Source organism: Coregonus clupeaformis, chromosome 30, assembly GCF_020615455.1.
Source record: "Coregonus clupeaformis isolate EN_2021a chromosome 30, ASM2061545v1, whole genome shotgun sequence".
In the NCBI taxonomy this organism is placed as follows: Eukaryota; Metazoa; Chordata; class Actinopteri; order Salmoniformes; family Salmonidae; genus Coregonus; species Coregonus clupeaformis.
Genome location: NC_059221.1, coordinates 37,201,836 through 37,346,014, shown reverse-complemented (window position 1 = coordinate 37,346,014; position 144,179 = coordinate 37,201,836). Strand labels below are relative to the sequence as shown.

Genomic DNA, 144,179 nt, shown 5'->3' with positions numbered 1-144,179 from the left:
CCGGCGACGATTCGCCTGGAGCTGATACGGTCCGAAACTCTAAGGGAGTGCCTTTCTGGCCCGATGCCAGGTCCGGTGGCAACGACGAATATGGGCCTGAACAGAGGGCACTGAGAGCTCCTTCTCCTGAGAAGGGAACAAGGGAGGTTGGTAGCCATACAGGCACTGGAAGGGGAGACATCCCAGTGGCAGATGTAGGGAGAGTATTGTGGGCATTACTCAACCCAAGGCAACTGAGAGACCCAGGAGGTGGGGTTGGAAGAGACCAGGCAGCGTAGCGTGGTTTCCATCTTCTGGTTGGCTCTCTCCGCCTGACCATTGGATTGGGGGTGAAAACCAGATGTGAGACTGACTGTAGCTCCAATGGCCAAACAGAAGGACTTCCAGACAGCAGAGGTAAAACTGAGGGCCACGGTCGAAAACGATATCACTGGGCAACCCGTGGACCCTGAAAACCTCCCTTAACCAGGATCTCGGACGTCTCCGAGGCAGAGGGAAGCTTGGCAATTGGCACAAAGTGGGGCGAACTTGCTGAATCTGTCCACGATAGTCAGAACGACCGTGTTCCCTCAGAAGCGGGCAACCCAGTGACGAAGTCCAGGGGCCAGATGCGACCATGGTCGCCGGGGAATAGGAAGGGGGTGAAGTAGTCCAGAGCTGGGCCGATTGGTACGCTCTTATTCTGCGACACACTGGACAGGCAGCAACAAAACCCCGAGTATCCTCGGCCATGGCAGGCCACCAAAACGCCTGCGAAGAAAACGCCATTGTCCGAGCCACGCCAGGTGACAAAAGCCATCTTGCTGGCGTGGGACCATTTGAGGACAGCAGGACGAACCGACTCAGGCACAAACAACCGACCGGGTGGACCGTTACGGGACCGGGCTGAGTCCGAAGGGCCGCCAGCACCTCCTCCTCAATCTTCCACATAACTGCTCCCACGACGCAGTTCCGGGGAGAATTGTCTCGGTCTTGGACCCACTCTCCTCCGTCTTGGAGAACCTCCGGGACAAGGCGTCCGCCTTGCCGGTTCTTAGATCCAGGTCGGAACGTCAGGGAAAACTTGAATCGTCCGAAAAACAACGCCCACCTGGCCTGACGGGAGTTGAGACGTTTAGCCGATTGCACGTAAGCAAGATTCTTGTGGTCAGTCCAGACAATAAAACGGTTGCTCCGCCCCCTCCAACCAGTGGCGCCACTCCTCCAAGGCAAGTTTCACCGCGAGAAGCTCCCGGTTACCCACATCGTAATTCCTCTCCGCAGGCGAAAGGCGACAGAGTAGTAGGCGCAGGGATGGAGTTTACTGTCCGTGGAGCATCGCTCGCGACAGGATGGCGCCAACTCCCACATCAGACGCGTCCCACTTCAACGCAGCGTAACTGACGGGCCGTGTCCGTTGAGAGAGAATCGGGTGCGTTGGTGAATCGCCTCTTCAACTCCAGGAAACGCCGATCCGCCTCGGATTCCACTTGAAGGTCCTGATACTGGAAGTCAAGGCAGTTAACGGAGCGGCCACACGGCTGTAATCCCGGATGAATCTGCGGTAGAAAATTCGCAAACCCCAAAAATCTCTGGAGCTGCAATCTCGTACCGGGCTGGGCCCATTCCAGAACCGCTCTAACCTTCTCCTGGTCCATCTAATCTCTCCCCTGGAGATGATGTACCCGAGAAAGGATGTCGTGGTGGGGCGTGAAACTTCGCACTTCTCGGCCTTCACGAACAGGCGATTCTCCAACAATTCGCTGCAGAACCTGCCGGACATGCTGGACGTGGTCGGAAGGTTCCTTCGAGAAGATCAGAATGTCATCCAGGTAAACAAACACAAAGAGACCGATCATATCTCTCAGGACGTCTGTTCACCATACTCTGGAATACCGCTGGAGCATTGGTCAGTCCAAACGGCATCACCTGATACTCGAAGTGACCCATCGGTGTATTGAAACCCGTCACAACCACTCGTCCCCCTCTCTGATCCGGACCATGTGATACGCATTGCGTAGGTCTAGCTTGGTGAACACCGTAGCACCCTGTAAGGAGTCGAAGGCAGAACTCATCAAGGGGCAGGGGATACTTGTTCTTGACCGTGATGTCATTCAACCCCCGATAATCAATGCACGGTCGAAGAGAGCCATCCTTCTTACCCACAAAGAAGAATCCTGCCCCCAGGGTGATGACGAGGGACGAACGAGACCAGCAGCTAGGATTCCTTGATGTAGGTCTCAAAAGCCTCACGTTCAGGTCGAGAACTGATAACCTTCCCCTTGGGGGTAGACAGCTCCAGGGAACAGGTTGATGGCACAATCATATGGTCGGTGGGGAGGGAGTGACAGAGCCTTCTGCTTACTGAAAACTTCCCCCAAATCGTGATATGTCTCGGGAACCAGGGACAAATCTGGGGGTTTAGCCTCAATCACCTGACCGGGAACCCGAACTGGGGACAGGCAGTCTTGAGACAGTTAGCATGACAATCAAGGCTCCAACTCGTTACCTTGCCCGTCACCCAATCGAACGTGGGATTGTGTTCCTTCAGCCAGGGGTATCCAAGGACCAGAGGAACATGGGAAGACGGCAGAATGAAGAATGAAATCATCTCAGAATGATTCCCGACAACAGCATCTTAACCGGTTCAGTCCTCATCGTGATACGCCAGACTACTGCCGCCCAGAGGGTAGCTTCAATGGCTTCCGGCAATTGCTCCTTGGAAAGCCCCAGCTGTTCCACCAACCGGCATCTAGAAAGCTTCCATCGGCACCTGAATCGATAAAGCGTTAATCGCTAAGCTCTGATTCCTGTTCATAAGTGGTAGCCGGAAACGGGGTCTGACAGAGGTATTGAGAGGTCGAAACTGGCTCGCTAAAAGTCCTCCCAACTTTAGCGAGCCGCGCAGTTCTGACGACCCGACTGGAACCTGAGAAGCTGATCGGTTGGACGGAACCCATTGCTTCTCCCTCCTTCGCTCTCGGACTCGATTATCCACCCGAATAGACAAGGCTACCAAGCTGTCCAGGTCACTAGGCTCCGGATAGGAGATCAACTCATCCTTGAGCTGCTCCGACAGACCCTGGTAAAAGGCCGCTTGCAGAGACTCCTCATTCCACCCACTCCTCCACAGCCAACGTCTTGAACCCGATCACTGAAGTCGCCACGCTGCAAGAAGTTCCTTGGCGAAGCGAAAACAGGCGCCTAGCTCGTCCCTCCCTCGGACGGAATGGTCGAAGAGCTTCCTCATCTCGGCCGTGAACCCCTGGTATGAAGCCATGCAGGGATCCTGTCGTTCCCAAACGGCTGAAGCCCACTCCAGCGCCGACCACGCAGCAACTCAACTCACAAAGGCTATCCTAGCCTTGTCTGTGGCATAAGAGTAGGGCATGTAGATCGAACACTAATCCACACTGCATAAGGAAGGAACGGCATCTTCCCAGCTCCCCCTCATATTTATCCGACAGTCGGAACCTCGGCTCACGGAAGGACACAGCTCCAGAAGCGGCAGGCGAGATGGGTGAAACCGGTAGATGGATCCTCCACCGGAAACTGGCATTGGTTCTGGACCTCCGTCAGACCGGTAGAAAGGTTCCGAACGACAACGCGATCTCCTGTAGTACCGTAAGCTATGATGGCCCAACATCTTCTCCTGCTGGGTAATGGCATGGCGAACAGAGTCCAGGTCCGCTGGGTTCATTACTGGCCGGATCGTTCTGTCACGAGTTGCAAAGCCAGAACCCAGAAGCAGACCAGGACAAGGTAAGTTGAAACGAAGGTGAGTGTTTATTTACAATTCAAGAGTGATGCTGAATAATCCAGGGAACAGAGCGGGCGGCGTTGATTAGTTGTTGGGGGTGCAGTGGTTGATCCCATCATGGGTCGGCAGCCGCCGACCACCAGGCAGAGGTTGGATGAAGGTTCCGGACGGGTGACTGCAGATGGAACAAAACGGAGGTAAGTAAACAACAAGGTGCAAAAACAACAAAACTAACGCTAGGCTCTAAGACTGATACTCTGGTAAACCTACTGTTCATGGCTAACGATCCGGCAGGGAATGGATGTTAGGCCAGAGCCTAAGAAGGGTGATGATCAGGACCAGGTGTGCAGATTGCTGATGGGATGCAGGTGCGGAAATCAAGAGAGCTCCCCGGAGCGTTCCAGAACCCTCGGGAAACTGGAGATCACGAGCAGAAAAAACTAGTCCACAGACCGGACCCGACTCAGACTGCCGGGATCGTTACAGAACCAAAATTCTCCAATTTGGACTCCAGACCGAAGGACACATTTCCACCGGTCTAATGTCCATTGCTCGTGTTTCTTGGCCCAAGCAGGTCTCTTCTTATTATTGGTGTCCTTTAGTAGTGGTTTCCTTGCAGCAATTCGACCATGAAGGCCTGATTTACACAGTCCCATCTGAACAGTTGATGTTGAGATGTGTCTGTTACGTGAACTCTGTGAAGCGTTTATTTGGGCTGCAATTTTTGAGGCTGGTAACTAATTAACTTATTCTCTGCAGCAGAGGTAACTCTGGGTCTTCCATTCCTGTGGCAGTCCTCATGAGAGCTAGTTTCATCATAGCGCTTGATCGTTTTTGCGACTGCACTTGAAGAAACGTTCAAAGTTCTTGACATTTTCCGTATTGACTGACCTTCATCTCTTTAAGTAATGATGGACTGTCATTTCTCTTTGCTTATTTGTCTTTTACCACATAGAGCTATCTTCTGTATACCCCCCCTACCTTGTCACACCTCAACTGATTGGCTGAAACACATTAAGAAGGAAAGAAATTCCACAAATGTACTTTTAAGAAGGCACACCTGTTACTTGAAATGCATTCCAGGTGACTACCTCATGAAGCTGGTTGAGAGAATGCCAAGAGTGTGCAAAGCTGTCATCAAGGCAAAGGGTGGCTATTTGAATAATTGATTTTTTTTAAAACACTTTTTAGGTTACTACATGATTCCATATGTGTTATTTCATTTAAAAAATTGTTTTCTAATGAATAGGTGTCCAAACATTTGACTGGTAGTGAACAGGTTATCATCAATAATATCAAAGGCTCCACTGAAATCTAACAGTACAGCTCCCACTGTCTTCTTATTACGAAATGTCTTTCAACCAATCATCAGTAATTTGTGTCAGTGCAGTACATGTTGAGTGCCCTTCTCAATAAGCATGCTGAAAGCATGTTGTTAATTTGTTTACAGAGAATAAGCATTGTATTTGGTCAAAAACATTTTTTCCAACAGTTTTCTAAGAGCTGACAGCAAGCTGATAGGTCTGCTGTTAGAACCAGTAAAGGCTGCTTTACCACTCTTGGGTAGCGGATTGACTTTGGCTTGCCTCCAGGCCTGAGGAGAAATACTTTCCTCTTGGCTCAGATTAGATATGACAGATAGTAGTGGCCATAAAGTCAGCTACCATCCTCAGTAGGGAAAGGGAGATACCTAGTCAGTTGTACAACTGAATGCATTCAACTGAAATGTGTCTTTTGCATTTAACCCAACCGAATCAGAGAGGTGCAGGGCGCTGCTTTAATCGACATCCATGTCATCGGCGCCCAGGGAACAGTTGGTCAACTGCCTTGCTCATGGGCAGAACGACAGATTTTTACCTTGTCAGCTTGGGGATTCAATCAAGCAATCTTTTCATTACTGGCCCAATGCTCCTATCCGCCAGGCTACATGCACACACAGTAGCTTTCCATCTAAGTTGTCAATGCCAGGAAGTTTGTCATTATTGATCGCTAACAATAATTTTTCCACCTCTCCCACACTAACTTTACAAAATTCTAACTTGCAATAATTTTCTTTCATTATTTGTTTTGTTTTTACATTAGTACGATGGCTCACTGTTCGTTGTTGGCATTTCCTGCCTAAGTTTGCCCACTTTACATTTACATTTACATTTTAGACATTTAGCAGACGCTCTTATCCAGAGCGACTTACAGGAGCAATTAGGGTTAAGTGCCTTGCTCAAGGGCACATTAACGTCATTTAGCAGACGCTCTTAGCCAGAGCGACTCACAAATTGGTGCGTTCACCCTATAGCCAGTGGGATAACCACTTTACAATTTGGGGGGGGGGTTAGAAGGATTACTTTATCCTATCCCAGGTATTCCTTAAAGAGGTGGGGTTTCAAATGTCTCCGGAAGGTGGTGAGTGACTCCGCTGTCCTGGCGTCGTGAGGGAGCTTGTTCCACCATTGGGGTGCCAGAGCAGCGAACAGTTTTGACTGGGCTGAGCGGGAGCTATGCTTCCGCAGAGGAAGGGGAGCCAGCAGGCCGGAGGTGGATGAACGCAATGCCCTCGTTTGGGTGTAGGGACTGATCAGAGCCTGAAGGTACAGAGGTGCCGTTCCCCTCACTGCTCCATAGGCAAGCACCATGGTCTTGTAGCGGATGCGAGCTTCAACTGGAAGCCAGTGGAGTGTGCGGAGGAGGGGGGTGACGTGAGAGAACTTGGGAAGGTTGAACACCAGATGGGCTGCGGCATTCTGGATGAGTTGTAGGGGTTTAATGGCACAGGCAGGGAGGCCAGCCAACAGCGAGTTGCAGTAGTCCAGACGGGAGATGACAAGTGCCTGGATTAGGACCTGTGCCGCTTCCTGTGTAAGGCAGGGTCGTACTCTCCGAATGTTGTAGAGCATGAACCTGCAGGAGCGGGTCACCGCCTTGATGTTGGCGGAGAACGACAGGGTGTTGTCCAGGGTCACGCCTAGGCTCTTCGCACTCTGGGAGGAGGACACAGCGGAGTTGTCAACCGTGATGGCGAGATCACGGAACGGGCAGTCCTTCCCCGGGAGGAAGAGCAGCTCCGTCTTGCCAGGGTTCAGCTTGAGGTGGTGATCCGTCATCCATACTGATATGTCTGCCAGACATGCAGAGATGCGATTCGCCACCTGGTTATCAGAAGGGGGGAAAGGAGAAGATTAGTTGTGTATCGTCAGCGTAGCAATGATAGGAAAGGCCATGTGAGGATATGACAGAGCCAAGTGACTTGGTGTATAGGGAGAAAAGGAGAGGGCCTAGAACTGAGCCCTGGGGGACACCAGTGGTGAGAGCACGTGGTGCGGAGACAGCTTCTCGCCACGCCACTTGGTAGGAGCGACCGGTCAGGTAGGACGCAATCCAGGGAGTGAGCCGCGCCGGAGATGCCCAGCTCGGAGAGGGTGGAGAGGAGGATCTGATGGTTCACAGTATCAAAGGCAGCAGACAGGTCTAGAAGGACAAGAGCAGAGGAGAGAGAGTTAGCTTTAGCAGTGCGGAGAGTCTCCGTGACACAGAGAAGAGCAGTCTCAGTTGAATGACCAGTCCTGAAACCTGATTGGTTTGGATCAAGAAGATCATTCTGAGAGAGATAGCAAGAGAGTTGGCTAAAGACGGCACGCTCAATAGTTTTGGAAAGAAAAGAAAGAAGGGATACTGGTCTGTAGTTGTTGACATCATTGGGGTCGAGTGTTGGTTTTTTGAGAAGGGGAGCAACTCTCGCTCTCTTGAAGACGGAAGGGACATGGCCAGCGGTCAAGGATGAGTTGATCAGCGAGGTGAGGTAGGGGAGAAGGTCACCGGAGATGGTCTGGAGAAGGGAGGAGGGGATGGGGTCAAGCGGGCAGGTTGTTGGGCGGCCTGCAGTCACAAGTCGCAGGATTTTATCTGGAGAGAGAGGGGAGAAAGAAGTCAAAGCATAGGGTAGGGCAGTGTGAGCAGGACCAGCAGTGTCATTAGACTTAACAAACGAGGATCGGATGTCGTCAACCTTCTTTTCAAAGTGGTTGACGAAGTCATCCACAGAGAGAGAGGAGGGGGGGATTCAGGAGGGAGGAAAATGTGGCAAAGAGCTTCCTAGGGTTAGAGGCAGATGCTTGGAATTTAGAGTGGTAGAAGGTGGCCTTAGCAGCAGAAACAGATGAAGAAAATGTAGAGAGGAGGGAGTGAAAAGATGCCAGGTCGGCAGGGAGTTTAGTTTTCTTCCATTTCCGCTCCGCTGCCCGGAGCTCTGTTCTGTGAGCTCGCAATGAGTCATCAAGCCACGGAGCTGGAGGGGGAGGACCGAGCCGGCCGGGAGGATAGGGGACACAGAGAGTCAAAGGATGCAGAAAGGGAGGAGAGGAGGGTTGAGGAGGCAGAATCAGGAGATTGGAGGGAGAAGGATTGAGCAGAGGGAAGAGATGATAGGATGGAAGAGGAGAGAGTAGTGGGAGAGAGAGAGCGAAGGTTGCGGCGGCGCATTACCATCTGTGTAGGGGCAGAGTGAGTAGTGTGGGAGGAGAGCGAGAGAGAAAAGGAAACAAAGTAGTGGTCGGAGACATGGAGGGGAGTTGCAGTGAGATTAGTAGAGGAGCAGCATCTAGTGAAGATGAGGTCAAGCGTATTGCCTGCCTTGTGAGTAGGGGGGGACGGTGAGAGGGTGAGGTCAAAAGAGGAGAGGAGTGGAAAGAAGGAGGCAGAGAGAAATTAGTCAAATGTGGACATAGGGAGGTTGAAATCCCCCAAAACTGTGAGGGGTGAGCCATCCTCAGGGAAGGAACTTATCAAGGCGTCAAGCTCATTGATGAACTCTCCAAGGGAACCTGGAGGGCGATAGATGACAAGGATATTAAGCTTAAATGGGCTAGTGACTGTGACAGCATGGAATTCAAATGAGGAGATAGACAGATGGGTTAGGGGAAAAACTGAGAATGTCCACTTGGGAGAGATGAGGATTCCTGTACCACCACCCCTCTGACCAGATGCTCTCGGGGTATGCGAGAACACATGGTCAGACGAGGAGAGAGCAGTAGGAGTAGCAGTGTTTTCAGTGGTGATCCATGTTTCCGTCAGCGCCAGGAAGTCGAGGGACTGGAGGTTGGCCTAGGCTGGGATGAAGTCAGCTTTGTTGGCAGCAGAACGGCAGTTCCAGAGGCTGCCCGCGACCTGGAACTCCACGTGAGTGGTGCGTGCAGGGACCACCAGGTTAGAGAGGCAGCAGCCACGCGGTGTGGTGCGTTTGTGTAGCCTGTGCAGAGAGGAGAGAACAGGGATAGGCAGAGGCATAGTTGACAGGCTGTAGCAAATGGCTACAAAAATGCAGAGGAGATCGGAATGAAATGAGCTAAGCATCTGGGAGAGGAGAGAGCAGGGCCTCCCTCACCAAAAACTTCTACCTCAGAAACTAAAATTGTTTCACTGAACCACCCGAACAAAAACTCTCCCAACTTCCACCTTTAGAAATCAGAATTGTTGTGAACCACAGCGGTTCAATGTTTAAAGGAATAGACTCAACCCACTTTATTCAGCTAGCTAACTATGACACCATAGCTAACTAGCAAGCTAGCATCCAATAACAATAACACACCGTTTAGCACCAACACTTGGTCACAACAAACCACCAATAGTGTGATAACACACTAAACATATCATTCGTGTCTGTGTCAAGTTCCTTTCATGACGCAGCAATGATTAGACGTTGGCTAGCTAGGACAAGTATATTGTATTTAGCTACTACCGTACAGTTAGCTGGTCGTGTTGGGTAGCTAGCAATGGCCACTGTGTTGACTTTGTTTGAAGAACGGCTAGCTAGCTAGCTTCGTGCTACACCCGGCACACAATGGCTACTGTGTTGACTCTGACTCTGTTCGAAAAACGGCTAGTTAGCTCACTTCGTGCTACAGCCGGCACGGCCGAAGACACTGCCAAGACACAGTAACTACCCACAACAACCCACGATGCCTAGCTATGACGCCGTAGCTAACTAGCAAGCTAGCATCCATTAACACACAATTTAGCACCAATACTTGGTTACAACAAACTGCCAAGAGTGTGTTAGCACACTAAACAGATAATTCATGTCCGTGTCTAGTTCCTTTCATAACGCATAACGCAGCAAAAAATTAAACGTTGGCTAGCAGCACATTAACATTGGAAACAGCTCTCCAGCGTTGCTAATCGTTACCAGTAGGGTTTTAATGAAGTAATCATTAAAATAATTGGCAACATCAAATGGTTTTGTGATGAATAAGCCATTTGATTCAATTAAATATGGAGTTGAATTTGTCTTTCTGGCCATAATTTCATTTAAAGTACTCAAGTGTTTTTCCATCATTCTTTATATCATTGATTTGGCTTCATAATACAGTTTATTCTTCTCTTTGTTGAGTTTAGTCACATCATTTCTCAATTTGCAATAAGTCAGCCAGTAATATGTGCAGTCAGACGTATTAGTCACTCCTTTTGCCCCATCTCTTTCAACCATACAGTCTTTCAATTCCTCATCAATCCATGGTGCCTTAACAGTTCTAAAAGTCTGTTTCTTAACAGGTGCAGTGGCGATTTTAGCATGTAAATCTTGGTAGGGTAAAAATTAATATTTGTGGGATGCATGCCAGCAAAGCCACTACACAACACAACACTAAACAATACATTAATTGCACTATAACGGTGCCCACAAACTGTTAGGGCCTACATAAAGCTGTCCCAACATCTTACCACTGCTACACCTGGCTATCATCTTACCACTGCTTCACCTGGCTACACCCGGCAGCGAAACAGTTCATACAGCCTCATTTACTGCCTTTAAAAAAAACATAGCTGATATGGCTGACTTGCTTAAACAAATATGGTTTCTACTGACAATTGAGATGTACAAACTATGGCATAAGGGGACGACAAGCGGATAAGAGGCAATTCGTAATTTCGATTAAGACATTAATGAGCGACGTAGGACGGACGTAGTCATAACTATTTGTTTAGCACTTTTGAAACGACAGAATTCAGAACATGGGCTGTTCTTACAGTTTTCGCCCTGTACACCAAGTCAGAACCGTAGGATAAATAAAGGGGGCATATAAGCAGTCAATGAAAGCTCTTACAATATTCTATGATTCAGTTCTCTAAACAGGTTATAGGCTACATGTGCACCACCAAGTCAGAACAGTTGGCGAAATTGAGAGGGGAAAATATACCAAATTATTAGGGTGAGAAACATGAGCTACTAACAGCTTACTACACAACATACACTTAGTATTACTTTCTTAGCTACAGTATACATATCTCCCTGGCATATCACATAATTTATGCAGCAGCATAAAATACATTGTTGGACTCACCTTGTTGTGCTGTGCTCACTTGAACAGGAAGGTGGCACGGCGGTCCTTCGTGGGCAAATTTTGTCATCAAAGTCTGGCATTCTCTGGATTTATGGTGCTTTCAAGACAACTGGGAACTCTGAAAAAAACAAGGTCAAATCATGATGAAGTCAGTGATCTTCAGATCGTAGCTCTAGAAAGAGGTCAGAGTCCCGGATTTAAAATTGAGAGTTGGATAACCGTTCAAAACAGATTTTCCCTGTCCAAGCTCATTTTTTCCTGAGTTCCCAGTTGTCTTGAACTCACTGAAGTCAAGTTTTTGAACGTGGCACAAATCATTGACAGCATGGCCAATGTTGAATGTTTATAATGATACATTTGGAAAAAATACCCTTAATCCCAGATTTGGGACCACACTGCCACTCCACTGAATAGCAGGCTAGTGATTGCTTTGCAATGATTCCTTCCAAACCACTCATTGTTGAATTTGCGATTTCCAACTTGTTGTGTAATGTTTATATCCAATGGCCGATGATTACCGATACGTTTTATCTATAATTTCTCTTCATAATTTCTCTTCATATGACAAGGATGAAAAAGGATTTGCCAGTAGATTGTCGCCTTGATTCATAATGATGACTGCTTGCTACGATTTTGAAAGTATGATGTTGACATGATCAGTCCAATCAAAGCTACTGTAGATATAACGTGATTTGACGTCATTTTATCTGTGGCCAATGACCTTGAGCCTTCTTGGATGGGCACTTCTAATGTAACTCTATGGCAGCACCCAAGGGGCTTGAATTTTTTTGCTCTACCCTTAGACATAGTGTCCCCATGAGTGACAGAAAACTGAGCCAATCATGGCGCAACTAGAGAACATTACCAACACCTACGCGTCTTATTTTCCACTGGCTGCTTCACCACCACAGAAAGCACTGAGCTAGGCTGAAACACCTGCATTTTGGAGTTGCCTTACTCAAGAAAGCAAAAATATGTGATATGTGACACGTATTAATGCCAAAATAACGTGCAAAACAGGCAAGCCAAAAAAATCAAAAATAATGTTGGACTCAAAAAAGGTGGGTCTCTGCCCCAAATGCCCTGAATGACGGTTCGCCACTGAACAGGTGCATGTTTATCAATAATTGAAAGAAGCAATTTCATAAATTAATCAAGTGCAGGACAGTATAAGTGAAAATTTAAAAATGTGATCAATACATGTGGATGATCTTGTTCCTGTAGTGTTTGTGAACACCCTGGTACGTTGATTAATAACCTCAACCAGATTACAGGCACTGGTTACAGTGAGAAGGACAGCTTGATGAAAACCAGTAAATATTCAGGTCCCCAAGAAAGTAGACCTCTCTGTTTACATCACATACACGATCAAGAATTTCACACATATTATTTAGATACTGACTGTTAGTACTTGGTGGCCAATAGCAACACCCCAAAAGAAAAGGCTTTAGAGGTGCCAGGGGAACCTGCAACCACAACACATTTATTTTTATTTTTTGTCATTTAGCAGACGCTCTTATCCAGAGCAACTTACAGTTAGTGAGTGCACACATTTTTTTTTTTTTCATACTGGCCCCCCGTGGGAATCGAACCCACAACCCTGGCGTTGCAAACGCCATGCTCTACCAACTGAGCTATATCCCTGCCGGCCATTCCCTCCCCTACCCTGGACGACGCTGGGCAGTATTATTGTGCACCGCCCCATGGGTCTCCCGGTCACGGCCGGCTATGACAGAGCCTGGATTCGAACCAGGATCTCTAGTGGCACAGCTATGATCTCTAGTGGCACAGATCTCTATGGGCTATTTTCAGCCTTTTCCAGGGAAGCTTATCAGAGATAGACATAATATGGAAAAGAGCAAACAAAGCAAGATAAAAAAAATATACATTCAGCAGTCCATTAATCAATTGGTGTGTGTGTGTGTGTGTGTGCTGCGGGGTTGAAGCTACGACCCCATAGGCTTGGCTCTCTCATCCCTTCCAGGCTTCTGAGAGGGAGGGTGGACAATGAACCTGTCATAGCGTATGTAAGCAATGTCCCCACGCGCTCTGGCAGCTTTCATGGCTGGGACATGTTCTTTCCTCTTCCTCATACAGATGTAGGATCTTAATTTGAGCCAGTTTGCTACAGCAAGAAAATTATCCTGCAGCCATATGTAATGTGAATTATTATGTGGATTATAATTCATAGATATTTTTATAGGGGTTGATACATTTTTTGTAGGGAAAATCAAGTCTGACATTTCTAAGTGGAAATTATAAACTTCAGAAGACGTTTTTAACCTCAAATACACTACACGTTTAAAATGTCCTGCATTGCATGAAAGTTCTCCTGCAACAGGGTGATCAAATTAAGATCCCTACATCTGTAGAGTCACAAACACACAAGCTATCAGAGAGATACCCTTCACAAGTATCTCTTTCAATATCTACAGACATAAACACCACTTGTCCTCACATGCACACACAAACACTTAAAGGTCGAATGCAGCTGTTTTTATCTCAATACCAAATCATTTCTGGGTAACAATTAAGTACCTTACTGTGATTCTATTCAATTTAAATGGTTTCAAAAGAAATAAATAACTTATTTGCAAAGAGCAATTTCACAAGCAAGAAGATTGCTAGTACTGTCTGGGAGGGGTCTGAGTGGAGAGGGGGAAATGGAAAACTAGCTGTTATTGGCAGAAAAGTTTGGAACTCTTTCTTATTGGTCTATTAACTAATCTACCACCTAGTGATGTCAACAGGCAGGCCAAAACAGGCTGAAATATCAGGCAGTTTTACAATCAGCTCTTACACTAAAAGTGCATTAACAACATTTTCACAATTTCACAGTATCATTCCAACCTCAGTGTGGAAAAATATATAAAACACAGGAAAATCACATTTTTGACTGCATTGGGCCTTTAATGATTGGCGTGAGCAGTACCCTGGCCTGGATAGCATCACTATTACATTAAACCTGACTTATTTCTTCCATTTAACATTTCACAAAGTACACCACTCTCCCTCTGTCCATAATGATAACTACCCCTGCCTGAGAGGATGAAGGTGTACCTCAGCCACGCTCAAGGACCTAAACGATATTATAACCGCGATCGATAATAGACAGTACTGTGCAGCCGTCTTCATCGACCTGGCCAAGGCTTTCGACTCTGTCAACCACCGCATTCTTATTGGCAGACTAAATAGCCTTGGTTTCTCAAAAGACTGCCTCGCCTGGTTCACCAACTACTTCTCAGATAGAGTTCAATGTGTCAAATTGGAGGGCCTGTTGTCTGGACCTATGGCAGTCTATGGGGGTGCCACAGGGTTCAATTCTTGGGCCGACTCTTTTCTCTGTGTATATCAATGATGTCGCTCTTGCTGCTGGTGACTCTCAGATCCACCTCTACGCAGACGACACCATTTTGTATACATCTGGCCCTTCATTGGACACTGTGTTAACAAACCTCCAAACGAGCTTCAATGCCATACAACACTCCTTCAGTAGCCTCCAACTGCTCTTAAACACTAGTAAAACTAAATACATGCTCTTCAATTGAACGCTGCTGGCACCCGCCCACCCGGCTAGAATCACTATTCTCGACGGGTCTGACCTAGAGTATGTGGACAACTACAAATACCTAGGTGTCTGGTGAGACTGTAAACTCTCCTTCCAGACTCACATTAAGAATCTCCAATCCAAAGTTAAATCTAGAATTGGCTTCCTATTTCGCAACAAAGCCTCCTTCACTCATGCTGCCAAACATGCCCTCGTAAAACTGACTACCCTACCGATCCTTGACTTCGGCGATGTCATTTACAAAATAGCCTCAAACACTCTACTCAGCAAATTGGATGTAGTCTATCACAGTGCCATCCGTTTTGTCACCAAAGCCCCATATACTACCCACCACTGTGACCTGTACACTCTTGTTGGCTGGTCCTCACTACATATTCGTCGCCAAACCCACTGGCTCCAGCCCATCTATAAATCACTGCTAGGCAAATCCCCGCCTTATCTTAGCTCATTGGTCACCATAGCAACACCCACCCGTAGTATGTGCTCCAGCAGGTATATCTCACTGGTCATCCCCAAAGCCAACATCTCCTTTAGCCGCCATTCCTTCCAGTTCTCTGCTGCCAATGACTGGAACGAATTGCAAAAATCTCTGAAGCTGGAGACTATTATCTCCCTCACTAACTTTAAGCATCACTTGTCAGAGCACCTTACCGATCACTGCACCTGTACACAGCCCATCTGAAATTAGCCCACTGTCACGTTGGTTGAATGACGGGACGGACCAAGGCGCAGCGTGATATGCGTACATGTTTATTAAACACCACAACAAAACAACAAACGAACCGAACCGTGAAGTCCAAGGTAGAACACACACACACCATACCTTAACAAGGAACAAGATCCCACAACACAATAGTGCCAATAGGCTGCTTAAGTATTGTCCCCAATCAGAGACAACGAGCGACAGCTGCCTCTGATTGGGAACCACACCGGCCAACATAGATCCACACATGCTAGATATACAACATAGAATATATACAAACAAAGAATGCACACACCCTGACTCAACATATAAGAGTCCCCTGAGTCAGGGCGTGACACCCACCTAACTACCTCATCCCCATATTGTTATTTATTTTGCTCATTTGCACCCCAGTATCTCTATTTGCACATCATCTCTTGCACATCTATCATTCCAGTGTTAATACTAATTGTAATTATTTTGCACTATAGCCTATTTATTGCCTTACCTCCATAACTTGCTACATTTGCACACAGTGTATATATATTTTCTGTTGTATTTTTGACTTTATGTTTTGTTTTACCCCATATGTAACTCTGTGTTGTTGTTTTTATCGCACTGCTTTGCTTTATCTTGGCCAGGTCGCAGTTGTAAATGAGAACTTGTTCTCAACTGGCTTACCTGGTTAAATAAAGGTGAAATAACAAATAAAATAAAAAAAGGTGGGTCCTTTTGCAGAGGGGTATAAATATTGAGGAGAGGGAAGGGAGGGTGTGGCGTGTATGTGCATGTGCATGCATGTGTACTTGTGTGTTGAGTGAATATACCCAGGTGTGTGAACAAACAAGTGGCCCACTGACACCCCATAAACATGACAGACTGCCTGGATCACTGTAAGCTCACATGAGATTTATACTCCATATAAAACAGTAGAGGTGAGGTCAGTGCTCCATTGCATTTCATTCTATTACATTATACAACACCTTGAGGAAATATAAAAGATAAATGGAGGGTGAAAAAGAGGAATAGAGGTAAGAAATCACATCACCCGGTCAAGGGGACAGGGTAGAAATCCCTGCAGAGCACCAGCCTTAAATGAATGTGCACATCCCCAGTCTTCATCAAGCTGTCTTCATCAAGTTCTTGCCTGGTTCAGATCTTATATGTCGGAAAGATATCAGTTCGTCTATGTGGATGGTTTGTCCTCTGACAAATCAATTGTAAGTTTCGGTGTTCCTAAAGGTTCTGTTTATTGTTTTCACTATATATTCTACCTCTTGGTGATGTCATTCGGAAACACAATGTCAAATAAAATAAAATCAAAATGTATTTGCCACATGCGCCGAATACAGCAGGTGTAGACATTACAGTGAAATGCTTACTTACAAGCCCTTAACCAAAATGCAGTTTTTTAAAAGAAAAATGTAAAATAAAAGCAAATAGCTAAAGAGCAGCAGTAAAATAAAATAACAATAGGAAGGCTATATACAGGGGGTACCGGTATAGAGTCAATGTGCGGGGGCACCGGCTAGTCGAGGTAATTGAGGTCATATGTACATGTGGGTAGAGTTAAAGTGACTATGCATAAATAGTAAACAGAGTAGCAGAAGCGTAAAATAGGGGGATGGGGTGGGGTGGGGGGCAGTGCAAATAGTCTGGGTAGCCATGATTAGCTGTTCAGGAGTCTTATGGCCTGGGGGTAGAAGCTGTTGAGAAGCCTTTTGGACCTAGGCTTGGCGCTCCGGTACCGCTTGCCGTGCGGTAGCAGAGAGAACAGTCTATGACTAGGGTGGCTTGAGTCTTTGACAATTTTTAGGGCCTTCCTCTGACACCGCCTGGTATAGAGGTCCTGTATGGCAGGAAGCTTGGCCTCAGTGATGTACTGGGCCGTACGCACTACCCTCTGTAGTGTCTTGCGGTCGGAGGCCCGAGCAGTTGCCATACCAGGCGGTGATGCAACCAGTCAGGATGCTCTCAATGGTGCAGCTGTATAACTTTTTGAGGATCTGAGGACCTATGTCAAATCTGTTCAGTGTCCTGAGGGGGAATAGGTTTTGTTGTGCCATGATAGTTTGTTGGTGATGTGGACACCAAGGAACTTGAAGCTCTCAACCTGTTCCACTACAGCCCCAACGATGAGAATGGGGGCATGCTCAGTCCTCTTTTTTTTCCTGTAGTCCACAATCATCTCCTTTGTCTTGATCACATTGAGGGAGAGGTTGTTATCCTGGCACCACACGGCCAGGCCTCTGACCTCCTCCCTATAGGCTGTCTCATTGTTGTCAGTGATCAGGCCTACCACTGTTGTGTCGTCGGCAAACTTAATGATGGTGTTGGAGTCGTACCTGGCCATGCAGTCATGGGTGAACAGGGAGTACAGGAGGGGACTGAGCACGCACCCCTGAGGGGCCCCCTTGTTGAGGATCAGCGTGGGAGATGTGTTGTCACCTACCCTTACCCCCTGGGGGCGGCCCGTCAGGAAGTCAAGGATCCAGTTGCAGAGGGAGGTGTTTAGTCCCAGGATCCTTAGCTTTGTGATGAGCTTTGAGGGCACTATGGTGTTGAACACTGAGCTATAGTCAATGAACAGCATTCTCACGTAGGTGTTCCTCTTGTCCAGATGGGAAAGGGCAGTGTGGAGTGCAATAGAGATTGCATCATCTGTGGATCTGTTGGGGCGGTATGCAAATTGGAGTGGGTCTAGGGTTTCTGGGATAATGGTGTTGATGTGAGCCATGACCAGCCTTTCAAAGCACTTCATGGCTACAGACGTGAGTGCTACGGGTCGGTAGTCATTTAGGCAGGTTATCTTAGTGTCCTTGGGCACAGGGACTATGGTGGTCTGCTTGAAACATGTTGGTATTACAGACTCAGTCAGGGACATGTTGAAAATGTCGGTGAAGACACTTGCCAGTTGGTCAGCACATGCTCGGAGTCCACGTCTGATAGAATAATTATTAATGACTAATTATTACACCCTGAAACTGTGTGAAATGTGTTAGAATGTGTGAGTGTAGGATCAGTAAAGATTATGACATTGTGCTACTATTTAGCAATGTGAGCAAGAGTTAGTAAGAGTTAGGCCAGACAACAAAGGACAAGGAGAACTGTCTACAGACGACTGAGAAACCAAGATAAAGAGGCCTCCCAATTTAGGGAGGAGAGAAACTGTTATGCTTGAAAGGAGAGTATGAAATATGGTGCAGGATATTGTGAGGACGGCGATAACTAAGGAATGCAGCCTATGATAAGAACATGTGTGTGTGACCTGATGGTTAGGAGAGCAGAGGAAAACATGAGCTAAACCCAGGTACAGTGGAAATATACAGCCCGCCTACAGCGGGGTGGGATTTTTGTATGACGTGTGTGTATAAAATATGGACTCTGAAATTGTGATAACAGAATTCTCAATGAATAAAGATCTCTGACTATTGCAACTGGGAGCTCTGTCCGTTTCTTGATCCAAAAGCCTTACAACCTTTTGGGAGACGCACAGAGACACTGAAATGGTTAGTTAATAAATTATCATAACAACGTCCTGGTAATCCGTCTGGCCCTGCGGCCTTGTGAATGTTGACCTGCTTAAATGTCTTACTCACATCGGCTACGGAGAGCGTGATCACATAGTCATCCGGAACAGCTGGTGCTCTCATGCATGCTTCAGTGTTGCTTGCCTCGAAGCGAGCATAGAAGTGATTTAGCTCGTCTGGTAGGCTTGTGTCACTGGGCAGTTTGCGGCTGTGCTTCCCTTTGTAGTCTGTAATAGTTTTCAAGCCCTGCCACATTCAACGAGCGTCAGAGCCAGTGTAGTACGATTCAATCTTAGTCCTGTATTGACTCTTTGCCTGTTTGATGGTTCGTCGGAGGGCATAGCGGGATTTCTTATAAGCTTCCGGGTTAGAGTCCCGCTCCTTGAATGCGGCAGCTCTACCCTTTAGCTCAGTGTGGATGTTGCCTGTAATCCATGGCTTCTGGTTGGGGTATGTACGTACAGTCACTGTGGGGATGACGTCATCGATGCACTTATTGATGAAGCCATTGACTGATGTGGTGTACTCCTCAATGCTATCTGAAGAATCCCGGAACATATTTCAGTCTGTGCTAGCAAAACAGTCCTGTAGCTTAGCTTCTGCGTCATCTGACCACTTTTTTATTGACAGAGTCACTGGTGCTTCCTGCTTTAGTTTTTGCTTATAAGCAGGAATCAGGAGGATTGAGTTATGGTCAGATTTGCCAAATGGAGTGCGAGGGAGAGCTTTGTATGTGTCTCTGTGTGTGGAGTGAAGGTGGTCTACAGTTTTTTTCCCTCTGGTTGCACATTTAACATGCTGATAGAAATTAGGTAGAACGGATTTAAGTTTCCCTGCATTAAAGTCCCCGGCCACTAGGAGCGCTGCCTCTGGATGAGCGTTTTCCTGTTTGCTTATGGCCTTATATAGCTCATTGAGTGCAATATTAGTGCCAGAATTTGTTTGTGGTGGTAGATAGACAGCTACAAAAAATATAGATGAAAACTCTCTTGGTAAATAGTGTGGTCTAGAGCTTATCATGAGATACTCTACCTCAGACAAGCAAAACCTTGAGACTTCCTTAATATTAGATTTTGTGCACCAGCAGTTGTTTACAAATATACACAGACCGCCACCCCTTGTCTTACCGGAGTCAGCCGTTCTATCCTGCCGATGTAGCGTATAGCCCGCTAGCTGTATGTTATCCATGTCGTCGTTCAGCCACGACTCGGTGAAACATAAGATATTACAGTTTTTCATGTCCCGTTGGTAGGATAACCTTAGTCTTAGGTCATCCAATTTGTTTTCAAATGATTGAACATTGGCTAATAGGATTGATGGAAGAGGCAGTTTACTCGCTCGCTATCGGATCCTTACAAGGCACTCCGACCTACGTCCACGATATCTCCATCTCTTTCTCATGTGAATGACGGGGATTTGGGCCTTGTCGGGTGTCTGTAGAATATTCTTCGCGTACGACTCGTTGAAGAAAAAATCTTCGTCCAATACGAGGTGAGTAATCGCTGTCCTGATATCCAGAAGCTCTTTTTGGTCATAAGAGACGGTGGCAGAAACATTATGTAAAACACATTGCAAAAATCGAAAACGTTTTGTCCAAACATGATGCAGAAAAGCTAATCCATGCTTTTGTCACTTCTAGGTTAGACTACTGCAATGCTCTATGCTCCGGCTACCCAGATAAATACTGAATAAACTTCAGTTATTGCTAAACACGGCTGCTAGAATCTTGACTAGAACCAAAACATTTGATCATATTACTCCTGTGCTAGCCTCTCTACACTGGCTTCCTGTTAAGGCTAGGGCTGATTTCAAGGTTTTACTGCTAACCTACAAAGCATTACATAGGCTTTCTCCTACCGATCTCTCCGATTACATACCTACAAGTACGTTACGGTGACAACACGCAGGCCTCCTTATTGTCCCTAGATTTTCTAAGCAAACAGCTGGAGGCAGGGCTTTCTCCTATAGAACTACATTTTTATGGAATGGCCTGCCTATCCATGTGAGAGACGCAGACTCGGTCTCAACCTTTAAGTCTTTACTGAAGACTCATCTCTTCAGTAGGTCCTATGACTGAGTGTAGTCTGGCCCAGGGGTGCGAAGGTGAACGACAAGGCACTGGAGCAACGAACCACCCTTGCTGTCTCTGCCTGGCCGGCTCCCCTCTCTCCACTGGGATTCTCTGCCTCTCACCCCATTACGTGGGCTGAGTCACTGGCTAACTAGTGCTCTTCCATACCGTCCCTAAGAGGGGTGCGTCACTTGATTGGGTTGAGTCACTGATGTGATCTTCCTGTCCGGTTTTGCGCCCCCTCAGGCTCGTGCGGTGGAGGAGATCTTCGTGGGCTATACTCAGCCTAGGCCAAACGCCTCAGGACTACCTGGCCTGATGACGCCTGGCTGTCCCCAGTCCACCTGGTTGTGCTGCTGCTCCAGTTTCAACTGTTCTGCCTGCGGCTATGGAACCCTGACCTGTTCGCCGGACGTGCTACCTTGTCCAGGACTTGCTGTTTTTCACTCTCTTGCTCTCTCTTTCTGCCGCACTTGCTGTCTCAACCTCTGAATGCTCGGCTATGAAAAACCAACTGACATTTACTCCTGAGGTACTGACCTGTTGCACCCTCTACAACCATTGTGATTATTATTTGACCCTGCTGGTCATCTATGAACGTTTGAACATCTTGAAGAACAATCTGGCCTTAATTGCCATGTAGTCTTTTAATCTCCACCCAGCATAACCAGAAGAGGGCTGGCCACCCCTCAGAGCCTGGACTATTTGCATTGACCCCCGCCTCCCCCCTTTTTGTACACTGCTGCTACTCACTGTTTATTATCTATGCATAGTCACTTTACCCCTACCTACATGTACATATTACCTCAATGACCTCGACTTACCTGTAACCCCGCACATTGACTTGGTACCAGTACCCCTGTATATAGCCTCGTTACTGTTATTTTATTTTTGCTCTTTTATTTTTTACTTTCGTTTATTTAGTAAATATTTTCCTAAACTCAAATTTTTCTTAAAACTGCATTGTTGGTTAAGGGCTTGTAAGTAAGCATTTCACGGTAAGGTCTACCTACACCTGTTGTATTTTGCGCATTTGACAAATACAATTTGATTTTGAATTGGGTCCCTTTCTAGGTTTCTTCCTAGGTTCCGGCCTTTCTATTGAGTTTTTCCTAGCCACTGTGCTTCTATATCTGCATTGCTAGCTGTTTGGGGTTTTAGGCTGGGTTTCTGCATGGCACTTTGTGACATCTGCTGATGAAAAACGGGCTTTATAAATACAGTGCCTTTGGAAAGTATTCAGACCCCTTGACTTTTTCCACTTTGTTACGTTACATCTCCACAGAGGAACTCTGGAGCTCTGTCAGAGTGACCATGGGGTTATTGGTCACCTCCCTGACCAAGGCCCTTCTACCTTGACTGCTCAGTTTGGCCGGGCGGCCAGCTCTAGGAGTCTTGGTGGTTCCAAACTTCTTCCATTTAAGAATGATGGAGGCCACTGTGTTCTTGGGGACCTTCAATGCTGCAGACATTTTTTGGTACCCTTCCCCAGATCTGTGCCTTGACACAATCCTGTCTCGGAGCTCTACAGACAATTCCTTCGACCTCATGGCTTGGTTTTTGCTCTGACATGCACTGTCAACTGTGGGAGCTTATATAGACAGGTGTGTGCCTTTCCAAATCATGTCCAATCAGTTGAATTCACCACAGGTGGACTACAATCAAGTTGTAGAAACATCTCAAGGATGATCAATGGAAACAGGATGCACCGGAGCTCAATTTCGAGTCTCATAGCAAAAGGTCTGAACACTTATGTAAATAAGGTATTTCAGATTTTTTATTTTATTTTACATTTGCAAAAATGTCAAAAAACCTGTTTTCGCTTTGTCATTAAGGGGTATTGTGTGTAGATTGACGAGGGAAAATTTTAGAATAAGGCTGTAACATATCAAAATGTGGAAAAAGTCAAGGGGTCTGAATACTTTCCGAAGGCACTGTAAATTTTACACTGTAATCTTACACAGTTTAAACAGTGCCTCTGCAAAGTACAGGTGAAAGCACTGATGAATGATGCTTTACAGAATGTGTTTACGTGACTATTGTACCACACTTCACAACCTATGGTGGGACTAAAACTGTGGACATAGATCCCCCTACTGGTCAGAACCGATTACTACAACTACTGATCATCCCAGTGTGGGACTAAATGGGATAATAATAATAATAATAATAATAATAATAATAATAATAATAATAATAATATGCCATTTAGCAGACGCTTTTATCCAAAGTGACTTACAGTCATGCGTGCATACATTTTTGTGTATGGGTGGTCCCGGGGATCGAACCCACTATCTTGGCGTTACAAGCGCCGTGCTCTACCAGCTGAGCTAGAGGACCACGTTGCATGGGATGTTCAGATCTTTGAATAATGTGATCATTTAGCTAATCTTTTGGATATGGAAGCTGCTCAAAATAACCTGAGAGATGAGATTTGACCTGACCGGTGGTGTGCCATTTCCTGTAATCTGGTCAGGTTTATAAACACACAGCATGACCACACTCTTAACCTATTTCAGTAGTCTAATGATCTTCAAGCCAACCCCCATTTTCCTGTCAAGATATACTTTTTAATCTTCTCCTATGGAGAGACTGGGGCTAATTGGCTCATGCTGCTGTATGGAGAAAGAGAGAGAGAACAAGATAACGACAGAGAAACATCCACTACCATATGCTGTCAATAAATCATGTGGAGGTCTTGTACTAAATGCCACCTTACATCAATATTAATACCACGTCATCTGTCAGGTTGAGATGATGGAGAGAGAAGGGATGTGTTCATTATTGCTCCCATGTTGCGACACGTCTCAGGCAAACTAGTAGCTAACCAAGACAACCTGGCCTGGGAATGGAGGGACAGCAGACGAGACTCAACCTAACATAACATGTGTATTCATTAAGCAGCATCCAGATAACATGTGTAGCAATTAAGCAGCATCCAGATAACATGTGTAGACGCAGCATCTACAGGCAGGGGCAATCTTAGAAAATCTCAGACCTGGAATTGCAACATACAGAACTGACAGGGTTCTTTACATTCCTTCAAATGAAAATGTCCAAAAACGAGAAAAACATATCTGAACATTTTTAAAACAACTTCTGCCTTCCAGGATTATGATCAAATAACCTGGATTTATGCCAATCCCAGAGCAATGCCTGGGGTCATCCTCGTAAAAGCAATCATACCATTGGTCGGCTTCTGTGATTTGGGTAATAGGAGAGTAAACTTAAGCAGCTTTTAGATGGATCAGAGCGAGAGAGTGTGTGTGTGTGTGTGTATGATCAAAGTCATATGCAGCATGTTAACTTTTAGAAAGTTATATCTTTGAACATGAAACATCTTTTAATAAACCTGCAGTATACATTAGTACTCAACACCAAATCGACCCCTCGCTCCTATCCCCCCTAGGGCTAGGCACTTCACATTGATCTGAGAGGGTTGGATAGGTGTGTGCAATAATTAAACCCAAGAATGAATCATACATGACAACCCATGTCTGTATTATGTATAACTTTAAGCCAATTTAATTCACATTCTTTCAAATGAAAAATACCACTTTCTATCTTCATTATGTGTTATTCAGCAATGCCCAGTGGAACAAGAGTTTGTAGAAAAGCCTTCATCCCAGCAACAAATAAAATTAGATCAACCAATAAATATAAAAGATAAATAAATATACACTTCACAAGACCTCCACCCCCCCCATCACCCAGACATTCATTGGTGCCTTGTCTCCATCATAAAGTGATTCACATGAAGAAATACACTGATATCTCCTTATTAAAAAGCCTGCTTATAAACTGTTGATCAACTACTATTACAATTATAATCAAATTATTATTATAACTATATAAATCATGTTATATAGTAATATTACCTGGTATCATACATATGAAAAAATAAAATAATTATTGCAATAATGCTTATAAGCAGTTTATAAAGCATACATTCAAATTGTGTTATCAGCATATGTAAAAGCACATTGAAAGGTGAACTAAACAATAAAAAAGTGTTGTAATATTGCTTTGCTAGAGAGGCTTCTCTCTCTCTTCACAGGAGTTCCTTTTTGATTCCCTTCAACCCGCTTTTGTAACCCTAGTCCTCCAAACCTCTGTCAAATAAAATGTAGTTACATGGATTCTGTTTTCTTGGTAAAATTTCATGTAACTACATACACACACAAGGGTCAGAATTTGGCCACTATCCTTAGGCCACGATTCAATCAATGTTCAATGCACCTTATTGGTAGTTACTGTGTACAGCTGAGTAGTAACATGTTGGCACTTGGAAAAGCCTTATGGTCACATCAATTTCAGTATCATTACATGGTATAATGGCAAATTCACGTGTGATTGCCAGTTCCCAGCTTCACCCGGTTTGTCAGACATCACAGACAGTGCATTTTCGATTGGCTCAAATCAAATGGTGTAGGGGAGTGGTAGTGGTGTGAGGTGGGGGAGGTGGGCTGCAGAGTGGTATAGTCCACAGAGAATGACACTAGTCATTAGTGGTCAAGAACACACAGGTGAGAAACGCACAGAAGAAACAGAAACAAGTGGTATTCCTCCACAAGCGTTCCTCTCTGCGGTCTCCTGTCCTTTCATACACACTCTGAATCCAGGACACACGCCCTGTTCATCTTCCGCCCATTCATCGACACTCAGGTGTGTGTGTTGGGTTCAGAGTAGCTCAATCTCGTCTTCATAGTCCTCAGAACCAGACGGGCCCTGTCGGACCTCCTCGTACCACTTATTGGTCAAAGTTTTCATCTGGATCCGACCATGCAGGAGGTCCTGGAACACACACAGAGAAAACACACACACACACACACACAACACAAACACAAACGCACAGAAAGAAAATGCACAGACACTCAAACTCACAGCAACGGAATACAGCTGAGAAATTCAAGGGAGTGGAGAACAAGGGAGATGTATGCATCTTTCAAACTAATATGACTGGGTGCTTATGAATCAAATATGAACATATGTGCATGCCTGTGTATACACCAATTAAACATGGTGTCAGGGAGCGTGGCACAGCTAAAACCAAGGTGGGATTACATGTCACACACACACTTGCTGTTTAAGAATGAGGGACACAAACTCTGACATGGCCCTTACCTCCTGTGTGAGTCGTCGTGTGAAGAAGGGGTTGAGGTATTTGGCATCCAGCCACATGAAGCCCTTCAGGTCCTGCCTCTGGTAGATCTGAGCCTCATACTCCTCCTCTGTCAACTCAGACAGGTGCTCCAACTCTAGGGCATTACCCTGGGGGGAGGGAGGAGGAGGGAGAAGGGAGGGCGGGAGGAGAAGGGTGGGGAGGTAGGGAGGGAGAGATAAAGGCAGGGAGAGGGAACAGAGACCAAGAAAGAGAGGGGAAAAGCAGAGGGATGAATGAACTAGTGAGAAAGAGAGCGCGAATGAGGGAGGGAGAAAGGCTGATGAAATATTTCTACTGTTTGTGATCGGCTTCGTCTCCTGGTCTCATGTGACTGATGCTTGCGTGAGTAAGGCCTTTGAAGTGTTCTTCTCACTGAGACAACAGGAAGGGACTAACGCCATACGAGAGGAGAGGCAACACCACAACACTGAGACAACAGGAAGGGACTGACACCATACGAGAGGAGAGGCAACACCAATACAGAGACAACAGGAAGGGACTGACACCATACGAGAGGAGAGGCAACACCACAAGAAACCTCTTTACCAGAAAGAGAGTGCTAGCGTGTGTTCATTAACATCGGTCTGCTTGTGTATGTCTACATGAACTAGGGTAAATCACTGGCAGGTTTTTACCATTTTCTCCGTCTTGCTGAGGTTGATGTCCTTCTTGCTCTTGCGTCGGGATTGGCTCTCCTCGTTGTCCATGATGCGGATGAGGGGCATGGTCCCGCTGCCGAGGAGGAGGATGGTGAAGAGGACAATGATGATGGTGGTGGTGCCAATCAACTGGCGCTTCTCTATGGGCTCTAGTCCAAGATGAAGGCTCAGGGCATAGGGGATGGCACCTCTCAGACCTAACAGAGGAGAGGAGTGAGGGATGGACAGTAGAGCCAAACCGACAGAGGTGTATTAGAGTAGTGGAGAAATGCTCTACTTACCACTGAACCACATGATGAACATCATCTTGGGTGTGATCTTGTGGTCTCTGAAGAAGTTGAGCAGGAAGGAGAGAGGGAAAATATTCACGGCCCGACCTACTAACACCAGCACCTGGAGAGAGGTAGAATACAAAGCTCAGAACAAACAGTAACCTCTACCCCTAACCCTAGCTTCATGTCTACATCCTGGAAAAACCCTAACCTCTACCCCTAACCCTAGCTTCATGTCTACATCCTGGAAAAACCCTAACCTCTACCCCTAACCCTAGCTTCATGTCTACATCCTGGAAAAACCCTAACCTCTACCCCTAACCCTAGCTTCATGTCTACATCCTGGAAAAACCCTAACCTCTACCCCTAACCCTAGCTTCATGTCTACATCCTGGAAAAACCCTAACCTCTACCCCTAACCCTAACTTCATGTCCACATCCTGGTTAAACCCTAACCTCTACCCCTAACCCTAGCTTCATGTCTACATCCTGGTTAAACCCTAACCTCTACCCCTAACCCTAGCTTCATGTCTACATCCTGGAAAAACCCTAACCTCTACCCCTAACCCTAGCTTCATGTCTACATCCTGGTTAAACCCTAACCTCTACCACTAACCCTAACTTCATGTCCACATCCTAGTTAAACCCTAACCTCTACCCCTAACCCTAACTTCATGTCCACATCCTGGTTCAACCCTAACCCTACCCTTATGTCCACATCTCGGCTCAACCCTAAACCTACCCTAACTCTCGGCTCAACCCGTTGTAGTGTAGTATAGAATGCTAATGCTAGGTGGCAATGTTCCCTCATCACTGAGCAAATTTCAGGTCTGCTGAGTGCAAACTTGAAAGTTGTGAAAATTCTGTGCAACTTCCGGCACGTGTTTACTGCAAACACTGAGGCTGTACCCACTTTAAATTAGTTTTAAACAGTTGCCAAGAAGGCTCCTGTGGCTATTTGATCATAATGTCGGCCTACCAGAGTGGCCTACCATCAAAAACAATGGAGAAAATGCATCCCATAACATTTAACATGGAAATAGCTGTTCTATTGTTCAGCCTACAGTAGCAGCCAATGTGTGCAGTTCAATGTAGGCCTACATACATTCCATGAGACTTTTGAAAAAAACATGCAGGGCTTGACATTAACCTGTTCACCCACTTGTCCTTCAGACAAGGATGTGACTGAAAATGATGCAAGAAACCACTTTACAAAATAAAATGCATCATTTTTCCCATACCATTATTACAGAGAATCAGACAAATTATGCTACCCTCTGCCTATTGGCTACTTAGCTTATTCAAGCCTGTCTCAAAATAAAACACTGCCCCTTTAAGACAAAATAAAGCTCTTTACCTAACTCACTTTTCAAAGATGTCTAGAAAAGCACACGTTTTGTGCTCTTGTACGAAGCAATAACTTCCCTTTTTGCTGACTACAAATTATCTGTAACTGGGCTAATAACTCACTAACGAGCAAAGGATATGAACAAATGCACAAATGTGCACACGTCCCTACAAGTAGCTCTCGCTTTGATCTCAAAACAAGTGCATCTATTCACTATCACTCATGCTGTAAAAACAGTCCAGTTCAAAGTGAATGGCACAGATCCATATATGGAAATGGTCTGCATATAGGCCTACTGCAGCTCTGATTGGTTATGGCGCACCGGGCCTGAGTCGTGCCTGTCAATGCAATAAAATCCTACTCTGATGCATTCTGCCTACAACAAAATCTCTTGCATAGTTATTTTTGCACACTAAGTCTTGCATAGTTCGTTTCGGTATGTTGCATTGAAAGTGGCTAATATTGTGTCGATTCAATAACAATTCCCACAGTAAAGGGAAATGTTGATAGTGTTAACTAACGGGGAAAACTCTAGAAAGTTGAGTGAAGTTCAATCTCGTGCTTCTCTGCGCGCGCTGATATTTCTTCTGCTCGGCAGTCCCGGGGAGCATCTTAGAGGGAACATTGCTAGGCTATACCTGGTCACTACAAGTTGGTAGTAATGCTAGGATACACTGCCAGTCAAAAGTTTGGACACAACTACTCATTCATGGGTTTTTCTTTATTTTTACATTGTAGAATAATAGTGAAGACATCAAAACTATGAAATAACACCTATGGAATCATGTAGTAACCAAAAAAGTGTTAAACAAATCAAATTATATTTTATATATGAGATTCTTCAAATAGCCACCGTTTGCCTTGATGACAGCTTTGCACACTCTTGGCATTCTCTCAACGAGCTTCATGAGAATGCATTTAAATAGGTGTGCTTAAACAGGTGTGCTCTCTTAAAAGTTAATCTGTTCCTTCTTAATGCGTTTGAGCCAATCAGTTGTGTTGTGACAAGGTAGGGGGTATACAGAAGATAGCCTTATTTGGTAAAAGACCAAGTCCATATTATGGCAAGAACACCTCAAATAAGCAAAGAGAAACAACATCATTACTTTAAGACATGAAGGTCAGTCAATCCAGAAAATTTCAAGAACTTTGAACGTTTCTTCAAGTGCAGTCGCAAAAACCATCAAGCGCTATGATGAAACTGGCTCTCATGAGGACCACCACAGGAATGGAAGACGCAGAGTTACCTCTGCTGCAGAGGATAAGTTCATTAGAGTTACCAGCCTCAGAAATTGCAGCCTAAATAAATGCTTCACAGAGTTCAAGTAACAGACACATCTCAACATCAACTGTTCAGAGGAGACCTTCATGGTCGAATTGCTGCAAAGAAACCACTACTAAAGGACACCAATAATAAGAAGAGACTTGCTTGGGCCAAGAAACACGGGCAATAGACAATAGGACCGGTGGAAATGTGTCCTTTGGTCTGGTCTCCAAATGTGAGATTTTTAGTTCCAATCGCTGTGGCTTTGTGAGACGCGGTGTGGGTGAACGGATGATCTCCGCATGTGTATTTCCCACCGTAAAGCATGGAGGAGGAGGTGTTATGGTGTGGGGGTGCTTTGTTGGTGACACTGTCTGTGATTTATTTAGAATTCAAGGCACACTTAACCAGCATGGCTACCACAGCATTCTGCAGTGATACGCCATCTGGTTTGGGCTTAGTGGGACTATCATTTGTTTTTCAACAGGACAATGACTCAACACACCTCCTGGCTGTGTAAGGGCTATTTTACCAAGAAGGAGAGTGATGGAGTGCTGCATCAGATGACCTGGCCTCCACAATCCCCCGACCTCAACCCAATTGAGATGGTTTGGGATGAGTCGGACCGCAGAGTGAAGGAAAAGCATTCCAGGTGAAGCTGGTTGAGAGAATGCCAAGAGTGTGAAAAGCTGTCATCAAGGCAAAGGGTGGCTATTTGAAGAATCTCCAATATAAAATATATTTTGATTTGTTTAACACTTTTTAGTTTACTACATGATTCCATAGGAGTTATTTTATAGTTTTGATTTCTTCACTATTAGTCTACAATGTAGAAAATAGTAAAAAAATAAAGAAAAACCCTGGAATGAGTAAGTGTGTCCAAACTTTTGACTGGTAATGTATATCTGGTCACTACAGGTTGGTAAGTAATGATAGGCTATACCTGGTCACTACAGGTTGGTAAGTAATGCCAGGCTATACCTGGTCACTACAGGTTGGTAAGTAATGATAGGCTATACCTGGTCACTACAGGTTGGTAAGTAATGATAGGCTATACCTGGTCACTACAGGTTGGTAAGTAATGCCAGGCTATACCTGGTCACTACAGTTGGGAGTACTTACTATACACCAGATGACGAAGGAAAGCTCAAACTTGTGAGGGAAGCTGAAGATGGAGAGACCCAGGAAGGCAAACACACACGTCTCTGTTGAGAAGAAAACATAAACTTGTGACGCTTTGTCTTTTGTGTGTATTTTGTATTTTTCTGTAATATTTTTTTTTAACCTTAATGGGTCTTACCTGGTTAAATAAATAAAAATAAATAACACAAGTCATTGTTTTTTACAACAGGATATGGGGGAAAGGACTGGTGAGGCAGAAAGAGGAGTGCTGACCACACATGAAGGCCACCGAGCGGAGGGTCTGCTGCATCAGGATCTGAGTGACAGGAGACAGGTTGTGATGGGTGTAGTGTGACATCACAATCCCTGAAAACAGGATAGACATGATACCTGCACAGAGAGATAGGGGGGGGGGGTGAACGAGACGGTAGCAATTGCGTAGAAAAATGAATGACATTTCATTGTGTGCGTGCGTATACACTGACATGAGAGGACTCACCAGAGAGTTTGATGCCCTCTGCCAGGCCGTAGGGCAGGTAGGCAAAGATGATCATCATGCCAAACTCTAAAGACGGAGTCTTCCTCAGGTCAAAGTGTTTCAGGAACTGGCACAGGGGTCAAGGGTTAAGGGTAAAACTGTAACAGGCTCGTGTTTACAAGGTGTATGAAGATGTTAAATGGAAATATTATCAACATACTACCCAAAACACTCAATCACACACACACACACAGAGAGGATACGATGGCAGATATGAGTCCAGTGAGGGTTCCGAGGGCAGCGGAACCGAAGAACATCTTGAGGAAGTATCCCAACGCCTGGAGGAACGTCTCCCAGCCCGTTACCATGGCGTTATCATCCCGGGCAAAACCCTCCGCCGTACTGAATGACACAATGAGATAAAGAGGGAAAATAATACATCATCGTGATGTTAGGCATAGAGTATTTAATATGGTTTTATGTAAGTCAATAATTACTTGGGAAATATAATACATTATAATAGATTACCTTGGGGAGGGAATATGTAACCAATTTGAACTAAAAGATTCAGCCTGCAAGTGTATATGCTTTTCATTTTGCCAGAAGGCCATAGAGTAATTCATCCAACATGCACTAATATGATGTCACACAAGAGGGCAGTGACGTTGCATCACTAAAAAAAATGTTTAACCTTCTCTCAATCTACTATTTGCAATGTGCATAAGTGTATGTGTGTGTGTGTGTCTTCCTGCCCGTCTGTGTGAGAACCTGTTCTCCCAACACAGGGTTATCAGATTGCTCTGTACACATTGGAGACATGACAAGTCTCTATTGTTCCTCAAGCAAGGGGGGAGGGGGATGACATCACGGGGCTCCTGAGTGGCGCAGCAGTCCAAGGCACTGCATCTCAGTGCTTGCCCCTGGTTCGATTCCATAGGGCGGCGCATAATTGGCCCAGCATTGTCCAGGTTTGGCCGGTGTAGGCCGTCATTGTAAATAAGAATTTGTTCTTAACTGACTTGCCTAGTTAAAAAAATAAAAAATTAAAATTAAAAAGTATTTCCCTGTAACATAGTCAGTCAAAGATGACACAAGGGACACAGTATATCTGATGTCTGAATACAATAGGCCCAGTTCCTTCAATCAAACAAGGACATTTACTAAGAACTATAAAACTAACCTGTAGTACTGAGCGATTAGTGCTTTTTGAGGTCGGTTCGGTTTTAGTTAGATCATAAAACAATAAATCACGGATTTCGATACTAAAAAAATAAAAACATGTAATGCACTATGCATTATATGGGTTGAATGCTGTCCCACAGAATAAAACAATGAATAAAAGTCCTGTGATGGAAGTGACTGCCAATTACTGCTTATCACTTATTAACCATTATTTATTCACATTACATTACCAAAATATTTCAGGTTTATATTACAATTGTTTTATTTGATGTTTCATTCCAAGTCATCATCTCATCTCTATAGAGCTGCTGCCTATGCTGTCTGATAAAATCCCTATTTTGTAAATAAGGCATATTTTTATGACTGCTGAATACCAACTATCAATCACTCTTAGATCATGTATTTTCAGGTAGAGATACAGTAGCAACTGCTCTCTATCCCTCTTCTGTCTCTTCCCTCTCAGTGTCTGCAACACACGAAGCTATAACCTAATGTAGTAGGCATAAAAAGAACCACACAGACCAGACAAAGTTGGTCACGCAATGGATAATGGTCATTGTAGTCAATTAACACGTTTTCTGCACTAAACTAAGTAGAATATTGGACTGTTGGAAACTACAACTCCATTCTACATCGCACAGTTCAGGCTTGATCTGATTTATCTCTGAGCTCAATGCGCACTTTGCTCTATTTCTCTAGAGGGAAAAAAACTGAATTGAAATAATTGAACCAAAGTCAAAAAAGTACCTACATTTCGGTTAATCGCTCCAGCACTACGAACCTGTCACTAATGGGTTAAAATAAAACAGTCGTCTGTCCCAGTCTCTTCCTCTGTCCTAGTCAAGTGAAACAGAACAGAAACAGATTGGGACCTTGGCTACTGGAGCGTGTTTGGTCTGTTTCAACCCATTAGTGGCAGGTGGTTACAGAAAGGGCACCCAAGTAGTTTGGTAGTTTTGTTTTTAGCAAAGGATGTTATTGTTTGATCTCAGGGTCTGGCACTCCAGTGTGGCTCAAGCGCTCTTAAAGATGTCCTTCAGCAATTTTTGAACTTTTACTGTTGAAATGCAATATTCCAAGGATAAATACAGTAAAGTACACACAGTAAAGTGTAAAAGAAAATATGTTGAGCAAAATAGTGTTTTTAAGACAACTGCAAACTTCAAGTAGTAGGGCATTCAAGGAGTTGCTCTGACGTTAATCCGTGATGTCATCCCCCTCCCCCCTTGCTTGAGGAACAATAGAGAACAGAAGAGGTAACCAGGCTAGATCAAATAGCAGCCAGAGTATTCAATCATTGATACCACCAAATAGTGCTAATGATCTGGCAGTGGCACGTGTTTTTACAGCTAGTGCAATTACTACCATTATCTGGCTAGCATGGCTACTTAGCACGTTACGGCTAGGTGTCAGTCACATGGTGGTAATGTGAGAGAGTCAAGGAGCGGTCTGCTGCTCTCTAGGAAGGTGTTCCCATAAGTTGGTAACACCCGCTACCCGCTATATACGGGCGAGGCAACACGTGAGAGCACCATGGTAGTGACAGACAGACAGAGACAGAGATTGGCAGTAGAATGGCTTTACTGAAGAGCTCAGTGACTTTCAATATGGCACCATCATAGGATGCCACCTTTCCAATAAGTCAGTTGGTCAAACTTCTGCCCTGCTAGAGCTGCCCCGGTCAACTGTAAGCGCTGTTATTGTGAAGTGGAAACATCTAAGAGCAACAATGGCTCAGCCGCGAAGTGGTAGGCCACAAAAGCTCACAGAACGGGACCGCCGAGTGCTGAAGCGCGTAAAAATAGTCTGTCCACGGTTGCAACACTAACTACCGAGTTCCAAACTACCTCTGGAAGCAACGTCAGCACAAGAACTGTTCGTCAGGAGCTTCATGAAATGGGTTTCCATGGCCGAGCAGCTGCACACAAGCCAAAGATCACCATGCACAATGCCAAGTGTATGATGCAGTGGTGTAAAGCTCGCTGCCATTGGACTCTGGAGCAGTGGAAACACGTTCTCTGAAGCAATCTTCACCATCTGGCAGTCCGACGGACAAATATGGGTTTGGCGGATGCCGGGAGAACGCTACTTGCCCCAATGCATAGTGCCAAGTTTGGTGGAGGAAAGGCAGTTTTTCATGGTTTGGACTAGGCCCCTTTGTTCCAGTGAAGGGAAATGTTAACGCTACAGCATACAATGACAATCTAGACAATCCTGTGCTTCAAACTTTATGGCAACAGTTTGGGGAAGGCCCTTTCCTGTTTCAGCATGACAATGCCCCTGAGCACAAAGCAAGGTCCATACCTGAAATGGTTTGTCAAGATCGGTGTGGAAGAACTTGACTGGCCTGCACAGAGCTATGACCTCAACCCCATCGAAGACTTTTGGGATGAATTGGAACGCCGACTGCAAGCCAGGCCTAATCGCCCAACATCAGTGCCCGACCTCACTAATGCTCTTGTGGCTGAATGGAAGCAAGTCCCCGCAGCAATGTTCCAACATCTAGTGGAAAGCCTTCCCAGAAGAGTGGAGGTTGTTATAGCAGCAAAGGGAGGACCAACTCCATATTAATGCCCATGATTTTGGAATGAGATGTTCAACGAGCAGGTGTCCACATACTTTTGGTCATGTTGTGTAGGTGAAAAGAAAGGCTTGGCAACAGATGAGACATTGTCTTGTCATTCTGCCATGTTTCTGATGGTTAGGCTGTAGGTGTGTCAGTAATGTCACTCTGCATGCCTCTGTTAGGCTGTGAAATAGTCACCGTCTCTTTCCTCAGAGCTTGTTGTGTTTATGTTGTTCTTTCTATCAGCATAAAGCAGACAGACAAAGCAGAGTAGGTCAAAAGGTCAAAGGTCAGGAGAAGACTGGCCAGGCCCCAGAGGAGCATGGCAGCTCATCTGACATTTACAAGTACAACACAGAGACAGAAGGTGAGTGCACTGACTAAGAATTATACTCATTATACTGGCCTTTACCAGAAGATACACATGTAGTGCCTTGATAAAATGTAGTGCCTAGATAAAACAGTATGTGGAGGAAGAGGAGGATGAGGGAAAAGGGGATGAGTAGGAGGATGATGTACTTGGTGAGTACGATGGAGACCGCGTCGTTGAGGATGCTCTCTCCAAACACCAGCATGTTGAGGACAGGGTCCACGTTGAGGGCATTGAAGATGGCGATGGTTGCTACGGGGTCCACAGCCGAGATCAGAGAACCAAACGCAAAGCTACAGGAGAGAGTGGGACAAACATTTGTTGGACAAAGCTTTGGATTTGCAATTATTTTACAGGCTGTTTAAATCATGGTTAAAAACAGTAGGAAAAGGGTAGATCACACATAGTCAAGGAAAACTTACACACAGAAAGGCAGAGATTGATTCACAAACACACACTGACTACTGACAACAGACACTCAACAGCATATGACTACAGAGACATTGGGAGAACCCACAAACACACCACTTCCTCATCCTAAGGCTGTTCCCCTCCTCTCCTTTCCTCAGCACTGGAAATATGCTCAGTTCGTGTGGAGAGGAAAATATCTGCTTTTTTAATGAAAGGATACACTATTGTTAAGTAGATAACACTGTAGCTACTAGGCTTTGGCGGTATACCGTATACCGGGGTTTGGGGGAGGGGACGCCACTGCTTATAACAAGTTAACTATCTAAGATAAATGATCACAAATAAATTATATCCAGCTCAGGGCTCCAGCTATGCATTTGGTTTGCTACCTTGATAGCCAAGTGGCTAGCCTGCAAGATCAAGCTTCTTAGTTACAGCAGAGATAATCAATCCCTGCTGCCCCCCCTTTTGCCCACAGAACAGCTTCAATTTGTCTGGGCAGAGACTATACAAGGTGTTGAAAGCGTTCCACAGGGATGCTGGGACCATTCTTGATACACACAGGAAACTAGAGCATGAAAAACCCAGCAGCGTTGCAGTTCTTGACACAAACCTGTGCGCCTGGCACCTACTACCATACCCCATTCAAAGGCACTTAAATATTTTGTCTTGCCCATTCACCCTCTGAATGGCACACATACACTATCCATGTCTCAATTGTCTCAAGGATTAAAAATCATTCTTTAACCCGTCTCCTCCCCTTCATCTACACTGATTTAAATGGATTTAACAAGTGACATCAATAAGGATCACAGCTTTCACCTGGTCAGTCTATGTCATGGAAAGAGCAGGTATTCGTAATGTTTTGTCTCCTCAGTGTATATCTTTTTGAAATAAAGCCCCTTGTGTGCACTGCCATTAATACCATATACCCCGGTATGGTACAGGAACGGTATGAAGGTATACAAATCTGGATAACGCCCAACCCTAGTAGCTACACAGGTAAACTCCTCACCTGTCAGTCATACTGATCTCCTCACCTGTCTGTCTGTCTGTCTGTCATACTGATCTCCTCACCTGTCTGTCTGTCAGTCAGTCATACTGATCTCCTCACCTGTCTGTCTGTCAGTCAGTCATACTGATCTCCTCACCTGTCTGTCAGTCAGTCATACTGATCATACTGATCTCCTCACCTGTCTGTCTGTCTGTCAGTCATACTGATCTCCTCACCTGTCTGTCTGTCTGTCAGTCATACTGATCTCCTCACCTGTCTGTCAGTCAGTCATACTGATCATACTGATCTCCTCACCTGTCTGTCTGTCTGTCAGTCATACTGATCTCCTCACCTGTCTGTCTGTCAGTCAGTCATACTGATCTCCTCACCTGTCTGTCTGTCAGTCAGTCATACTGATCTCCTCACCTGTCTGTCTGTCAGTCAGTCATACTGATCTCCTCACCTGTCTGTCTGTCAGTCAGTCATACTGATCTCCTCACCTGTCTGTCTGTCAGTCAGTCATACTGATCTCCTCACCTGTCTGTCTGTCAGTCAGTCATACTGATCTCCTCACCTGTCTGTCGGTCAGTCATACTGATCTCCTCACCTGTCTGTCTGTCAGTCAGTCATACTGATCTCCTCACCTGTCTGTCTGTCAGTCAGTCATACTGATCTCCTCACCTGTCTGTCTGTCAGTCAGTCATACTGATCTCCTCACCTGTCTGTCTGTCAGTCAGTCATACTGATCTCCTCACCTGTCTGTCTGTCAGTCAGTCATACTGATCTCCTCACCTGTCTGTCTGTCAGTCAGTCATACTGATCTCCTCACCTGTCTGTCTGTCAGTCAGTCATACTGATCTCCTCACCTGTCTGTCTGTCAGTCAGTCATACTGATCTCCTCACCTGTCTGTCGGTCAGTCATACTGATCTCCTCACCTGTCTGTCTGTCAGTCAGTCATACTGATCTCCTCACCTGTCTGTCTGTCAGTCAGTCATACTGATCTCCTCACCTGTCTGTCTGTCAGTCAGTCATACTGATCTCCTCACCTGTCTGTCTGTCAGTCAGTCATACTGATCTCCTCACCTGTCTGTCTGTCAGTCAGTCATACTGATCTCCTCACCTGTCTGTCTGTCTGTCAGTCAGTCATACTGATCTCCTCACCTGTCTGTCTGTCAGTCATACTGATCTCCTCACCTGTCTGTCATACTCATCTTGTAGATCACATCGGCCTGTGAGAAAGAGAGAGAGACAGGAAACATCACTCATATGCAATACAAACCATTTGGTGGGATTTGTTCAGTGATGCAGCATTGCACAACAGTTTGCAACACTGAGGAGTGCCGCATGTCTCAAAAGACTGCTCATGCTCATTACTATTTTGTGGTTGTTTTGTGAAAGGTTCCTCAGTTTCTCACACATATTCCTGGACTGACAATGCAATCACACTCGTTGTGTCAATGCCAGTGAAATGTTTGGTAACCTATGAAAAATGTTACCAAAAATATGTTACCGTCGAGGACACCTTTGGAAACATGCGTTCTAATTCATACTTTTAAGTGCTATCCTCTGGGAATACATTGTACATCTTGAATACGTTTTTTTACACAAATCAATTCATTGCAAATCAATTTAATTATAGAACAGTGATTTCCAAACCGGTCTCCCCAAGCCATTCTATTTAATTCTAGAACAGTGATTTCCAAACCGGTCACCCCAAGCCATTCTATTTAATTCTAGAACAGTGATTTCCAAACCGGTCACCCCAAGCCATTCTATTTAATTCTAGAACAGTGATTTCCAAACCGGTCTCCCCAAGCCATTCTATTTAATTCTAGAACAGTGATTTCCAAACCGGTCACCCCAAGCCATTCTATTTAATTCTAGAACAGTGATTTCCAAACCGGTCTCCCCAAGCCATTCTATTTAATTCTTGAACAGTGATTTCCAAGCCGGTCTCCAGGGTCCCCAAGCCATTCTATTTCATTGTGACATTCTACATTAAAGTTCAACACTAGACAACTCACTAAACTAATGAACTACTCATCAGTCAAGCCCTGGTGGTGGATTAGCTACAACAGATATGTGGAATGGGGGATAGAGACTTCTAGAAGCCTCACCTGTCCCAGGAAGTAGATCCCTCCTCCTACGATGAAGGCAGAGATGGCCGTGCCGATGACAGCAAACAGTGTGATGGAACCAATGTTCTGGAAGAAGTTACCCTGGCAAACAGAACACATGGAGGTGGAGAGATGAGCACCAAATATCACAGTACACCAAGAGGAAACAGATGTAAAACACACAGTCACACACGCTCGTAAAAACACACACCACACACACCTTATGTAGAGAGTATCCTGATTCGAAGATGATGGGCGGCAGGAGCAGGAGGAAGAACATGTTGGGACGAAACATCTCCTCTTCCTATAGGGGGACATGGTGGTTAACACACACAACCTCGTTTCCTCTTTGGCAATGTAGTACCCTTTAGTTATTTTTCATTTTTATTCAGGTGACTGCAGTCAGTGGGAGCGAGGAGTGGAAAGGTGATGAAAGAAAATGAAAAGAGAAGGAGAGATGAGAAGACAGGAAAGAGAGGGCCTATTTATGTAAGCAACAGACCTCGATCTGTCAAAACACATCTTTCACTTCGACTTCAAGAGTGCTGCTCTCACACACACACACACGCACACACAAGCCCAGGGCAGATGAGTCGAAGTAGAAGGCGGAATTGGGGTAAGTAATTTCCGATCTGATGTTCAAGAGTTCTTGTCGGTTGTAAGAAATAATAGCGGATACATTACGTGAAAATAGACCATAAATAAACAACAAAATAAATCACAAAATAGTAAAGTTGGGTCGGAGCATGCAAAACGGCAGCCATACAGTACGGGGCCTTCTTTCGTGTTTTAGAGAAAGGTAACACTGTACTATTATGGTTTAGGGTAAAACGTAAGTACTTTCAGGTAGTCAGTTGGCATTCTACTCCGATAAAGCAGCATATGCTTGCCCTTAACCACAGATCTAGGAACAGATTACCATACCCACAGTCCTAACCTTTAGCATTAGAGGATAAAAATATATATCTGACCCTGCATCAGTTGTTCGGGGCAACACAGCGACTAGGCCTACCTGCTCCATAAAGCAAACAGCCAGCAGCAGAAGGTAAAAGGTCAATCTCAACCATATTCATGAACTGGAGAGCAGAACGCAGACATGCAGGCTAGCATTAACACTGACAGAGTAGTATGTTGACATGCAGGCTAGCATTAACACTGACAGAGTCGTATGTTGACATGCAGGCTAGCATTAACACTGACAGAGTAGTATGTTGACATGCAGACTAGCATTAACACTGACAGAGTCGTAGGTTGACATGCAGGTCGGAATGCATGCACATGTTTAACTAGCACATGTAGGAATACACAGGGATGAATCAGCACACACACATACACACTGACTTGCTTGTATGGGCAGCCCACACACACACCCCTCCCCCTCTCTCTTTCTCAACAGTTTGGGATAATTGTACACTGCTGTATTCCTGAGGTATTGAAGCCATAGAAGGAGAATAAGGACAACAGCCATTAACAGGATACCCAGAGAAAATAGAAACTAAGATGGGAAATTGTTTTACCTTTTCTCTCAATCTACAGTCGTGGTGAAATGTTTTGAGAATGATGGCAATTTGCATATACTCCAGAATGTCATGAACAGTGATCAGATGAATTGCAATTAATTGCAAAGTCCCTCTTTGCCATGAAAATGAACTTAATTCCAAAAAAACATTTCCACTGCATTTCAGCCCTGCCACAAAAGGACCAGCTGCCATCATGTCAGTGATTCTCTCGTTAACACAGGTGAGAGTGTTGACAAGGGCAAGGCTGGAGATCACTCTGTCATGCTGATTGAGTTAGAATAACAGACTGGAAGCTTTAAAAAGGAGGGTGGTGCTTGAAATCATTGTTCTTCCTCTGTTAACCATGGTTACCTGCAAGGAAACACGTGCCGTCATCATTGCTTTGCATAAAAAGTGCTTCACAGGCAAGGATATTGCTGCTAGTAAGATTGCACCTAAATCAACCATTTATCGGATCATCAAGAACTTCAAGGAGAGAGGTTCAATTGTTGTGAAGAAGGCGTCAGGGCGCCCAAGAAAGTCCAGCAAGCACCAGGACCGTCTCCTAAAGTTGATTCAGCTGGATTGGGGCACCACCAGTGCAGAGCTTGCTCAGGAATGGCAGCAGGCAGGTGCGAGTCCATCTGCACGCACAGTGAGGCGAAGACTTTTGGAGGATGGCCTGGTGTCAAGAAGGGCAGCAAAGAAGCCACTTCTCTCCAGGAAAAACATCAGGGACAGACTGATATTCTGCAAAAGGTACAGGGATTGGACTGCTAAGGACTGGGGTTAAGTCATTTTCTCTGATGAATCCCCTTTCCAATTGTTTGGGGCATCCGGAAAAAAGCTTGTCCGGGGAAGGCAAGGTGAGCGCTACCATCAGTCCTGTGTCATGCCAACAGTAAAGCATCCTGAGACCATTCATGTGTGGGGTTGCTTCTCAGCCAAGAGAATGGGCTCATTCACAATTTTGCCTAAGAACACAGCCATGATTAAAGAATGGTACAAACACATCCTCCGAGAGCAACTTCTCTCAACCATCCAATAACAGTTTGGTGACGACCAATGCCTTTTCCAGCATGATGGAGCACCTTGCCATAAGGCAAAAGTGATAACTAAGTGGCTCGGGGAACAAAACATCAACATTTTGGGTCCATGGCCAGGACACTCCCCAGACCTTAATCGCATTGAGAACTTGTGGTCGATCCTCAAGAGGCGGGTGGACAAACAAAAACCCACAAATTCTGACAAACTCCAAGAATTGATTATGCAAGAATGGGCTGCCATCAGTCAGGATGTGGCCCATAAGTTAATTGACAGCATGCCAGGGCGGATTGCAGAGGTCTTGAAAAAGAAGGGTCAACACTGCAAATATTGACTCTTTGCATAAACGTAATGTAATTGTCAATAAAAGCCGTTGACACTTATGGAATGCTTGTAATTATACTTCAGTATACCATAGTAACATCTGACAAAAATATATCATAACACTGCATCTGAACTGAACTTTGTGAAGACCAATACTTGTGTCATTCTCAAAACCTTTGACCACGACTGTACGATCTGCAATGTGCATCAGTGTGCACAAAATTATTATTTTTTTTTTTACTTGATGCATTGGGAAAGTGCTAGGACTATATAAACCCAATCAATTATCCATTACCTTGTGTGAGGTTTACTACATCACTTGTATTAGCACTAGTGCACCCAGCAAGAATCCATGCCTAAAACTGGTTCATTATCTGTGTCAGTGGACATGGGGGAAATGGAGAAGGATGACAGGAGGACTGCCAGGGAAGAACAAAGGGAACTGAAACTACACATGCTGAAGAGGGGAGATGGATGGATGGAGAGAAAGGAGGAGAGGAGGGAAGCACATAAGGGAAAAGAAAGACTTAACATGTTGGAGTGGAGGAGGAGAGGATGGGATAAAAAAAAGAACTGGCGGCAAAGAAACGACACAGGAGGAGAAGGAGAAATGGGAGATGGAGGGAGGGAGCGAGTGAAAGGACAACAGGAGGGAAACACATAAGGGAAAAGTAGACATGATGGGGAGTGGAGGACATAGATGGAGGGATGAATGGAAAAGGATGAGAGCAGAGCCAGGGAAGACAAGCTGTCATTGCCTAAGGGGTTGGTAGAGTATGGCCATGGCAGTTAGCAGCATGGTCCTGGGGGTAGCGCCAAAAAAACAGCTCAGTGTGAGGTTAGCACTGTAGATATGGGGATTAGAACCAGTACCCATGGATCACAACTACAGTAAGTGAGAGAGAGACGGCATCCCAAAGAACCCTGTCCGGCCATCCAATGCCCCAATCCATGCAAAAAGTCAGCTCTGGAGGACCAGGGGCCACATGGAGTGGGGTAAGGGGGGAGGGGCTCTGGTTACTGGAACTGATGGCTCAGCAACACCCTGGGGCTCCCGGGTTCTGGAACAATGACCCCTGTGTTCCCAGAAAAAAATACTCTCTCTCGTGAGAACTAGAGGAAGAGAGATTGTCTCAAAGAAAAAGAGAGAGAATGGGAGGGAGAGGCTGTATGAATACAAGAGGAAAGACAGAACAGAGGGACAGAGATGAGCTGGAAGAACAAAAAAGAGGGGCCAGGGAGCGAGAGAGGGCAGACAGAGAAAGGGGAGGAGAATAAAAAAGAGGAAGAGTAGGAGTGTGAGAGACTCATGAAATAACCCTTAGATAGGTTCAGTCACCATCACACAGTAAACAACATGAAGACCGTGTGTGTATCAGACATGGAAACGTTTATGTTGGCTCCAGATTGGGTTACACAAATTGAGGGGCTTGGCTTGTATAGCTTTTGGGATGCAATGTATTTCTGCCGTAAACCTCTGGATGCCAACTGTGCAGGGCAGAACACAGTAGAAGTAGCATATCTGTAAGTGTGTATGAAATGTTTAGTTTTTAAGGAGAGTATGATACTGTGTGGCACGGGCCAGACTAAGGCTGAATCTCAAACCGAACACTTGGCCACTAAGCCCTTATCGATTGGCCACTTGCGAGTCCGCAAGTGTTTTAGCCAAAATGAGCATTGAGACGATGCGCACTCGACGTCCCAACTGCCATTTATCAATATTCTAAATCCATTCGCGAGCATTGTCTCCCACGACCTGTCTTGTAGCATGAATCACAGGCACTGGGGACCTGGGGCAGACACAGACTCCGATAGACAGTAAGAAAGTTGTCAAAACAAAATGACATCTCTACTCATCCACAAAATATGTGCATGTTTATCAGTCTACTCCTAGAATAAAAGGCACTTTAAGGGAGGCTCTCCATTCAACATGCAGGAATTAAACATTTAGAGCAAAGAAAGTGTGTAGTGTACCTTCCAATTAGCTAGCTCATGAAACTCAATGATCTTTATGAAGCCTCCCATCAGGATCCCTGGAAGAGAAAGACCACCACAAGATATCATTAAGAGTTCACGAACCCATTAACAAAACACTCAGTTTTAAAGGTCTCACATTCTCATCAAAGCTAAGAAAAGGCCACATTTCCATGAAATGGAAATACAAACTCCTAAAGAGCATCAGTGTGTGGATGTTAATACCAAGTAAGCTATCAATGTATTATCTTTTAAAGAATAAGAAAGATATTGTCTAATAAAGTGTATTTGAGGAAGTACCCTTAGGCACAGGGTTGAGGAAAGGGCTTAGTTTGTGTGTGTGTGTGTGTGTGTGTGTGTGTGTGTGTGGTGTGTGCGTGAGAACAGGCATTAGACAACACTATTTTTCCAGAAAAACTTCAATCTGGGAAATGACCTCACAACAAGACACAGTTTAGCATCTTCTCCATTTAGGTGTGTTCTCTCGGTGTAATATCTTACACAAGCATCTACAGTTGAAGTCGGAAGTTTACATACACTTAGGTTGGAGTCATTAAAAATCAAAACTATAGTTTTGGCAAGTCGGTTAGGACATCTACTTTGTGCATGACACAAGTAATTTTTCCAACAATTGTTTACAGACAGATTATTTCACTTATAATTCACTGTATCACAATTCCAGTGGGTCAGAAGTGTACATACACTAAGTTGACTGTGCCTTTAAACAGCTTGGAAAATTACAGAAAATGATGTCATGGCTTTAATAGCTTCTGATAGGCTAATTTACATCATTTGAGTCAATTGGAGGTGTACCTGTGGATGTATTTCAAGGCCTACCTTCAAACTCAGTGCCTCTTTGCTTGACATCATAGGAAAATCAAAAGAAATCAGCCAAGACCTCAGAAAAAAATGTGTAGACCTCCACAAGTCTGGTTCATCCTTGGGAGCAATTTCCAAACGCCTGAAGGTACCACATTCATCAGTACAAACAACAGTACGCAAGTATAAACACCATGGGACCACACAGCCGTCATACCGCTCAGGAAGGAGATGCGTTCTGTCTAGAGATGAACGTACTTTGGTGCAAAAAGTGCAAATCAATCCCAGAACAACAGTAAAGGACCTTGTGAAGATGCTGGAGGAAACAGGTACAAAAGTATCTATATCCACAGTAAAACGAGTCCTATATCGACATAACCTGAAAGGCCGCTCAGCAAGGAAGAAGCCACTGCTCCAAAACCACCATAAAAAAGCCAAACTACGGTTTGCAACTGCACATGGGGACAAAGATCGTACTTTTTTGAGAAATGTCCTCTGGTCTGATGAAACAAAAATAGAGCTGTTTGGCCATAATGACCATTGTTATGTTTAGAGGAGAAAGGGGGTTGCTTGCAAGCCGAAGATCACCATCCCAACCGTGAAGCACAGGGGTGGCAGCATCATGCTGTGGGGGTGCTTTGCTGCAGGAGGGACTGGTGCACTTCACAAAATAGATGGCATCATGAGGAAGGAAAATTATGTGGATATATTGAAGCAACATCTCAAGACATCAGTCAGGAAGTTAAAGCTTGGTCACAAATGGGTCTTCCAAATTGACAATGACCCCAAGCATACTTCCAAAGTTGTGGCAAAATGGCTTAAGGACATCAAAGTCAAGGTATTGGAGTGGCCATCACAAAGCCCTGACCTCAATCCTATAGAAAATGTGTGGGCAGAACTGAAAAGGTGTGTGCGAGCAAGGAGGCCTACAAACCTGACTCAGTTACACAAGCTCGGTCAGGAGGAATGGGCCAAAATTCACCCAACTTATTGTGGGAAGCTTGTGGAAGGCTACCCGAAACGTTTGACCCAAGTTAAACAATTTAAAGGCAATGCTACCAAATACTAATTGAGTGTATGTAAACTTCTGACCCACTGGGAATGTGATGAAAGAAATAAAAGCTTAAATAAATCAATCATTCTCTCTACTATTATTCTGACATTTCACATTCTTAAAATAAAGTGGTGATCCTAACTGAGCTAAGACAGGGAATTTTTACTAGGATTAAATGTCAGGAATTGTGAAAAACTGAGTTTAAATGTATTTGGCTAAGGTGTATGTAAACTTCCGACTTCAACTGTATTCTACTATGACTGTGTGAACCTGCGAGGCTATTTCTGTTGCCAACGCCGTGACCTTGCAAAGATCTAAATGGAGATATGACATACTCTACCTCCACAGAGAGAGAGTGTGGATGTGCTGAAATAACAGTCCAACCCAATAGGGTTTGTAAGACAGAAATAATGGTGTAATAAATGAATAAAAGAAAATAGTAAGACAAGAAAAAATAGATAAGAAAATCAAGCAGTTTTGAAAAGTAAGTTTAATTAACTTGTCTATACTGATATGTCTCGCAAAACAAGTCAATGCAAGTCAATGATGTAGAATAACATTTAGACCCAATAAGTGCTCAAACAGTATGAACCTAAAGGAGTACAACATACATTGCACATCACACATGGTACTTACCTAAGGATACAACAGCCACACTCTCCGGTAGGAAGTGCAGTTTGAACTTAATAAGCAGGTGCACCAATATGATGCAGATACCTGAGAAAAACGATACAATGGGACAGTGTCAATGTGGGAATGAAACATAGTTAAGATCACACTTTAATAGACAAAATACAGTATTTGAGACAATGTGACTTCCTCAAGAAAACCAAAAATGCTGAGGATGAGGAATGCAATTATGTTATTACAGCTTAATTTCACAATTTGACTTAAATGGAACCAATCCATGTGCTTAGGCCAACATAGACAAAGTAGAATATTGCAGATTAGTCTAACATGCAAATAGTGTCTAATAAAGTAGAGGTCAATGTGTCAGTGTTCTTTTATTAATTTCAAAACGTTTGTGTAAGAAGGTTCTTCTGTATGATACAGGCCAAGGTAACATTACAGATAACCAAGTAATGTGTCTATATGGAACCGTACACTCTTTTCTCTTTTTCACACTGACTGTATCCACACACACACTATGACAGTATAGATAAATATAGGGGAAAATCTAGGACATGACATCATCAACATCATGCGACATGAAGGATCAAAGGTCACAGAAAGGAGAGGTTAGGGTCACACTATTTGGGTAGTCCGGATATTCCATCTGTAGATGCTCTACAAATTGTGATATTATCAACAAACTATCTGCTGATAAGCAACTGCTTGCTAAGGTTAGGTTTAGAATAAGGGTTAGGGTAAGTGTTGAGTTTAGGGTTAGGTTTAAGGTTAGGATAAGGGTTAAGGTTAGCGCTAGGGTTAGCAGATAGTTGAAATGTTACTGATGGTCTGTAGAGCATCTACAGATGGACTATCCAAATAAAGTGTTACAGAGGTTAGCTCACATCCAGGACAGTCTCAAATAAACATTAATTGGTTGGAGAAAGAACATTTCATTTGAATCACTTGCTATGTTCTGTGGGTGTACGGCATCCTTGCTGAACAGAGACAGTGTGGCCTTGTGGTGTATCCTATTTATTCACAGCATCAAATGTCTAACCTCTTATCTCCCAAAGTGCTGAATTATGCTGATCAACACTACTTCCATTTGTGTGTCGTGAAAATAAAGTTGAAAACCGTCAGGGTAGATGGCTTGCATCAATCTGTGGACCAAACACTTTGGTTTTCCCTTTTACTAATGAGCTAGACTAATGATTGTGGGTCTTGAGTCATTTCCTGAAAGCTGTAGTGTAGCCAATAGGCTAACGATTATTTAGGAATAAGGAAGCACTCAACACATTTAAACCCCTCACTTAAAGGATGACTTTCACTAAAGATGAATTGGCAGCTCATGGAAGTGATAAGCATTATGTAGGCTAGCTTTCCTGACAGAGCCTCATATACTATACAGTACAATTGTTTTGGTTTTGTTGAATTAATTCTATGGACTTTATATTTTATTGTGCTCTGCTCCCATCCAACTAAACCTTTATGTACTTGTGACCCACTGACTAAACACAACAAATAGACTATATCTAGTCTAGGAACCAGTCCAGGATCCAGTCCTAAACCACAACAAAATGATTCAGCCACAACCTCTGACTGACCCACCATTTGGGAAACACTAGTCATCTGATTTAGAACACATCATCTAACCCTGGAGGCTGCACTAATCGATACTAATGCAGAGGAATTAAATTCCTAAGAGGCAGAACATCTCCAGGGACTGAGTGCATCCTCTCTAGATTGTCTGAAGTGAAGCCACATCCATCCCCGTCATCCATTCCTTGCTTCCTCCAAAACACTACTAAATGGGTGATTCCTCATGAAACTAGAACAAAATGACCATGATTTATGGATTTTCACATAATTTAATCCATAGAGCATTATGTTCCCACTTCAATTATGCTTTAAGCTACACATTTTTTACCTCCTGTTTCAGGAAGTGATGTCACTGAGTACTGCCCCTATATATAGGACCTTCCACCCTCACCTGGGATATGGATACCTGATGAAGACCTAAGGGTCGAAACGTTGTTATAAATAAATATCACCTGGGAGCATGAGCAGCATTTTTCTTTCTGTTTTTCATAAGCTACAAATGTCAAATATACACTACCATTCAAAGGTTTGGGGTCACTTAGAAATGTCCTTGTTTTCGAAAGAAAAGCTATTTTTTTTGTCCATTAAAATGACATCAAATTGATCAGAAATACAGTGTAGACATTGTTAATGTTGTAAATGGCTATTGTAGCTGGAAACGGCTGATTTTTTATGGAATATCTACATAGGCGTACAGAGGCCCATTATCAGCAACCATCAGTCCTGTGTTCCAATGACACGTTATGTTTGCTAATCCAAGTTTATCATTTTTACAATTATGTTAGCACAGATGAAAACTGTTGTGCTGATTAAAGAAGCAATAAAACTGGCCTTCTTGAGACTAGTTGAGTATCTGGAACATCAGCAATTGTGGGTTCGATTACAGGATCAAAATGGCCAGAAACAAATAACCTTCTTCTGAAACTTGTCAGTCTATTCTTGTTCTGAGAAATGAAGGCTATTCCATGCGAGAAATTGCCAAGAAACTGAAGATCTCAACCCTATTGAGCTGTTGTTGGAGCAGCTTGACCGTATGGTACGTAAGAAGTGCCCATCAAGCCAATCCAATTTGTGGGAGGTGCTTCAGGAAGCATGGGGTGAAATCTCTTCAGATTACCTCAAGAAATTGACAACTAGAATGCCAAAGGTCTGCAAGGCTGTAATTGCTGCAGATGGAGGATTATTTGACAAAAGCAAAGTTTGAAGGACACAATTATTATTTATAATAAAAATCATAATTTCTAACCTTGTCAATGACTACATTTCCTATGCATGTTGCTATATTTCCTATTCAAAGTCATTTCATGTATGTTTTCATGGAAAACAAGGACATTTCTAAGTGACCCCAAACTTTTGAACAGTAGTGTATGTCAATAATCCTTCCTGCAAAGGACCCATCTATGGATTAAATGTAGTGAAAATCCAAAAAAAGTGTATTTATTTTATGTTATAGTTTCGTGAGGAATCACCCTAATTGGAGGGAGTGGTAGTGTTTAAGTGTTGCAGCAATGGGGTATGGATAAATGGCCATGAACACATAATATAGGATATACAATTTAGTACTTTCTTCTCGATCTAAAAAACAAAGGATTAAAAATCCCTAGGAGCTTTGGTCACCATTAGAGGAAAAGAGAGGGAGGCAGACAGTCACAAAAAAAAAAATCTGAAGAAGATGGATTGACGGACAGACACTACTGACCGATGACCAGTAGGCTGAAGAATATGGTCATCCCGCTGGACTGTTCCTCCTCCTGGGCCTTGACCCCAGCACCTGGCAGGATGGGTTTAGGGGTTGGCTTAGGGGTTGGCTTAGGGGTTGCCTTGACACCCACAGTGGTAGCGTGGAGGGTGCCATTACTGTAGTTATCTGTGTCGTTTAACAGGCTGGAACAAGGAGACAGAAGAAGAGTTATCTTTTTTTTGTGTGTCCTTTTGAGACATCCTATGCTATCCCATAGTGGGCACATTGTTCAGAAGTAGGCTAGTGCACTGTCAGATGCAAATACGCTACTACACACTACGGTCAAAACAAAAGTGCACCTGGCTCTGGTCAGGTGTAGTGCACTCTGCTCTAGCCTGCATATATCGGTGTCATTTGAGAGTAATTTGTCAGTGTGTGTTGTTATTCTGTGTCATAAGGCTGTCTCAATGTAAAGGAGTATCGTTACTGACATTACATTTTAGGTAACCTCGTCCCCAGGCTTGGGGAGGAAGCGTACAAGACTTCATTTTAGGTAGGCTACCGACCGTATGCAATGGGTCACCTAGGCCTACCAAACACTACCGTAGCTGACTAAACTCCACTCCATGGTGAAGGGAGTTTCTGATTAACTTTAACTTCCTTCACCATGGAGTGGAGTTTAGTCAGCTCCCCTAACGTTACCCTTGCTCTACAAACGCCATCCACGAATAACGACAGCTGTTTCACCCGTTGCAGTCTAGGGCAACGCATTCAAAAGCAAAGGTAGCTATAATCACACCTGATTGATTGCTCTGCGTGGCCGTCTTGTTGCGGGTTGGCAGCAGGTATATTTCCTTCGTTTCTCGGTGATATTTTTTTGTCATCGGGAATAATTGTATGATCCTGTTCCAATCCAACATCGTCTCTCTCGTGCAAATCTAATAACGATGTTTGTCTCTCAACTCGTTCTGTCACGCACGAATTTGGCCACGTCAATAAAAGACAAATTGCAAGATGATACCCGAAGCCTTTCATTCTTCAAATAATGCTTTTAAACAGCAAAACGATGGTTTTAACAGAAAATACTTGCACATCCATTTCTGGTTTATCCCATGTTAGCCACATCACAACTCTGTTTCCTGGTTGAACTACCAGCAGGGAATTGTAGTTTTTACGTGCCATCAGGAACGTCTTCAAATTGACTAGATCATTTCATATGCTGATTTATGGATATAAAATATAAAATCACCAAAAATAGTAATATCAACAATCACACTGTACTATCTTCACATCGAATTGAATATTTACAGTGGCTTATGTGCTTTGCCTTCACGTCATTTCCCATAAAGCGCAATAAGATATGACTTTTCACGGGATTTGTAGTTTCTGAAGAAAGAGCCGTCTTGCATTATAGGGACTGTACTGGAATGTTTGATAGGCCTACCAACAATGAAAGGCAATCTTCAGCCCAGCCCCAGACTGCCCATTGTTCCACATTCAATAGGTCTTACAGTAAATTAAACCAGATGTTCACTGCTTCTTCGAACCAACAGGCCTGTAATTTAAATCAGGATTCTGTTATGCTGTTGGTTGCCAGTCAAATTACAGTAGCCAACATTTGAATGCCTGGTTTGTGCTGAGCCATGCCTAAGGCAGAAGTTATGAATGTAGGTGGTGACTGACTATATGTGGCTAGGGGCGATCACACACACACACCAACACAACTATTTTTCTCCCTTTGCCATCTCCTCTTTGGCACGGCCCAGGGCACATCTCTCTGTCTCTCTCTCTGTCTCTATGTCTCTCTCTCTGTCTCTCTGTCTCTCTCTGTCTCTCTGTCTCTCTGTCCCTCTCTCTCTCTCTCTCCCTCTCTCTCTCTCTCTCTCTCTCTCTCTCTCTCTCTCTCTCTCTCTCTCTCTCTCTCTCTCTCTCTCTCTCTCTCTCTCTCTCTCTCTCTTTCTCCCATTGTGCCCCATCCCCCGGCATTTCTCTCAAAATGCTCTATTTAAAGCTTACACTGAGGGATAGGCTGGTGTGACCTTGTGCTCAACATGTTCACATAGTCTACACGTCAAACAGACACATGCCAAAATGCACATTTCTAAATACTTGCAAGAAGAAATATTCACTTCCATGCATAATCTACAGGACTATCACAGACCCATGCACAAATTGGCACATAAACAGATACACAAATGTGCACAAACACATAGGCTACATGCATACATGTACGAGGGCACGCACACACACACACACACACACACACACACACACACACACACACGTGCACGAATTACACACACACACACAAAGTCACATGCTGTCTCTCTCTCTCTCACAGATACACACACACACACACCCACACAAACACACAATAAATATATTTAGGCTTGAGTAGGCCTAGGCCTACCACAAGAGCACACCATGGCTTTATGTTTTATTTCATATCTTATAGGCAAATGTATTGTGTAATAAAACATATTGGGGAATAAAACGACAATATCAAACCTAATAAAGTATACATTTTGCATCCATCCTGGCAATATTGTTAATATTTTGTTATTTAAATTTGGTCTAGGGATATAATGGCTACTACACCTTGGCATAAAATCAGTGGTGTAAAGTACTTAAGTAAAAATACTTTAAAGTACTACTTAAAGGGCAACTCCGCCACATATGAATGATCTCCAGCTGTCATGAATCCCGCTTCCTGAGTCTGTTTCTGCCTGAGTTGCCTGTTTTCTGTCTTGGAGTCTGTTTCCTGAGGTTCCTGAACGCACCCTGTCTGGTTGCCGGGCGACGAGGCTAGGCGGGAGATCTCTCGATTACCCGCACCTGCACCTCATCAGCTATCTGCACACCTGGACCTGATCATCACCTCTCCACTTCATAAGCTCTGACCTGACATCCATTCCCTGCTGGATCGTTAGCCATGAACAGTATGTTGTGTCAGCGTATCAGCCTCAAGTTTACTAGAGTTAGTTTTGTTGTTCTGTACTTTTTGCTTGCCGTGTACTCACCTCCGTTTACTCTGTCTACAGTCATTCTCCCGGAACATTCACCCAACCCCTGCCTGGTCGTCGGTGGCTTCTGTGACACCATTGGATCTGCCTATTCTCTCCCACCAACTCACCTCCGCTGCCTGCTCCGTCTCCTGGATTATTCTGCTTCCACATTTGAGTCTGTAAATAAATACTCACCTTCGTTCTACTCACCTTGTCCTGGTCTGCTTCTGGGTTCTGCTTTAGAGAATCGTGACACCAGCACCAAAGCAGTGTCTACATATGTTTATTCCAGTGTGTATCTATGATCTGTGGTTAAAATGATAATGTTTTGGGGGGGGTTTGATCAGCTTTAATATTTCAGATAGATTGTAACTTCCATCAGTGTAATTGTCTGCATCACTTCCAATCCCCCATGTTTTTTTCTCTCGCAAATATATATATAAGGCAGAAGTTATGAATGTAGGTGGTGACTGACTATATGTGGCTAGGGGCGATCACACACAACTATTTTTCTCCCTTTGTGAGGGATATACAGTGAGGGAAAAAAGTATTTGATCCCCTGCTGATTTTGTACATTTGCCCACTGACAAAGACATGATAAGTCTATAATTTTAATGATAGGTTTATTTGAACAGTGAGAGACATAACAACAAAATCCAGAAAAACGCATGTCAAATGTTATAAATTGATTTGCATTTTAATGAGGGAAATAAGTATTTCACCCCTCTGCAAAACATTACTTAGTACTTGGTGGCAAAACCCTTGTTGGCAATCACAGAGGTCAGACGTTTCTTGTAGTTGGCCACCAGGTTTGCACACATCTCAGGAGGGATTTTGTTCCACTCCTCTTTGCAGATCTTCTCCAAGTCATTAAGGTTTCGAGGCTGACGTTTGGCAACGTTCCACAGATTTTCTATGGGATTAAGGTCTGGAGACTGGCTAGGCCACTCCAGGTCCTTAATGTGCTTCTTCTTGAGCCACTCCTTTGATGCCTTGGCCGTGTGTTTTGGGTCATTGTCATGCTGGAATACACATCCACAACCCATTTTCAATGCCCTGGCTGAGGGAAGGAGGTTTGCACCCAAGATTTGACGGTACATGGCCCCGTCCATCGTCCCTTTGATGCAGTGAAGTTGTCCTGTCCCCTTAGCAGAAAAACACCCCCAAAGCATAATGTTTCCACCTCCCATGTTTGACGGTGGGGATGGTGTTCTTGGGGTCATAGGCAGCATTCCTCCTCCTCCAAACACGGCGAGTTGAGTTGATGCCAAAGAGCTCCATTTTGGTCTCATCTGACCACAACACTTTCACCCAGTTCTCCTCTGAATCATTCAGATGTTCATTGGCAAACTTCAGACGGGCCTGTATATGTGCTTTCTTGAGCAGGGGGACCTTGCAGGCGCTGCAGGATTTCAGTCCTTCACGGCGTAGTGTGTTACCAATTGTTTTCTTGATGACTATGGTCCCAGCTGCCTTGAGATCATTGACAAGATCCTCCCGTGTAGTTCTGGGCTGATTCCTCACCGTTCTCATGATCATGAGATTGACAGTTCTTTTGTGTTTCTTCCATTTGCGAATGATTGCACCAACTGTTGTCACCTTCTCACCAAGCTGCTTGGCGATGGACTTGTAGCCCATTCCAGCCTTGTGTAGGTCTACAATCTTGTCCTTGACATCCTTGGAGAGGTCTTGGCCATGGTGGAGAGTTTGGAATCTGATTGATTGATTGCTTCTGTGGACATGTGTCTTTTATACAGGTAACAAGCTGAGTTTAGGAGCACTCCCTTTAAGAGTGTGCTCCTAATCTCAGCTCGTTACCTGTACAAAAGACACCTGGGAGCCAGAAATCTTTCTGATTGAGAGGGGGTCAAATACTTATTTCCCTCATTAAAATGCAAATCAATTTATAACATTTTTGACATGTGTTTTTCTGGATTTTTTTGTTGTTATTCTGTCTCTCACTGTTCAAATAAACCTACCATTAAACTTATAGACTGATCATTTCTTTGTCAGTGGGCAAACATACAAAATCAGCAGGGGATAAAATACATTTTTCCCTCACTGTATATATATATATATACATCCATACACATATACACATACATATATATACATACATACATATATACATACATCCATACACATATCCTTTTTAAAATTATATTTCCCTTCATTACTTTCCAACCCCACCACCCCTTCCCCAATTGGAGTAAACTAGTGAACAACAATGCTTAAGCCTCTACTTCCAGCCCATACATACTATATACATTTTATGGACACAGTTAAATTCTACAATAATTATATTTTGTTTGTTTTTACTCCTGAACTTCTTCCGATCTTTTTCATGATGTCCATCAGGTTTGCTTCTATATGGCATATTTTTCTAACTGTGCTCTTTCACAAAAGCTCTCAACCTATAACCTATATACTTATTATGGACACAGTATGCTTTACATTAGTTATCTTGTTGTTATTAGTTATTGTTATTAGTCCCATCCTTCTGCTCCATTCAAACCTCCCATCTATCTCTTAACACCATCCATATTGGATTTCTATTTGCCATATATTTTTCAACTGTACTGTGATGTTTTGCAAAAGTTCTGAACCTTTCTATTCTCATTGTTTCTACAGATCGTAAATTGAATATAAACATTTTTGCTAAAAGTATTATTATATTATTGATCGATTGACTATGACTTTTCAGATCACCCAGATAATTGCATTGTTTGCTATATAACCTGTTAGTTCATATGCCTTGACACCGTGATATATAGGCCTAAGGCCGAGACAATAAGAAGACACAATGGCAGAATAAATTCAACCACACATTTGTTTCATCAAAAAAAACGGAGAGCAACCTCTGTCCGGTGAAGTCCATAAAACATATTGCATGTGTAACAAACAGTTACATGACCTACAGCATAGTCAAGCAAGTTAATGTTTCCGACATTTTCGGACTACTAAACAACTATTGACTTAGAATCACAGAGAGTTACCGCAAGTCGCAACGAAAACAGGTGCTGCCTCCACTATTCCAGCACCATTTCAACATAATTGAATCACCTATGCTTAGTCTAATACAGTTACAACTAAAATATACCTAAAACGATTTAGTCCAATCAATATAAGCTAAATATGATGTTCACTCACCCTGCTTGTAGAGAAATGCCAATGCCATCCTCCTCTTTCATGTTGCCTAAACGGTCTATGACACTGTTATACAGTACACACTTTTAGTTTTTGTTGTCCTAGGCTACCTGGCTAAAATACTTGCTCGCTAGCCTAACTTCCTTTCATGGCCAACTATAAGCCAGCTAGTTAACATTAGCCTACTACATCTAGCTACATGTTGAACTTTCATCCTCTCAGGCAAGGAGCACAATGTATGAATTTATGGTTGGATTGCTGTTATAATCATTGGCCAGTACTGAGAATTAAGTAAAACCACAAGTCCAAATCCCTATCTCCATCCATGACTAATTTAGGAAAGGGACGATTTTACTAGTTAGCCACTGGAGGACAACGAGATGCAACAATTCAAGTTTTCTGTCAATTATGTTTGGTTTCTAATTCAGAGATTCAGATTCGGAGATTCAGAGTGTTTAATAGTCACATGTACAGGTTGTACAAGGCCATAAATCAACAGGAAAACGCTCATCCAGATGCAGCGCTCCTAGTGGCCGGGGACTTTAATGCAGGGAAACTTAAATCCGTTCTACCTAACTTCTACCAGCATGTTAAATGTGCAACCAGAGGAAAACAAACTCTAGACCACCTTTACTCCACACACAGAGACGCATACAAAGCTCTCCCTCGCCCTCCATTTGGCAAATCTGACCATCTCTATTGCACTCCACACTGCCCTTTCCCACCTGGACAAGAGGAACACCTACGTGAGAATGCTATTCATTGACTACAGCGCAGCATTCAACACCATAGTGCCCTCTAAGCTCATCACTTAGCTAAGGATCCTGGGACTAAACACCTCCCTCTGCAGCTGGATCCTGGACTTCCTGACGGGCCGCCCCCAGGTGGTAAGGGTAGGTAACAACACATCTGCCACACTGATCCTCAACACGGGGCCCCCTCAGGGTGCGTGCTCAGTCCCCCTCCTGTACTCTCTGTTCACCCATGACTGCATGGCCAGGCACGACTCCAACACCATCATTAAGTTTGCCGACGACACAACAGTGGTAGGCCTGATCACCGACAACGATGAGACAGCCTATAGGGGAGGAGGTCAGAGACCTGGCCGTGTGGTGCCAGGACAACAACCTCTCCCTCAACGTGACCAAGACAAAGGAGATGATTGTGGACTACAGGAAAAAAAAGAGGACTGAGCACGCCCCCATTCTCATCGACGGGGCTGTAGTGGAAGAGGTTGAGAGCTTCAAGTTCCTTGGTGTCCACATCACCAACGAACTATCATGGTCCAAACACACCAAGACAGTCGTGAAGAGGGCACGACAAAGCCTATTCCCCCTCAGGAGACTGAAAAGATTTGATATGGGTCCTCAGATCCTCAAAAAATTCTACAGCTGCACCATCGAGAGCATCCTGACTGGTTGCATCACCGCCTGGTATGGCAACTGCTTGGCCTCCGACCGCAAGACACTACAGAGGGTAGTGCGTACGGCCCAGTACATCACTGGGGCCAAGCTTCCTGCCATCCAGGACCTCTATACCAGGCGGTGTCAGAGGAAGGCCCTCAAAATTGTCAAAGACTCCAGCCACCCTAGTCATAGACTGTTCTCCCTGCTACCGCACGGCAAGCGGTACCGGAGTGCCAAGTCTAGGTCCAAAAGACTTCTCAACAGCTTCTACCCCCAAGCCATAAGACTCCTGAACAGCTAATCATGGCTACCCGGACTATTTGCACTGCCCCCCACCCCATCCTTTTTACGCTGCTGCTACTCTGTTAATTATTTATGCATAGTCACTTTAACTCTACCCACATGTACATATTACTTCAACTATCTCAACTAGCCGGTGCCCCGCACATTGACTCTGCACCGGTACCCCCTGTATATATAGCCTCCCTACTGTTATTTTATTTTACTTCTGCTCTTTTTTTCTCAACACTTTTTTGTTGTTGTTTTATTTTACTTTTTTGTTAAAAATAAATGCACTGTTGGTTAAGGGCTGTAAGTAAGCATTTCACTGTAATGTCTGCACCTGTTGTATTCGGCGCATGTGACCAATACAATTTGATTTGATTTGATTTGATTGCAGGGTACAGAGAAATTCTTAGGCTCCGAGCTCCAACATGCAGGACTAAGTGAAATAAAATAATGAAAATGGTAATAACACAATAGAAATAGAAATAGCACTAAATACATCATAACAACTGTAGCAGTGATGAATAAATTAATGTCCATTGGGGTGGAGGCAGAGTAAAGCCTGGAGGGAATGTCCATAGGGGGAGTAGCAGGGGGGAGGGGGGAGCAGATAGCTGACTAGTGGTGGCTATTTAATATGATGTGATTGGTGTGAAGCCAAATCCAAACTGGCTCTCCTTGACACTGTTTTATGGTGAGCCAGGACCATTCACAGCTGAGCTCAATCAGTTTAGCTCAATGCTGATTGGCTATTATTATTTATTTTTTTAAATATCAAGGGAGGCCAAATGCTCGCTGGCTTCCACTGCGTTCAGTGCTATGGCGGCAACAATGTAATACTCTTTTTGACCAGACAGCATTGAGGGGGCTACACATACACAGACAAAGGGGCGCTGTTTCGTTCACTTTGATGTTTTCTCTGGTGCGATACATTCAGCCTCTTGCAAATTGAAGGAAATGTATGAAACACAGAGAGAGGAAAGATACATTATTTTGTATATGTTTTTCGGTTATTTTTTGGGGGAAGCCATGTTTTCATTGGCATCCATGAATACATGCCACTGAAAATTATGTCTGAGTGTCTGTCCATAAATAAATAAAAAACATCTGATTTGCTTTGATGTATAGAATTTACTTGACTTTTTAGTACTTTTTCCACCACTGTACATTTAAACCAGCTAATTTGAGACTTTTAATCAACAAGTATTTTACTGGGTGACTTCTACTTACTTTAGTAATTTTCTATGAAGGTATCTTTACTTTTACTCAAGTACAACAATTGAGTACTTTTGTCACTATTGCATAAAATCTATCAGTTTCAGTGACGTAGTGAAAGAGTTTGCACACACTCCCTATGGGGAATGAGCCGCCCCCTCATAAAGGCATGGCTAATTTTTGCGGAAGGTAGACGCTAGTAGCTTTCCGTTCCTAGTAGGCTACCACCGCCGGAGCGGCCGAGTTCACCAGCGTCTGACTGTAGTCTAATGATGTCCTTCCACTGAATACAACACCGACAGTTTTGACTGCATTGTCGCGGTTAGCTGTTCCACACTGGGACTCATTCTAGACTGAATCAAACCTGTCTTTAGCTGTCTACCTTTCGATTCTGTCTGTCTAGTCGTTGGAGACTTCCTACTCGTTTAGCCACTCATCTTTCCTGCAGATCCCCTGCTCCAGTCGACAGATAAGACCGATTATTCGCGCATTGCGCTTACATCTGGACACGCTCGGGAGATTTGAGGCCTACTATTAACCTATCTCTACTGTAAAGAAAAAACGTGTCTACGTGTTTTTGCGCCTATATAATGCCGACACATTTGCGATTTCGGAGAAGGTCATTCCTTGGGCTTATGTTCCTCTTCTCACTGTCCACCACAGCATTGTACTTCATCTATTCAGCGCCTGGAATCGGTAAGTCAGTCCCCAATGATCTGTAATACACTGAAATCACCCTTTATGTGATTATATTGAGATCCTCATGTCTGTGTGTTGAAGAGCATGTATGTATGACAGCTCGCGCTGGCCATTAATGGGAGTGTTACACAGGCTCCGGAAGCCGCGCGCCTCTCTGACTTCTTGGAAGTCTCCAGACAATTTTATGGCTCATGATTCCGGGACGCTACTGGATGCTAGCAATGCACCTGCGTTATGATGATGATGTCGAGGTCATTATTGATTTTCTGCCTCTGAGGATAATCAGAACGGCTTTAGGGTTCCTGGTCTTTTGCAGACGAGCAAAGTAGAATATTGGATCAACCTACTTTTATTATGGGTCATTGATTATCCTCACTAATGTTGGAAACATAAGGTTCAGAATGCAACCTGCATGGTTGAATGGCATGGAATACTTTGTTATAGAGGATTTTTTTTTTTTTTCTGTGTACCAGTCTGTTTAGCTTTCATTCCAGTCCTTGCCACTCCTGTCTTTGACAATAAAACAGGAGTGGCAAGGAGTGGAATGATAGCTAAACAGACTGGTACCCAGGCTAGATTGATTTAGCTTATTTTCCCAAACCTGTCCTGCAGTTTACTGTAGTCTAGGTTATGTGGTTCCGACTTCTCCCAAGGTTCTCTCCATTGTACAGTAGCTGGGCTGCTCCCACTCCTACAGGACTGTACAGTAACGTAACTGGGCTGCTCCCACTCCTACAGGGCTGTACAGTAACGTAGCTGGGCTGCTCCCACTCCTACAGGACTGTACAGTAACGTAACTGGGCTGCTCCCACTCCTACAGGACTGTACAGTAACGTAACTGGGCTGCTCCCACTCCTACAGGGCTGTACAGTAACGTAACTGGGCTGCTCCCACTCCTACAGGGCTGTACAGTAACGTAACTGGGCTGCTCCCACTCCTACAGGACTGTACAGTAACGTAGCTGGGCTGCTCCCACTCCTACAGGACTGTACAGTAACGTAGCTGGGCTGTTCCCACTCCTACAGGACTGTACAGTAACGTAGCTGGGCTGCTCCCACTCCTACAGGACTGTACAGTAACGTAGCTGGGCTGCTCCCACTCCTACAGGACTGTACAGTAACATAGCTGGGCTGCTCCCACTCCTACAGAGCTGTACAGTAACGTAACTGGGCGGCTCCCACTCCTACAGGGCTGTACAGTAACGTAGCTGGGCTGCTCCCACTCCTACAGGACTGTACAGTAACGTAGCTGGGCTGCTCCCACTCCTACAGGACTGTACAGTAATGTAACTGGGCTGCTCCCACTCCTACAGGGCTGTACAGTAACGTAGCTGGGCTGCTCCCACTCCTACAGGACTGTACAGTAATGTAGCTGGGCTGCTCCCACTCCTACATGACTGTACAGTAACGTAGCTGGGCTGCTCCCACTCCTACAGGACTGTACAGTAACGTAGCTGGGCTGCTCCCACTCCTACAGGGCTGTACAGTAACGTAGCTGGGCTGCTCCCACTCCTACAGGACTGTACTGTAACGTAGCTGGGCTGCTCCCACTCCTACAGGACTGTACAGTAACGTAGCTGGGCTGCTCCCACTCCTACAGGGCTGTACAGTAACGTAACTGGGCTGCTCCCACTCCTACAGAGCTGTACAGTAACGTAACTGGGCTGCTCCCACTCCTACAGAGCCAGTGTATCAGCTGAGGTGTCCAGCTGTAGTCATGAGTTTCTATGTGTGGCCCAAAGGTCAGCTGTTTTTATTACACAACACTGTATAATAGCTCTCTTATCTTGTTGTGTTGGATGATTCTTGACACTTTATTGCCTGGCTTATGCTGCCTTGATCTGGTGTCATCCACTGCTCTACCCGCTCACTATGAGAGTCTACCACAGCAAACTGTGCCACAGAAATCTAATACATTAATGTTAATGCCACAACATGCTAGGCTACTGTTTAGAAAATATAGTTATTTCTTGATTAGACTCAATTAGTGATGTGATAAGTTATTGAATGATCAGAACAGTTTGACTTCCACAGCGAGTGAAGATAGATATATGACTGCGTAAGCTTATCACCAGGGTGTGTGTGTCTCAGTAAAGGAGTAGGTACTACTGTGCTTAGAAGGATGAAGTTACCCTTTAATCTAAGGTCAGTTTTGTATTTGGGGAAGGTTGATCAAGCCTCTGTACTTCAACTCTGAGCATATAGCACTCCAGCCCCATGCTGTTGAGAAGGTCGGACATTAATAAATGTGCAGCTTTACATTCTGCATTAAATCTGACACAAATAACATAACTGATTCTAGTAACAATTCCTATGATAAAGAACAAGTTAGTAGTTATTTAGTTGAAGTGTCCCTGTAAAGTGAGCCTACCAATCACATGGTTCATACTATTCAAACTGCAGAGGCGGGCCCAATCAGAGGCAGGGAAGAAGGGTTACCATACGGCATATGTTTTGTACAGTAGGTCATGAATGGTTTCATGATTAGTCAAAGATGGCCTTGCTGAAACTGACAACGTGGTAAAAGCAAGAACAAAATCCATATTTTCTTAGTTCAGCGTTATGGTTAGGGCAGGGTTTCCCAAACTCGGTCCTCGGGACCCCAAGGGGTGCACGTTTTGGATTTTGCCCTAGCACTACATAGCTGATTCAAATAATCAAATAATCCTCAATCTTTTATCATTTAAATCAGCTGTGTTAGGATCGAGTTTGGGAAATGCTGGGTTAGGGGTAAAGTAATGGTAAGGATTTTGGACAGCACCATATTTCCCTCTGTCCTGGACTCCTTTAAATAATTATTTCATATGCTTATAACGCTTTATAAATGTATTATATGAGAGACAATAGTCAGAACATGGCCACTTCTATTTCAACACACAGACATCAAAGCACAATGTAGTCTGAACTGTTCTGACTGTTGTCTCTTGATCAGAAGCTAGAGTGCTTATGTCCTATTTAATAAAATAAGCTCATATTCATTGAAGCCTGGATATGGCGCTTCAGCCACTTCATTGTAGGGCATCCTGCTTTTGGAATGATTTATTAACTCTATACTATACTGCTATACAGCGTTGTCTGATCTACAAATGACCTTACTCAACCCCCAAACAATTGTCCATGGACAGACCCATATAATACATGTATAAAGCATTATATAGCTATTATAAAGACTGAGTCCTAGATCAGCAGGTGTATTTGCTGGTAAACATTTTGATATCCAGCACCTGCTCCAACCCATTGGATGTCCAGTTCCTCCCTTGTAAGTCACACATTGGGACTTTATAAATCATCAAAGGGTAAGCTGATCTCCCTCAGTCATCAGAATGGCTATTGACTCACCTGCGCTTTTTACCTAGTCAAGCTGACTTAATCAATAATTGAATCAATGCTCATATGGGGGAACACATCAACTGATGGGAATTGGCTTTGCAGGTCATGAGCAAACAGTTTTCCTTCCCTCTGTGATCCTCTCTCTCTCCCTCTCTCTTTCCCTCCCTCCATCTCGCTCTCTGGTTCTCCTGGATGTTGATTGTAGTGTTTTTAATGGCTGCGTGGCCCCTGAAAGGAAGTTAGGGCCAGAAACAGAACAAGCAGCAGTAGCAGCAGGCCATTAATAATGGATGGTAACTAGGAGCAGGACTGCTGCTACTAAAAGCTACAGTTTAGACCCAAACACCTGGGGCCTCTCAGAGGGGTGATACAGGAGAAGAGGTCAGAGTACAGTAGTTGTGGGGGTGGGGAAGAAGGGAGGGAGTTGGTTAGGAGAGGGAGGAATGACATGGGGATAAGAGAGAGATGTTGGATACAGGGACATCCTCCAAAGCCTAACTCTCACACACTCACATGCACACACACATTTAAACAAAATAAATATATTTAATTAATTTATACATGTAGTAGGTTTTGTTATCTGTTTTAACAAACATTTTTTATTTTTGTACTTATGTGTTGTATGTAGTTTTGTTGTGGTGTGGTTTTCATATAAGACCTTGGGCTTCCAACCACCACACCTGAGGAGGGCAGGGGGATAGACAGATACGGAGTACCCTCTCGTTCTCTGTCACACTCCAGGGGAGCTTTCCGGAACACCTGAGGAGGGCGGGGGGATAGACAGATACGGAGTACCCTCTCCTTCTCTGTCACACTCCAGGGGAGCTTTCCGGAACACCTGAGGAGGGCGGGGGGATAGACAGATACGGAGTACCCTCTCCTTCTCTGTCACACTCCAGGAGCTTTCCGGAACACCTGAGGAGGGCGGGGGATAGACAGATACGGAGTACCCTCTCCTTCTCTGTCACACTCCAGGGGAGCTTTCCGGAACACCTGAGGAGGGCGGGGGGATAGACAGATACGGAGTACCCTCTCGTTCTCTGTCACACTCCAGGGGAGCTTTCCGGAACACCTGAGGAGGGCAGGGGGATAGACAGATACGGAGTACCCTCTCGTTCTCTGTCACATTCCAGGGGAGCTTTCTGGAACACCTGAGGAGGGCGGGGGGATAGACAGATACGGAGTACCCTCTCGTTCTCTGTCACACTCCAGGGGAGCTTTCTGGAACACCTGAGGAGGGCGGGGGGATAGACAGATACGGAGTACCCTCTCGTTCTCTGTCACACTCCAGGGGAGCTTTCCGGAACACCTGAGGAGGGCGGGGGGATAGACAGATACGGAGTACCCTCTCGTTCTCTGTCACACTCCAGGGGAGCTTTCCGGAACACCTGAGAGGGACTTTCCATGGAGCACCAGTGTGTTTTACCCAGAATGTCCCTCTCCCTGACGCTCAGTCCCTAGTTTCTGCGTATACACACACTGACACACTCCAACAAACACTCCTGTGACACACACACACACATACCCATATGAGCTCAGCTTCTCTGTGGCCCTGGAGCATAGATTCTGTGATGCAGTGTGGAGGCCGGGGATGCAGGCCACAGCTGGGCTTGATGGCTGCAGTTTACTTAATTAAAACATGAGATGATCCCGTGAGAGCTGGGGAAGGCACAAACACACACACACACACCCACACTCAGAGCAAGTGAGACAAGAAACCCAGGTGCTTCTTGTGTGTCAGTGCTGTGTGTGTGGGATATGTAGTTTGTAGGTGAAACCCCCATGTGTACTGAATAAAGGGGATGTTCTACTACTACATGTGCCCCTGTTAGTTACATCATGCATTCACTCACAGGGATAGCCAAGTTCCTGGCCTAAAGCCATCTCTGGTCTACAACCCATTGAACATATTGGTTACGCTTGATTTTACAGTCTGCTATCTAGCTAGCTAGCGAGCTTGTGTTTTTATAGATTTCACAGTGAATTGGTAATTACATGTTTATGTAATTTCTTTATTTGGGCATCATTAAAACAATCATAACTGCATTAAAGTGTATGTTAACGGTGACTTCTTGTGAAACGTGCATAAAATGGACATCATGTCATTTAAAATCAATGTTTATGAAACACTGACCACTGCAAGGTAATGTTCTCAAAGCTAAAATTGCAGTCTGTTTTTTTTAGCAGCTAACCCTGCAGCATAGATGGACTGTGATGATAGGTTTGATTACTACCTAAATTGGAAGTGTTACAGTAAACATATTGAAGCGCCTAAACTGTGTCAACTTCCTTATTCTGCTCCCTTTATAAAGGTGTTGAGGAAGTAAGTTCACTCTCTATACCAGGAACAAGTAGGTCACAGTATGTTTGTGTAAGACATTCTGTTTCTGGTTATTCATTTATAATTGCCCTATGGGTTTAACCTTTACACTTGTGGGAATTGGCCTATATGGATAGGTTTAAATGTAAATGTTTCTTAATGAAGACATATAAAAGCATAACCATGGTAGCAATTGAAAGAGAACAGTTTGGAGATGATGGGAAAATGATTAGACCAAAGTTGAGGACACAACAGTTCACCTGACACAAGACTGAATCCAAACATTACACTGTTGATTGGATGTGCATTTTACAGTTACTGTACCATTCGCTGCTTTTCTTGATAACGAAATCTGAAAATACTCTGGATACATTGAGTAACATTATAAGAATGGGGTAGGTGCAACATAACATGTAAAAAATGACAAGGACTAACTGTTGTCTGTCTCAAAGTGGCCACACACCTCTCCAAAGTGTGCACAGTTTCTAAGTAATTTCAATGCACTTTTATGACTCAAAGAACAGTCTTCAACTATAAGGTGCTTTTTTGAACTCTCCTAGCTGTGCCGTTGAGGAACTAGAGCAAGCACACTTTTAGTTGTTTTGTTTGGAATACATGTAGGCTTGGCCCTCATTTATGTGTTCTCTGTCACCTGGAGTTGCATGGCAAATGGTCCAGGAACAAAGGTCAATGCCCAAGGCCTAGTCAGCCCTTCCCCCTCTGAGGGGCCGAAATGTATCTCTGTTACAGTATCCAGAGGACTGACTATTGAATGAGTGATAGATACCAAACATGGATACTATATCATTATTCTATCTGAAACGTGTTCACTGAGGATAACTCTGATGCTATCTATATGGATGTATGATCTCTGTTGTAACTTGTATCTATACAGGGTGTACTCTAAATTACTCTCAAATTACTTTCTTGTCCTCTCAGGAATTCTGTCTCATTTACATAAGTCTCATCCCCCACACAAGCCTTTACATGCTGTGAGGTTGGGCCTTGTTGGTCAGGTTACTCTGTAAACTGGTATCGTTTGATTGGTCAATGGTGGTTGGTTTTGGGGTGAAAGGTTACGTCTTCAGATGTTATAAATGGAATGAAAAGCCTTTGTTCTCTCTCTTATCCTGTATCCAGTCCATGGAGGAAGGTTGAATGATCAATTCTCATTTTCTGGGCCTCTGGCCTAGTAAGCATCTCTTTGTTCATGCTATGTCTTGTAAGTTAACCTTCAGATCTACAGTACCAGTCAAAAGTTTGGACACACCTACTCATTCAAGAGTTTTTCTTTATTCTTACTATTTTTTACATTGTAGAATAATAGTGAAGACATCAAAACTATGAAATAACACATTTGGAATCATGTAGTAACCAAAAAAGTGTTAAACAAATCAAAATATATGTTATATTTGAGATTCTTCAAATAGCCACCCTTTGCCTTGATGACAGCTTTGCACACTCTTGGCATTCTCTCAACCAGCTTTCACCTGGAATGCTTTTCCAACAGTCTTGAATGAGTTCACACATATGCTGAGCACTTGTTGGCTGCTTTTCCTTCACTCTCATCCCAAACCATCTCATTTGGGTTGAGGTCGGGGAATTGTGGAGGCCAGATCATCTGATGCAGCACTCCATCCAGCCTTGAGGTGTGTTGGGTCATTGTCCTGTTGAAAACAAATGATAGTCCCACTAATCCCAAACCAGATGGGATGGCGTATCGCTGCAGAATGCTGTGGTAGCCATTCTGGTTAAGTTTGCCTTGAATTCTAAATAAATCACAGACCGTGTCACAAGCAAAGCACCATAACACCTCCTCCTCCATGCTTTACGGTGGGAACTACACATGCAGAGATGCAGAGATCATCCGTTCACCCACACTGCGTCTCACAAAGACACGGCGGTTGGAACCAAAAATCTACAATTTGGACTCCAGACCAAAGGACACATTTCCACTGGTCTAATGTCCATTGCTCATGTTTCTTGGCCCAATCAGGTCTCTTCTTCTTATTGGTGTCCTTTTAGTAGTGGTTTCTTTGCAGCAATTTGACCATGAAGGCCTGATTCACACAGTCTCCTCTGAACAGTTGATGTTGAGATGTGTCTGTTACTTGAACTCTGTGAAGCATTTCCAGTGAGGGGAAAAAAGTATTTGATCCCCTGCTGATTTTGTATGTTTGCCCACTGACAAAGAAATGATCAGTCTATAATTTTAATGGTAGGTTTATTTGAACAGTGAGAGACAGAATAACAACAAAAAAATCAAGAAAAACGCATGTCAAAAATGTTAGAAATTGATTTGCATTTTAATGAGGGAAATAAGTATTTGACCCCTCTGCAAAACATGACTTAGTACTTGGTGGCAAAACCCTTGTTGGCAATCACAGAGGTCAGACGTTTCTTGTAGTTGGCCACCAGGTTTGCACACATCTCAGGAGGGATTTTGTCCCACTCCTCTTTGCAGATCTTCTCCAAGTCATTAAGGTTTCGAGGCTGACGTTTGGCAACTCGAACCTTCAGCTCCCTCCACAGATTTTCTATGGGATTAAGGTCTGGAGACTGGCTAGGCCACTCCAGGACCGTAATGTGCTTCTTCTTGAGCCACTCCTTTGATGCCTTGGCCGTGTGTTTTGGGTCATTGTCATGCTGGAATACACATCCACAACCCAGTTTCAATGCCCTGGCTGAGGGAAGGAGGTTCGCACACAAGATTTGACGGTACATGGCCCCGTCCATCGTCCCTTTGATGCAGTGAAGTTGTCCTGTCCCCTTAGCAGAAAAACACCCCCAAAGCATAATGTTTCCACCTCCATGTTTGACGGTGGGGATGGTGTTCTTGGGGTCATAGGCAGCATTCCTCCTCCTCCAAACACGGCGAGTTGAGTTGATGCCAAAGAGCTCCATTTTGGTCTCATCTGACCACAACACTTTCACCCAGTTTTCCTCTGAATCATTCAGATGTTCATTGGCAAACTTCAGACGGGCATGTATATGTGCTTTCTTGAGCAGGGGGACCTTGCGGGCGCTGCAGGATTTCAGTCCTTTACGGCGTAGTGTGTTACCAATTTTTTTCTTGGTGACTATGGTCCCAGCTGCCTTGAGATCATTGACAAGATCCTCCTGTGTAGTTCTGGGCTGATTCCTCACCGTTCTCATGATCATTGCAACTCCACGAGGTGAGATCTTGCATGGAGCCCCAGGCCGAGGGAGATTGACAGTTCTTTTGTGTTTCTTCCATTTGCGAATAATCGCACCAACTCTTGTCACCTTCTCACCAAGCTGCTTGGCGACGGTCTTGTAGCCCATTCCAGCCGTGAGTAGGTCTACAATCTTGTCCCTGACATCCTTGGAGAGCTCTTTGGTCTTGGCCATGGTGGAGAGTTTGGAATCTGATTGATTGATTGCTTTTGTGGACAGGTGTGTTTTATACAGATAACAGGCTGAGATTAGGAGCACTCCCTTTAAGAGTGTGCTCCTAATCTCAGCTCGTTACCTGTATAAAAGACACCTGGGAGCCAGAAATCGTTCTGATTGAGAGGGGGTCAAATACTTATTTCCCTCATTAAAATGCAAATCAATTTATAACATTTTTGACATGCGTTTTTCTGGATTTTTTTGTTGTTATTCTGTCTCTCTCTGTTCAAATTAACCTACCATTAAAATTATAAACTGATCATTTCTTTGTCAGTGGGCAAACGTACAAAATCAGCAGGGGATCAAATACTTTTTTCCCTCACTGTATTTGAGCTGCAATTTGTGAGGCTGGTAACTCTAATGAACTTATCCTCTGCAGCAGAGGTAACTCTGGGTCTTCCATTCCTGTGGCGGTCCTCATGAGAGCCAGTTTTATCATAGCGCTTGACGGTTTTTGCGAATGCACTTGAAGAAACTTTCAAAGTTTTTGAAATGTTCCGTATTGACTGACCTTCATGTCTTAAAGTAATGATGGACTGTAATTTCTCTTTGCTTATTTGAGCTGTTCTTGCCATAATATGCCACACACACACACCTTGTCACAACACAGCTGATTGGCTCAAACGCATTAAGAAGGAAAGAAATTCCACAAATGAACTTATAAGAAGACCTGTTAATTGAAATGCATTCCAGGTGACTACCTCATGAAGCTGGTTGAGAGAATGCCAAGAGTAGCTATTTGAAGAATCTCAAATATTAAATATATTTGATTTGTTTAACACTTTCTTGGGTTACTACATGATTCCATATGTGTTATTTCATAGTTTTGATGTCTTCACTATTATTCTACAATGTAAAAAATAGTAAAAAATAAAGAAAAACCCTTGAATGAGTAGGTGGGTCCAAACTTTTGACTGGTAGTGTATATGCTTAGAATAATGCATTGTAATGCTTGTTAATGCTTTGTAACTTAAGCGTATGCCTTGTATGTGAATCCATTCATTTTACAAAGTAATTAAATACACTTGTATTTAGAATTCCATTCTTAGACATTTCTTCATTGCCTATTACTGTAACTCAACTATGGTGTTTTAATAGGCTAATTGCTTAGTCTTATTACGAGTCGCATGTGATGTATTGAGATATATATTACTGCCCACTACACACAGCCCTGCATCCCCGCCATCACACAATTACGGTTGTTGTTTACACAATCCAAAAATGGCCCATTTATAAATTGCAATCTGGGTCATGTGGGCATAATTTGAAAGCTAGTTCTATTGCCAACATGACTAGCTAAATTATAAAATACGATCTTACAGTGTTAGGCTTTCACAAGGCAATTCAGAGAAACATAATTTTGGTGCACATAGAAAGGAGCCATGAGTGCATTCAGGTGCATGTTCAGCTGCAAATGTTCTTCATAATAGACAAACACAGGCTCATTCTGTTCAGAACAACCCAGGGTTTGACGCCATGTCGACTTGCAACTGTACATCAAACCTAGTGATCATAAACGTTGACATTTGTATATGACATGAGTTTTAGGATTTGGAAATGTGAAATGCACATTTGGACTCAAGGGTGTTTTCGCTTGCTTGTATGACATCAAAGCGGTATTTATTATAATCCTCAACATCTCATCTTTCATAATACATCGTCCTCTTCATTTACAGCATTTCCCTCACTTGGACAACAAAAAAGAGGGATGGGGCAACTTCTTGTGGTGTGCGGGTGCTCAAGTTCAGAACGTCTGTCAGTCAAAACCCATACAACGCTGTGAAGCGCAGAGCCAGAGCTCTGATGTAATGTATAGCATCTTACTGTACAGCCATTTTCAACCCGTATACGGGTACGAGTGTAAAGGGTTTAAAGCAAAACAGTGCTTTAGCTTAGTTAAGTGTCAGTGACTGACTGTACCCTGACACAAACACACACTCTCACAAACACACACTCTCACATACACACACTCTCACATACACACACTCTCACATACACACACTCTCACATACACACACTCTCACATACACACACTCTCACATACACACACTCTCACATACACACACTCTCACAAACACACACTCTCACATACACACACTCTCACATACACACACTCTCACATACACACACTCTCACATACACACACTCTCACATACACACACTCTCACATACACACACTCTCACATACACACACTCTCACAAACACACACTCTCACATACACACACTCTCACATACACACACTCTCACATACACACACTCTCACATACACACACTCTCACATACACACACTCTCACATACACACACTCTCACATACACACACCTCCATAAAAATTACATTGTCCACATCGCCAAGGTGTTGACTGCTAAAGCTTATCCTGCGAAGCCAGGCTGATGCCCATGGTTTTATGGGAAAGAGAGACACACACGCCCTTTCATACATCTCCATGGTATAATTAACCCATCCTGATAGCATGTGAGTCTGTCATTTACAGGGAGAGAGTGGGTGTGAACTGCCAGTTATTTCATGTTGCCTGCTGTGGTAACTATGGCTGTGTGTTATTATGGTCGGTCAGTCACCCACACACAGCGACCAGTAGTAGCACTCCTCTCCTTCTCAGACTCAGGTGACCGGTGATACCCAAAGAGAGAGACTGAGGCTAAAATGTGTTCCTAGAGAGTGGACAGACGTCTATGCATGGTGTTGTCACCCAGCTGCAGCAGAGGGTTGGTTGAACAATAACACCTAGCAGCTTCCCTTGGCTCTAATGCTTATTTGACAATAATAATATAATGATTTATTGTCACATGCAGTGAAATGTGTTGTTTTACAGGGTCAGCCATAGTAGTACGGCGCCCCTGGAGCAAATTAGGGTTTCCTTGTTCAAGGGCACATCGACAGATCTTTCACCTCGTCGACTCAGGTATTTGAACCAGCGACCTTTCGGTTACTGGCCCAATGCTCTAACCACAACTGCCCTGCTGGTGTTGCTATACTCCGCACACTAGCTGCATCTGTAATGTGTAGATATCAGGTGAGCAAGGCTATAACCTGTTAACATCTAATGAAAAATGTGAGTGAGCTCAGCTTTCACTCAACCTGCTCTGGTTTGGTTTGTCCCTCCCCAAAAAATATTATTTCACTGTCCCTGTTTGACTGTCCTCTCCCTCTTTGACTGTGTCTTTATGTCTCCGTGCCAACCTCTCTTACATCACCGCTTCCTCGCTGCATGCCACCTTTGAACCTTTGAAATCTGTCTGGTTCTGGCTGGCTCTGCTTGTGTTCCATCTAGATAAACGACCCTACAGCTATGGACAATTCGTCTGTGAGTTGGCAGGGTTTCAGCTAAAATGTGTTCATGCAGGGCCTACATCAACTGCTCCTTTTAAGGGTTTTAGAATCAGGTATTCCTGACTCTAAAACCCTGAGGCTTGGAAAACCCATCCCAGTCAAGGAAATGACTAGAGGAAATATTGTGCCTGTGAAGCAAAGTTTTTAGATTTTTTATTGTCTGTTGAATTTGATTTGTGTAATTTTCTTAATGACTCAGCGTCAGTTTGTGACCCTCTTCCTGCCTCGCTTGCCTCTCCAGGCTTTTTAGTTTCCCCTCCCGAGTTTCCTGCAAGGCAGCTCAACAAATAGCTGTTTTTCTTAGAATAGCTTTTTATTTTTCCTGTGTGCCAGACTGGTCTCATAGACTAGACGTAACATAGTAAACGTAAATCCGGGACACTGAAATTAGTATGATATGTTACATAACATGGAAGGTTACTTAATGTAAAAACGAAAGAAGGATGGTTGTATAACGTTCGTATAACGCGAACATCTAGCAACCCAAAGGTTGCGTGTTAATCTCATCACGGACAACTTTAGCATTTCAGCTAATTATCAACTTTGCAACTACTTGCTACTTTGCAACTACTTAGCATGTTAGCTAACCCTAACTCTAACCTTAACCCTGTAACCTAACTCCTAACCTTAACCCCTAGAGCTAGCTAATGTTAGCGCAGGCCACCTAGCTAACGTTAGCCACAACAAATTGTAATTCGTAACATATTATTTTTTTATTTTTTTTTCATATGAAATGGAGTGTCTCGAATTTAGTACAGAATAATAGGAAATGCTCTGAGACCACGTTGTGTCTGTGTGTAGGCCTGTACGTGTGTGTGCATAGCTAGCCACTTCCTTCCAAGCTAACATTTTGTCTTAACAATGGAAGGCAGCAAAGCAGCATCCTACTCATAACATCATTTGAATCCTGATTTGTGTAAACGCAAAAGGGGTGTGTGTGTGTGTGTGTCAGCGCTCATGTCATGAGCATGGTGGTGTGTAGCAGGGTGCTTTGCATTTTGGCAAAGCGAATGGAGGCAGAAACCATGTCTGGCTGTCAGTCTGTCTTGTTGACCTCCAGTGCAGTCAGTGTGTAGCTGGTTGGTAGGGACTAGGAGTCTGCCTAGAGAACACCATTTTTTTTTAGACATTTACATTTTAGTCATTTTAGCAGACGCTCTTATCCAGAGCGACTTACAGTTAGTGAGTGCATACATTATTATTATTTTTTAAACAATTTTTTTTCATACTGGCCCCCCATGGGAATCGAACCCACAACCCTGGCGTTGCAAACGCCATGCTCTACCAACTGAGCTACATCCCATTGAGGGTAATGTCTAACTCATTAACTTTGTTGGTCAGAGAGAGGCAGCACTTTAGAGCCAACAAACTACAAACAACCTTTTGGGATCTATAACTCTTAATTGAATTAATCTGCCTAACAATACCAGTCAGTCCATCAAATTCCAGTTTGTTCCATCCATGGATGCATCTCAATAGTCTGAACTGTATTAATCTCCATCCATGGATGCATCTCAATAGTCTGAACTGTCTTCATCTCCATCCATGGATGCATCTCAATAGTCAGTCTTCATCTCCATCCATGGATGCATCTCAATAGTCTGAACTGTCTTCATCTCCCTGTCTCCTTTCCTCTATCACCGCTGGTGTGAAAGAATTGGACAGGTGAATGTACGTGGTGTACTATACATTATGAACGCCCGTTCTTTCCATGACGTTGACTGACCAGGTGAATCCAGGTGAAAGACCCCATATTGATGTCACTTGTTAAATCCACTGCAATCAGTGTAGATGAAGGGGATGAGATAGGTTCAAGAAGGATTTTCAAGAAGGGGGTGGAACTCAATATTAGGAAGGTGTTCTTAATGTTTTGTACATTCAGTGTATGTTCCATCCACCATATTTCTTTCATGTGTTTTTAGATCAGTGAAGGGGACGAGGAGATGAAGCCTCAGACCACTAAGATGCCTCATCCTATATAGTCAATTATATAAAGTCCTCTATTCTCCATGATGTTAACACACTATCCCAGATGAATAAAGATACTGGGCTGCCTGGCATTACTGTGTGTTTACCATAGCGGTGAGGACTGGGTTTGGACCTTGATTAACAAAGTGTGTGCCTTGACGTGTGTTTTATTTGTTGTTGTATATTTACGGCTTTCTGGGTCTGTAGGATGTGCTCTTACAGTGGCTCCACTTTAGTGCAGGACTGTGCGTCTCCAGTCTTTGAGGCCAATAGTGAGGCTAATTTACTTTCTCTCTGATGCTTCATCGATCAATTATTTTTGATCAATTCACACAGTTTGCTTCTAAGGGCTAATTTCCAGTCACTGGTTAATTTTAACCCTAACCCTAATTGTAACCCTAAACCTAACCCCTAAGATAAAATAGCCTTTGTCCTCGTGGGGATGTGGTAAATGACCCCACAAGGGAGAATTTTCCTTGTTTTACTATCCTTGTGGGGAATTTTGGGGATTTCAGGTACCCACAAGGATAGTAAAAGCCCACACACACACTGTAGATTTTCCGGAGGTTGAATGTCTCCTCTTCAGACAATGACACCTACGGTCTGTCTATCTGACGTATGCCATATTCTTGTGGTTACCATGGTCCCCAAGACCTTGATCAGCCCAGAACACTGACTTACTGTGTCTTCACAGCAACAACACACACATTTTGCTTCCAGCCGCAGGGCTTGTGTGTGTGTGTGTGTGTGTGTGTGTGTGTGTGTGTGTGTGGCGCAGGGACTGCAGTTTCCCCAAGAGAACCAAATGGAACAGGCAGAGTTGTTCTGTGCCTGGTGCATGCGTCCAAACACCTAATCAGTCCCCATGCATTTGGAATAAATGATTGCTTTGCTGTGAAGGGAGTTTAATATGTTTTGGAATTAAATTGATTACTCCAAGTGTGGTTAGATTTATTTCTCATTTTGCTATATTTGTAGGCCTATTCATTCATATCTGCCAAATGGGCATTTCAAATGAACAAGCAATTTGTCAAAGTGACATGACCACACATGGGGAATCAAACCATGAAAGCTATATGAATTTAGTACTTTTCATTTATGTTCCATCAAAACCAGTTTACTGCCCTCTAGAGTGTTAGGTAGGCCTACTTCTTTCTATCCTAGCTGCTATTGGTCCTGTTGTTTAAGTGTGTGTGTAAGGTGAGGCCCAAGGACATGTGATGCTGTATTAACAATGGAATTAGGCTAATAAAGATAATGTATGTGGAAACTTCTGATGTCTAATTTACTTTGGGCCAATAAAGTGGCTGATAGACCAATGATGTCACGGACTCCTCCTAGATACACTCTAACAGTCACACCTCTCATAAACAAATGGACTCTTCCAACATGTTGTGAGAATACTTCTGAAATGCAACCTAGTGTCTACAGGTTTTTGGTTTTTCCTCTCAATTAAGGCCTAGACATCCAGGTGAGGGAAGTTCTACTATTCCATGGCAGCTTCCTCACTGAAAGTATAGGGAGCACCCCTAGGACACCATTGTGTCTTCCTGTTTCAGCACAACATCCTGTCTCTATATCCATCTCTGACGCAGATTAGTTCCACCTGGTGACCGCACTAGCAAAACCACACGGTCCTACTCCAAAACATGTCAACTTCTACTTAATTTAGATGTAGTGTCCTCTAATCTAGGGTGGGTTGTTCTGTTAGGTGTGTGCAAGGTGTGTGAGGATGGGGGTAGTTGGGAGATGGACACTAATCACCAGTGTAACCTGAGGGACAGGAGGAGAATCTCCCTTTGTTTCTGCGGCCTGTCCCTCCCCTTGTTATTGATACTGCCGCCATGGTTACGCTGGTCTTGTGCTGCTGGCACACAGCAGCTGGTGGTAATGGAAACACTTAATTTCAACAACATGACCACAACATGAACAGCCCAGTGATCTCATCTCATAGGGACCAGGGGGGTGGGGTAATGGTGGTGATGATGATGATGACTTTGTCCTCACCAGCATAATAAAAAACAATGTTGCTAAGACAAATACCGTAATGATGGTGATGACAATTTTAACAATGTACCCTTTCCACTTTGCCATTGCAAAATATCCTGTTGTTGACCATGCCGTGTCAGCTTTCTGCTTTTCAGGAACTCCTGTGTGTTTTCCTTTTGTCTGTTCACCATGGTACCATGTGTAAAAAGAAAAGAGGCTTGTTAAATCTCCCCTAGAATAAATCATCTAGAGGGGAGTTAAATTGGTTAACAACTTAGGAGTAGCTAGCTGGTTGTGCCCAGACCTGATTTAAACCATCCTGGCCAATGCTAAGTCAATTAGGGCGAATTAGGAAGTTATGTTGTAGCAGTGGTGGTTTGGCTTGCTCAGATAAGAACCTGTCATAGTAGAGTAGATGTGGTGTAGTTTGATGTAACACAACAGAGGAGTTGGCTAAATACCCCAACTGATCAGCTACCAGACTACTAGCTAATTATACTAGCTGTATTGTACAATTGGTTAAGAGTATTAATGAGTCTACTCTATTGTTTCTGATGTATTTGTACCAAATGACAATAGAAGGAACAGTAGGCCTACAGTACATTGTCCAGGGACCCCTACCCAGGCAAACTGCCGACCCAGGGACCCCCATCATACTGTATGTTAGCAATTTTGTATGTCTTGTTTTATCATCAGGTGAATGATAATAGCAAGGAGAAGTAATCAACATTTTTAAAATGAATAGATTTGGTAAATAGGTTTTCATTATTTTGATCTTCCAACATTAGAATTGGAAGTTTAAACTCAGTGGCGTACTGCAGTTTCACAAGGTCCCAGAAAGTTGTAGGATTATTTTTTTTATTTTTTAGAAAACGGCTAACTTCTTGCGATTCAACAAATTTTGCCATTGGGCAGAGAGAAAATGTAGCTGTTTTTAAAGCTAATTTCCTGCAATTCTACACATTTATCCTATTCAGGGTTATTCTAACATACACTGCTCAAAAAAATTAAGGGAACACTAAAATAACACATCCTAGATCTGAATGAATGAAATAATCTTATTAAATACTTTTTTCTTTACATAGTTGAATGTGCTGACAACAAAATCACACAAAAATTATCAATGAAAATCAAATTTATCAACCCATGGAGGTCTGGATTTGGAGTCACCCTCAAAATTAAAGTGGAAAACCACACTACAGGCTGATCCAACTTTGATGTAATGTCCTTAAAACAAGTCAAAATGAGGCTCAGTAGTGTGTGTGGCCTCCACGTGCCTGTATGACCTCCCTACAACGCCTGGGCATGCTCCTGATGAGGTGGCGGATGGTCTCCTGAGGGATCTCCTCCCAGACCTGGACTAAAGCATCCGCCAACTCCTGGACAGTCTGTGGTGCAACGTGCCATTGGTGGATGGAGCGAGACATGATGTCCCAGATGTGCTCAATTGGATTCAGGTCTGGGGAACTGGCGGGCCAGTCCATAGCATCAATGCCTTCCTCTTGCAGGAACTGCTGACACACTCCAGCCACATGAGGTCTAGCATTGTCTTGCATTAGGAGGAACCCAGGGCCAACCGCACCAGCATATGGTCTCACAAGGGGTCTGAGGATCTCATCTCGGTACCTAATGGCAGTCAGGCTACCTCTGGCGAGCACATGGAGTATAAAAAATATATATTGTAAAGTGCTGTGTGGCCCCCCCAAAGAAATGCCACCCCACACCATGACTGACCCACCGCCAAACCGGTCATGCTGGAGGATGTTGCAGGCAGCAGAACGTTCTCCATGGCGTCTCCAGACTCTGTCACGTGCTCAGTGTGAACCTGCTTTCATCTGTGAAGAGCACAGGGCGCCAGTGGCGAATTTGCCAATCTTGGTGTTCTCTGGCAAATGCCAAACGTCCTGCACGATGTTGGGCTGTAAGCACAACCCCCACCTGTGGACGTCCGGCCCTCATACCACCCTCATGGAGTCTGTTTCTGACCGTTTGAGCAGACACATGCACATTTGTGGCCTGCTGGAGGTCATTTTGCAGGGCTCTGGCAGTGCTTCTCCTGCTCCTCCTTGCAGAAAGGCGGAGGTAGCAGTCCTGCTGCTGGGTTGTTGCCCTCCTACGGCCTCCTCCACGTCTCCTGATGTACTGGCCTGTCTCCTGGTAGTGCCTCCATGCTCTGGACACTACGCTGACAGACACAGCAAACCTTCTTGCCACAGCTCGCATTGATGTGCCATCCTGGATGAGCTGCACTATCTGAGCCACTTGTGTGGGTTGTAGACTCCGTCTCATGCTACCACTAGAGTGAAAGCACCGCCAGCATTCAAAAGTGACCATAACATCAGCCAGGAAGCATAGGAACTGAGAAGTGGTCTGTGGTCACCACCTGCAAAACCAGTCCTTTATTGGGGGTGTCTTGCTAATTGCCTATCATTTCCACCTGTTGTCTATTTCATTTGCACAACAGCATGTGAAATTTATTGTCAATCAGTGTTGCTTCCTAAGTGGACAGTTTGATTTCACAGAAGTGTGATTGACTTGGAGTTACATTGTGTTGTTTAAGTGTTCCCTTTATTTTTTTGAGCAGTGTAGCTTATTAGCTAGAACGTTAACTCCAAATATTTTTCGTTGATAGCAGCTGTTTAGCTGGTTAAACAAAGGTTAGCCATGTGTTGGCAAAAATTCTAGAAAGCTTACCAGCAGCCAGCGGGACTTGCCACGACTGGTACTTGCGGGTTCTTTTTCATAGCCTATGTCAGATACTCCAATGAGTGTAATTTGCTCAATATTAGGAGTTGAGAAATATCATCATCATCATCATTATAAAGAAGATTTTCTACTGTAAGTATTTAATTCACAATTTGTTTTTTATTTTGCTTGCGATATTCATTCATCTTCGAGGACCCCCTGCAGTAACTCCATAGACCCCTAGGGAGCCGTGGACCCCAGGTTGAATACCCCTGACAAGTTAAGAGAAATTAATAAAGATTAAGACCGCTTTGGGACTGTTGCCTCTGAGCTATTTACATCAGCTGTTACATCAAATTTAGTCATTCAATCATGAATTATTTTAAGTTAAAGTGCAGTTCCAGGACTTTCAGTTATACTCTGGAGCTGTGATTGTATTTTGACATTTAGCAGACGCTCTTATGCAGAGCGACTTACAATTAGTGGATTCATTATTTGTGTAGCTAGTTAGCTGATGGTCTGGCAGGTTTTTTTTTTTTTATAGGCTTGTAGTAGCTGCTGAAGCAACTCTCTGTATTTAACAATGTATGCCTGTGATAAGATAAAGTAATCCTTCTACCCCCCCCTTACCCCACCCCAAAGAACAAAAAATATATATTGTAAAGTGGTTGTCCCACTGGCTATCATAAGGTGAATGCACCAATTTGTAAGTCGCTCTGGATAAGAGCATCTGCTAAATGACGTAAATGTAAAATGTATGCTCTGGTCCTGTTTTCAGTCTAGCACTATAGGGTCTTTCTGTATCTAGCAGTTGTATGTCTGTAGTAGCTAGCTGCTTCAGCTCTGTATGTAGTGTTAGCGGAATGTGCTGTGGCCCATTTGTTCAGTGAACAGTAGCAACCCCCAGCTGTGAGGAGACCTCGCCCTTCTTCTGCTGGGGAAGAGAGGAAGATGGAGAGAACAAGGAGGGGGCAGGAGAAGCTGCGTGGGTGAGTGTGTGCGTGCGTGCGTGGGTGAGTGTGTGCATACGTGGGTGAGTGGGCATATGTGCGTGTGTGTGTGTGTGTGTGTGCGTGTGTATTTGTATGGTATGTGTGCGGCTTTTCTGAGCCATAGTGAGCTACTGCAATAACACAAGACTGCTCTGGACAGCTGCCAAATAAAAGAGCAGTGTAGACTCTGCCGGTAGAGGAGAGGGGGATAAGGGGTGAGGCTGGGGATGCTGTCGGAATGAATCACTGCTCTGTAGCGTGGTCTGACAGGGAAGCTCACCTCCAGAGATGATGAGAACGAATGCTGCCTGAGATGGGCACAGATAGAATTCTTGTGTGTCAGTTGCAGGGTATTGGGTTAACCGGCTTTAGGGGATTACAGTGTGCAGGCAGTGTCAATTAGGGATGAGCAGGGTGTGCCTGTGAAACACAGATGAGGAAGGAAAGGAATGAGAAGAAGGGATTGGGGAGGGATTGATGAGATGGGCAGGAAGGAACATTTATGAAAGAGAATGGTTCTGTGAGGTGGGAGAGAGACATGGGCTTAGAATCAAGATATCTCTTTTAAAACCCTACCTAATAGTATCCGCCCATTGTTCTCTGTCTTTGCTCTCTCTCACCCTCTCACTCTCCCACCTTTTTCAACTGGACTCTGTCCTCTTGCCGTAGGGTATCTCTTCACTAACCCACTCTGAAACAGAGACCGTCCTGTTCTATAGCATTCCTGCTCTGTTTACCACAGCAAGGAAACAGCCAGCAGTGGAAGACAGGAGGGAAAGAGAAAGACATCCGTTTTCCCTCAGATCATTTTCCAGTGTTATTCTACAGTAAAAGTGAGAATGTGTTCCTGGCACTCTAGTTTTTTTTATGTTATTCCCTTCATCTGGTCCCCTTGTTTCTCGGCCATGTTGTGTAGCTCAGCTCTGTGGGCGACTCAGGACACACACACACACAGACTCAAGGGACAGAAGAGCAGATGGAGGAGCAGAGTGGCCGGTGTGAGACTGAACATGAACTCTAGCCGGCCCCCTGCTCTCCCTGCTGGCTTATGTCCTCCTTAGTATGTGTGCCATATTGTGTGTGCTCACTTCTCTTCCCGTCCCTCCTGAACCAGCCAGCTTTTTGCCCTCAGAACAGACTCAATTCGTTGGGGCGAGGACTCTACAAGGTGTCGAAAGCATTCCACATGGATGCTGGCCAATGTTGACTCCAATGCTTCCCACAGTTGTGTCAAGTTGGCTGGATGCCCTTTGGGTGGTGGACCATTCTTGATATACACGGGAAACTGTTGAGCGTGAAAAACCCAGCAGCACTGCAGTTCTTGACACAAACCTGTGCGCCTGGCACCTACCACCATACCCCGTTCAAAGGCACTTAAATATTTTGTCTTGCCCATTCACCCTCTGAATGGCACACACACACAATCCATGTTTCAATTGTCTCAAGGCTTAAAAATCCTTCTTTAACCTGTCTCCTCCCTTTTATCTAGACTGATTGAAGTGGATTTAACAGGTGACATCAAGGGATCATAGCTTTCACCTGGATTCACCTGGTCAGTCTGTCATAGAAAGGGCAGGTGTTCCTAATGTTTTGTACACTCATTGTAGCTCTTATTCCCCCCTTATCTCCTTTAAGCATTCTTAATTAAATTCAAGCCTGCCAGTGAGGTTACTTATTATAAACGCCACGTGTGTATACTGTAGCTAGATGTTACTTTCATTTGCCTATCAAACTTTTACATTATGTCAATTCTACATTGCAAAAGTTGTGTTAGAAGTTCTGTTCTCACTCCCGCGTACTTCAGAACTGCATTTAGACATTAGGTGATCATTTATGGTGATTAAATCTCAACTGTACGTATGGGTAAAATGCATGGAGAAATTCATGGAATACGGATGTGCAATGTTCCAAACTGTTTTTGGATGAATATGCATCTGGGCTGTTCAGTGACACATAGTGTTGACACAGTATTATGTCTTTGAAACGTTACCCGGCCTCCTCACTTTAACACACCCCCTTAGGGCTAGCACACCTGCTGACACTGAAATGGACAAAGAATGTGAGTGACCTTTTTTGATAATGTTCATGTGGTTATTATGTGTGTTTGTATTTCTTCCCATGTCGGGGTGTTGTGCGTGTGTTGCTCATTATTGTCAGTGAATCATTCATATCTACCAGTAAGGCGGATCAGTGAGTTTCTGGGGAAGTACCGTACCTAGTTTCCCAATAAAGATGACTCACTGCTGCTCCAGTGCTCATGTGATTCACCTGTCGCGGGTTAGTTTAATTATTTCTGTGTTTCTCATGTTTAGGGCTATTGGGTTGACTCAGGATTGTCCTAATCCGTGCCAGAGCTAATTTGGTGACTCATGGTATGGCATTAATGTTGTTGAACTTACTCGGTAGCTGTTTGGATTAAGGGGATCCCTAAAACAAATCTCACACTTACCATTTCTGTTTGACCATAGCCTACATTTAATGAGGAGTATAATGATGGATGTTGCATGAGTAGCATGTGATCTCTGGCTTGTATCAGTCTTGGCCTGGTGCTGAATTGGAAGGGGGGTGGAGAAGGAGAGGGACGGAAGAGGAAGCGAAGCGTTATGTGTTGTCTCTAGCAGGAAGTGGGCATGGTGCCAAAAAGCACTGTGGTGAGTGATGTCATCATGGAACACAGACTGGAGAGCACTCTTCCTCTTAAAGGGACATCTGCTCTGAGAATGAACAGACATTTCTCTCTTCCATCTCAATCCCTCTCACAGATGAGAGAGGAAGGAATGAAGGAATGGATAGAGGGGAAGGACGGGGTTGAGAAGAGAGGAGTGTGGGAAATCATAAGATTGGAATGTAGCTGGAAAGGGGTAATTCCACCGACGTGGTACAGACTTCCGGCCCTTTGACAAAACAGGGAGAGTTTAAGTAGTTCTCATATTCAGAGTAAAGTGTGTGTGTATGTTTGTGTGGTCATGAATCAGATCCTTATTTGTGTCTGACAGAGAGAGGAATTCATTCATGCTTCTAGAAGCCGTGTGTGTGTGTGTGTCTACAGAGTGGCCCCTTGGGAAAGACAAACACATGCAGCTGATTACATAACCTTTAGTTACCTCCAGCAACCAGCCTGATGGGGGGAAGAGGAGAGGGAAAGAGAGAGAGGGATAAAAGGGAGAGCGATATGATTAAGAGAAATTACAAGGAGAGAAAGAGGGGGAAAAAATGGAAGGGAATGAGGGTCAAGACAGCACAAAGAAGAAGAAGAGAGATGAGGGGAGTGATCAAGAAGAAAGTGAGAAATAAAGCAAAGGGAGAGAGAAGGGGGGAGAGTGAGAGAGGGGGATAGTACAAATCTAGGGGAGAGATGAAAAAGAGAGAACGTGACAAAGAGAACCACTTTTGCAGACCAGTTAAGTATTGAAAGTGCATGCAAAGCCAGTCATTCTGTGCATATCCTGTATATAGTCTGCAGGTCTGCAGACTGTATACAGAAACCCACAAGTGCACAAATATGACAAGTGTGTGCGTGCGTGTGTGTGTGTGCGCACACTGGTCAGGAGAGAGAGTGTATTTTAAGTCTGTGTGAATGGCAGCCCTTCTAGGCCTACATAACAAAACACAGCCATCTTAATGGTAGTAATTGGACATACAGGTTAGAGATGCATCTTCCCTGTACACTAGTCCATGCTTCTGCAGATAATGTGTGTGTGTTGATCTCTAACGGCCTTAGTTTTGTGCTTTTGATTGAGGTTTTGAAAGTGTGTGTTTAGAGTTAGTTAGAAAATATGTATTTAAATGTCACTCCAGTCATACAGTAATTTACAATACAAAATACAGAGTTTTGTTTTTAAGTACCACATTGTGGACCACTCAGAGTTTTGAGACACTAAGAACAATCATAGTCAAACATGGTACAGGGCTTCCTTTGGCGTCATCTATAATACATCACATCATCTATACATTGGTATCATTATTTTACATTAGGTCATCTATACACATGCATAAACAAAACACATATGTACAGTAGATGAAAGGACATTCCGGCACTTCTAAAGAAACTTGGCAGGTGTTGGCGCAGGCATTTATTGTTACCTGATAAAAGGTTACTATTTTCAGCTAGACTGTTAAAATGATTATTTAGGCTGGACAGCTGACGAAAAACATAATCCCTAAATTAATGTTGTTGGATAACCCACAGTAAAGCAAGGCTTGAGCTTGTTTCAATGGAGCCATTATTACAGAAAGTACAGACAGGTTTATCTAAGGGAGTGGTTGTGTATCGACCAGTCTTGATAGCGAGAGGGGCCACTCCACATCTAAATGTAGCAAAATAAAGTGTGTGTGTGTGGCCTGAATATGTGTGTGTGCAGCATATCGATCTCGGACTGCCTTGGGGCTTCTCGGCATCACAGCATCACTTACTGTGGTCAAGCTGGGCTAGTAGTTTCAGAGAGGAGATCCAATAATGGTTTAGCACCAACGGGAACCTTTCACCTGCTACAGCACCAGCTAATGATGCTAGAATACTAATCTATAGTCCTGATCTATAGTAGCAATCATTCTAATCAGCATCATCGTCTACATACTCTCTGATCGGAGAAATCAATCTTCACAATTGTGCTGTTTTGTTGTAATTATTTGCTGTCCAATTTCATTGGTTAATGGTTTAATGGCCCAGTGCAGTCAAAAACATGATTTCCTGTGTTATATATGTACATCCACACTAAGGAGAGAGAGAGAGAGAGAGAGAGAGAGAGAGAGAGAGAGAGAGAGAGAGAGAGAGAGAGAGAGAGAGAGAGAGAGAGAGAGAGAGAGAGAGAGAGGAGAGAGAGAGAGAGAGAGAGAGAGAGAGAGAGAGAGAGAGAGAGAGAGAGAGAGAGAGAGAACTCTTTCTTGTAGCAGTGAAAAGCTATGCACTAACCTCCTGAGATGCAGATGCAATGTCCAAACTCCTCACCACTGCAAGTCAATAGTTGATTGGATGAACACAGACACAGGTTTAATTGCTGTGAGGCATGACATCTATGTCAGTTCTGCATTCATCCTACAGCACGTGACTTGTCTGTGCGCTCCGAGATACGCTCAGGCATAACAGGAGATGGTGTCGGCACAGAGGGAGGAGTGGGTGCCTGCATGTGTGTGTGCTGGAGTATTTCAGTGCCTGTAGGCTATATCAAATACTGTCAGCCTCTGTCATTTTCCACCATATGGAGGGAGGGGGTGTATCAGAAGGACTGGGATAAGGCTGTGTGTCTTTGAATGAAATGGTTCCCTAGAGAAATCCTTTCCAACTGGGAGATGCGTATATACACACATGCATGCGTCCACACAGACAGCATACACCCAAGCACATTACAGTTCATGCTCACACAAAATGTATGTTCTCACACCTACATGTAGTATACGTACACACACACACACACACACAGAACACACAGAAAGGAAACGCTACAGTGATGTGGATAAGGATTCAGATAGAGAGTATTTTATTGGAACCCCAGCTGTGTTTTTCTGTACTGCAGACGTAAGAGGAGAACATGGATTTCAGTTATTGGTGGTCTGTAGTCTCTAGTTCTGCAAGCCAAGGCTATTTGTCTCTACCGATGTGAATGTGATGGAAATGGTAATAGAATTACTGATGATAAATCACATCTCATGCATTTACACATACACAATCCATGCTCACGATAGCAAGGCTGTACACACACACACACACACACACACACAAAGGGAGAGTTGTGTAGCATGCTGCTGGCAATGGGATATTGGTTGATGAGATTAATAAAGAGATATGACACACACCGAGCAAAAGCTCCTCTTGGCTCAAAGGCTCATTGTCTTCGACTTTATCAGGTTGGCCTCGTGACTCAGCTAACGAGTGACACACACACACCGTACGTACACTAATACACAGCGATGCAGACATAGACACAGCTTTGTAGGAATCAGTCAGTTGTAGTGGTCCAAACCTTCCCTTCCACTGCTGCATCCTCTCAGGCAACAGTCTAATGAACAATGGGCAGTGCTCCACTCAACTCCACTCTGCTAATTACTGGCTATGAAATGGATATATCTAGACTATAGGTATGCTGTTTACTAAAGGAATATTACATGTACAGACAGCTTTCCAGCTGATATTAATATAAATACTGTACATATGGCCTTTATAGTGCCGTGGTTGATTGTGATATTAATCTACATTGAGTGTACAAAACATTAGGAACACCTGTTCTTTCCATGACAGACTGACCAGTTGAATCCAGGTGAAAGCTATGATCCCTTATTGATGTCACTTGTTAAATCTACTTCAATCAGTGTAGATGAAGGGGAGAAGACAGGTTAAAGATGGATTTTTAAGCCTTGAGACAATTGAGACATGGATCGTGTATGTGTGCCATTCAGAGGGTTTAAAAATATTTAAGTGCCTTTTGAACGCGGTATGGTAGTAGGTGCCAGGCACAACGGTTTGAGTGTGTGAAGAACTGCAACGCTGCTGGGTTTTTCACGCGTGTATCAAGAATGTTCCACCACACAAAGGACATCCAGCCGACTTGACACAACAGTAGGAAGCGTTGGAGTCAACACTGGCCAGCATCCCTGTGGAACGCTTTCGACACCTTGTAGAGTCCATGCCCCAACGAATTGAGGCTGTTCTAATGGCAAAAGGGGGTGCAACTCAATTTTAGGAAATGTGTTTATAATGTTTAGGCCGAGGTATGGATAGTATTTTGTGTGCTCTAGTGCAATTGTGTCTAGATGGAATTTGTATTTGTGGTACTGGCAACTGGAGCTTTTTGGAACACTATTTTTGTCTTACTGAGATTTACTGTCAGGGCCCAGGTCTGACAGAATCTGTGCAGAAGCTCTAGGTGCTGCTGTAGGCCCTCCTTGGTTGGGGACAGAAGCACCAGATCATCAGCAAACAGTAGACATTTGACTTCAGATTCTAGTAGGGTGAGGACGGGTGCTGCAAACTGTTCTAGTGCCCTCGCCAATTTGTTGATATATACAGTATGTTGAAGAGGGTGGGGCTCAAGCTGCATCCCTGTCTCACCCCACGGCCCTGTGGAAAGAAAAGTGTTTTTTTGCCAATTGTAACCGCACACTTGTTGTTTGTGTACATGGAATTTTTAATGTCATATGTTTTTGTCCCCCAACACCGCTTTCCATCAATTTGTATAGCAGACCCTAATGCCAAATTGAGTCAAAAGCTTTTTTGAAATCAACAAAGCATGATTAGACTTAGTCTTTGTTTTGGTTTGTTTGTTTGTTTGTCAATTAGGGTGTGCAGGGTGAATGCGTGGTCTGTTGTACGGTAGTTTGGTAAAAAGCCAATTAGAAATGTGTTCAATACATTGTTTTCACTGAGGATATGTAGGAGTTTGCTGTTAATGATAATGCAGAGGATTTTCCCAATGTTGCTGTTGACGCATATCCCACGGTAGTTATTGGGGTCAAAATTGTCTCGACTTTTGTGGATTGGGGGTGATCAGTCCTTGGTTCCAAATATTGGGGAAGATGCCAGAGCTGAGGATGTTAAAAAGTTTAAGTTGGAATTTGTGGCCTGTATATTTTATCATTTCATTTAGGATACCATCAAAACCACAGGCATTTTTGGGTTGGAGGGTTTGTATTTTGTCCTGTAGTTAATTCAATGTAATTGGAGAATCCAGTGGGTTCTGGTAGTCTTTAATAGTTGATTCTAAGATTTGTATTTGATCATGTATATGTTTTTGCTGTTTGTTCTTTGTTATAGAGCCAGAATAATTGGAGAAGTGGTTTATCCATAGATCTCTGTTTTGAATAGATAACTCTTCTGTGTTTGTTTAGTGTGTTCCAATTTTCCCAGAAGTGGTTAGATTCTATTGGTTCTTTAGTTACATTGAGATGATTTCTGACGTGCTGTTCCTTCTTTTTCCGTAGTGTATTTCTGTATTGTTTTAGTGATTCACCATAGTGAAGGCGTAGGCTCAGGTTTTTGGGGTCTCTGTTTTTGGTTGGATAGGTTTCTCAATTTCTTTCTTATGTTTTTGCATTCTTCATCAAACCATTTGTCATTGTTGTTAATTTTCTTAGGTTGTCTGCTTGAATTTTTTTGATTTGATAGGGAAGCTGAAAGGTCAAATATACTGTTTAGGTTTTCTACTGCCAAGTTTACACCTTCACTATTACAGTGAACATTTTGTCCAGGAAGTTGTTTAGAAGGGATTGAATTTGTTGCCTTTCTTAATATTATGCAGTTCCTTGGCTATGATGCCTCATGATTGAGTATTGCTCTGTTCAAGTAGACTTTGCTGTGATCTGATAGGGGTGTCAGTGGGCTGACTGTGAACGCTCTGAGAGACTCTGGGTTGAGGTCAGTGATAAAGTAATCTACAGTACTACTGCCAAGGGATGAGCTGTAGGTGTACCTACCGTAGGAGTCCCCTCGAAACCGCGTGAGACAGAGCTGCAGTCGCTGTGACCCGTTTTTGTTGATTGTTTTGTCATAGTTGTGTCTAGGGGGGCATATTTGGGAGGGAATGCTGTCTGTGTGCTGAGGGTGTCAGGTTCTTGTCCAGTTCTGGCATTTAGGTCTCCACAGACTAGTACATGTCCCTGGGCCTGGAAATAGTTGATCTCCCCCTCTAGGATGGAGAAGCTGTCATCGTTATAGTATGGGGATTCTATTGGGGGGATATAGGTAGCACACATGAGGACATTTTCCTCTGTTGAGATAATTTCCATATTCATTTCTAGCCAGATGTAACATTTTACTGTTTCGACTAATTTAATAGAGTGGGTTAGGTCTGCTTTATACCAAATTAGCATACCTCTCTTCCCTGTTTCACACCTGGTAGTTTGGTGGATGGGACTACCAGCTCTCTGTAACCTAGAGGGCAACAAGTGGGTCCGTCTCCTGTATACCATGTTTCTTGTAGGATTACATTGTCTGTATTTCCAACATTTTTTATGAAGTCTGGGTTCCTGCTCTTTAGGCCAAAGGCAGATGACCTCAGACCTTGTATATTCCAGGATGAGATAGTAAAAGCTTTGTGTTCCATAGTGTCTAGTGTTTTTGTGTGGTTTAGGCTCAGACCATTACAGTAGGTGTGAGCAGAGCATGTTGAGCATCTGATACATACCTCTTAGGTGGCAGGATGGGGCTTGGGCGGGTGTATTAGTGGGGGTTGGGCCGGTTGCTCTGCTCACGGCCTGGGCATATGTGCGGCTGTCATGTTGAGGTCCTTGCTGCAGGGGCGGGGGTTATGGGGGGTGGGGCATAAGGGGTATAAGACTGATCTGGGGGGTGGGGTTTGTGGCTAGGGTTTGTTTGGGGAGAGGTCGACTGGTTGGGGTAGGGATGTGGCTGGTGGTGCTATGGTCTGGGTGTAGGTCCTCTTGGTGTGGATCCTCTTGGTGCAGGTCCTCTGGGGTGGGGGGGTCTCGCAGTTCTGGGAGGGTGTCTCGATGGTCTGGGTGGGGTGTGTGTTTCTCTGTTGCTCCTGTGTGAGGTGCTGGGGCTACGGTTGAGGGTGATGTCCTTCAGGGTCCTGGCGAACGTGGGGAGTGCTGCCTTGAAGAGGTGGACCTGGTCATAAAGGCTGTTCAAGTCCAAGGTGGAGTGGTAGGCCAGGTAAACATTTGGTTTTGAGGCACAGGCCTGGGAAATGTGCTCTCTCTCTCTCGCACGCTATCGCTCTCTCTCTCTAATTCCCTGTTGCTCTTTCTTGCCATTTAAATTACATATATTATCTCACTCCAGATTAGCATTCTTCTCTATTAGCTGCTTCAGCAGAGACCCTTTGATGTGTTTGGGGAAATCCCCTCGTTAAGACACTTAGGCAGATAATCAATTAGAGCCAGAACAGACCAGAGGGGTACAGCATACTACAAAGCAGGATCAAGGAGTTAGCCATCTAATTTTCCTAAACATTCTGATATAACTTTACTTTTTGGGGGGGAAAGACGAGCTTGAAATGGGTTTGGTCTAATTTGACTCAACAACCAAAAACACATATCTAAGTTTAGCGCTCTTAATAAATCAGGAGAGGGAGGGAGAGAGAGTGCTCTGGCCTTATCTTTACGTACCATATAGGAGTTCTGCCTTTGTGGATGATGATATATTTTTATGGTGCATTCTCACTGGGCTTCCTAATTTTCATTTGGGTTATTTTCAGGTATTTATATTAGACACAATCTTTTCACTTCTCGCCAAGAGAATAGAACCATGCAGGATCTGAAAGAAACATTCCAGTCTGAATACACCCCTTATGAAAATGATTGCTCATTCAATGTTTTCTGCTTTTCGTGTTGGATTGTATACTGATGTTACAGTTCCCTGACAGAGTTGGCAGTGTCTGTTTACTGCATTGTATTTGTATTTATTAGGGATCCCCATCAGCTACTCTTCCTGGGGTCCAAACATACACTGCTCAAAAAAATAAAGGGAACACTTAAACAACACAATGTAACTCCAAGTCAATCACACTTCTGTGAAATCAAACTGTCCACTTAGGAAGCAACACTGATTGACAATAAATGTCACATGCTGTTGTGCAAAAGGAATAGACAACAGGTGGAAATTATAGGCAATTAGCAAGACACCCCCAATAAAGGACTGGTTTTGCAGGTGGTGTCCACAGACCACTTCTCAGTTCCTATGCTTCCTGGCTGATGTTTTGGTCACTTTTGAATGCTGGCGGTGCTTTCACTCTAGTGGTAGCATGAGACGGAGTCTACAACCCACACAAGTGGCTCAGGTAGTGCAGCTCATCCAGGATGGCACATCAATGCGAGCTGTGGCAAGAAGGTTTACTGTGTCTGTCAGCGTAGTGTCCAGAGCATGGAGGCGCTACCAGGAGACAGGCCAGTACATCAGGAGACGTGGAGGAGGCCGTAGGAGGGCAACAACCCAGCAGCAGGACTGCTACCTCCGCCTTTGTGCAAGGAGGAGCAGGAGGAGCACTGTCAGAGCCCTGCAAAATGACCTCCAGCAGGCCACAAATGTGCATGTGTCTGCTCAAACGGTCAGAAACAGACTCCATGAGGGTGGTATGAGGGCCCGACGTCCACAGGTGGGGGTTGTGCTTACAGCCCAACACCGTGCAGGACGTTTGGCATTTGCCAGAGAATACCAAGATTGGCAAATTCGCCACTGGCGCCCTGTGCTCTTCACAGATGAAGCAGGTTCACACTGAGCACGTGACAGACGTGACAGAGCCTGGAGACGCTGTGGAGAATGTTCTGATGCCTGCAACATCCTCCAGCATGACCGGTTTGGCGGTGGGTCAGTCATGGTGTGGGGTGGCATTTCTTTGGGAGGCCACACAGCCCTCCATGTGCTCGCCAGAGGTAGCCTGACTGCCATTAGGTACCGAGATGAGATCCTCAGACCCCTTGTGAGACCATATGCTGGTGCGGTTGGCCCTGGGTTCCTGCTAATGCAAGACAATGCTAGACCTCATGTGGCTGGAGTGTGTCAGCAGTTCCTGCAAGAGGAAGGCATTGATGCTATGGACTGGCCCGCCCGTTCCCCAGACCTGAATCCAATTGAGCACATCTGGGACATCATGTCTCGCTCCATCCACCAACACCACGTTGCACCACAGACTGTCCAGGAGTTGGTGGATGCTTTAGTCCAGGTCTGGGAGGAGATCCCTCAGGAGACCATCCGCCACCTCATCAGGAGCATGCCCAGGCATTGTAGGGAGATCATACAGGCACGTGGAGGCCACACACACTACTGAGCCTCATTTTGACATGTTTTAAGGACATTACATCAAAGTTGGATCAGCCTGTAGTGTGGTTTTACACTTTAATTTTGAGGGTGACTCCAAATCCAGACCTCCATGGGTTGATACATTTGATTTCCATTGATAATTTTTGTGTGATTTTGTTGTCAGCACATTCAACTATGTAAAGAAAAAAGTATTTAATAAGATTATTTCATTCATTCAGATCTAGGATGTGTTATTTTAGTGTTCCCTTTATTTTTTTGAGCAGTGTATATTAAAGCACTTACAGTTGAAGTCGGAAGTTTACATACACTTAGGTTCGAGTCATTAAAACTTGTTTTTCAACCACTCCACAAATTTCTTGTTAACAAACTATAGTTTTGGCAAGTTGGTTAGGGCATCTACTTTGTGCATGACACAAGTAATTTTTCCAACAATTGTTTACAGACAGATTATTTCACTTATAATGCACTGTATCACAATTCCAGTGGGTCAGAAGTTTACATACACTAAGTTGACTGTGCCTTTAAACAGCTTAGAAAATTCCAGAAAATGAAGTCATGGCTTTAGAAGCTTCTGATAGGCTAATTTACATAATTTGAGTCAATTGGAGGTTTACCTGTGGATGTATTTCAAGGCCTACCTTCAAACTCAGTGCCTCTTTGCTTAACATCATGGGAAAATCAAAAGAAATCAGCCAAGATATCAGAAAAAAAATGTGTAGACCTCCACAAGTCTGGTTCATCCTTGGGAGCATTTTCCAAACGCCTGAAGGTACCACGTTCATCTGTACAAACAATAGTATGCAAGTATAAACACCATGGGACCACGCAGCCGTCATACCGCTCAGGAAGGAGACTCGTTCTGTCTCCTAAATATGAATGTACTTTGGTGTGAAAAGTGCAAATCAATCCCAGAACAACAGCAAAGGACATTGTGAAGATTCTGGAGGAAACATAACCGACATAACCGTAAAAAAGCCAGACTATGGTTTGCAACTGCACATGGGGACAAAGATCGTACTATTTAGAGAAATGTCCTCTGGTCTGATGAATCAAAAACAGAGCTGTTTGGCCATAATGACCATTGTTATGTTTGGAGGAGAAAGGGGAATGCTTGCAAGCCGAAGAACGCCATCCCAACCGTGAATACAGGGGTGGCAGCATCATGCTGTGGGGGTGCTTTGCTGCAGGAGGGACTGGTGCACTTCACAAAATAGATGCCATCATGAGGAAGGAAAATTATGTGGATATATTGAAGCAACCTCTCAAGACATCAGTCAGGAAGTTAAAGCTTGGTTGCAAATGGGTCTTCAAAATGGACAACGACCCCAAGCATACCTGAAAAGGCGTGTGCGAGCAAGGAGGCCAACAAACCTGACTCAGTTACACAAGCTCTGTCAGGAGGAATGGGCCAAAATTCACCCAACTTATTGTGGGAAGCTTGTGGAAGGCTACCCAAAACGTTTGACCCAAGTTAAACAATTTTTAAAGGCAACGCTACCAAATACTAATTGAGTGTATGTAAACTTCTGACCCACTGGGAATGTGATGAAAGAAATAAAAGCTTAAATAAATCATTCTCTGTACTATTATTCTGACATTTCACATTGTTAAAATAAAGTGGTGATCCTAACTGACCTAAGACAGGGAATCTTTACTAGGGTTACATGTCAGGAATTGTGAAAAATTGAGTTTAAATGTATTTGGCTAAGGTGTATGTAAACTTCCAACTTCAACTGTACATTACATATTTACATTTTAGTCATTTAGAAGACGCTCTTATCCAGAGCGACTTACAGTTAGTGAGTGCATACATTTGTTTGTTTTTCATACTGGCCCCCCGTGGGAATCGAACCCACAACCCTGGCGTTGCAAACGCCATGCTCTACCAACTGAGCTACCCGGGACTTATAAAACAAAAATATAAAACAGTACATCATAGAACATTATTACACCACTACATATCTACAATACAAAATGTTTAATACCACCATACAGCAATATCACAATGTGTGCGTATGCATGTGTCTGTACCTTTTGTGTGTCTCTTCACAGTCCCCGTTGTTCCATAAGGTGTATTTTTACCCTTTTTTAAAAATCTGATTCTACTGCTTGCATCAGTTACCTGATGTGGAATAGAGTTCCATGTAGTCATGGCTCTATGTAGTACTGTGCGCCTCCCATAGTCTGTTCTGGACTTGGGGACTGTGAAGAGACCTCTGGTGGCATGTCTTGTGGGGTATGCATGGGTGTCCAAGCTGTGTGCTAGTATTTTAAACAGACAGCTCGGTACATTCAGCTTGTCAACACCTCTTACAAAAACAAGTAGTGATTAAGTCAATCTCTCTTCCACTTTGAGCCATGAGAGATTGACATGCATGTCATTAATGTTAGCTCTCAGTGTACTTTTAAGGGCCAGCCGTGCTGCCCAGTTCTGAGCCAACTGCAATTTTCCCAAGTCCCTCTTTGTGGCACCTGACCACATTACTGAACAGTAGTCTAGGTGTGACAAAACAAGGGCCTGTAGGACCTGCCTTGTTGATAGTGTTGTTAAGAAGGCAGAGCAGCGCATTATTATGGACAGACTTCTCCCCATCTTAGCTACTGTTGTATCAATATGTTTTGACCATGACAGTTTACAATCCAGGGTTACTCCAAGCAGTTTAGTCACCTCAACTTGCTCAATTTCCACATTATTCATTATGAGATGTGGTTGAGGTTTAGGGTTTAGTGAATAATTTGTCCCAAATACAATGCTTTTAGTTTTGGAAATATTTAGGACTAACTTATTCCTTGCTACCCATTCTGAAACTAACTGCAGGTCTTTGTTAAGTGTTGCAGTTATTTCAGTTGCTGTAGTAGCTGACGTGTGTAGTGTTGAGTCATCCGCATACATAGACACACTGGCTTTACTCAAAGCCAGTGGCATGTCGTTAGTAAAGATGGAAAAAAAGTAAGGGGCCTAAACAGCTACCCTGGGGAATTCCTGATTCTACCTGGATTGTGTTTGAGAGGCTTCCATTAAAGAACACCCTCTGTGTTCTGTTAGACAAGTAACTCTTTATCCACATTATAGAAGGGGGTGTAAAGCCATAACAAGTTTTTCCAGCAGCAGACTATGATCGATAATGTCAAAAGCTGCACTAAAGTCTAACAAGACAGCCCCCACAATCATTTTATCATCAATTTCTCTCAGCCAATCAGTCATTTGTGTAAGTGCTGTGCTTGTTGAGCATCCTTCCATATAAGCATGCTGAAAGTCGGTTGTCAATTTGTTTACTGTGAAATAGCATTGTATCTGGTCAAACACCAATTTTTTTCCAGAAGTTTAGTAAGGGTTGGTAACAGGCTGATTGGTCGGCTATTTGAGCCAGTAAAGGGGGCTTTACTATTCTTGGTTAGCGGAATGACTTTAGCTTCCCTCCAGGCCTGAGGGCACACACTTTCTAGTAGGCTTAAATTGAAGATGTGGCAACTAGGAGTGGCAATATTGTCCGCTATTATCCTCAGTAATTTTCCATCCAGATTGTCAGACCCGGGTGACTTGTCATTGTTGATAGACAACAATAATTTGTTCACCTATTCCAAACTGACTTTACGGAATTCAAAAGTACAATTCTTGTCTTTCATAATTTGGTCAGGTATACTTGGATGTGTAGTGTCAGCATTTATTGCTGGCATGTCATACCTAAGTTTGCTTATCTTGCCAATGAAGAAGTCATTAAAGTAGTTGGCAATATCAGTGGGTTTTGGGATGAATGAGCCATCTGATTTAATGAATGATGGAGCGGAGTTTGCCTTTTTTCCCAATATTTCATTTAAGGTGCTACAAAGCTTTTTACTATCATTCTTTATATCATATATATATATATATTGTTTGTTTGTTTGTTTGTCATTTAGCAGACACTCTTATCCAGAGCGACTTACAGTTAGTGAGTGCATACATTTTCATACTGGCCCCCCGTGGGAAATGAACCCACAACCCTGGCGTTGCAAGCGCCATGCTCTACCAACTGAGCTACAGGGGACCTTTTCATAGTATAGTTTATTTTTATTTAGTTAAGTCACATGATTTCTTAATTTGCAGTACGTTTGCCAATCAGTTGGGCTGCCAGACTTATTTGCCATACCTTTTGCCTCATCCCTCTCAACCATACAATTTTTCAATTTCTCATCAATCCAAGGGGATTTAGCAGTTTTTACAGTCATTTTCTTAATGGGTGCATGCTTATTAGTAACTGGAATAAGCAATTTCATAAATGTGTAAAGTGCAGCGTCTGGTTGCTCCTCATTACTCACCACAGAGCAGCAAATATTCTTTACATCATCAACATATGAATTACTACAAAACGTATTGTATGACCTCTTATACACTATATTAGGCCCAGCCTTTGGAACTTTGGTTTTCCTAGATACAGTGAGGGGAAAAAAGTATTTGATCCCCTGCTGATTTTGTACGTTTGCCCACTGACAAAGATATGATCAGTCTATAATTTTAATGGTAGGTTTATTTGAACAGTGAGAGACAGAATAACAACAAAAAAATCCAGAAAGACGCATGTCAAAAATCTTCTACTTTGATTTGCATTTTAATGAGGGAAATAAGTATTTGACCCCCTCTCAATCAGAAAGATTTCTGGCTCCCAGGTGTATTTTATACAGGTAACGAGCTGATATTAGGAGCACACTCTTAAAGGGAGTGCTCCTAATCTCAGTTTGTTACCTGTATATAAGACACCTGTCCACAGAAGTGATCAATCAATCAGATTCCAAACTCTCCACCATGGCCTAGATCAAAGAGCTACCTCCAAGGATGTCAGGGACAAGATTGTAGACCTACACAAGGCTGGAATGGGCTACAAGACCATCGCCAAGCAGCTTGGTGAGAAGGTGACAACAGTTGGTGCGATTATTCGCAAATGGAAGAAACACAAAATAACTGTCAATCTCCCTCGGCCTGGGGCTCCATGCAAGATCTCACCTCGTGGAGTTGCAATGATCATGAGAACGGTGAGGAATCAGCCCAGAACTACACAGGAGGATCTTGTCAATGATCTCAAGGCAGCTGGGACCATAGTCACCAAGAAAAAAATTGGTTACACACTACGCCGTGAAGGACTGAAATCCTGCAGCGCCCGCAAGGTCCCCCTGCTCAAGAAAGCACAAATACATGCCCATCTGAAGTTTGCCAATGAACATCTGAATGATTCAGAGGAGAACTGGGTGAAATTGTTGTGGTCAGATGAGACCAAAATGAAGCGCTTTGGCATCAACTCAACTCGCCATGTTTGGAGGAGGAGGAATGCTGTCTATGACCCCAAGAACACCATCCCGACCGTCAAACATGGAGGTGGAAACATTATGCTTTGGGGGTGTTTTTCTGCTAAGGGGACAGGACAACTTCACCGCATCAAAGGGACGATGGACGGGGCCATGTACCGTCTAATCTTGGGTGAGAACCTCCTTCCCTCAGCCAGGGCATTGAAAATGGGTCGTGGATGGGTATTCCAGCATGACAATGACCCAAAACACACGGCCAAGGCAACAAAGGAGTGGCTCAAGAAGAAGCACATTAAGGTCCTGGAGTGGCCTAGCCAGTCTCCAGACCTTAATCCCATAGGAAATCTGTGGAGGGAGCTGAAGGTTTGAGTTGCCAAACGTCAGCCTCGAAACCTTAATGACTTGGAGAAGATCTGCAAAGAGGAGTGGGACAAAATCCCTCCTGAGATGTGTGCAAACCTGGTGGCCAACTACAAGAAACGTCTGACCTCTGTGATTGCCAACAAGGGTTTTGCCACCAAGTACTAAGTCATGTTTTGCAGAGGGGTCAAATACTTATTTCCCTCATTAAAATGCAAATCAATTTATAACATTTTTGACATGCGTTTTTCTGGATTTTTTTGTTGTTATTCTGTCTCTCACTGTTCAAATAAACCTACCATTAAAATTATACAAAATTATACACTGATAATTTCTTTGTCAGTGGGCAAACGTACAAAATCAGCAGGGCGTACAAAATCAGTATGGCTACTATATTGTGATCACTACATCCTATGGATTTGGATACTGTTTTTTTAAAGCAAATTTCTGCAGGATTAGTAAAGATGTGATCAATACATGTTGTTGATTTAATTCCTGTGCTGTTTGTAAATACCCTGGTAGGTTGACTGACAACCTGAACCAGGTTGCAGGCACTGGTTACAGTTTGAGGTTTTTTCTTGAGTGGGCAGCTTGATGAGAGCCAATTAATATTGAAACCATCCAGAAAATATACTTCTCTGTTTATCACATACATTATCAAGCATTTCACACTTATTATCCAGATACTGACTGTTAGCACTTGGTGGTCTATAGCAGCTTCCCAAAAGAATGGGATTTAGGTGAGGCAGATTATCCTGTAGCCATATTACTTCAACAGTATTTAACATGAGATCGTCTCTAAGCTTTACAGGAATGTGGTTCTGAATATAGACCGCAACACCGCCCCTGTTGGCATTTCTGTCTTTTCGGTAGATGTTATAACCATGTATTGCTACCACTGTATCATCAAAGGTATTATCTAAGTGAGTTTCAGAGATAGTCAGAATATGAATGTAATCTGTTACAAGCAAGTTATTGACTTCATGGACTTTGTTTCTCAGGCTGCATATGTTAATATGGGCTATTTTTTGCACTTGTAGTTCACACTTAGTTCATCATTCCTTTTAGTGGTGTAGTTTCTAAATGTCTCCTTCTCAATGTTTTTTTGGCATAAAATGTACCTAATTGCAGGTAATATTGCCAGAGCAGGACAGTATGACTGTATCAAGTAACTAACGTTTCTCCCTCCCTCCCTCCTCTCTCCATAGTAAATGAGTACCTGTTTATGGTGCAGGCCACAGGGATCCACATCAAGGACAACGTGAAGAACATCGGTGCTCAGGTTCTAGAGCAGGTGGTCAGAGGTGGTTACAATATCAATGGGACAGGTAAGACACATCTAACACAGGTTCTTAATGTTAGGGCAGAACTTACAAGTCACTGCTAACACAGGTTCTTAATGTTAGGGCACAACTTACAAGTCACTGCTAACACAGGTTCTTAATGTTAGGGCACAACTTACAAGTCACTGCTAACACAGGTTCTTAATGTTAGGGCACAACTTACAAGTCACAGCTAACACAGATTCTTAATGTTAGGGCAGAACTTACAAGTCACTGCTAACACAGGTTCTTAATGTTAGGGCAGAACTTACAAGTCACAGCTAACACAGGTTCTTAATGTAAGGACACAGCTAACACAGGTCCTTAATATAATATGTTTGTAAACACTTCTACATTAATGTGGATGCTACCATGATTACGGATAGTCCTGAATGACTTGTGAATAATGATGAGTGAGAAAGTCAGACGCACCTATATCATACCCCCAAGACATGCTAACCTCTCACCATTACAATAACATGGGAGGTTAGCATTTTTGGGGAGTATGATATTTGTGCGTCTTTCTCACTCATCATTATTCATGATTCATTCAGGATTATCCGTAATCATAGTAGCGTCCACATTAATGTAGAAGTGTTTAGAAACATATAACCATTCAAATAACCATAAAAGTACTTTTTTGGGGCTGTGTATTTAAAATACCAGGTACTCTTATACACATGTATTTGAACCCAGGTCTGGTCAGCACAATGAGAGCACTGGCTTATTCTTTAACTGGAAATGTTTGGCTAGTGATTTTAAACAGGGTTGTGTGTGTGTGTGTGTGTTTTGGCCTTACTATGTGAACCACAACAGTGGGTAGACATGGTTGTGTTGTGTTGGTCTGGAAAGTACATGCATAGCAAATGTGGTTAAACTGCTACGCTCAGCTCTCACACACACCCACACACTGAGTGTACAAAACATTATTAACATGTATGTATGTATATATATATATATATATATAACACATACACATACACATACACATACACATACAGTGAGGGGAAAAAAGTATTTGATCCCCTGCTGATTTTGTACGTTTGCACACTGACAAAGAAATGATCAGTCTATAATTTTAATGGTAGGTTTATTTGAACAGTGAGAGACAGAATAACAACAAAAAAATCCAGAAAAACGCATGTCAAAAATGTTGTAAATTGATTTGTATTTTAATGAGGGAAATAAGTACTTGACCCCCTCTCAATCAGAAAGATTTCTGGCTCCCAGGTGTCTTTTATACAGGTAACAAGCTGAGATTAGGAGCACACTCTTAAAGGGGGTGCTCCTAATCTCAGCCTGTTATCTGTATAAAACACACCTGTCCACAGAAGCAATCAATCAATCAGATTCCAAACTCTCCACCATGGCAAAGACCAAATAGCTCTCCAAGGATGTCAGGGACAAGATTGTAGACCTACACAAGGCTGGAATGGGCTACAAGACCATCGACAAGCAGCTTGGTGAGAAGGTGACAACAATTGGTGCGATTATTCGCAAATGGAAGAAACACAAAAGAACTGTCAATCTCCCTCAGCCTGGGGCTCCATGCAATATCTTACCTCGTGGAGTTGCAATGATCATGAGAACGGTGAGGAATCAGCCCAGAACTACACAGGAGGATCTTGTCAATGATCTCAAGGCAGCTGGGACCATAGTCACCAAGAAAACAATTGGTACCACACTACGCCGTGAAGGACTGAAATCCTCTTTGGCATCAACTCAACTCGCCGTGTTTGGAGGAGGAGGAATGTTGCCTATGACCCCAAGAACACCATCCCCACCGTCAAACATGGAGGTGGAAACATTATGCTTTGGGGGTGTTTTTCTGCTAAGGGGACAGGACAACTTCACCGCATCAAAGGGACGATGGACGGGGCCATGTACCGTCAAATCTTGGGTGAGAACCTCCTTCCCTCAGCCAGGGCATTGAAAATGGGTCGTGGATGGGTATTCCAGCATGACAATGACCCAAAACACACGGCCAAGGCAACAAAGGAGTGGCTCAAGAAGAAGCACATTAAGGTCCTGGAGTGGCCTAGCCAGTCTCCAGACCTTAATCCCATAGAAAATCTGTGGAGGGAGCTGAAGGTTCGAGTTGCCAAACATCAGCCTCAACCTTAATGACTTGGAGAAAATCTGCAAAGAGGAGTGGAATAAAATCCCTCCTGAGATGTGTGCAAACCTGGTGGCCAACTACATGAAATGTCTGACCTCTGTGATTGCCAACAAGGGTTTTGCCACCAAGTACTAAGTCATGTTTTGCAGAGGGGTCAAATACTTATTTCCCTCATTAAAATGCAAATCAATTTATAACATTTTTGATATGCATTTTTCTGGATTTTTTTGTTGTTTTTCTGTCTCTCACTGTTCAAATAAACTGATAGACTGATAATGTCTTTGTCAGTGGGCAAACGTACAAAATCAGCAGGGGATCAAATACTTTTTTCCCTCAATGTGTGTGTGTATATATATATATATACATATACAGTTGAAGTCGGAAGTTTACATACACTTAGGTTGGAGTCATTAAAACTTGTTTTTCAACCACTCCACAAATTTCTTGTTTACAAACTATAGTTTTGGCAAGTCTGTTAGGCCATCCACTTTGTGCATGGTACAACCAACAATTGTTTACAGACAGATTATTTCACTTATAATTCACTGTATCACAATTCCAGTGGGTCAGAAGTTTACATACACTAAGTTGACTGTGCCTTTAAGCAGCTTGGAAAATTCCAGAAAATGATGTCATGGCTTTAGATGCTTCTGATAGGCTTATTGACATAATTTGAGTCAATTGGAGGTGTACCTGTGGATGTATTTCAAGGCCTACCTTCAAACTCAGTGAGTCTTTGCTTGGCATCATGGGAAAATTAAAAGAAATCAGCCAAGACCTCAGAAACTTTTTTTAGACCTACACAAGTCTGGTTCATCCTTGGGAGCAATTTCCAAACGCCTGAAGGTACCACGGACATCTGTACAAACAATAGTACGCAAGTATAAACACCATGGGACCACGCAGCCGTCATACCGCTCAGGAAGGAGACGCGTTCTGTCTCCTAGAGATGAACATACTTTGGTGCGAAAAGTGCAAATCAATCCCAGAACATCAGCAAAGGACCTTGTGAAGATGCTGGAGGAAACAGGTACAAAAGTATCTATTTCCACAGTAAAACAAGTCCTTTATTGACATCACCTGAAAGGCAGCTCAGAAAGGAAGAAGCCACTGCTTCAAAACCGCCATAAAAAAGCCAGACTACGGTTTGCAACTGCACATGGGGACAAAGATAAGTACTTTTTGGAGAAATGTCCTCTGGTCTGATGAAACAAAAATAGAACTGTTTGGCCATAATGACCATCGTTATGTTTGGAGGAAAAAGGGGGATGTTGCAAGCCGAAGAACACCATCCCAACCGTGAAGCACGGGGGTGGCAGCATCATGCTGTGGGGGTGCTTTGCTGCAGGAGGGACTGGTGCACGTCACAAAATAGATGGCATCATGAGGAAGGACAATTATGTGCATATATATTGAAGCAACATCTCAAGACATCTTATTGTAGGAAGCTTGTGGAAGGCTACCCGAAACGTTTGACCCAAGTTAAACAATTTAAAGGCAATGCTAACAAATACTAATTGAGTGTATGTAAACTTCTGACCCACTGGGAATGTGATGAAAGAAATAAAAGCTGAAATAAATCATTCTCTCTACTATTATTCTGACATTTCACATTCTTAAAATAAAGTGGTGATCCTAACTGACCTAAGACAGGGAATTTTTACTAGGATTAAATGTCAGGAATTGTGAAAAACTGAGTTTAAATGTATTTGGCTAAGGTGTATGTAAACTTCCGACTTCAACTGTATATGTATATATATATATACAGTGGGGGAAAAAAGTATTTAGTCAGCCACCAATTGTGCAAGTTCTCCCACTTAAAAAGATGAGAGGCCTGTAATTTTCATCATAGGTACACGTCAACTATGACAGACAAATTGAGGAAAAAAAATCCAGAAAATCACATTGTAGGATTTTTTATGAATTTATTTGCAAATTATGGTGGAAAATAAGTATTTGGTCACCTACAAACAAGCAAGATTTCTGGCTCTCACAGACCTGTAACTTCTTCTTTAAGAGGCTCCTCTGTCCTCCACTCGTTACCTGTATTAATGGCACCTGTTTGAACTTGTTATCAGTATAAAAGACACCTGTCCACAACCTCAAACAGTCACACTCCAAACTCCACTATGGCCAAGACCAAAGAGCTGTCAAAGGACACCAGAAACAAAATTGTAGACCTGCACCAGGCTGGGAAGACTGAATCTGCAATAGGTAAGCAGCTTGGTTTGAAAGAATCAACTGTGGGAGCAATTATTAGGAAATGGAAGACATACAAGACCACTGATAATCTCCCTCGATCTGGGGCTCCACGCAAGATCTCACCCCGTGGGGTCAAAATGATCACAAGAACGGTGAGCAAAAATCCCAGAACCACACGGGGGGGCCTAGTGAATGACCTGCAGAGAGCTGGGACCAAAGTAACAAAGCCTACCATCAGTAACACACTACGCCGCCAGGGACTCAAATCCTGCAGTGCCAGACGTGTCCCCCTGCTTAAGCCAGTACATGTCCAGGCCCGTCTGAAGTTTGCTAGAGTGCATTTGGATGATCCAGAAGAGGATTGGGAGAATGTCATATGGTCAAATGAAACCAAAATATAACTTTTTGGTAAAAACTCAACTCGTCGTGTTTGGAGGACAAAGAATGCTGAGTTGCATCCAAAGAACACCATACCTACTGTGAGAAGCATGGGGGTGGAAACATCATGCTTTGGGGCTGTTTTTCTGCAAAGGGACCAGGACGACTGATCCGTGTAAAGGAAAGAATGAATGGGGCCATGTATCGTGAGATTTTGAGTGAAAACCTCCTTCCATCAGCAAGGGCATTGAAGATGAAACGTGGCTGGGTCTTTCAGCATGACAATGATCCCAAACACACCGCCCAGGCAACGAAGGAGTGGCTTCGTAAGAAGCATGTCAAGGTCCTGGAGTGGCCTAGCCAGTCTCCAGATCTCTACCCCATAGAAAATCTTTGGAGGGAGTTGAAAGTCTGTGTTGCCCAGCGACAGCCCCAAAACATCACTGCTCTAGAGGAGATCTGCATGGAGGAATGGGCCAAAATACCAGCAACAGTGTGTGAAAACCTTGTGAAGACTTACAGAAAACGTTTGACCTGTGTCATTGCCAACAAAGGCTTTATAACAAAGTATTGAGAAACTTTTGTTATTGACCAAATACTTATTTTCCACCATAATTTGCAAATAAATTCATTAAAAATCCTACAATGTGATTTTCTGGAGAAAAAAAATCTAATTTTGTCTGTCATAGTTGACGTGTACCTATGATGAAAATTACAGGCCTCTCTCATCTTTTTAAGTGGGAGAACTTGCACAATTGGTGGCTGACTAAATACTTTTTTCCCCCACTGTATATCCCCATATTATTATATTTATATATATATATATATATATATATATATATATATACACACATACAGTGGGGAGAACAAGTATTTGATACACTGCCGATTCTGCAGGTTTTCCTACTTACAAAGCATGTAGAGGTCTGTAATTCTTATCATAGGTACACTTTAACTGTGAGAGACGGAATCTAAAACAAAAATCCAGAAAATCACATTGTATGATTTTTAAGTAATTAATTTGCATTTTATTGCATGACATAAGTATTTGATCACCTACCAACCAGTAAGAATTCCGGCTCTCACAGACCTGTTAGTTTTTCTTTAAGAAGCCCTCCTGTTCTCCACGCATTACCTGTATTAACTGCACCTGTTTGAACTCATTACCTGTATAAAATACACCTGTCCACTCTCAATAAAACAGACTCCAACCTCTCCACAATGGCCAAGATCAGAGAGCTGTGTAAGGACATCAGGGATAAAATTGTAGACCTGCACAAGGCTGGGATGGGCTACAGGACAATAGGCAAGCAGCTTGGTGAGAAGGCAACAACTGTTGGCGCAATTATTAGAAAATGGAAGAAGTTCAAGATGACGGTCAATCACCCTCGGTCTTGGGCTCCATGCAAGATCTCACCTCGTGGGGCATCAATGATCATGAGGAAGGTGAGGGATCAGCCCAGAACTACACGGCAGGACCTGAGCAATGACCTGAAGAGAGCTGGGACCACAGTCTCAAAGAAAACCATTGGTAACACACTACGCCGTCATGGATTAAAATCCTGCAGCGCACGCAAGGTCCCCCTGCTCAAGCCAGCGCATGTCCAGGCCCATCTGAAGTTTGCCAATGACCATCTGGATGATCCAGAGGAGGAATGGGAGAAGGTCATGTGGTCTGATGAGACAAAAATATAGCTTTTTGGTCTAAACTCCACTCGCCGTGTTTGAAGGAAGAAGGATGAGTACAACCCCAAGAACACCATCCCAACCGTGAAGCATGGAGGTGGAAACATCATTCTTTGGGGATGCTTTTCTGCAAAGGGGGACGACGACTGCACCGTATTGAGGGGAGGATGGATGGGGCCATGTATCGCGAGATCTTGGCCAACAACCTCCTTCCCTCAGTAAGAGCATTGAAGATGGGTCGTGGCTGGGTCTTCCAGCATGACAACGTCCCGAAACGCAACTAAGGAGTGGCTCCGTAAGAAGCATCTCAAGGTCCTGGAGTGGCCTAGCCAGTCTCCAGACCTGAACCCAATAGAAAATCTTTGGAGGGAGCTGAAAGTCCGTATTGCCCAGCAACAGCCCCAAAACCTGAAGGATCTGGAGAAGGTCTGTATGGAGGAATGGGCCAAAATCCCTGCTGCAGTGTGTGCAAACCTGGTCAAGACCTACAGGAAACGTATGATCTCTGTAATTGCAAACAAAGGTTTCTGTACCAAATTTTATGTTCTGCTTTTCTGATGTATCAAATAATTATGTCATGCAATAAAATGCAAATTAATTACTTAAAAATCATACAATGTGATTTTCTGGATTTTTGTTTTAGATTCCGTCTCTCACAGTTGAAGTGTACCTATGATAAAAATTACAGACCTCTACATGCTTTGTAAGTAGGAAAACCTGCAAAATCGGCAGTGTTACAAATACTTGTTCTCCCCACTGTATATATATATAATATATTTAAAAATATAATAATATATGGGGATTGGAAATGATGCAGACAATTACATTGATGGAACCCTCAATCCGGACTATTAACACTGAGCAACACACTGGCAGTAGCCGAGATGTGTTTAGGTCAGGCAATTGATGATTTATCCTTCTGTCTGTGACCAGATTATGCCTATGACTTCAACCTGAGTGAGAGTGATGTGCCGCCCACCACATACCTCCCCAACAGCTTCACCTATCTGCCCTCACAGATCTGCCCAGAGAGACTGCCCTCCATGAGTGAGTAGAAATACACACACACACTATCCTTGTGTGGAAAAAACAATTGATTCCCATTAAAAATCAGATTTTCCCTAACCTTAACCCCAAATCCCTAACTCCTAACCCTAAACCTAACCCTTAATTCTAACCCTATTGTAACCCTAAACCTAAGCCTACAATATCCTTCTTCCTTGTGGGTACGGGCAAATGTCCCCACTTGTTTGAATTTTCCTTGTTTTACTCTCCTTGTGCGGACTTCTGGTTCCCACAAGGATAGTAAAACCACAAACACACACACACACACACTAGACTATTGACCTTAAACCATTAGCTAGTCACTGTGTAAACAGGTTTGATTTATTTCAAACACTACTTTCAAAGAGTTTCTTCACAAAGAGACTGGTATTTTATACCTATAGAGTTCTATTATGAGCTTTGTGCTCCCCAGCCAGTGAAGGACTGTTACCTCAGTGCTTGAATGTCAGTTAATTTAGTCTTACGAGTGTATACGTGGTTGAGGGCTGGCCTGTTCTTTCAGAGTTGATCTCTCTATATAACTCTCTCTCTCTCTCTCTCTCTCTCTCTCTCTCTCTCTCTCTCTCTCTCTCTCTCTCTCTCTCTCTCTCTCTCTCTCTCTCTCTCTCTCTCTCTCTCTCTCTCTCTCTCTCTCTCTCTCTCTCTCTCTCTCTCTCTCAGAGGGGAGGCTGGAGGTGAATATGAGTGAGATAGCTCTGGAGGATGTGGAGAAGGTTCTGTTGAATGCTGAGCCTAGCATGACCCTGGGGGGCTACTGGAAGCCCAGGGACTGTGTCCCACGCTGGAAGGTGAGTTAGTGATTGGAGCAGTCCAGCAAACACACACACACACCACAACAGCACGGTCATACTGCACCTCCACCTGCGTGTAGCCTGTATGGGACTCTGATGGAGACACTGTACTGTACAGTCGACTCTGGATCAATGCATCAGCCCTGGATAATGCAGTTATTAGTCTTTAAAATGGAACTGGAAATCTATATTGCACTTGAAGAGTGTGCAGCCAGCTCTACATTCCTCCCATGTCTAACTTTCTCTCAATGAAATGGAGGTACACAAACACACAATCAAACACAGTCGCAAAACAGCTGAGGTATGTTGAGCAGCCAAACAGTGACACTAAATTCCAACTAGATGTGTGTGTGAACCAGACACTGTTTCTGCAGGAAGTGTGTGTCTAGAATCAGACAGCTGATTGACAGAGGAAACAACACTCCAAGCCGGAGGGGGTTTGATGGTTGACATCTCCATTTCCCTACTCAAGCTCAAAGGAAACTTACAGACATGCCCTAGAACTTTGGCGATTACTAAGTATTTTTTAAACCTACTGCTTTGGGCTGGATTTGTCAATGTGTAGTTCATACATGCATAATCTCTGAGAATAATTACTGCCTTACCTCAATTAGCAACGTAATCCCTAGTTTGAAAGCAACTGTTTTTCTGGAAGCTGTGCTGCGCCATTTTCCCTACATGTTCCCCCACATGGGCCAGCCCCTTAGCAATTCGAGTTCCAGCCAATGAGCTTCAGCCCCTCGCCATTTGAGTGACAGCTAACAAGATGCAAACACAGCAGAGCGAGACAGCAATGACGTGGTGCACATCTCTGCACAAGTACGCAATTTTCCGGGATCACTTTTGGCTCGTGAGCGCTACTTTCAGAACTACTGGCTAAGAAGTATATAAAAGTACCGGAGAATCTCTTTAAAGCTGCAGCTGCTACTAAGATTAACTCTTCTAAAAACCAGGGAAAGCATTTAGTTGGCACTCTCCAGGGTGACCTTCAATCCACCTATCCCCATGCTATGATCAATAGATGCCATATCTGATTGTGTGAAATTGTATTTCCGAAAGGCCTGTTGAAATAATTAAGAAATACCTTCTTCCTTACTTCTTTAGTGGTTGTGTGTTATCTGACGTGTGTAACAATGTTGTTCCCCTCCCTGTCCCTAGGTGGCGATACTGGTCCCATTCCGGAACCGCCATGAGCACCTGCCCATCTTGCTCAGACACCTGGTACCAGCACTACAGAAACAGAGGCTACAGTTCGCCTTCTATGTTGTAGAGCAGGTAAACAAACACACACACACACACACTGCTTGGGTATGTGTGGGTCACTGGATAACCACAGAACTGCTTGGGTATGTGTGTGTCACTGGATAACCTCTCTCTCTCCCTCCCTCCCTCCCCTTCTCTCCTCCTAGGTTGGAAGTGAGCCCTTCAATAGGGCCATGTTGTTTAACGTGGGCTTCCGGGAAGCGATGCGGGACCTGGACTGGGACTGTATGGTGTTCCACGATGTAGACCACATGCTGGAGAACGACAGGAACTACTACGGCTGTGGAGACATGCCTCGCCACTTCGCTGTCAAACTCAACAAGTACTCCTACATGTGAGTCTCTCACACATTTTCAAACACGCACGCACACACGAACACACGCACGCATGCGCACACACATACACACATTATTTTGCCATTAGTTGGAGTTGTCCAGGTTTCTCCTAACTATTTCTTAGATATGTGTGTAATGCTGTGTGTGTGTGTGTGTGTGTCCTCTAGGCTTCCGTACAATGAGTTCTTTGGTGGCGTCAGTGGTCTGACAGTGGAACAGTTCACCAAGATCAATGGCTTTCCCAATGCATTCTGGGGCTGGGGAGGAGAGGATGACGACCTTTGGAACAGGTGAGGAGAACGCCCACCATACCCACACACTTCACTCCTCCCTTTTTATCAATAATACACCCTGTGGTGTACTATAATCAGCATTACTTCCTGTACTCAAACAGAACATAGACAGCACACACACACACTCAGCACACACGCACTCAGCACACACACACACGCACTCAGCACACACACACACACATACAGCACACGCACGCACACACACAGAACATAGATGGTACACACACACACACACTTCCTCCCCATCTGTGATCCTCTGTAGCTCAGCTGGTAGAGCACGGCGCTTGTAACGCCAGGGTAGTGGGTTCGATCCCCGGGACCACCCATACACAAAAATTTATGCACGCATGACTGTAAGTCGCTTTGGATAAAAGCATCTGCTAAATGGCTTATTATTATTATTATTATTATTATTATTATTATTATTATTATCAGTAACACACCCGACTCAGTATCATGATGCCTCAGCCCTTTCCCCCATAAAAACACAACCTTCCTCCCTACACACACACCTCCATACACACTCCCTGTCCCCTGTAACAGGTTTACAGTGCGAGGCTGTCGATAGTGCTGTCGATAGTGACATTGTTTAACCCTATCCCAAACCTAAACCCAGTGGAATTCAAAGTTGGGGTTGCAACCCCTAGTGGTGTCGTGGGGTAACTTCAGTGGGGTCACAGTACATATTAGTATATGGGACAATTTACAAACGTTTTTGAGAAAGATAATTTGAAAGATACAATGTTATTGAGTAAATGTATTTATTGGTTTCTTTTCATTTTGATAACAGATGAAAATGCAATTAATTGAAGGTTATTTGTTGATGTAAAAATCGAAATGTACTTATTTTCTTAAGGTTGTGTCATTAGATTTGAGGTGGGGTGGGGTCGCAAGAAATTATTGGGGGAAAAAGGGGGTCCCCAGAAAAAGTTTGAATACCACTGCCTTAACCTTTACCTTAACCATTCGGAATGAGTGCCTAAACGTAATGTTTTAACCCTATCCAAAACCTTAACCTTCTAAATTTGATATTTGGAACAACTTCGAAATTTGACGTTTGACGAAATGTGGATAAACGTGTAAATCTCCAGTGAGACCGTGTTGGACACACAGCAGGCACTCTTCTTAGCCCCTCCCTCAACACACACACACAGCAGGCACTCTTCTTAGCCCCTCCCTCAACACACACACACAGCAGGCACTCTTCTTAGCCCCTCCCTCAACACACACACACACACAGCAGGCACTCTTCTTAGCTCCTCCCTCAACACACACACACAGGACTCAGAGTCCCCTCCCACTGAAGCAGCTGTGTACTGCGCCCCAAGCTTTACACAATCACTGACTACAATATGTACTGTACAGTTTGTGCTGTGTGTTTGAATTCTGTTTATACCATGCCGTTGTGAGTGTGTGACTGTAGTGTTACTGTGTGTCTGACAGGGTGCAGTATGCTAACTACACGGTCAGTCGGCCGCAGGGAGAGTTGGGTCGCTACATGTCCATCCCACACCACCACCGTGGAGAGGTGCAGTTCCTGGGAAGGTTAGTCACACACACACACACACACACACCACTCTAGTAAACTAACACACATCCCCGGTGATACTTGGGGATTTGGATAAAGAGGGTGTTTGTGAGAGGAATGTAGCCCAGGCCCATGTGAGCCAGTCACATGAAGAGTCAGAGTTAGTGGCTTTGAGGGATTTCTCTACTCCTCCAAAGACTTTGCATGTGACTTGCTTGGGAGCTACATTCCAAGCAGACCCTCTCTTCTCACATTCCTAAATACTTAACATATTTTACAAGTCTGCAGTTACTCTGGTCAAACAGGTCAAATTGAGCCATCGTAAACCTGGGGTGTTTCCCAATAGTCTACCATAACTTCCTGCTGGTCTCTTCTACTTCATCTTCTCTGGGACCAAAACTGGCCTTGGACCAGCATCTAGGCTGGAGGCCAGTAGACTTCATCCTCCTCTTTCTGATCCCTCTCTTTTTTTCTGCCCTCCCAGGTACACACTTCTGCGGCGTTCTAAGGAGAGACAGAGTCTGGATGGGCTCAACAACCTGCAGTACTCCCCCTTAGTGTCCCGGAGGCCTCTCTACACCAACATATCAGTCAGCCTGAGCAGAAAGCTAGCCCCTGTAGCGGACTACAACTGACCAGGAAGCAGCGGGCCGCACAGCCCTCTGGGAAACTAAGTCATTATGGACGTCAGCCATAGCTCACCAGTCACAGCACTGCTTTGGACTTTTTAGTTAATTTACTTTGATTCTGTTTTTTTAAGCAAAAAAGGAGACATGCAGAACGGTGTTGATTGATCAATCCTTGTGACGTGTAAGAGAAAGGAGAAAGCCGCACTCGTTTTGTGCCGTGGTCCATCCATCGCTTCTATCATCCGAGCTTCTCTACTCTTCTGTCTCCACCTGCCTTCCACACCATTTTGGCCTTTAGCATTCATTCTTTCATTAATTTGTTCAGTAAGTCATTAATTCACTCATGGAGACAATGGCAACCGTAACCATAATGGCAACAGGAACACATTCCCTCTATATGGCCGTGGTGTGGAGAGGACAGTAGTGTAGTTTACTAGTGTGTATGTGGCTTAGTGAGTTAGTTTGTAGACACACACACAGACACACACAAATCTGCCGACACGGTCCCTAGGCTTCGATTTTAATTTGACCTTGCACTGAATATTTTCATTGATATATTAAACCTGTGAAAAACAGACACACAGAGTAGGTCCTCACAGCTGGCTCTGTGTAGGACATGCCAAACTTACGCAGTATGCATTGACGACGACGAGAGAGAGGTAGGGAGAGAGGGGTAGGGAGAGAGGGGTAGGGAGAGGGTAGGGAGAGGGGTAGGGAGAGGGAGAGGGGTTAGGTAGGGGGAGGGAGAGGGGGTGGGAGGGGGAGAGGGTAGGGAGAGAGAGAGAGAGGGGTAGGAGAGAGAGGGGTAGGGGTAGGGAGAGAGAGGAGGTAGGGAGAGAGAGAGGGAGGGGTAGTGAGAGAGGGTAGGGAGGGGGAGAGAGAGAGGGGGAGGGAGAGAGGGGAGGAGGGAGAGAGGGGTAGGGAGGGGAGAGAGGGAGAGGGAGAGGGGGGTAGGGAGAGAGAGAGAGGGGTGGAGAGAGAGAGGGGGAGAGAGGGGGAGGGGGAGAGAGAGAGGAGGGGGGAGAGAGAGAGGGGGAGGAGAGGGAGAGAGGGGGAGGGAGAGAGAGGGGGGAGGGATCGTTGTTCTAGTGTATGTCTGAGTGTGTGTGCGTCACACGTGCACACCTGCTGTGGACAAAGGTATAAAAATTAGCTTGAGACTGACTTGTGTGCAGAGTGGCTGACTGGTCAGGGACCTCAGTATCAGTACACAGCAAACTGCACAGTAGACACACCTTTAGCTAAACAAACATACTAGCCTAGCAAGTCAGAAATTGATCATCTTTGACAATACAGTGTGTGGGTGAATGTGTGTGAGAGAGAGAGAGGGAAAGCTATGCACATGGGCTTGTCAGCATCCTGTTTTCACTGCTTTGAACTAAACTGAAATGTTCACTGTTTACCTTATGTCATGCAGTTTAATGATGTTTGTTTCTGTCACCTTTACCCTAAACATCAATGTTTATTCACCTATAGGGTCATTTGAGATGGCGCCTACAGAGGCAATATCAAAAAAGATAAACACGTATTACCATTTTATCTTTCACTAGTGTCTATTTAAAGACACTGCACTGTGTTTGCAGCTGCTTCGTGTAATGTTATTCTGACGTTGGTTAGACACTGGCATCGCTTTCCAGCCCTGTCCCACCCACCCCATCCTGCTGGACTATGAGGACGTTGCCCTTAGGCACTGCTCTAAGGTCAGAAAGGAACTGCAGCCACAGATTAAGTCATTAGCAAGCAGTTCATCTTTAGCCTGTGTGTATGTCTGTGTGTGGGAACAGTCTGAATACTGGCTTTTGTGTTTGGGTGGTATGGTACATAATACCTCACTAAGTAATGTAAGCTGAAGACGCATTCACCGCACAGAATATCTTGAGCAATTCCAGCCCTTCGTCCTCTTCTCGTGTGTTTATGTGTATTTTTGTATTTGTACTTATTAAGGATCTCCATTAGCTGCTGCCAAGGCAACTCTTCCTGGGGTCCAAACAAATTAAGGCAAAAACAAAAATAAAACAGTACATCATATAACATTATTACAGCACTACACCTCTACAGTACAACATTTATAATACCACCATACATACGTGTGTGTGGGTGTGCTAGAGTGTGTGTGTGTGTGGCAGTGTTTGAGGGAATTTGTTTTGTCACAGTACTGAAGTAACATCAAATGTGGTCCTACCGTTGTCTTTGTTTAACGCCCTATATTCCAACACACCGGCCCCTCCACGTCTCTCTCCGTCTCCATAGCTTCCATATACTGTACAACTACTTCATTTCACACACATCGCCTTGTCAAAACATTGACTTTCTTCAGATTTATCATTTGGGAAAAAATGTTTTTTTGTGTTCCCATGATAATATGATGGAGGCAGGACCTCCTTTTATTTATTTAATCTTTTAAAGATGACTTCCTGTGGTTGATTGATTTTGTTGTGGTTGATATTGTGGTGATGATGATGATGATGATGATGATTCAGTAGAATACTTGATGTGAGACAGGCTGTGTTAGAAGCACTGAAACTTGTAGTTGTGAAATTGGTGTGAGATTGAAAGTTCAACCTGTGTGGAAGGATGTTCCAAATCAACCCCTGCCCCTAAACTCTATGCACTTAGATCTGAAACAATTAGCAAAATGGTAACTGCTCCACCATGCCTTTTAATATGCTAGTTGGAATGTCTGCCATATTGCTTACACCTGTCCAATCCTTTCGGCTCTACACAAGTGCATAGAGATTAGGATCTAGGGGTTAATTTGGGATTTGACATGTTTATTAATCAGCTGAACAGGCATAGAGGCCATTTTGTGTGACATCCACAGGAAGAGGAAGACTCTTAATCATAAAGTCACTTCCTCCCACTAAGCACCTTCCATTTCCTGATCGATAATCAATGGTGCTGATCTGCTTGCCCTTCGATTGGGGGTGTCACTCACTACGTGCTAGCTGGGAACCAATCCTGTGTGTAGATAGCTACAGGAAGTACTCCTCTTATTGGTTCATCATTCCTCTTTTTAATGTCACCCAACTAGAAGCATGTGTTTACTTACCTACTGTAGCCAATCACATTGGAGGTGCTTAGTGGAGAGTTGTTGACATTAGCTGCTAGTTTTCTAAAGTCTTCCTCTTCGAGTGTGTTTGATTGAAATGGCAGAGCCTGTCAATGCCAGGGGCCCAGGTGTCATTTACAAATGTTGTTTTTGTTTGTAAATATTTAGATTTTGTTTGTTGTCAAGCTCTGATCTGTTCAGAGAGGCTGAGTTTGTAGGCCGGAGTGTTCCGATTCGAGCCCTAAGGTTTCTAGTACTGCTGGAGGAGGAGAGGAGTAAAACCCTGCAGTAGTGCTGACCTGAGGCCTGGGTGTGAATCCCCCTGCTGTCTGTCAGTTCTAAGTTAACCCCAGCCCAGACCTCGAGGCCTGCAACCACTGGTTCTGTTCCTTTGCCTTGAACCAGTGACATTGGTTTTCTCTTTACAGTGCTACAGCTCTCAAGGACTGGGGGCACCTTGGTTTAGGCATTGTCTTCCATCAGATAGCGCAACGACCGTCTAACGGCATGTCCCGCTAGAAAGACTCCATCTGCCGGAAGACAATGGGGTTTAGATTGTTGTTCTAACTGATCCTGTGTCAGTGTTGTAAGCCCAGAGCTCAGCCAGGTGTGTCCCTGTGCTGCAACGCCCCAATCTTGTCAGGCTCCTCTCTGACCTAGCAGAGCCATGATCTGATCCATTCTGTGCCAGTCCAAATGAAGGGCCCAGCGCTGCTCATCCCTGGTATGGCTAGCCTCTGTTATTATTCTGTCTAGACGTACATGTAGCAGACTGGATAATCATGGAGGCTAGTCGTCTCAGAGATGAGCACCGACGCCCTGACAGACTGGCAAGCCTTAATAAAAACCTCTTTAATTTATTTCAGTGTTTTCACACTTTTTAATTTTTTATGAGCACATCTATTTAAATTGAAGAAGAAGAAAAAGGTGCATATAAGATAAATGTCCGCTCTGTAAATATTATTGTGTCTTGTGTTATCGAAAAGAGAAATAAAAGGTCTTAAATCCCTACGACCTAGAGGCTCCGCTGAGGTCTTTCTGGTGCCATGGAACTACTGAACCTCATCCAGCGCTACATAAACACTTTCACGTTATTGGTTACCAACTCATTGTAGATAAGGAATAATGTGAGGGTTAGTCCATCAGCATTAGAACCCATCAGCATTCTGGAATAGTTCCCCTTGTCATGAAGTAGAGGATGTGGGTCATCTCAGTAGTCTAAAGTGGTAAGGTTTAGGTGTAGGGTTAAGGTGTAGCTTATAGGCAGTGCTTGACTTGGGCAGGAGCTCACCAGAGCCGAGTACCGGCACCTCAAATGTTCTACTGCTTGAGCTCCTGTTCCTTTTATAGAATATTAACTCAAAAGTATTGTGGAGCTCCTGCACCTAAATATGAACAGTAACGGCACCCAAAATGAGTACCGGAACCTATTTCAGTCCAAGTCAAGCACTGCTTATAGGGCATAGGGAGAACTACATCAGCCAAAAACACCATATGCTTATAGACTAGTAATGGAACAAGGACCCTAAACCATACTCCAACTGCTACCAACTCCAGATTATACACCCCCAAAAGGTGTTTTTGTATAAAGGCAAATTAAAAGATGAATAAATACATGACTATATTATAAATATATCTCTGATTGTAAGGACTTTATTTCTCCTTGAATTGAAGCCATCTGAAGCCACTTGTAAAACTTGATGTCAGCCTTACGTCTGTCTGTTTATCTGCATTATCTTTTGATTATTGAACATTTGTATGATGGAGTTTTTCATCGTTGTTATTGTCAAAGTACACCAATAAAATTAACTTTAAACGATGTCCGGGTGCTCTGAAATGATTGAAGTGAGGGGGGACACATTGGTTCAGAAAAGAGCTAGAAATAGAAGAAAGTTGGAGGAGTAAGGAGAAGAGGAAGAGGGAGTGGTCAGAGCCAATCACCCCAGTACTCTAGGAGAAATAGACCAGATCATGTCTCCTGTTAACAGAACTCTAGTCTCTCCACTGCACAGCTGTTCTGTATCAGATTAGTGCCTGGGACAAAGGTTTTGGTTGTTTAATTGTGTGTGTGTGTGTGTGTGTGTGTCCTTATCGGTCACAGCAGAGTGTGTGTGAGAAAGGGAGTGAGAGGAGGGTCACAGAGCTATATTTAGAACATCAGCAGCAGCACATCTCCTCAGGTTAGCCCACTGCAGTCACCTGCCTTTTCATTTGGCTCCATTAAATCGTCTAAAACCACTAGGAGACATATGCCATGGCATTTTACTGTGTTATATGGTCATATTTGCTCATTCATTTATATACACCCCGTGCAGTGACACGCAATGCTTTTGACGGTTTTATCAGAAAAACGTGTGAAAGGGTATACCTAATCTGTTGCACAACTGAATGCACTCAATGTGTCTTCCGCATTTAACTCAACCCCTCTGAATCAGAGAGGTGTGGCAGGCTGCCTTAATCGACGTCCATGTCATCGGCGCCCGGGGAATGTGCGTGCCTATGTATATATGTATGTTTATGTACACTCCCGGTCAAAAGTTTTAGAACAACTACTCATTCAAGGGTTTTTCTTTATTTTTACTATTTTCTACATTGTAGAATAATAGTGAAGACATCAAAACTATGAAATAACACATATGGAATCATGTAGTAACCAAAAAAGTGTTAAACAAATCAAAATATATTTGAGATTTGAGATTTTTCAAATAGCCACCCTTTGCCTTGATGACAGCTTTGCACACTCTTGGCATTCTCTCAACCAGCTTCACCTGGAATGCTTTTCCAACAGTCTTGAAGGAGTTCCCACATATGCTGAGCACTTGTTGGCTGCTTTTCCTTTACTCTGCGGTCCAGCTCATTCCAAACCATCTCAACTTTGTTGAGGTCGGGGGATTGTGGAGGCCAGGTCATCTGATGCAGCACTCCATCACTCACCTTCTTGGTAAAATAGCCCTTACACAGCCTGGACGTGTGTTGGGTCATTGTCCTTGTCAAGAATGCTGTAGGTGGGTGTAGTGGTGGAATCAAGCGCAGGACACCGAAGTATAGTCCAAAAGACTTTAGTTCAAATTCCAACAAGGAAAATACGAACAAAACTTGCCCGAAGGCGAAACTACGCACGAAGGCGACACAAACAAAAGGCGCACTAAACATGTGCGTAAACGCTCCAACACAGTGGAGTGAAGCTCAACCGAGCGAAAATACAAGCACAACACACGACAGAAAATAATCACACACAAACACAGACACACCCAACGAGACTTAAATAGAACACTAATGAGGACTAACTAGACACAGGTGTACAACATCAAGACCAAACCAAACGAACATGAAACATAGATCGGTGGCAGCTAGTACTCCGGGGACGACGACCGCCGATGCCTGCCCGAACCAGGAGGAGGAGCAGCCTCGGCCGAAACCGTGACAGTCCTGTTGAAAAACAAATGATAGTCCCACTAAGCCCAAACCAGATGGGATTGCATATTGCTGCAGAATGCTGTGGTAGCCATGCTGGTTAAGTGTGCCTTGAATTCTAAATAAATCACAGACAGTGTCACCAGCAAAGCACCCCCACACCATAACACCTCCTCCTCTAGGCTTTACGGTGGGAAATACACATGCAGAGATCCTCCGTTCACCCACACCACGTCTCACACGGCGATTGGAACCAAAAATCTCCAATTTGGACTCCAGACCAAAGGACACATTTTCACCGGTCTAATGTCCATTGCTCGTGTTTCTTGGCCCAAGCAAGTCTCTTCTTATTATTGGTGTCCTTTAGTAGTTGTTTCGGTGCAGCAATTCAACCATGAAGGCCTGATTCACACAGTCTCCTCTGAACAGTTGAGGTTAAGCTGTGTCTGTGACTTGAACTCTGTAAAGCATTTATTTTGGCTGCAATTTCTGAGGCTGGTTATTCTAATGAATTTATGCTCTGCAGCAGAGGTAACTCTGGGTCTTCCATTCCTGTTGCGGTCCTCGTGAGAGCCAGTTTCATCATAGCGCTTGACGGTTTTTGCGAATGCACTTGAAGAAACTTTCAAAGTTCTTGAAATGTTCTGTATTGACTGACCTTCATGTCTTAAAGTAATGATGGATTGTCGTTTCTCTTTGCTTATTTGAGCTGTTCTTGCCATAATATGGACTTGGTCTTTTACCAAATAGGGCAAACTTCTGTATACCCCCCTTACATTGCCACAACACAACTGATTGGCTCAAACGTATTAAGATGGAAAGAAATTCCACAAATTAACTTTTAACAAGGCACACCTGTTAATTGAAATGCATTCCAGGTGACTACCTCATTAAGCTGGTTGAGAGAATGCCAAGAGTGTGCAAAGCTGTCATCTAGGCAATGGGTGGCTATTTGAAAAATCTCAAATATGAAATATATTTTGATTTGTTTAACACTTTTTTGGTTACTACATGATTCCATATGTGTTATTTCATAGTTTTGATGTCTTCACTATTATTCTATAATGTAGAAAATAGTAAAAATAAAGAAAAACCCTTGAATGAGTAGATGTTCTAAAACTTTTGACTGGGAGTGTACACTGAACCAACATATAAACGCAACATGTAAAGTGTTGGTCCCATGTTTCATGAGCTGAAATAAAAGATCCCTGAAATTTTCCATTCGGACAAAGCTTATTTATTTCAAATGTTGTGCACATTTGTTTACATCCCTGTTAGTGAGCATTTCTCCTTTGCCAAGATAATCCATCCACCTGACAGATGTAGCATATCAAGAAGCTGATTAAACAGCATGATCATTACACAGGTGCACCTTGTGCTGGGGATAATAAAAGGCCACTCTAAAATGTGGAGTTTTGTCACACAACACAATGCCACAGATGTCTCAAGTTTTGAGGGGGCGTGCAATTGGCATGCTGACTGCAGGACTGTCCACCAGAGCTGTTGCCAGAGAATGTAATGTTAATTTCTCTACCATAAGTTGTTTTAGAGAAATTGGCAATACGTCCAACCGACTACGTGTATGCCGTCATTTGGGCGAGCGGTTTGCTGATGTCAACGTTGTGAACATGGTGGTGGTGGTGGGGTTATGGTATGGGCAGGCATAAGCTACGGATAACAAACACAATTGCATTTTATCGATGGCAATTTGAATGCACAGAGATACCGAGACGAGATCGGAAGGATCTGTACACAATTCCTGGAAGCGGAACATTTCCCAGTTTTTCCATGGCCTGCATACTCACCAGATATGTCACCCATTGAGCATGTTTGGGATGTTCTGGATCGACGTGTACGACAGGGTGTTCCAGTTCCCGCCAATATCCAGCAATTTCGCACAGCCATTGAAGAGGAATGGGACAACATTCCACAGGCCACAATCAACAGCCTGATCAACTCTATGAGAAGGGGATGTGTCGCACTGCATGAGGAAAATGGTGGTCACACCAGATACTGACTGGTTTTCTGATCCACGCCCCTACTTTTTTGTAAGGTATCTGTGACCAACAGATGCATATCTGTATTCCCAGTCATGTGAAATTCATAGATTAGGGCCTAATTTATTTATTTCAATTGACTTATTTCCTTATATGAACTGTAACTCAGTAAAATCTTTGACGTTGCGTTTATATTTGTGTGTGTATGTGTGTTTGTGCCTCTCTCCAGCAGTGTCTTTAATTGAAATCTATGCCACTAATGAAAGAGTTGGCCTCCAGTGCTGAAGAATGGCAGCACCATCTTATTAAATTACTTCATTCCTAATTCTATGGGTAGCACTCTGTTCATATTATGTGTGTGTGTGTGTTTTGGCTGCATTCAGTCACTTCCATTCATATCAGCACAGAGAGAGACAAGCCAGAGAGCTGCTCTCGCTCTTTCTCTCCATCCTGTTTGTCTGTTCTCTAGGTCATCCAGGGTTGGGTCCCTCTGTGCCTCGCTGTGTCCCCAGGGAGGGTGAGGGTAAAGTGGGCTGGAGCGGGCACCCAGCTGTTCCCTGCCCATGGGGCTCAGCTCACGCTGTTTGTGTATTTGCTCTATCCTGCTGTGTGTGTTTTCTATTAGTGTGTGTGTGCGTGCGTTCTATCACAGCAGTTCCACAGCCTTGTTGTGACTCCTGCCTGCATATCTGTCAGGGACACGAGTGACGCCTGTACACCCATCTGCTCCTCAAACACCATCCTCCCTTCCTCTCTTCCAATGTCACTCTTTCTCCTTCACACCCTTCCATCTCTAACACTGCCAACCACAGCAGCGTTCCCCATCTCTCCACTCTCACCCTCCCTCCCCCTCCTTTCACTGCCACCCTTTTCTCTCTTCTAAATCATTTTCCTCTGAAGCCTCCCCATCCTGGAGACAGTGCTAAGTCATATCCTGTCCTTCTGTTTACCCTCTAGTCCGATAGTCTAGTCCACCTGGCATGGAAAACATATTGTTCTGTGAAGGGAATGGTATGTAATGTGCAGTCCATGATAAGGAGGGTAGGTTGAACATACTATTCCTGTGTGTTGGAAATACCATTGAAATACTAAAGAATAAACCACAAAACCTCTGTCATTATCAGAGGATTTGATGCCTCCTGCTGGTTATTCTTAGAACTGCATCAAAACATGAGAAATGTCAAATCAGAGTTTATTGGTTGCGTACACAGGTGCAGTGAAATGCTTATGTTACTAGCTCCAACAGTGCAGTAGAATGTCTCACAAATACAATACAAATACACAAATAATCAAAACAATAAATCAAGAACTGTCAGAACTAGTCCAATTAACAATCCAAAGATACTGTATATTAGCGTGAGCAGTTTCAGAATACAGAATATAAATATGTAGTGTGTATAAACAGTATATAATTTGGAAAAGAAAATGGTATGTACAGTATTAGGTATATTAGGATGGGCTATGTGGAGAATACAGTATATACATACACAGTGAGTAAGCAACAGTATAGAAACAGTACATGAAGTTACCAGTGTTCAATGTCTCACATGGGGCATTAGTCTCAAGGTGCAGGGCAGAGTACCGGGCAGGTAGCCAGCTAGTGATGGCTGTTCAACAGTGTGATGGCCTGGTGATAGAAGCTGTTTCTCAGTCTCTCAGTCCCGGCTCTGATGCACCTGTACCTTCTCTGTTAGACAGCATCCGAGTGAACAGACTGTGGCTCGGGTAACTAAGGTCCTTAATGATCTTCTTGGCCTTTCTTTGACACCGAGTGCTGTAAATGTCCTGGAGGGCAGGCAGTGTGCCCCCCCGTGATGCGTTGGGCTGACCGCACCACCCTCTGGAGAGCCATGCAGTTGAGGGCGGTGCAGTCGCCATAACAGGTGGTGATGCAGCCCGACAGAATGCTCTCAATGGTGCATCTGTAGAAGTTTGTGAGGGTCTTAGGGGCCATGCCGAATTTCTTCAGCCGCCTGAGGTTGAAGAGGCTCTGTTGCACCTTCTTCACCACAGTGTCGGTGTGGTGGGCCCATTTCAGGTCCTCAGTGATGTGCAAGCGAAGGAACTTGAAGCTTTTTAACCTCTAGACTGCGGCCCGTCGATGTGGATGGGGGCGTGCTCCCTCTTCTGTCTGCTGTAGTCCACGATCAGCCTCTTTGTTTTGTTGACATTGATGGAGAGGTTATTTTCCTGGCACCACTTTGCCAGTGCTCTAACCTCCTCGCTGGTGGCGGTCTCGTTGTTCTGGTAATCAGGCCTACCACTGTTGTGTCGTCAGCAAACTTGATGATTTAGTTGGAGTCGTGATCGGCCACACAGTCATGGGTGTACAGGAGTGGGATGAGCACGCACCCCTGCGGGGCCCCCGTGTTGACGGTCAGCATGGCAGAGTTGTTGTTGTCTATCCTCACCACCTGGTGTTGGCCTGTCAGGAAGTCTAGGACCCAGTTGCAGGAGGAGTTCAGACCCAGGGCCCTGAGCTTAGTGACGAGCTTGGAGGGCACTGTGGTGTTGAAAACTGAGCTGTAGTCGATGAACAGCGTTCTCACATAGATATTCCTCTTGTCCAGGTGGGATAGGGTGGTGTGCAGTGCCAAGGCAATTTAGTCATCCATGGATCTGTTGGTGGTATGCAAATTGTAGGGGATCTAGTGTGTTGGTGAAGGTTATATGGTCCTTGACTCTCAAAGCACTTCATGATGACCAAGGTCAGTTCTACGGGGTGATAGTCATTTAGATCAGTTACCTTAGCTTGCATGGGTAATGTGAGTTTTTTTGTATGAGTAGGCCTAGTGACCTAGCCTGAGCGCAAGTTGGTTTGTGCCATCATGTCAACTGCCTGTCACTCATTGTTTGGCTTGAAAATGAGCAATGGAAATGGAAAAAGCACAAACAGATCTGGCACCAGGCTACTAGTGCACCTTTAGTATCAAAACTATTCAGCATACTACTGTTACGTCTTAGATATCAGAATGGCCAAAGAAGAAAACACAAAACTTTAAGGAGAAATACATTTCTTTTTACAAAAATAAAAAATATTATAGCACCTTTCATGATGACATACGCTACAGTATTTTTAAAGGAACAGTCCATACAGAGAGTGGAATGTGTTTGCCAGTAGAAACCGTAGCAGTTCATTAGTCTCATATCATTCACTTTGTTTTTGTTATTGGTTTTACACACATATCTCTAATACAGTGAGGGAAAAAAGTATTTGATCCCCTGCTGATTTTGTAAGTTTACCCACTGACAAAGAAATGATCAGTCTATAATTTTAATGGTAGGTTAATTTGAACAGTGAGAGACAGAATAACAACAAAAAAATCCAGAAAAACACATGTCAGAAATGTTATAAATTGATTTGCATTTTAATGAGGGAAATAAGTATTTGACCCCCTCTCAATCGGAAAGATTTTTGGGTCCCAGGTGTCTTTTATACAGGTAACGAGCTGAGATTTGGAGCACACTCTTAGAGAGGGAGTGCTCCTAATCTCAGCTTTTTACCTGTATAAAAGACACCTGTCCACAGAAGCACTCAATCAATCAGATTCCAAACTCTCCACCATGGCCAAGACCAAAGAGCTCTCCAAGGATGTCAGGGACAAGATTGTAGACCTACACAAGGCTGGAATGGGCTACAAGACCATCGCCAAGCAGCTTGGTGAGAAGGTGACAACAGTTGCGATTATTCGCAAATGGAAGAAACACAAAATAACTGTCAATCTCCCTCGGCCTGGGGCTCCATGCAAGATCTCACCTCGTGGAGTTGCAATGATCATGAGAACGTTGAGGAATCAGCCCAGAACTACACGGGAGGATCTTGTCAACGATCTCAAGGCAGCTGGGACCATAGTCACCAAGAAAACAATTGGTAACACACTACGCCGTGAAGGACTGAAATCCTGCAGCGCCCGCAAGGTCCCCCTGCTCAAGAAAGCACATATACAGGCCCGTCTGAAGTTTGCCAATGAACATCTTTATGATTCAGATGAGAACTGGGTGAAAGTGTTGTGGTCAGATGAGACCAAAATGGAGCTCTTTGGCATCAACTTAACTCGCCGTGTTTGGAGGAGGAGGAATGCTGCCTATGACCCCAAGAACACCATCCCCACCGTCAAACATGGAGGTGGAAACATTATGCTTTGAGGGTGTTTTTCTGCTAAGGGGACAGGACAACTTCACCGCATCAAAGGGACAATGGACGGGGCCATGTACCGTCAAATCTTGGGTGAGAACCTCCTTCCCTCAGCCAGGGCATTGAAAATGGGTCGTGGATGGGTATTCCAGCATGACAATGACCCAAAACACACGGCCAAGGCAACAAAGGAGTGGCTCAAGAAGAAGCACATTAAGGTCCTGGAGTGGCCTAGCCAGTCTCCAGACCTCAATCCCATAGAAAATCTGTGGAGGGAGCTGAAGGTTTGAGTTGCCAAACATCAGCCTCAACCTTAATGACTTGGAGAAAATCTGCAAAGAGGAGTGGAACAAAATCCCTCCTGAGATGTGTGCAGACCTGGTGGCCAACTACAAGAAATGTCTGACCGCTGTGATTGCCAACAAGGGTTTTGCCACCAAGTACTAAGTCATGTTTTGCAGAGGGGTCAAATACTTATTTCCCTCATTAAAATGCAAATCAATTCATAACATTTTTTGATATGTGTTTTTCTGGATTTTTTTGTTGTTATTCTGTCTCTCACTGTTCAAATAAACCTACCATTAAAATTATAGACTGATCATGTCTTTGTCAGTGGGCAAACGTACAAAATCAGCAGGGGATCAAATACTTTTTTCCCTCACTGTACATACAGGATAACAATGCAACCATCTTTTCTTCATATAAGTTAAAAAGTCAGTTAAAAATCCAAATAAAATGTAACAACAACAAAAAGATCAGAAAAAAACAACAACAAAAAAATGCCCCTTTAGGGAAAATATTGCCCAACTATACAACCAAGGGTGCATTTCAATATTTTCAAATGGCCTCTTCTCCTCATCTCCTCTCCTTCACTGATCTGAACAGGCAGGGTAGGTCAAAGCAACATGATGGAATCCTGCTCGGAATTTCTTCTCACCTTTCCCATCAGAGCAGATGAAGGAAAGCAGACGAGAATGGGAATCCTCTTCACACTATGGACACACAGAAGTCTCTCTCTGTAGCTCGGCTGCTACTGGTCTTCTCTCTGATTGGCTGAGCCCTTCCCGACACAGTCTTTGATCTCTCCCTTCAGCTCGGCCAGCTGTGTAGAGTGACTGGCCAGCGTTCCATTCACCTGTGACAGGTACGAGTCAGAGTGTCTCTCCAGCTCTGCCCTGATCCTCTCCAGGTGGTCCGCCAGCTCCCCCAGGCTGCCACACTGTCCCTCCACCTGGGACACACGACTATCCACCTCCTTCACCTCCCTCTGCACCCCCAAGGCCGTGCTCCAGCAGCCCTGCAGCTCCCCGGCCAGCCTCCTCCTCAGGCCCACCAGTTCTCCCTTCAGCTGGGCTAGTCGTCGCTCCCCAGCCCCTAGGAGGGAGGCCTGGCGCTCCACCAGCTGGGTGATGCCCTGGACCTCGGTGGCTAGCTGGTTCTCCCTGTGTGTCCACGTGGCGTTAGCATGGCCCACTTCCTTAGTGAACAGGCTAACAGAGTCCCTCAGGCCCTTCAGGGTGCGGTTGACAGAGTTGACATTGATCTTGAGGAGTGTGATCTCTCCCTGGACAGAGCCTTCCTCGTCCTCCTGGGCGATACGGTTCAGGAGGGTCTGCAGGGTGGTGTTGAGATGGTTTAGCTGGTTGGCGTGGGAGTCCAGACGACCTGACACCTTCTTCTCCACCTCCTCACACTCCTCCTCCATCTCCGCTAGGCCTGTCCCTGCGCCTCCTCCAGGGGGAGTGACGGGGGAGCAGGAAGAGGTGCAGAGGAGCTCCAGGTCTGTTAGTTGTTTCTGGATGCCGTCCAGGTCTCCCTCCACCCTCCTCCTGACCGACTCGATCTCTGTCTCCAGGGCAGGTACCACCTGACCCTCCAGCAGAGCCGGGGCAGTGGCGTTCCTCAGCTCTTCCACGGCCACAAACACCCTGTCCTCCATGGTCTTCAGCTTGTCCTCCAGCAGGGTCTTGAAGCCGTCCAGGCCCCCAGGCACCCCGCCAAGCCCTACTTCCCCAGTCTCGGTGGCAATGAGCCGGGCATCCATGTTCTCCAGACGGGCCTCTATCAGGGTCTCGATGTGGATGGTCTGGTCAGTGAGAGCAGCCTGGAGCTGGCGCTGAGACTCTGTTAACCCCGTCACTGACTCCTCTAGCATCAACACCCTCTGGGACAGGCTGTTCACCTGCAATGATAGTCACATGTCAGGCGTATAGTGTAGCAATAAGCCAATAGTCATGTACATGTTTAAGCCATTTAGTAGATACTGTTATCCACAGACAGAGGCTTACAATAAATGACTTTATATTACAATAGGGGTAATATTTACATGAATGTTTCATATTTACATCTAATATTAACTGTTACCCAATTTTTCACATTACATTTTTCAAGGCGTGTATGCCCATAGCATTTGATGTGGTAGCTAGTGTTTGAAGTATTGATGTATTTCTTTTGCCTCAATAAAAACATGCATGTCCGCCAATCAATCTGTATTGCTGAAGCGTTACAGATTGTGCGATAGAAATGTAAAGCACATTTTCGATTGAGCCGTCATATGCAGCGTTTACTGTGAATGCTGTCTCCGCTAAAGCGGGAAGATTGCCTTTAAATTTAAATCACGCTGTAACGCTGAACTTCCGTGATGCGGATTGAATAGAGCCCCAAAGTGAATTGGTACCTGTCCGCAGCAGCTCTCAGTGAGGGTCAGTCCCTGTATTTGGGCCTGCAGAGTACCCAGCTCCTCTCTCAGGCCAGTCTCTCTGCCGTCCAGGGACTGCTGAATCTGCTCCTGTCCGTTCATGTGTTCATTATGACACTGTCTCTGGACCTCCCCTATCCTCTCCTCACAGTGGTTCTCCAGGCCAGACAGACGCCTCTCGAAGCCGTCCAGGATCTCAGCACGGACGTCGGCTAGCTTAGCATCCAGCAGCTCCTCCAGGATGGAGGGAGAGCCCGATCCAGGGATGGGCCTGCCGGTCGCAGCCTCCAACAGCCTCTTTAGCTGCCCGTCATGGCCCAGAACCATGCCCTAATGAAGGAGAATGACAATTCTATTTTACATTTTTACATTTTAGTCATTTAGCAGACGCTCTTATCCAGAGCGACTTACAGTTAGTGAGTGCATACATTATTTTTTATTTTTTCATACTGGCCCCCCGTGGGAATCGAACCCACAACCCTGGCGTTGCAAACGTCATGCTCTACCAACTGAGCTACATCCCTGCCGGCCATTCCCTCCCCTACCCTGGACGACGCTGGGCCAATTGTGCGCCGCCCCATGGGTCTCCCGGTCGCGGCCGGCTACAACAGAGCCTGGATTCGAACCAGGATCTCTAGTGGCACAGCTACCACTGCGCCACTCGGGAGGTTGACCCTTTGACACTGTAAGTGGTTGACATTGTGTGGGAATAGGTCAGTGCGAAGCCAAAGATATACAGAATCTCAGTGTAAAAAGGTTTGATTTTTGATTTGGACATCTGCTTGTTTTTCTATATTTCCATAATCTAGCATAAACTATTCTAATGACAAAATCGTAGCACCCACCTGTATCTCCTCCAGCATGTGTCCCTTGGCTCTGAGCTCATCTTTCACCTCCGTCACCCTCCCAGCCAGATCCCCAAACTCGGGGAAACCCTCTCCCCCCTCCAAGCCGTCTGGGATCACTCCGAAGCCAACGGAGGAGTCAGAGAGACGGGGGGCAGTGGAGAGCAGGGAGCCCAGCATCTTGTTAGTATCCTCCCGGAGAGAGAGGCGCAGACGGTCCTCCAGGCCAGCCACCACCCCGTTCAGAGTGTCCAGACCCTGGGTTAGGCGACGCAGGTCCTCCTCCATACGCTCCAGACGTTCTCCGCTAACACCAACTTTATAACCTAGAGAGAAAGAAAAAAATGATTACATAGGGCAAGGGGAGGAGAGGGAAGAGTAAAGGGTTTGAAAATATAAATTGGTTAATATTCCACCCCTGTCTGGTCTCACCATAGTTGGGTTTGCTGTTCCCGGTGGGCAGTTGTCCAGTGGGGATGGGTTTGCTATCAGGCTGATTTGGGAAGGGCCTCCCAGGCTCCAGATTAGCCCCCCCAGGGACAGGTTTGTGGTCCAAGGGGGGTCGGGGCTGCCCGTGAGGGTACCCCTTCATCCCTGGGCGGTGGGGGGCACCACCCTTGAAGGGGGGCATCATATCGGGCAGGGAGGTGGGTCCATCGTAGCAGTTCTCTCCAGAGTAGCCAGGACAACACCTCCACTCCAGCTCAGTGATGGTTTTATAACCCACCTTGTATTTAGGCTTGTAGAAGGTCCGGTACCTGAAGTGGAGGATGGGGAGGAGGAGAGAGAAGAAATAGAGGATGGAGAGGAGAGAGAAGAAGTGGAGGACGGAGAGGAGGAGAGAGCAGGTAACAAGAGGTCTGAAAGTGAGATCAAAGGATCAGGGTGTGTATAATGAGACCGTGGAGGGTATAAAGGGTAGATTAGGGGATTGGTGTAGTGTGATGATATAGCCTCAGGTTCCTTACCCTCACTACGCCTGTTATCTTACTAAAGGGTCTACACCACTCTTCTAATGAAGAATAGTGATCTCTCTCTTTCTTTCTCTCTCGCTCCCTCCATCTGTATTTCTGATTCCCTCCATTTTATTTGAAGTAGAAATCCTTTGACTATTTCTCTCTGTGATGTCACTGCAGAGGACCTTTGAGAGGCTTCAGTCACACTGGAGAGAATCTGACATCCCAGCTCACAAAGTCATTGCAGAGATGAGTGCACACACGCACAAATGGACACACGCACAAACATACACATGCATGCACACAATCCAATTATTGTGAAAACAAGCAGAGCATTAACACTTTCAAACCCCTGAGGCCGGTTCAGAGTCACAGAGCCACTGACAAAAAAGAACAGCTGGGAGAGCAGCTGGAGGGGACAGTATGGCGTTAACTAGTAGTACAAACTGACACCACCAGAGGGCAGCACAAAAACATACTATGAGGAATTGGTTTTTATATTTAATTAAAAAATGTTATGTTCAGTTCACATAATATCATTTAAAAGTATGCATTAAGGTGTTTGTAATAGAATATACTTGTCAAAAACGAATGTAGACATTATAACATGCCTTTCTATAGCTTCCAAAATCTTGTTTGCAATAGGAGTACCATAATGGATGCACGGTTGCTTCCAAACAGCGCCCCGTGTCAGTCATGAAAGTGTACAACAGTGGTTGAGTCTCATAGTCAGTATCTTTTTCAACCTCCTGTTACTGTTAGTATGAGTGTCAGAAGCTGCTGGGTCTGAATTGACTACAGTAATTATATAGTTTCAAGTTTTATGTTTTTATTTTCCTTTTCCAACAATGCAGTAGTACTATAAAAAAAGTAAGTAAGCTATAAAAAGTAAGTAAGCTATATACAGGGTCAGTTCTAGGGTCAGTGACAATACCTTATTTACCATATTTAATGTGCAGGGATACTGGAGTGGTAGGGTTAGATATGTATAGGGATAAGGTGACTAGGCATCAGGATTACAGTATGATAAACAGAGTAGCAGCAGCGTATATGAGGATTGAATGTGTGCAGAGTCAGTATAAATGTGTGTGCGTGAGCAAATGAAGTGTACTTACATGACGACAGGACACTTCTGCCCCCAGATGCACTTGGTGGTGTACTCTGCCGTCACATAGGTGGCCATGCCGTCCTGCATCGTACATGTGATGTTTTTCTGTACCACATACGCACAGTGATTTCTGAGAGAGAGAGGGAGAGAGAGAGAGAGAGAGAGAGAGAGAGAGAGAGAGAGAGAGAGAGAGAGAGAGAGAGAGAGAGAGAGAGAGAGAGAGAGAGAGAGAGAGAGAGAGAGAGAGAGAGAGAATATCAATAACAACAACAAAAACAACAGGATATCATCAAGTCCTCAAGCCAATGCTGTGTCTCCTGTAGGACTCTGTGTACTGAAGCTGTCCATAACAACATTAGGGACAGTTGCCACTCCAACACACACAGCTGCTCTTCACAATGGCCAAGGCTGGAATTCACTCCTTCCACACTTTCTGAAAGTGCAGTGATGAAAATCAAGATTGAATTCTGGCCCAAGTTAGAAATGTCCAATGACACTGATTCCCCCATTCAGTGCGCTATACTTGAGGCCAAAATACTACATGAAGACACATGTGTTGTTGAGACTCAGCCATCGACCGTCTCCAAGAGGCTCTGCAGGCTCATTCTGTCACTTTGACGCCAGTGCAACTATAGCAACTGCTAAATGTTCCTTGGCCGGTCCACACAGGAAGCAATGCTCCGGCCTCTTTAGGCTCAGATGTTAGGCGTTGTTGGGGTTCCAAGGGATACTTATTGCATGTGAAAACGTAGCACTGCTCCATAACAGTTCCAGGGCACACAGAAGTGTTTTGGAGGAAAATTAGCGAATACGTTTGAGGCAGAGAAGTGTGTGTATGCCAAGTTAACAGGTTCATGGGGCAAAGAGAGAGGACAGGCTGTCGGAAATTATGAGAAACCACTGCCTTATTGGTTTAGGCATCCCCTGGCTTTCTCTCTGTGTGTGTGTGTGTGTGTGTGTGTGTGTGTGTGTGTGTGTCTCTCTCTCCCTGTGTTGACTCTATTGATAGGGGACTGGGGAAGGAATGACTGGGCTTCATACAGACCAGGCAACCTGTTGCCGGGGTGTGTGTCAGGAAGTGGTTAGCGGTGCTGTCGTGTGATCTGACCTGGTGAAGTATTATGGGATGTTGTTAGAGTCAATGGACTGCACTAACGTTACAGTGCTACTTTTTAGTGGTGGTGGGGGGGAGATATATTGTGCCTTCGGAAAAGTCTGTGTCCAATCTCCATAGGCATTTTCTCAAAATAACAAAAAGCAGGAAAGTACACATGCAAAGCGCTGTGCACACATACACAGACAAAGGCAAACATGAACACACACATCCCCCCCACCCCCTCACACCCACACTCATGTAGAAGGCCTCCATTAAAGTAAAATTCACAACATCGCAACTGGTTTTAAAATCATGCAGTAAAATGCTGAATAGGATTTTATCGTGGTAGTTTCCTCCCTATAAAGACTGGATTTATTGACAGTATGAAAAAGCTTTACTACCTGTTGTCTGGTTAATTCATGAGAATGCCAGGAGAAGGCCTGTTTTAGGGATAAGAAGCTAAGGTCATTGACAGCTGATGGAGAGGGGACTGTGTGTGTATTTGTGTTTGTGTGGAGTCAGCTGAAGGAGATTTGTTTGTCAGGTGCACATCTGGGCTGAGTGAGCAACCTTCAGACTCAGCACTGAGGCCTAGAGATCAGGAATCCAAATGCGCACAGCCACCGGAAAGTCTCTACTCCCCTCCTCTCCCTCTTTCCCTTCTTGCTTTCATCCCTCTCTCCCCTCATCCTTCTGCTTACTTCCTCCACGTTAATGGAGATGGTGGGATCAACCTTGAGAGCAGCGCCACACACACACTCTGGAGCTCTGCCTTCCCCGCCTCACGACCACTGAGACCGCACAGCAAGAACCATAAAGATTACGAGGGCTTCATAGCCAGGAATATGAGGGAGGTGTGTGAGTGATCGGCTCAGCTGGCCTCAGCTGCTGTCCTGGTACTGAGAACTTGGACTTGGCCTATTGTGGTAAGACTGTGTTAATCCTGACTCTGGGGAATAGGGATGAACTGATCCAGGATCTGAGATGAGAGGATACTGAGTGTGTGTTTGAGAGGGATAAACTTCACACTGTTCTCATTCTTTCCATCTTCAGCATCAAAGATGTGTACACAACAGAGATCTGTCCATAACCCTACATGCTATTGCCTGAAACACAGTTCTCTCATCATTCTCTTCAACCACTCCACACTACCTGAAACAGATACCTCACCTTCCAAGGTTTCTCCCCAAAACAAACTATGCGTCACCTCACACCATCCACTCCACCCCCCATAACAGAAAGAGCACAGTCCCTTCCTCACCTTTTCTCCCAATCTCTCTCTCTCTCTCTCTCTCTCTCTCTCTCTCCAAATATTTGCGTTGTAGTGAGCAAGTCATTTTTCTGGTGTAGGTCTGGTCTGGTCCCACTGTAAATATTTCCAGTACAGCCTTACAGTTCCTAACTCCCCTCTGAGTATCCCAAGGGGAAAGGAGAATTCCCTTTCAAATTCTCCTATAAAGCGCTTTGGCAAATATTATTGCAAGTAGTCCCCCACCCTCTTTCAAGTCCAAAACAACTCACCTCTCAATCCATCTCCCCCTTTTCTTTGTTCTCCTTCTCTCTCCTTCTCTCTCCGCTCCTCCTCTCTTTCTCAATGTATATCTAATTTCCTTACTTTCTCTCTCCTCCCCAAACACTATACTCCAGGTATCATCAACTAGATTCAGCCGCGGGCCGTTTTTTTTCTGGAGTGGATGGTCGGTGGAGCCGGAACATAATTACAAATAATTTGTAGACTGCAAATTGACCGCAAGAATCCCAAACAGATATGTTTGACTGAAACATAATAATTTCAAACCTTCCTTGCATTTGTATACAGTCACGTGTCGCTCTATTATGCGTGGGAATACTTGGGAACAGATTTCTTAAATTAAAATCACTTGGAGCTGATTTCCTCCTGTTTTTATTTTTACAGTCTTTTATGTCCAACATTGGAAATTCCACACCAAGTGTCCCTTCGTTACTCTCTCTCTCCATCTGTACTTTCTCCCGCTGTCTTTTCCATAGTTGTAGTGACAATGTGAAGTGTGATTTTAAGGCTGTGTATTAATAACATGTTATTCTCAACTGCAAAGTTCCTGGATACCTGTCCCATCATGTCACCTCAGACAGATTTATTAGTGGACCGGGGAGAAACTTTCACAAATGTTTCAACAGTCTAGCATATGATCCCCAAAATGTTGGTATCTCGGTCTCGGTCTGTCTCGGTCTCTCTCTGTCTCTCTCTCTCTGTCTCTGTCTCGCTCTCTCTCTGTGTCTCTCTCTGTCTCTCTCTCTCGCTCTCTCTGTCTCTCTCTCTCTCTCTCTCTCTCTGTTCTCTCTCTCTCTCTCTCTGTGTGTCTCTCTCTCTCTCTCTCTCTCTCTCTCTCTCTCTCTCTCTCTCTCTCTCTCTCTCTCTGTGTCTGTCTCTCTCTCTCTCTCTCTCTCTCTCTCTCTCTCTCTGTGTGTCTGTCTCTCTCTCTCTGTCTCTCTCTCTCTCTCTCTGTGTGTCTCTCTCTCTCTGTCTCTCTCTCTCTCTCTCTCTCTGTGTGTGTCTCTCTCTCTCTCTCTCTCTCTCTCTCTCTCTCTCTCTCTCTCTGTCGCTCTCTCTCTCATACTGGTTTTGAGGTATACACATTTTGCCAAGGGGTGTAGAGAAAATGTTGCCGTTTTAAAACAAGTTTGCTGCAATTCTACACTTTTTACCATGGGGTGGAGAGAAATGTTAGCAGTTTTTAATATGATATCTGAGTGAGACTGACTAACAAAATCAATGGGGGCCCCCCAGCAGGTTATTCGACCATGATACAAGTTTAGATAGCTGACAGCTGAACTAACTTAGCAATCTAATTTTTTTTTGCTGACATGGGCTAATTCACTGACTATCAGTGACTTACATAACACAACCAAATTTAGAAAATTCTAACTCGCAACAGTAAGTTGAGACCCCAACTGAGTTCCCCCCCAAAAAATATAGCCTTCAAAAGGGGCCCGCGGGCCGCAGTTGCCCATCCCTGTCTAAGAACAATGAAACGATGCAGGTGCTGTTATTCCAGAACCCAGCTCAGACATATACAGTACACACACAACAATCCCACTATACAAATGGCACAAACATTTCCTATAGCTTGTTTACTTTTGGAAGCACAGTAAGAAGCTCAAATAACGGTAGTTATTGTGCTAAACCATTTAAATACCTCTCTTTAGCCCAAGGTATTTCCTGATGCATTTCATCTATTTTAGGCTATAGCTACTAAAACTAAGGGATTGCAGACCGGGAGTAAAATAACTGCCATCGTGGGAAAGTATGTTGTGTTTGCTACAGTATGATGAATGCCTGTCTGTCAGACATCTACTTGGCATTATGAGTGAGCAAAGAGAAAGCAGTATACAAACATAGCGACAAGCTCATCTGCTTGTAGAGAAATATTAAAGAGTATTAAAATATTATTTCTAACCGCTGATTCTCCATTATGGACATGTACAGCACATAACAGTAGAGTTGACTATAGCTGGATGCATCCATGTCAAAGCATCTTGGGGAATGTCAAGAATGTCTGTATCACTGCTGTCATCTCTGCAAATCTAACAATATACTATATACACAACTTGTAATTGTCAAGTTTATCAGATGGACAGACGGACGGATGGACGGACAGACAGACATACAGACCCGGTATAGCCTATGCCCCCCACCCACTGGTATCCATAGCTGGGTCTGGCTCATATAACCATTTTCAGAGTCTATTGACAAAATGTTTGTGAGAATCAGCTGATTCAGTTTAAGCTTCACACTGTAATATTTGTTTACCATCAATGAGTAGGGCCACCAACAAAACAGAACACAACCAAGCAATAAGCAGTACCATCATAAGCAGCATCCCATTATATTTTCATATGCAAATAGCTCAAAAGGCTAAACTGGCATTGATCTGGCTTGACACAGGACCATACGTTCCCATGTGCACCTAGCTTGGGGCTGCACTCCATAAGTTTCCTGTGGAGCCCTCCCTTTAAATGCTGTGTCTGCAGCCACTGTATTTCTGGAGTTATGTTAATGGAACAGAAACATGGCAGCAGTAGAATACACTTCAAACAACATCCCAATGAGCTAAGTTGGAGTGAAAAACACACATTTTCCCCAATACTCCCCCTGTAGCCCTCTATGGTCTGTGTAAGTCCCATACAGTCCAGTTGTAGCCATTGTGATCATTGTCTACCTTGTTACTACCAATGAGGAGAGGGCCACATTCCCTCCCACCAGGAAATAGTCTGCATGAATGGGGCTGAACGGCTGTTAAATCACATGCTCCATTGCACCAAGACAGTAAAAAGCAAAACAAGAAAAACGGCCAACAGACCAACGGCTGAAGACTAGACGGAGAATGTTGTGATGTGTGAATTCCATGTAGTGACAAGTAGGCTCCGGAAAAAAATGTATTTTGTTACGTAGCTTTGTACATGTGTGTTATGTTCTTGCTGGTGTTTCTATGTGTTAGAAATTCCAGATAATCTCACACACACCTACACATGCACACACACACACACACACACACACACACACACACACACACACACACACACACATACACACCACACACACACCACGTGTGATATTTTCAAGGCTCTATATACACTATATATACGAAAGTATGTGGACACGCCTTCAAATTAGTGGATTCGGCTATTTCAGCCACACCCGTTGCTGACAGGTGTATAAAATTGAGTTCACGCACACATGCAATCTCCATAGACAAACATTGGCAGTAGAATGGCCCGTACTGAAGAGCTCAGTGACATTCAACGTGGCATCTTCAAAGGATGCCACCTTTCCAACAAGTCAGTTCATCAAATTTCTGCCCTGCTAGAGCTGCCCCGGTCAACTGTAAGTGCTGTTATTGTGAAGTGGAAACTTCTAGGAGCAACAACGGCTCAACCGTGAAGTGGTATCCCACATAAGCTCAAAGAACGGGACTGCCAAGTGCTGAAGCGCGTTGCGCTTAAAAATCGTCTGTCCTCGGATGCAACGCTCACTACCGAGTTCCAAACTGCCTCTGGAAGCAACGTCAGCACAATAACTGTTTGTCGGGAGCTTTATGAAATGGGTTTTCAAGGCCGAGCAGCCGAACACAAGCCTAAGATCACCATCCACAATGCCACGCGTCGGCTGGAGTGGTGTAAAGCTCGCCGACATTGGACTCTGGAGCAGTGGAAACACATTCTCTGGAGTGATGAATCACGCTCCACCATCTGGCAGTCCGACGGACAAATCTTGGTTTGGCATATGCCAGGAGAATGCTACCAATGCATAGTGCCAGCTGTAAAGTTTGGTGGAGGAGGAATAATGTTCTGGGGCTGTTTTTTCATGGTTCGGTCTAGGACCCTTAGTTCCAGTGAAGGAAAATCTTAACGGTACAACAAACAATAACATTCTAGACGATTCTGTGCTTACAACTTTGTGGCAACAGTTTGGGGAAGGCCCTTTCCTGTTTCAGCATGACAATGCACCTACATTTACATTTTAGTCATTTAGCAGACGCTCTTATCCAGAGCAACTTACAGTTAGTGAGTGCATACATTTTTCATACTGGCCCCCTGTGGGAATCGAACCACAACCCTGGCATTGCAAACGCCATGCTCTACCAACTGAGCTACACGGGACTACCTGTGTACAAAGCGAGGTCCATACAGAAATGGTTTGTCGAGATCGGTGTGGAAAAACTTGACTGGACTGCACAGAGCCCTGACCTCAACCCCATCGAACACCTTTGGGATGAATTGGAACGCCGACTGCGAGCCAGGCCTAATCGCCCATCATCAGTGCCCGACCTCACTAATGCTCTTGTAGCTGAATGGAAGCAAGCCCCAGCAACAATGTTCCAACATCTAGTGGAAAGCCTTCCCAGAAGAGTGGAGGCAGTTGTCAGAGCACCTTACCGATCACTGCACCTGTACACAGCCCATCTGAAATTAGCCCACCCAACTACCTCATCCCCATATTGTTATTTATTTTGCTCATTTGCACCCCAGTATCTCTATTTGCACATCACCTCTTGCACATCTATCATACCAGTGTTAATACTAATTGTAATTATTTTGCAATATAGCCTAATTATTGCCTTACCTCCATAACTTGCTACATTTGCACACACTGTATATATATTTTCTGTTGTATTTTTGACTTTATGTTTTGTTTTACCCCATATGTAACTCTGTGTTGTTGTTTTTATCGCACTGCTTTGCTTTATCTTGGCCAGGTCGCAGTTGTAAATGAGAACTTGTTCTCACCTGGCTTACCTGGTTAAATAAAGGTGAAATAAAATAAAATAAAAGGCTGTTATAGCAGAAAATGGGGGACCAACTCCATATTAATGGCCAAGATTTTGGAATGAGATGTTCGACGAGCAGGCGTCCACATACTTTTGGTCATATAGTGTATATCCACTGCCCCAGACACCAACTGAAGTCATATATCTATGGTGGCTGTCTGCTTGTGACAGATCCCCAGGGTCCTGTATGACCTGGGTGAGTTAGACAGCCTATTATTACAACTGGAGGATAGATATATGTTCACCCTGTCTCTTTCTGCTTACCTTCAACTATGTCAGTCTCCACTGCAGCTAAAGGCACAGAATTCAAGATTACCACGCTCAACTCTTTAAATACTCATTGGCTGCAGGGGTTCAAGTACTTATTATACTCCTACAGTATGCCACGGTTATAGACCATGAATCTGGATGTGTGTGTGTATGTGTGTGTGTGTGTGTCCCCACAATAATAGCAAACAAACACACATTTGACCAACTGGGGACATTTTGTTGGTCCCCACAAGGTAAAATGCTATTTCTAGGGGGTTTGGGGTTAAGGTTAGAATTAGTGTTAGGGTTAGAATTAGGTTTAGGCTTAGGGTTAGGAGCTAGGGTTAGGTTTAGGGTTAAGGCTAGGTTTTCGGGTTAAGGTTAGGGTTAAGGTTAGTGTTAGGGTACGGGTTAGGGTTAGGGTTAGGGAAAATAGGATTTGAATGGGACTGAAATGTGTGTCCCCACAAGGTTAGTTGTACAAGACTGTATGTGTGTTCCTGTGTGTATATTTAAACCTATTGGCGTCAGTGCCCCTGTCGTAAACCAAACAATATGCCACTATAAAGGAGCACCAGGCAGTGTGTTGGTAAGCCCTGGCTCGTGACAGCGGCATTTCAGCCATTTTAGACTTCCCTGTAAAACACCTACTGTCTCTATGGAGATGTAAGGCAAGGGTGAGATGGAGGGATAGGGAGGAAGGGGGAGGAGGAGGAGGGGGAGATGGAGTGATCAGGAGGAAGGTGGTTGAAGGTGAAGGAGAGGGTTAGAGAGAGGTAGTGAGTGTAGAGAGACTGAGGAAGGGGAGAGAGAGTGAGTGAATTCTAGTGAGGAATGGTGTGGTGAAAATATGGATGACGGTAGGATAAAGACTCACAAACTCCCTTTCTCTCCCTCACCAAGGGTGGAAAGAGTACTGAAATATCCTACTCAAGTAGAAGTAAAATTACTATCTTTGAAAAATACTCCAAAAAGTACTTGGAAAAGCTACTCAATTACAGTAAAGAGTTATTTTACACCTCTGGATATGGGTGAGGCATGTGAGAGAAGCGGGTTATGAGTTGGGATAAAGACTACGTTGGGCTGGGTCAGGGTCTGTCTGCTTGGTCAATTAGGGTGAGGAGGGGTGAGAAGGGTGAGGGAGAGTTGAGGAAGGAGGAGGGTGAAGGAGGGTTGAGGGTGAGGGAGTGGTAAGGAGGAAGGAGGGTGAGGGTAAGGATGAGGGAGGGAGGGGTGAGGGAGCGGTGATGCGAAAGGAGGGTGTGGGAAGGGTGAGGGAGTGGTGAGGAGGAAGGAGGGTGAGGGAGGGGTGAGGGAAGAGGGAGGGGTGTGAGGGAGGGTGAGGGTAAAGACTAAGTAGGGCCAGGGTTTGTCTGCTGGGGCTGGTAGAGGAAGGCAGCAGGTAGCTGGGGAGCTGTCCAGAGTGGTCCAGCTCTCAGGGGAAGCCAAGCAAGAGAAAGGGGGAAAGGAGAGAACAGAAAGACCCCAGGGACAAACCACAACATGCCATGTAGAATTCTCTCTCTCTCTGCAATGCACAACATCTCTCTGTTCTTAGCACTTTTTTCAGCATGGGTCACTCCCAAGCTATGTTCTTGTGTATAATCAATTAACTGCCATGATAGTCCTTTTAGGTTTTATAATAAAACGAGGGAGAGAACCACATGAACTGGAGCGAGAGATTCTCCCCCTAGAGCCAGCTATTTTATCACTTGAGTAAGTATTTGGTGGTGACTAGAAGAGATCAAAAGCTTTACTTGCGTCAGAGCACAAAGTATGTCCCCACATTTTTACCCCTTACGGTAAATCTACTGTAGCCTAGTGTTGAATTATACTGAGGCTGGAATTCAATCAAATTCACCACAGTCATGTCTTCATTGCCAAACTTAAAGCCAGCACACACACACTTCTTATTTTGACACAAGCCTCAAGACTCACTGTGAGGGGAGCCTGTCAAGTAGTAGTAGTAGTAGGTTTTTCCCTTCCCAAAATATGCTGTACCTCAATAAGGGTTTGATTGAATTGAGCTGTGAATTACTACATGACTAAAACAGGATCCAAAAGCAACAACCCATGGTACTGGTTTAGACTTCCACTAGCACCACTCCCATCTGGCTAGGGGTACCCAGCTGTAGGGGTACCCCCCCCCCCCCACACACACACACACACACACACACACACACACACACACACACACACACACAGCTCAGAAGATCAATTCCCCTGAAATCAGCTCAGCGCTCCCCTTATAATGAGCTCTTTGTCTCCATAATGCAGCATGTTTCTTCATAATGTTTATCCTCAGTCACAGATGGTTTTAACCGCAGAGAATGGCTGATGGTGTGTGTGTGTGTGTGTGTGTGTGTGTGTGAGAGAGAAACAGAGTCAATTCAGCCAGTGTTATTGACGCGATGCACTAACCAAAAGCATATTTTTATTACCCATCCGTAACATGGGTTAAGAGATAAGATAAGATGAATGTGTTACTCAAGGGAAACAGCAGAAGGTGTGGTATTGTTAATTATTTTGAAGACTTGGAAAAGAGCTATAAGTCCAGATTTCTATTTGCCATGGAAGTCCCTTTCACTTGGAGAGGTGCTGTATCAATCCCAATCATTACAATGGAGTAAGACTAGTAAAGGTGAAGTTAGGCGCAGTTTCAGGAGGTGCACTTACTTGTGGCGGGTCATGGGTTTGCCCGGGGTGTAGTGTGGGTTGACTCCAGCCTTGTACAGGTTGTATCTGTTGCCATGACTTCCTCCAAAGAACGGGTTCCCATGGCCTGTTCCATAGAAGGTTCCTTTGGTGTCCACCAGTGACAGCAACACTCCTAGAATAAAGGGCTGCAGAGCAGCTTGAGAAAACTTGGACCTCATCTTCTCAGAGGCTGCCAAAATAGCACCCGTGGAAATGCAACAAAAAGGAGGACAAATATAAATGATTAAGGGACCGATTGAGAACTAAAAATGAGATTTAAAAAATGAGCTGTGTGTTAGGATCCTGATGCCTGCAGTGTTGTTGTCTTGTCTTCAGTTAGCCCTGAGGGAAACCTGTAGTCCAAACATCTGCAGTGTCCACAGCATTCTGACCTGTCCTCTTTAACACTCTCTCCAAGACAACTGCCAGCCAGTCAGAGCAGAAGAAAACCTAGAGAAGGAGAGGGAGAAGGGAAGAGGGAAAGAGCACAACCAAAGGTAAAGTAGAGGACAGGTGAAAAAGGGGGAGACAGACAGAGGAGAGAGAGATAGAGAGGCAGAGAGGGTCTCTAGGAATGCCACAGCTCCATGCGAATGTGTGTGTGAGTGAGAGGGGGACGTGCTGACTAAGCTCCCTCAGCCTTCTGTGTGCTGTGTGTGGAGCAGTGACTCCACTACTGACTCTGAGTGGGCAGGCTGACAGGCAGCAGTCATTTGCATATCCCTCCCAAACCCCAGCCACTACCCCTACCCTGACATGTTGCCCAGCCCAGACACAGGGGAACAACCCCTATATATTTCTCTCTCTCTCTCTCTCTCTCTCTCTCTCTCTCTCTCTCTCTCTCTCTCTCTCTCTCTCTCTCTCTCTCTCTCTCTCTCTCTCTCTCTCTCTCTCTCTCTCTCTCTCTCTCTCTCTCTCTCTCTCTAACCTGACTCAAAAGGAAAAACAGAGCAGTACAGGCCGCCACCCTCCTAACCTACCCTCTTTCCTCTTACCCTCTCCTCTCCCCTTTACTATCTCTCTCTCTTCTTCCCCACTCACACCAGCTCTAGCACCAGCAGGCTTTTCCCTTTCTCTCTCTCTACCCCTCCCTCATATCTACAATGCACCTCCTTCTCTGTCTCTTTCCCTCCCTCATATCTACAATGCACCCCCCCCATCCCTGTGCCTTTACCCAGACAATGGCGCCTCTACTGTGTCCCCCAAATCCCTTACCCCACACCTCTCAGCCCCCACTGGATGCATTCATATAGCCACCTCCTCCATCTTCAACATGTCTACTTACAGTACATGACAAAAACCACAGTGGAGTACATTATACCGATGTACATACAATTAAGGTGATGAACAGTGAAAGAAACAAAGTGTCAGCCAAAGCATTCGCCACGTGACCCTGTCTTTCATAGCCCTGGTAAACCCAAATACACTCAAGTTTCAGAGACCTCACATAGTCTCTTATCAGTTAAACGCCACCTTGTGTTCTGTATATCTCTTATCAGTTAAACACCACCTTGTTTTCTGTATATCTCTTATCAGTTAAACGCCACCTTGTGTTCTGTATATCTCTTATCAGTTAAACACCGCCTTGTTTTCTGTATATCTCTTATCAGTTAAACGTCACCTTGTGTTCTGTATATCTCTTATCAGTTAAACACCACCTTGTTTTCTGTATATCTCTTATCAGTTAAACACCACCTTGTTTTCTGTGTATCTCTTATCAGTTAAACACCACCTTGCTTTCTGTATATCTCTTATCAGTTAAACACCACCTTGCTTTCTGTATATCTCTTATCAGTTAAACACCACCTTGCTTTCTGTATATCTCTTATCAGTTAAACACCACCTTGCTTTCTGTATATCTCTTATCAGTTAAACACCACCTTGCTTTCTATATATCTCTTATCAGTTAAACACCACCTTGCTTTCTGTATATCTCTTATCAGTTAAACACGACCTTGTTTTCTGTATATCTCTTATCAGTTAAGGGAAAGAGATAGCAAAAAATATAGCAATGTCATTGAGACACACCTGGATAAATAAACAGTAAGTAGATGGTCATCTGTACCTGGTTTAGGGCACTAAGTGTCACTTCCCTTCCCTCGGGCCATCCTGAGAGCCGTGTAGGGAGAGACAGGTGTATGAAACAACCCCTTTGTTTGAGTGTTTGATGTGGGAGGCCCTTCACACCACTGTGCCTACAGTTTACAGTGTCTTGTTTGCTCTTCATTTGCAAGTTATTGTGAAAGGAAAACAGGCCCTCACAGTATTCTAAAGGACGCACAAACATAAAGGTACACACACACACACACATTTTCTGTCCTCTGAAATGCACAAAGAATATCACAACACTTGCAATTGGATTTATCTCATCAATGGTATGGTTATACTGTGTTGATTAGCGATGCACTGGTAGAGCTGTTTAGCAAACCAAAAATGTTACCCACTGTGTTTGTCCAAAAAGCCCAAAGTGTTGGTATCTGCAGAATAGTTTCGCTGCAGCTTCATGCTGCCGCTGATCTAGATTCTGGAAGCTGCTGAAGATTCACTCTCTGTCTTTCCAATAACTGACACACGCACAAAAGCACGCACGCACACACACACACACTGATTCTGTCTATGGAGGCAGCTGCAGGAGATTCACCCTTTGTCACCCCCATAACTGTCACCTCCAAGACCGATGTGAAAAGTGAAGAGGAAACTGTTTTTAAACGGTGTCACCTCCAAGACAAGACAGATGTGAAAAGTGAAGAGAAAACTGTTTTTAAACAGTGTCACCTCCAAGACAAGACAGATGTGAAAAGTGAAGAGGAAACTGTTTCTAAACGGTGTATTTTCTGGCGGTGATAGATCCTTTGAGAAATGTGTTTTGAAGCCATCTTTCTGGTGGATCACTGACAGGAGACTTGATGGCTGTCTCCAACCCAGCCACTCCAAAACCAGATGCTATTAAGACCCTAGCCTATCCAGTCAGGGACTATGTCGGGAAATTAGCTGTCCGCTAACTCACTAAATCACTTTTACGTCTCTGTTGATTCGGAGATGTTGATTATTTTTACAATCTAAAGTAGATCAAATAATAAAGGAATACATATTTGAATGTGTTCTGTGGCAGAGCAGAGCTTTCTACTTTCTGGGAGCTTTCTTGCTTTATTGTTTAGTCAGTGCAGGTGTGCACATGGAGTGATTTGTGCTGTCAGGTATATTAACTTTAATCACATTATCTTCAGTTATTTTGAGTCATCAAATTGGTAGATTGTTATAAAACAAACTTCAAAAAACCAATAAAGGTGATAGGAATCACCTGGGAATCCATAGTAACACTCAAGATTGTTTTGATGTGTGTTCTCTCTGGTCATTTCTCTGGGATTCGGTGTAGATTAGTTAAATATGGTACCCAGATTTCTCGTAGCTTCATGGTTTTAGAAAACATATGTGAGCAGTTCCAGATAAGCACCCTTATCTATCTGGACAAATAGTTTCCCTACATCCAAGAGAACTTAGGAGAGAAAAACAAAACGATTGTATCCATGCATTAGCCTCCTATTGTTCACTTTGTGAATATGTCAAATGCTTTCCAAGGTTTCTCAGCCCTACTCTAAAGTCTAGCGAGCCCAACTGTCAGCTATGGTCCCACAATACAGTGCGTGAACCACACAGCAGAACAGTCCTGCGCTGAAAGAGCCACCAGAGACTGGCTTAATGAAACCACTTTAACGAAACAGCACACCACTCAATTAGTGTCATTACTGTAGCCCTTCCATGACCCATCACTGCTTCCTATTATCAGCCTGCACTTTTACTGGACATGCTTTTATTACATTCAGCCATAAAAGAGAGAGAGAGAGAGAGAGATTCCTGGGTTGTGACATCAGCCACTTATTGCAGCGTTAGGACACTCGATCCATTCTCACAGTAGTGACCTGGGAAACGACCCGCTCTCCATAAAGACAGGGAAGAAGAAAAAGAAGGAGAGAATATTTCTTTCATAGGCATGTGGATTTCGCTCCAGCTCAGCAGCTGCTGCCAGAGTGGAGAATGGGCCTGGGTCACATGTGTACACAATCAACTCTAATATATGGTGATATGTTGATTTCCCTTCGCCATGCTTCTGCCAATGGACATGGGCCATTTGAAGCCTCGTGGTGTATGAGGGAAGAGAGGGAGGGTGTGTGTGCATGTGTGCACGTTTGATCGTTGGTTTTCGGGTAGCCTGAACTTCAGTTTTCATTGATCTTGTATCAACTAAAAAACTGTGAGGTAAAAGAGAGTATAAGGGCTGCCTCGTGTGACAAACCATATAGGTGGTTTGACCTCACTCTCTTACACTTTAAACCCTGGCCATTAACCCTTTACACTTGTGTGAACTGGCCTCTGTAGATAGGGCTAAATGAAAATGTTGCTTACAGAAGAAATATGAAAATCATACGCATAACCATGGGAGCAGGGAACAGTTTGGAAATAATGGGAAGTTCACCTGACACAAGACTAAATCCAAACATTACACTGTTGATTTTATGTGCATTTTAAATGTAATGTACTTTTCGCCGCATTTGTTGATAACGAAATCTGAAAAAACTCTGGATACATTCACTAACATGATAAGAATATTCCTGAAAAAATGTGGGCTAGGTGCAACATAAGACAAAGAAATGACAAGGGTTTGAGTGAGAGGACTAACTTGTGTCTCCAAGTTGCCACACACCTCTCCAAAGTGCGTAAGTAATTTCAATCCACTTTTATGACTCAATGAAGAGTTCAACTGTAAGGTGCTTTTTTGAACTCTCCTAGCTGTGCCATTGAGGAAGTAGAGCAAGCACACTTTTAGTTGTTTTGTTTGGAACACAACCCTGCATCCCCGCCATCACACAATTACTTCTTTACACAATCCCAAAATTGTCCATTATAAATCGCACTCTTGGTCAAGTTGGCATGATTTGAAAGCTTGTTCTATTGCCAACATTACTAGCTAAGTTATAAAATAATATCTTACAGCGTTAGGCTTTCACAAGGCAATTCAGAGAAACATATTGTAATTCTGGTGTGCATAGAAAGGAGTCATGAGTGCATTCAGGTGTGTGTGCCCCGGCAAACTTTCTTCACAATAAACAAACATAGGCTCATTCTGTTCAGAACAACCCAGGGTATGACGCCATGTCATCTTGTAACTGCACATTAAACATAGTGATCCTAAACGTTGACATTTGTATATGAATTTAGTTTTATGATTTGTAAATGTGAAGTGCACATTTGGACTCCTGGATGTTTGGCTTGTTTGTATGACATCAAAGCGGTATTTATTTTTTATTTTTATTTTTATTTAACCTTTATTTAACCAGGTAAGCCAGTTGAGAACAAGTTCTCATTTACAACTGCGACCTGGCCAAGATAA

General features: G+C 44.2%; 3 protein-coding genes across 4 annotated transcripts; 1 reads left to right on the top strand and 2 right to left on the bottom strand.

Annotated features, from left to right (window-relative positions):
- Nucleotides 1-24,414: 24,414 nt before the first annotated feature.
- Nucleotides 24,415-50,619, bottom strand: slc9a8 (solute carrier family 9 member 8). Its single transcript, XM_041855727.2, has 16 exons — nucleotides 50,272-50,619; nucleotides 49,491-49,675; nucleotides 46,217-46,297; nucleotides 43,708-43,766; nucleotides 39,087-39,170; nucleotides 38,867-38,968; nucleotides 37,944-37,978; nucleotides 35,493-35,636; nucleotides 31,489-31,627; nucleotides 31,247-31,352; nucleotides 31,021-31,137; nucleotides 30,748-30,830; nucleotides 27,023-27,134; nucleotides 26,718-26,938; nucleotides 26,043-26,189; nucleotides 24,415-25,712 (listed from the first exon to the last, which is right to left on the bottom strand). Exons 1-16 carry the CDS (start codon nucleotides 50,505-50,507, stop codon nucleotides 25,599-25,601), a joined length of 1,965 nt encoding a protein of 654 aa, XP_041711661.1. The 5' UTR covers nucleotides 50,508-50,619; the 3' UTR covers nucleotides 24,415-25,598.
- Nucleotides 50,620-58,739: 8,120 nt separating this feature from the next.
- Nucleotides 58,740-110,915, top strand: LOC121545315 (beta-1,4-galactosyltransferase 5-like). 2 transcript variants are annotated; one of them, XM_041855728.1, is made up of 9 exons: nucleotides 58,740-59,226; nucleotides 97,836-97,955; nucleotides 105,268-105,381; nucleotides 106,060-106,187; nucleotides 107,349-107,465; nucleotides 107,600-107,787; nucleotides 107,956-108,078; nucleotides 109,525-109,626; nucleotides 110,094-110,915. In XM_041855728.1, the coding sequence occupies exons 1-9, from the start codon at nucleotides 59,121-59,123 to the stop codon at nucleotides 110,242-110,244; spliced, it is 1,149 nt and encodes a 382-aa protein (XP_041711662.1). In that variant the 5' UTR covers nucleotides 58,740-59,120; the 3' UTR covers nucleotides 110,245-110,915. The 2 variants fall into 2 exon arrangements, with proteins under 2 accessions (XP_041711662.1, XP_045065262.1); XM_045209327.1 differs by lacking the exon at nucleotides 58,740-59,226 and adding an exon at nucleotides 79,134-79,274.
- A 12,520-nt stretch (nucleotides 110,916-123,435) lies between these two features.
- LOC121545313 (EMILIN-3) lies at nucleotides 123,436-139,449 on the bottom strand. Its single transcript, XM_041855725.2, has 6 exons — nucleotides 138,770-139,449; nucleotides 128,448-128,570; nucleotides 126,809-127,134; nucleotides 126,377-126,702; nucleotides 125,511-125,861; nucleotides 123,436-125,015 (listed from the first exon to the last, which is right to left on the bottom strand). Exons 1-6 carry the CDS (start codon nucleotides 138,967-138,969, stop codon nucleotides 123,864-123,866), a joined length of 2,478 nt encoding a protein of 825 aa, XP_041711659.1. The 5' UTR covers nucleotides 138,970-139,449; the 3' UTR covers nucleotides 123,436-123,863.
- Between the last annotated feature and the right edge of the window lie 4,730 nt (nucleotides 139,450-144,179).

Bases quoted from the DNA above. Each gene is read 5' to 3' on its own strand.
- LOC121545313 (XM_041855725.2), bottom strand. From the start codon at position 138,969: ATGAGGTCCAAGTTTTCTCAAGCTGCTCTGCAGCCCTTTATTCTAGGA. The intron at 128,571-138,769 runs GTAAGTGCACCT...TCTCTCTCTCAG, and splicing joins AAACCCATGACCCGCCACAA to AAATCACTGTGCGTATGTGG. The intron at 127,135-128,447 runs GTAAGTACACTT...CCTCCACTTCAG, and splicing joins CAGAAGTGTCCTGTCGTCAT to GTACCGGACCTTCTACAAGC.
- slc9a8 (XM_041855727.2), bottom strand. From the start codon at position 50,507: ATGAAAGGCTTCGGGTATCATCTTGCAATTTGTCTTTTATTGACGTGG. The intron at 39,171-43,707 runs GTACACTACACA...GTCCCCCTATAG, and splicing joins ATGAGCTAGCTAATTGGAAG to GAAGAGGAGATGTTTCGTCC. The intron at 25,713-26,042 runs GTAAGGGCCATG...TGTGTGTTCCAG, and splicing joins CACGACGACTCACACAGGAG to GACCTCCTGCATGGTCGGAT.
- LOC121545315 (XM_041855728.1), top strand. From the start codon at position 59,121: ATGCCGACACATTTGCGATTTCGGAGAAGGTCATTCCTTGGGCTTATG. The intron at 107,466-107,599 runs GTAAACAAACAC...CTCTCCTCCTAG, and splicing joins CCTTCTATGTTGTAGAGCAG to GTTGGAAGTGAGCCCTTCAA. The intron at 108,079-109,524 runs GTGAGGAGAACG...TGTGTCTGACAG, and splicing joins GATGACGACCTTTGGAACAG to GGTGCAGTATGCTAACTACA.